Source organism: Canis lupus, chromosome 28 (genome assembly GCF_011100685.1).
Source record: "Canis lupus familiaris isolate Mischka breed German Shepherd chromosome 28, alternate assembly UU_Cfam_GSD_1.0, whole genome shotgun sequence".
Classification (NCBI taxonomy): Eukaryota; Metazoa; Chordata; class Mammalia; order Carnivora; family Canidae; genus Canis; species Canis lupus.
The window spans coordinates 4,272,686-4,394,581 of NC_049249.1; the positions used below are offsets into that span (position 1 = coordinate 4,272,686).

Here is a 121,896-nt window from a genome sequence, read left to right on the forward strand (position 1 = left end):
GAGTTTAATAAGTTCTTTATAGATCTTGGAAACTAGCCCTTTATCTGATGTCATTTGCAAATATCTTCTCCCATTCTGCAGGTTGTCTTTTAGTTTTGTTGACTGTACCTTTGCTGTGCAAAAGCTTCTTATCTTGATGAAGTCCCAATAGTTCATTTTTGCTTTTGTTTTCTTTGCCTTCATGGATGTATCTTGCAAGAAGTTACTGTGGCCGAGTTCAGAAAGGGTGTTGCCTGTGTTCTCCTCTAGGATTTTGATGGAATCTTGTCTCATATTTAGATCTTTCATCCATTTTGAGTTTATCTTTGTGTATGGTGCAAGAGAGTGGTCTAGTTTCATTCTTCTGCATGTGGATGTCCAATTTTCCCAGCACCATTTATTGAAGAGACTGTCTTTCTTCCAGTGGATAGTCTTTCCTCCTTTATCGAATATTAGTTGACCGTAAAGTTGAGGGTCCACTTCTGGATTCTCTATTCTGTTCCATTGATCTATGTGTCTGTTTTTGTGCCAGTACCACACTGTCTTGATGACCACAGCTTTGCACTGCTGGGGATTTACCCCAAAGATACAGATGCAATGAAACGCCAGGACACCTGCACCCCAATGTTTATAGCAGCAATGGCCACAATAGCCAAACTGTGGAAGGAGCCTCGGTGTCCATCGAAAGATGAATGGATAAAGAAGATGTGGTTTATGTATACAATGGAATATTCCTCAGCCATTAGAAACGACAAATACCCACCATTTGCTTCAACGTGGATGGAACTGGGGGTATTATGCTGAGTGAAGTAAGTCAATCGGAGAAGGACAAACATTATATGGTCCCATTCATTTGGGGAATATAAATAATAGTGAAAGGGAATAGAAGGGAAGGGAGAATAAATGGGTAGGAAATATCAGAAAGGGAGACAGAACATAAAGACTCCTAACTCTGGGAAATGAACTAGGGGTGGTGGAAGGGGAGGAGGGCGGGGGGTGGGGGTGAATGGGTGACGGGCACTGAGGGGGGCACTTGACGGGATGAGCACTGGGTGTTATTCTGTATGTTGGTAAATTGAACACCAATAAAAAATAAATTTATTATTAAAAAAACAAATTATCTATTTCATATTCAGTGAATTGTGGTCATTTGTGGTTTTTAAAAAACTTATCCATTTTATATAAGCTGTCAGATTTCTGTGTGTAGAGTTTTTCATAGTGATTCCCTCAATCTCCTTTGGTATCCTCAGGGTCTGTAGTGATACCTTGTTTCATTCATAATATTGGTAATTGTGTCTTCTCTTTATTTTTTTTTTTTTGGTCAGTCTTGCTAAAAGTTTATTAATTTTATTAAACTCTTCAAAGAATCCACTTTTTGCTTTATCGCTTTTCTCTACAGGTTTTTCATTTTCAATTTTGTTGATGTCTGCTCTTATTTTTATTATTCCCTTCTTTCCACTTGCTTTGAGTTTGTTCTTCTTTTTCTAAGTTCCTGAGGACGAAGTATAGATTTCTGATTTAGTATGGTTCCTCTTTTCTTTCTTTTCTCTTTAAACTCCAATTTTATTTTATTTTTCAAGTAGGCTTCATGCCCAACGTGGGGCTTGAACTCACTATCTTAAGATCAAGAGTTGTATACCCTACCAACTGAGCTAGCCAGGTACCCCTGTTTCCTCTTTTCCAATGTGTGCACTTAGTGCTATACCTTTTCCTCTTGGTCTTACTTTAGCTGTATCTTACTAATTTTAATACATTACATTTTTATTTCATACAGTTTCACTTCTTTTGACATTTCCTCTTTGACTTATGAGAGTCTGAGTCTGAATCTCCCTGTGTGGGCCCCATTGGCACGATGGGATGAAGGGGGCTCATTCTTGCCCAGTGGGAATGACTATCCTGGTTCCCTACTTGGCCCCCTATTACACTACCTAAGGGGGGTGGTGGTGGGAGCACCTCATTACAGCCTGGTAACAGTGGAAGTCTAGCCTGTGAGGACAAGAATGACAATGGGGCCATCTTTTGTGTAGTATTTGACTAGAGTCACTGGTTATTGTCTCAAATTTTCTGTTTTGTAGAGAAGGAAATAGAGAATTGGAGAAGGGAGACCCTGTCTCAGGCCTCCCAGCTGGGAGAAATAAAGCTGTGTTGATAGCAGCACCTAGCACCTGCCCAGGTCGGTGAGCTCCCCGAGGAGGGAGCTGCCTGCAGAGATCTGTGCTTGGGTAGTGCAAGGCACCAAAGATGGGCAAGAACAATATGCTAGTTCCCTGCTGAAAAGCCACTTTTGGCTTCTTGTCTCCTCCAGGAGAAATTCTTGCCTCCTTAGGCTGGGCAAAGGACTGGAATGGAGGGGGTGGGTCCCTCAGTCAGTCAGTCCTCAGAATGACTCTTCTAAAAGGATCACCTAGGTCAATGCTTGCTCTGAACCCTAGTGTCGTCTTCTTAGAGTGGAACCTAAGCCACAGCCTCATGGAGCCAGCCACGTATTTCTCTGGCCTTTGTGTTTTCCTGGTTCACTTGACTCTGTGGTGCTCCTTTCTTCCTCTCACCTAGAACACTCCAAGCCCGTTTCTGCCACAGGATGTTTGCTCTGCTGCTCCCTCGTCCTACACAGCTGTTTGCACAGTTGGCTTCTTCCTGTCATTGTCTTAGAGGCCTACCTACTTTTGTATGATGTCCCTACTGTGACGATCCCAGTCACTCTCATTCCCATTACCCTGTTTCATTTCTTTTTTTTTTTTCATTTTAAAATACTTATTTGTTTTTCATAAGGCCCTGCTTTCACAATCTGTATTCATACTGAAAATCAAAATCAAGCAAGCTTTTGCTCTTCTGCTTTGTGGGCGCTGTTTCATTTTCCTCATAGCATGCATCTCATTCTGAAATTTCTGATATGCTTATTTGTTTATATGTTTTAGTCTCCTCTTTGGGGCCCCATGGGACAGGGTGGTCTGGTTTCAGCGTAGGCTCAGTAAGCAAAAAACAAATAGATGCATGTGTGCTCAGGGCTGGCTGGCTCCAACCTCTCAGACATCCCTGGGTGCTGTTTGCTGGCCCATCTGGAGCAGGCCAGACTGACCAGGGCCCCTGCCCTGCAGGAGCAGCAGCACATGCTCAGAGGCCAGGCTTGTCAGCAGGAGACCCACTAAGGCAGAGGAACTAAGTCTTTCTGTCCTTCCCTGTTGCAGCCTCAACCAGAGGGCAGGACTCTCACCTCTTCCAGGGAAAATTAGCTGTGACCCTTCACGCACAGATCAGTTCTGCGTCTAATCCCCAGCTCCCTGCCTAGAACAGGCAGTCCGAGCCCAAGAAGTACAGGGTGCTACCAAGACCTGGGTCCTCATCTGGCTCCTGCACAGTCAGCCCACATGTCCTGCCTTTGCTGGCCTCTACCAGCTGCCCTGGGAAGTGAGACACAAAGTTCCCACAGCTCTTCAGGCACATGCACCACCCACTGAGCTGGCTAAGGCTGTCCAGAGTCCATGGCCTGGGCAGAACCTTGGTCAGCAGTGCCCGACAACTGCTCATTAAAATGGGAGACCTATCGTGGGGGGAGCAGGGAGCTCTGTCTTCTTCTACCAAGCTCTCTGAACCCAGACTAGGTCCACACCCTTCCTGGACACCCACCCCCTCCGTTCCTGTCTGTACCATGGGGTAGAGGTGGAGTGAAACTGGGTCCCATGGGGTTTATGCCGCCCGAGGGGCTGGGTGCCCAGCAGGGTCCAGTGTTGAGTAGGAAGGAGCTTCATTTGCATATGTCCCACTCCCATTGTTTAGACATTTGTCTTCACTTTGTCATCTCCTAGGGGATGTAAGCTCCAGGGTGACAAGGGCCCTGCCTACATTCTCTGGGTAACTGCCCAGTAGCCAGATGGGATGCATTGTGGACACACCAACACGTGTCATATCATGGGTAGATGGAGTGACTATAGGTAAAGATGCCCTGGTAAAGGGCTTATGGTTATTATTTAAAGGCTTAATGATAATTAAAGTTTGTGATTATTATTTGAAGTTCTATATCTGTAACCATCTTGCTATCGCACATATGCTTAGAAAAGGAAGAAAGTGTACAGAAGTTTAGCACACTACCAAAGGGTAGATCCAACACGGAACCCTGTGCATTGTGGAGGGAAAGTACAGGCAATGAGGACTGTGTATGTGTGTGTGTGTGTGTGTGTGTGTGTGTATGTGTCAGTGTGTGTGTGTCTGTGTGAGGCAGGGGTGGGTGGGGTGCAGCACTGGTCAGTAGCTGGGGAAGTAGTCCTGCTCAGGAGGGACTACTGGGCCCCCAGGGTTCTGCTCCTGGATATACACAACCTGCTGCTGTCCACACCCGACATTTCCCACTCAGAGCTTCCTCAGCCAAGGGAAAGTGGGGGTGGGAAGTGTCACTTCTCATTTCCTTTGACCAGCTCAAGAAGAAACAGGGCTCGGTTTTCTGAGAGGCTCATAATTAAATGAATTAAAATGTTTTCCCTCACGGTGACTTTGCCAACTCCCGTCCACCTCTCCCTGGCCCTGTTCCCAGCAAGCGGATAGAGCCTGGGAGGACGCAGAATGACATGTTGTGCGCCTCCAGAGCAATTAGCTTGTGCATCGTCATTTTGGGGAGAGATTTATGGCTGGCTTTTGGAGCATTCCAGCCCAGACCTCTGCGGCCTGGATTTGTCTGCTGGGGAAGTTCCTGGAAGCGGAGCTTCAATATTAATTCCAATTACAGTCAGATGAGAGCCCATTCATAAGGATTGCCTTCGACAGGCTCCTCTCCTGTCGCTCTGGTCTGACCTTGAGCCACCATTGCTGCCGCCAGCCTCAGAGAGGGAGGAAATCCCACTGGGCACAGCCCTGGTTCCCAGCAAGCTGAGGGCGTGCTGGACTTTGACGGGGAGAGCTGAGGAAGCACATGGAAGGGGACTGTGGGAAGGCTAAAGACACCTCTGCACCTTTAGTATCCTCCTAGATGCCTGTGGGGGATGACAATGCAGGGGACATGGCACTTGACTTGAGATCTCCCAGGCCCTCAGACCATCCTTTGACCTTGTTTCTGAAGTGGACCGGTAGTCCCAGAGCAAGGGCCCAGGCCTTTGACAGACCCAGGAGGCATTGCAAGCATTGCAAGCCTGACCTCCCAGTGGCCCCAGCCTCCAAAGGGTCCCCCGTGGGTGCAAGGGCCAGTGTCTACTGTCTCACCATCAGTGTCCTCTTGGTGAGCTGTGCTCCTGAGGGTTCCTTGGGTGAGCTGGGCTGTTGGTGGCCATGTTAGCACATTTGCAGATGGATGTTCCTCATGGCACCAAGACCCCAAGGACTAAATAAAAACCCACAAAAGTAATTACCTGCATATTGATTATGGATTAGGTTAACGACATTACTAATTACATCTAAAGATGTATATCCACTGTATAAGCCTATTAATGGCTTGCATGAGGTATTAAAGCACTAATTAGGAAAAATAGCAGGTTTATCACCAGCTGTAGTTATAGGATTCGTGGAGAAGGAAGGTGGTTGAGGTGTTCAGCTTTCCTTTCCCTTACCCAGGCTTCCAAAGACCTCCCCACCCCCACCCTGCAGTGGAGACCTCAATCAAGAGCCAAGTCCATCATTCAAGACTGGATATTTCCATCCATCTGACAGATGCTCCTGATGTCTTTTATGAAGGAGCCTAGGTAGGCAAAACTGGGCTGAAGTGCCACAGGCTGCTGGGAAGGGGACACGGATGTGTGCAGACAGGACAGTATGGTCCCAGGATGGCACTCTGGGGATTTTAACAATCTGAGAAGTCTCAAGTCTCTTCCAGATAAATCATCTGGTCTAGATCCTTCTTTCAGACACAGAGAGGCGGAGTGGGCACCCTGGGCACCCTTCAGTGGGTGAAGTGAGGCCTGGGACCAAGCCTCCAGTATCCTACATACAGCCTGCCCCCCTTTCAACCATGGTGGCTCACAATAGGCAGGATTGGGCTGCCTCTTCTAGGAAGCCTCCCCTGCATTCTCCTGACTGGGCCTGTAGAGGCCCCTCCTGGGACACAGCATGATAGAAGGCTGATGTCCATCTTCTTCTCCTTAGACTATAAGCTCAGTGAACAGTAACTGAACAGACCTGATTGGATAAGAGGGAGCCAAGTTATCTCTCTCTCTCTCTCTATCTATCTATCTATCTATCTATCTACTTAGTTACTTATCTAGTTATTTATTTGTTTGGCTTTTCAGAAATTCCTAAGCATTCTATGTATTTTTAATGTTACAGGATACTATATTGAATAACATCTTTTCCTCATTAGATTTTCTTTTAAGTTACTGTATTTTAATTACCCAAGGAATACACTAATGCATTTTTTGGTTAGAAATTCAGACCTTGTGGACAAAGTTAAATCCCCCCTTTGCCAGCACCCACAGCCTCAGAGGGAGCACAGGTATAGGTTTGGTATAGATTCTTCTAGACCTTTTTGTGTGTTTTTGTATGTACATTGGTACCCACAGAAATAGAGAATGTTGTTTTGTGTCCCTGGGTATGTGTATGGATGTGTTGGCCATGGTGCATGTGCCTCCTGTCCTGTGCACAGAAGCAGAGCATGACAAAAATGGCAGGAGGACAATCTGAACTTGTCATGGATGGTTTTGACCATCTTGATAAAAAATGAAAAATAATAGTACTGGACTGTCATGAAATATAATGTTGACTGTGGTTTATATTCTCAATTGATGTTTTCAGTTGATACAGCCAATTTAGAGAACACTACACAACATTGCCAACAGTTACTGTTTTTTCCCTTTCTGGGACATGCATTGGGATGTTGGGGAGCCCACTGAGGTTACTGAGATCACAGGCTCCCAACTCTCCCTACCACATCTCCCCCTACTTTTTGTCCAGCCTATTATAGAACAAGTCTTCCTAGTACCTAAATAGTCCTGGTATACCCAGTAGGTGCTCAATCAATGCTTGCCAAGAAATGAAATAAATCCAGGGAGAGCCATGTAAGAACAAGCAGCATCCTGGCCAGTGGCACCAGTCAGGACAGCACAGTCTAAGGGGTTGGGAAGGGGCTAAGGACACCAAAAGAGCAGTGACTAGTGGCTTTCTGAGGTGTAAAGGGAAAAAGGCAGGTAGCTGTCACCCTGGAAATAGCGCTTGACAGAAGCCAGACATTTGGTACAGAGTCCAACCAACCATGACAGAAGAATAGGGAGAAGAAATGCTCCCGGTCACTCTCTGCTTCCTGTGGCTGCCTCCCAATGTCTGGGCTAAGCAGGAGCCTGAGGTCAATGAGGCTGCTTTGGGACAGATGTGCATGGATGACATGTGGCAAGCCCAGCTCCTTGGAGCCATCCACAGGGTGCAAGGAGAGGGAGGTCTGTCCCTGACCTCCCAGTGGCCCCAGCAGTAGGTATGTGCCCTTTCCGAGGTCTAGCTCAGAGCTTCCACCTGCAAGCCCCAACCTGGGTAACATCAGCCACCTCAGGGCTGCCCACCATCCTCACCACACTCCAGCAACAGTGGGGGATGGAGTGTACACCTGGGCATTTGGCCAGGTTCAGGAAGGTGGGGACATTGAAGTGTGCTTCTGTTCCTCTACATTGGTGACATCAGCTAGTGACATCACTGGGCTGGCCCTGCAGGTGGAGGGCGTCAGAAGTTCAAATAGCTCACTGGGGAGGGGGGTGAGGGATGGTGTCAACAGTAGGGGCTGTGCCAGGAACACTCCTGCTGATTATTGAAGGCGCCTGGGCGGGAGGACAAAGCCTTGTGCAGCTGTCTGAGGTCATGACCCTAGCTCTGTGCTCAGGCAGGGTCTTTGCACAGCTGGGCTGTCTCTGAGTGTGTGAGTGTGTTGGGGGGGGGGGTTATGTGCCTAGGCCCCAGCATGTGGGTCCACACGGTTACTGCAGATAAAGGGCATCAAACTCTCCACAGGTGTATGCTTTTAGCAGGTAAGGCTTGCGGGGGGGCCGGGGGGGGAGCATTTTTCTTTTTTACAGATGTAAGACCCCACCCCACCCCCTGTCTTATTTGGGCTAGAGGTCAGCCCCCACCTGCCTTCTGTAGCCCAGGTGCCTCCTTTCTACCCTGAGACCATTCCCCTCTTCTGCAGCCTCCAGCTTCTCCCCTCTGCACCACCCTCTACAAGGCAGGGTGCGGGGGAAGCCTTGCAAGACAAAAGTCCACACCCACTCAGGGGCTCTGAGGGCTCCCTCTGCCTCAGAATACAGTTCAGAGTAGGGGCAGGCAGGGAGAGGAGACTGCTGCCCATCTTGCTGCTCTGAGGATGCGGCATGTCCTGCCTCGTCCCCTTGAGCCCATGGCCCAAGGTGAGGAGTGGCGGTGGTGGCCTCCAAGGCCTGAGCGCTGCCCCCGTGACCCCCTTCCCCACAGCAACGGGCACCCCCGGGGCCCTTGCTGTCTCTTCCTTCACGCTGGCGCGTCGCCCTGCAGCCACTCAGTGTCCCGCTGTCCCATAAAGTTCGGCCCTACAGCCCCAGCTCCCCCGGCAATCGCGGTTGCCCTGACCTTCCCAAGGCCTCTCCTGAGACGGCACCTTAGCCTCCACTTTCCCTTGCCTCAGGGACCTGATTGGTTACCTCCGTGCCTCCTGCAGAGAGGCCACGTCACCGCCCAGGGCAGGTTTGGCGCCAGGGCCCATAGGGAGTGACGCAGCGACCGACACAGGGGCGCCCAGAGGCTGCTCAGGCCGGCCACGGCAGCCTGGCCCGGGGCGCATGGGTGTGAGCGGAAACCCGCGTGTGCACACCAGCCTGCGGGGCTGACCGGGCGTGGGGCCACTCGGCGGGGTGAAGACGCAGTGTCGAGACCCGTGCACAGGTGCACGAGGCCCCAGGGCAGCGGTTAACGCGGACCGTGACCAAGGCTGCAAGGCGACACGGACTGCAACGGAGTGGGACACGCTGTGGGCAGGGGATCAGGACGGAGCGTTCACCCAGGGCGCTAGGGGGACCCGTTACCGGGGAGCCGGAGCCCGCTTTCCTCTCCCAGGCCGAGGGCCCGCCCGCCCCCACCCCTCCACCCCCTTCCCCCCTCACCTGCTTCTCCCACCCTCCACCGCGGACCTGAGGGCCTCCGAAAAACTGAAGTCCTGTGTGCGCTGAGCAGTGACAGGTGAAGGTGAACAGCTTGGGGTGCGGGGAACCTGGGGTCAGAGCGGAGGACGCGGGATCAGAGAAGGAAAGCAGAGCCTCTCCGGGAGGCCTTTCAGCCGCTTGCAGAGACGGTCAGGATTAGCATCAGGTGGGCACTGACACTGGGTGTTATTCTGTATGTTGGCAAATTGAACACCAATAAAAAATAAATTTATTATTAAAAAAATGACGGGATTCATTAACAGAGGTAATGACAGGGGAAACCTGACTAAATAAATTATTACATGCAAAAAAAAAAAAAAAAGATTAGCATCAGGTGGCTGAGGAGGCTGCTCTCCTGAGCGCAGCACTTCTCGGACAGGACGGGCGCTGAGCACCCAGGGGAGCTGACCCCGCACAGGCGGTTCTGGTCCTGCAGGTCCAGGACCCTGTTAGGAAGGAGCCCTGTATGATGCAGGCAGGACAAACTGCTGCTGCTTCTCCCTCCTGGGAGGGAGCCTGGACCAGAAAAGGACACAGCAGGGATGGGGTCACCACCTGGGTTTGCTGGGCTGGCGCTCTGGAATTCCACCCTAGCTCATAGCCTTCCTGCCTCCTTGTCTGACTCCAAGATGCCCCAGCCCCCCAAGGGACAGGAAGAGCACAGTGACCAGGAGTGACCCCAGGGAGGACTGCTCTGGCCACTGACCATTCACCTCCCAGCACCCCCTGAACAGGCTGTGGGCCCTCCCCCAGTGCCCACATCTCCTCCTTCGTCTTCCCACCTTTGGTCCAGATCCTTTTAGGCCACCCTCCAACAGCCTAGAGGGATTGTCCCTGGGAGTGACCGTTCACAGGAGTGTGTTCTACGGATCAGGACCCACAGAGTCCCATGTCAATGGAAAAGGCTATGCACCCCCCTCCCCCACCATACTTCTCAGTTTACTGCCACCTTTTCTTCTCACTTTCTAATGTAGATTCACTAGATAAAAGGCTCTGAAAAGTCCTGCAGGAGATAAACATTTATTTGGGAGCCACACAGTATTTTCTATATCAGTTTCATCATAGGGTCCTTTGTCATCCAGCACATTTTGAAAGCTAACTAAAGTATAGGTCTGATCATTTCTTCTTTCCACACCTGAGTGCCCCCTCGCACCTGTGCTTTCAGGCCCAGACAGTCACCCTGTTGACCTTCATCATTCCTGCCTTGCCTTCAGGATGCATTCATCGCCTGCCCTGTGGGCCCTCCCCAGCCCAGCCTTGGACTCCCAGCCTGGGTTCATCTGCTACCACACTCCTCACAGAGGCCCACAGCCCACCACCCCACCATGTGCTCTCTAAACACAGCATGAGTTGTAGGCCTCTGAGCCTTGGTTCCAGCCTTTCTCCAGAGCCTTCTTCCTTCAATCTAATGCATCAGTGAAATCTCAAATGCTGCCTCCTCCATGAAGCCTTTTTTGATTTCACAGTCAGGATGACTCACTCCAGATGGGCATTGCTTCTTTATCACAACCCTTCCTGCCTTCAGCCAGGTACTCTCCAATTCCCTCGAAAAGTATCCTTGAGGGAGAGTTCCAGGTCTGACTGATTCTTTATCCCTCCCAATCCCACCTCATCCTGACCCCACACAAGGCTGGTCTAATGATATTTCTATCAAGCAATCAATAGATGTGGAAATCACTGCTCCCACCTCTCCCTCTTGCTTCTGGGAAGAGCCATAGTGAGCCAGAAAGAACACATGTCTGGAAGTTCCTTTCACAGGAGCTCCGGGATCATGGCATCATCATGTACAGGCTGCAAGGGGTCATATTTATCAGGGTAATGAATGTTGCCGATTACATCTGGGGGCTCATTAGAAACATGTATTTAATGAAGTATGATGCTCAGCCCTGAGATGAGCCATCATCTAAGAAACTAATGAGGCTGTGCAAGGGTCAGCAGAGACCTGGGACCCTGAGGGCCAGCAAAGAGTACTCAGTGAGGAGTGGTGAGAAATGGGGATGGGAAGGAAACAAAAGACAGTAAAATAAAAGGGCCTAGAGAGGAGAGAGGAAGAGTCACCGGGAATCCTGATGTCCTCTGGTTTTGTCAGACATGATTGGGAACATACAGGAAAGGGCTAGAACAATATAGTACCCTTTCCCATGTCTTTCTGATGATGTTGGCTCTATGTGCACTCTGCTCTGGTGAAGTCAGTGGGATAATGTGTCCTGTCCTGAGGACTGTGGTGTGGGGGCCCGGTCCCTAGAATAAATGGCAAGGACAAGCCGTGCTAGTGCTGAGGGGGGCAAATCTCTACAGTCCCTCAGGCTGACATATGCCGCATAGGAGCATTTGCCAACTGCAGGGTGCTGCACGTGAGAGGTGGAGGAGGGCAGGGGAGAAGCTTTGACCTACCCACTATCCACTATCAGTCCTTCATCAATCACAGCTGTGTACAGGGAGCCTCCCCTTTCCTGGATAGACTTTTCTGAAAATGAATTTGTGAGTCTAGATATCCTCTCAGGCCTTGCTCCTCAGTATGTGTCCTTAGAGCAGCCACATAGTTGGCACCGTGAGCCCAGCCTAGCCCCCAGATCAGGATCTGCATTTCCTTCAGGATCCCCTGGGATTGGTGGGCAAAGGTGTGAGAAGGGCTGGTCTCAGGTACCATCCACCCAGTGTGACCCTCCCATCCATGTGACAGAGCAACTTGAGGTACAAACCCATCTTATATATCCTGATTCTCTCTGCCCTCCCCCAAAGCCACATACCCAAGTTGGCCCTAAGCCTGAAGGGTGATCAGTGCTCAGTAAGGAATGAATAAAGGAAGTGAGATCAGGTAACTGGTCTCAGCACTTTCTTAGGGTCTGAAAAACCACAGTCACCCTGATTATGGGAAACTGTAAGCTGTAATCAAATACTTGCACTGGCAACTCCACTCTCTGGTCACCAGCTGTTAGAACTCCAGTTGGACAGGAACCCTAGGTCCTCCTTGACCAACTAGAAGAAATGGCAGGGCTTGGTCTACCCCACTGCCAGAGGGATGAAATTCTTGCTTGTTTCAGAGGTTTTGGAGAACATCGCCTGCCCCATGTAAATGCAAGCTGAGAGCCGCCAACTATTGTCATGCTTTCATTATATGTCTTGGGATTCTGACCAGAAGAGTCACACTCCACAGAGGCAGCTGTTCTCTGCAGGTGGAGCATTTCCCTGACGTCACTGGCGCTGGAGGCAGATGATCTCCTGGACAGCCAGGCACAAGGGCGGTGCCCTTCCAAGAGAGCCACCTGCCACAGCCTGACAGACTGACGTAAGGAAGGTGAAAATGGTCTGTTCCTGGCCTTGTCTGACCAGCAGAAGAGGATTGAGAAATGTGTCTGGCAGTGGTGCCACATGAGAATGCATAAGTAGCCAACTCACTTACTGGAAAAGAAATGACCTAATCTACCAAGCCACCCTGAATCTTAATAGGAAGACTATGCAGTAGAGTAGGAAGACTAGCAAAAGGGCTTTGTCTGTGCCCAGGGCTGTGGGTGCCAAGTACCTTCTACCTCATGCTCTGGAAGCAGGAAGGCTCCTTGGAAAACAGTAGCAGTTCTGAAAACTCCACTTAAGCCAAGAACCAACCTGGAAGAGCAAAATGCACCCAAGAAGGTATGAGGCTTAGAATGAGAGTGACCAGTGGGAACCGAGACTGCAGTGACCTGGCCAGCCTGCCCCCTTTCAGATGGAGAGAGCCAAGGAAGTTTCAGTGACAATGAAGCCCACTGATGTGCTTTTTAGAAAGCATCCATCCGGGATCCCTGGGTGGCGCAGTGGTTTAGCGCCTGCCTTTGGCCCAGGGCGCGATCCTGGAGACCCGGGATCGAATCCCACGTCAGGCTCCCGGTGCATGGAGCCTGCTTCTCCCTCTGCCTGTGTCTCTGCCTCTCTCTCTCTGTGACTATCATAAATAAATAAAAATTAAAAAAAATTTAGAAAGCATCCATCCCTCTCCTTTCTTCATCATGGTAACATACATTTGTTACAAATAAATAAGCAAAAAGGAGAACTAGAAACCCCCACAGTCCCACACAGAGACATTGCATCTGAATGACTGCTGGGCTACAGTGCGCCAGAATCTCACTGCACACAGGAATGACCTGGTGGCTATGCTGGGCAGAGGCTTTACATTTTTCACAAACCCCTGGATGGCACAGGCTGCTGGTCCAGGGACCATGCTTTGAGTAGCAACACCCTGCCAGATATTTTTTAAATATACCTGTATATACATTTCTGTTCTAAAATTTGTCCATGGGGTACATACTGTTTTGCAACATGACTCAATAACTTACTATGACTCCATTTCCATATAAAAAAAATAAGAAATTGTGATGGCTACAGAGAATTCCAATATAGATAAGTTCCAGAATTTAGCCCCTCTCCTATTGTTGGACACATGGGTTGTTTTCAACTTTTTTTCCAATATAAGTAGCACTTGCAAAGATAAGTCTTGTGACTAAACCTTATCATATATCCTAAATTATTTCTTTAGAATTTCAATAAGTAAAAATTAAAGACATGTGTAATTTGGGGACTTCTCTTAGAGATTACTAAACTGTCCGCCAAAAAGGTTTACCAACAAACATAGCCACCAGCAGTGTGCCAGGCACTTTCATCTAAAACAACTCTCTAAACAAATAAAATCAATGACAGCCTCCAGTTTCTATCTCAGCTTTTGCTCCATCAGGAAAGACATACATTTTCCTAATGAAAGAGCATAGATTCTCACTCCCTCATTTATTTCACATTCACCCACTACCTAATATGCACCGAGGAGTTGCAATAGACACTGGAGAGGCACAAACCCTCGTCCAGAGAAGAACTAAGAGCCAATAAAAATGGTCTGGTGTCCCCAATTTTCTCCAAATACTTTTAGATCTTGAGAAAGTTACTTCCTTAGAAGAGCCTAGTAGGACAGTCTATCTGTTGCCCTAAATTTGTTCAATGGAGGCTGGAGCCAAACAACCAGGTTGGCACCCCTCACAAAGGTACATCTCAGTTCTCTCCCATCTTCCAGCAGGAAGATTTCCTACATGATTCATTGGTAAATCTCACTGAGGTACAAGGCTATGTGGGGTGCTAAGGGTAGAGACCTCCAGAGAGGGCTGGTGTGGCCTTCACCAGGTCCATGAGCTGAGGAGACTTAGAGAGGGCTGTATGAGCCAAGAAGACGTACTGAACTCTCTAGTGACTGTGAGGAGGAGGATCTGTTAAAGCCACTGGAGGGAGCAAGCCAGTGAGAGGCCATGATTCCAGACCAGAGCCAGGACCAGGACAGAATAAAGGCCCAGCCAGGAGGGGAGCCTTAGAAATGCAGCAAAGGCTGGCCGAAAAGACCCATGCCTGACATGGTAAGGAGGGAGAGCAAGGTGTCCAAGGTGATGCGACATTTCCCCCCTAGGTATTATAGGGAATAGAAAGAGTGATTTTAGGGGCAGAAGCTGAGAGAATAATTTGGGACATGGTGAATTTGAAATGCTTCTGAGAAAGCATAACGGAGATGCTTAGTAGAAGCAAGGGAACAAGGGAATCCAGTAAAGTGGTCACTATGATAGTTAATTTTATATGTGAGCATAACTGGGCTAAGGGATATCCAGATAGCTGATAGAACATTATTTCTGGGTGGATCTGAGGGTGTTTCCAGAAGAGACTAGCGTTTGAATTGGTGAACTGAATAAAGCAGATTGCCCTCTCCAGTGGAGGCAGGCATCATCCAATCCATTGAGTACTCAAATAGAACTTAAAGGTGGAGGAAAAGTGAATTCACTCTCTACTTGAGCTGAGGCATCCATCTTCCCTGCTCTTGGACATCATTGTTCCTGGTTTTCAGGCTTTCAGACTCACCACCAGGCCCCTGATTCCCAGGCATTCAGGTTCAGACTGAATTCTATCACCAGTCTTCCTGGTTCTCCAGCTTGTAGATGACAGATCGTGCGACTTCTCTGCCTCAACAACTGCATAAACCAATTCCTATAAAAAAAAATCTCTTTACATATATCTGTATCTCCTCTTGGTTCTGTTTCTCTGGAGAACCCTGATCAGTATAACCCTTACCCTCTATGAGTCCCAATTACCTCCTGTGTAAGATGGGACCCAAGAGAAAGCTGGTCTAGGAGTCCTTGGTAGCCAAATGCCTTGTGTAGCAGGAAGGATGGGTGAACATAGCCCAGGGAAAGAGCAGCCTCAGAGCAAGGAGGGCTGACCAGAAAGTCCCAACTCCCCAAGGGTTTCTAGGCATTCAGTGAACAGGTGGGAAAGCACCCAGGAAGACAGGTTGCAGAAGAGGGTCAGAAAGAGGAAAGTAGATACATAGCGATAAGCTATCACCAGAGCTAAAGGAGGAACATTGGCTTTAAAAGACCCATTAAAACTGTAAATGCAGTTTCCTCTTGATCCACAAATCCACTTCTAAGGACTTGCCCTTCAAAACCACTTTTATGCACATGCTTAAATAGGCTGACAAAAATATTACTATTTTCTGTAAGAAAAATTGGAGGCAACCCCAGTGCTTAAGACAGCACCTGGCATGCAGTAATGCTTCGTACCATTCATTCAATGAAGAACAAACTCAATTTCATTAACAGGAATATTGATTACTTAAATTATGGGAAATCCATTCCAGTGAGAACTCTGCTGCCATAAAAAAATAGACTTATATTCAGAGATGTCTATGGTATACTGCTAAGTGAAAAAAGCAAATCAAATGGTTCAGATAAGCATGGGCTCCTTTCTGAAAATATCTATGTGTATTTATGCATATATACCTATGTATTATACACTACACACATACATTTAAGTGAAGGGGTTTGTTGAGTGCTCTCAGGTGGAATCCATCAGAGATGAGGGAAGCAGGGAAGGGCAGGGGAAGAAGCCAGGCAAAGTCATGGGTCCAACCTCACCTGATGCCACCTAGAGCTCTGGCACTTGAATGACACCACAGAGCTGCTGAACTCATAGCAAGGAGGTCAGACTTTTTTTTTTAATTATTTTATTTATTTATGATAGAGAGAGAGAGAGGCAGAGACACAGGCAGAGGGAGAAGCAGGCTCCACGCACCGGGAGCCCGACGTGGGACTCGATCCCGGGTCCCCAGGATCGCGCCCTGGGCCAAAGGCAGGCGCTAAACCGCTGCGCCACCCAGGGATCCCGAGGTCAGACTTTTGTACATGTATTATTCAGTCATTGGTTGGGGGCTGCCCCATGGGATGGGCAAGAATTTCCAGATAGTGCTGGATATGGCAGATCATATCTGCTGAGGGTGATTCTTCAAAAGAGAATGTAACTCTGGACCAACAGAAGTTTGGCTGGGTACACTGGCCAGAGGAAGAAAATCTAGACAGCACCAGCAGTATCTAATACAGATATACAGGTATGTGTATGTGTATGTGTATGTGTATGTGTGTGTGTGTGTGTGTTTATCTGCAGATGCACAGAAAATAATCTGAAAAAACATCTACCATCGTGTCAATAGTGGTTATCCCTGAAAATGGAAATCAGGGTTAAAGGAGGGCAATGTGAAAAGAAAATTGTGTATTTCACTTAATATACTTCTGTATTAGTTGCATTTTCCTGTAACTGGCATGTATTGCATTTGTAATAAAAAATAGAGATAAAAGCTTCAGGCCAACCCCTCCAAAAACGGAGCAGAACCCCAGCGGGTTGCATCATGAGAGCTCTCTGACTATAGGTCCCAGGGAGTCAGGGCATGGAAAAACAGAGGACAATAAAATAGGGCTAGCATCAGGCAAGGGGTATAGAGAACAGAGCAGGCAGCCAGGCGCCACACCTCTGGGGCAATAGGAAAACCCTCAGCCAAGTCACCCTTTCCAGGATTGAGACTCCCCATGTCACCTCACTCCCAGCATTCACTCTGTAATGAATGATTTTTCCCTTCTCTTGGAATGGATGACACATTGGAAGTTGTAAGGAAGTTATGCCAAGGGCTGGGTGTTCCTTCCCAGAAGATAAATTGTACAGATTGTCATGAGGGAGAACAGGAACTTGTCAGGAATTATGCTTGTTTGCTGCTTGAGGTTTCTATTAGAAACTACAGAGCCAGAGCACTTGGCCTTCTCAGACATAGGTGGCTGGGGAGGGGCTGGTGACCAGGTGGCCTCAGAGGAGACTAGCCCCGTGGGTGTCAGAGCCTTTGCACCTATTCCCCCACCACAGTCAAGCTTGCCCAGGGCCTCCAGCCCAGCAACATCCTGGCCATCATCAGGGGACAGGAGCAGATAGTCTGACTACCAAGCAGGGAGGACACAGACAATGCAGCAAGGAGTAGAGCCCTGAAGAGCTCACTCAGTGTCTGCTGACTCCAAGCAGGGGCAATCACCTGCTGGCATCTATTTCAGTCAGTTTGGGCTGCCATAACAGATTACCACAGACTGAGTGGCTTAAACAACAAACATTTCCTTCTTAGAGTTTTGGAGGCTGGAAGTCCAACATCAGGATGCTGGCATGGTCAGGTTCCAGTGAGGGCCTGCTTCATGGTTTATAGACAGCTGCCTTCTCATTGTATCCTCACATGACAGGGAAAGAGAGAAGCCTAACTTATTTCCTCTTATTATAAAGGCACTAATCCATCATGCAGGCTCCACACTCATGACCTAATTACCTCCCAAAGCCCCTACATCCTAATACCAGCCTATAAGATTAGGGTTTCAATATATGAATTTGGGGGGAAAGAAATGTTATACGGTCCATAACAGTGGTGAATTTCAAAGACAGTAAATCTTCAGGGGAAGACAACTTTGTGAAGGTTCTTGACAAATTTGGAACAACATGTCATATGACAATGAAGGCACTTAAGCAAATGGCTTTGGTAGGATCTGAAAATATAAAGAGTGCTAAAGAATGTGTTCTGTTGAAGTGGATGAGTCTGTAAATATGACTGAGCAGAAGGGTTGCTCTTCAGGAAATAGATGATCCTAGAGAAGGCAGCCATGCCCTTGCATTAGTTACTCAGGAACCCTCTATAGAATATTTCTATACCTGGCAGTCCTGTTGAAAAAGCACAACATCAAGAGAAAGGAAAGGAAATGTTAATGGTGGATGAATTAACATAATGAAACAAATATCTATGATAGGTGCTATACCCTAAAATCTGAATATGCAGAGCCAACTCTTCTATCTGTTGTTAGGAATGACAACATAGTTGAGACTACACAAAATGATGCCTGAACAGGGACACATGGGTGGCTCAGTTGGTTGAGCATCTGACTCTTCGTTTCAGCTTGGGTCATGATCTCATGATCTTTGTGGGATGGAGCCCCTTATCGGGCTCCACACTCAGTAGGGAGTCTACTTGAAGATTCTCTCCCTCTGCCCCTCTTTCCACATGCATGTATGCATGTGCATGCTCTCACTCTAAGGAACATAAATCTTTTTAAAAAGTGATGCTTGGACATATGAAATGGATGGTTGGAGATAAGCCATTGTGGGTGACTGTGGACCTAGTTTAGAAATGATGGCTGTGGGTGGATGGATGTGATAGACTATAAAAAATTACAGGGTAATGGAAAGAAAGTATAGACTCGACTCCATCTTCAGCAAAAGTAGGACATGGTAATGATCTATAGACTCAAAATATTTATAAGGACTATCAAACTAAACTGACATGTGCTCAGAAACCACATAGGGCAAGTGCAGGAGAAGCTGAAGCTGGAGAGGAGTCATTTCTAGCAGCAGATCTCAGGAGAAAATAATAAAATCTCCTTTCCTATGGGTAAGGGACAGACTAGAAGTGATACACCTACATCCAGACCCACAACAATGGCTGTGGAAGGGAGCATGAGCTCCTGCATGAGCAGGAGGCAATGGATGGAACCAAGGAGGAAATGCTATAAAAACATCTAGAGAGAGAGGCTGGCAGTTCCCAGAAAATTCCAGTGAAAAACATTCAGATATCTAAGCAAGGAAATCCGATCAAGACATCATAAGATAAAAGGCTGCTGTCATGGTATCAATACAAAGATAAAACCAGGGGGAGAAAGTCAATAAGATCAGCAAAACTTAACAGGTAAAGAATATCAATCTGAAAAATGTTGCCATAAAATTGTCAATAACAAAACATCTTTCTATGAATTAAAAAAAAAACCAAAACCTTATAAAGCAACAACATACATGAAGAAAGAACACAAAGCAGAAGTACAAGATGTGAGAAAATTAAAGAGAATACAGAAAGTGTAGACATGAGTAAAACATATAAAGGGACATGGAGAGACATGAGACAGGCAGGGTGCCTGGGGGGCTCAGTCAGGTAAGTGTCTGCCTTTGGCTTAGGTCATGATCCTAGGGTCCTGGGATTGAGCCCCATGTCAGGCTCCCTGATCATCGAGAAGTCTGCTTCTCCCTCTCCCTCTGATCCTCCCCCTGCTCATTTTCTCTCTCTCTCTCTCTCTCTCTCTCTCTCAAATAAATAAATAAATAAATAAATAATAAAATCTTAAAAGAATAATAAATGAGACAGGCATCAAAAATGACATACACATGAAAGAGCTAAAAAGAATTTGAGAGAAAAGAACCATTTGAGATGGAGCTCAGACTTAACATATCTGGCCTACAAATAATTGCAAATGAGTTCCCCGATCTGTTTTTTTAGAAAAGAATTTTAATAAATCACAAAGTGAAACCCAACTCAACACTGAATAGAAGAGAAGAAGCAAAAGACAGACAAATGTATTAGGCAAATGTAAATAAATAAAATCCTGTGATCATACACTTAATCTGTTAAGCATATTCTTTAAACATGTCTCACAGGAGAATGAACTACAAGAACCACATACTTCTAAACACAGGGTTTCACAGAGAAGACTCTATGCTTATCTTCTCATGTAGTGTTTAAATATGTCTCATAGTGTCACCCTGTAAAACACTCTTTAGAAGTGTTGGTTCTCCTTGTTCAGATGAGAATGTAAAATGGTATAGCCATTCAGAAAACAGTTTAGCATTTTCTTAAAAAGTTATACCTAGAGTGTATTATGCTAGCTAAATAAGTCAGACAAATACCACATGATTTCACTTATATGTAGAATCTAAAAAAAAAAAAAAAACACCAAGTGAATAAACAAACAAAAAGCAGAAACAGACCCCATAAATAAAGGACAAACTGATGGTTGCCCAATGAAATAGAGAGGGTGGAACTGGAGGCAAAATGGGTGAAGTGGGAGATACAGGCTTCCATTTATGGAATGAATAAGTCACAGGAATAGAAGGCACAGCATAGGGAATATAGTCAGTGGTATTGTAATAGCGGGTTTTTTTAAAGATTTTATTTACTTATTCATGAGAGACACAGAGAGAAGCAGAGACATAGGCAGAGAGAGAAGCAGACTCCATGCAGGGAGCCCGATGTGGGACTCGATTCCAAGACTTCAGGATCATGCCCTAAGCTGAAGACAGGCGCTAAACCCTGAGCCACTCAGGGATCCCCTGTAATAGTGTTGTATGGTGACACATAGTAGCTACACCTATAGGGAACATAGCATAACTTACAGACTTGACAAATCACTATGCCATACCTTAAACTAATGTAACATTGTGTGTCAACTATACTTTAACTTTTTTTTAAAAAAAAGCTATATGTATATTTACTATGACTCAACAATCCTACTCTTGAAAATTTATCCTAGAAAAAAGAAAACAAGCACCTGTATACAAATGTACCTAACAGCTCTATTTATAACTGGCAGAAACAACCCAAATGTTCTCCAGTGCATGAATGTGGTACATCCATAAAATAGACCACTACTTGGCAATAGAATGAAATAAAATATTGATACCTGGAACAAACTGGATGAATCTCAAAGGCATTGTGATTAGTGTAAGTAGCTGGTCCCAAAAGGTATTATATGCCATATGATCATGTAAATATGTAATTTTCTAAAAGATAAAATCATAGTGATGGACAACAGATCAGTCATTGACAGGGGAATGGAGGATAAAGTGCAAATAGCATAAAAGGTTTTGTTCTTTCAGAGCATAGAACATTCTGCATCCTCATTAGTGTAGTGTTTACACAGATCTATCATCTATCTATAAAATTCATAAGCGCCAAAAGTATATAAAAGTTAATTTCACTGTATAATTATTTTTTAAATAAGTGCATTTAGTCACTTAGAGAAAGACAATTTTTAAAAATACCACAAAGAAGAAATAACATGGGAGGCAAAAGCCAGAAACAGAAAACTTAAAGAATCATAAAGATTTACTTGGTCAATTTGATTTAAATATTTCCTGAGTTATATCCTTTAAAAAAAAAAAGATTTATTGTTTGTTTGAGAGAGAGGTGGGGGGGGCAGAGGGAGAGGGAGAAAGAAACCCTACGCAGATACGTAGACTCTGCACTGAGCTGGAAGCCCCACATGGGCTCCCCCACCCTGAGATCACAACTGGAGCTGAAACCAAGAGTCAGATGCTCAACCAACTGTGCCACCCAGGCACCCCTGAGTTATATATCCTTTAATAACAAACTGGTGATCCAGTAAGTAAAATGTTTCTTCGAGTTCTATAAGCCACTCTAGCAAATTAATTGAACACAAGGAAGAGGTCACTGGAACCTTCAATTTATAGCCAATTGGTCCAAAGCCCAGGTGACAACCTGGACTTGTGATTGGCAGCTGAGGTGGAGGAGGGAGGGGGCAGTCTTGCAGGACTGAGCCCTTACCTTCCAGAATCTGATGCTATCTCTGGGTAGAGAATGTCAGAATTGAGTTGAACTATAGGACACATGGCTAGTGTCCAAGAATTGCTTGGTGGTATGGGAAACCACACACACACACACACACACACACACACACACTAGAATTGATTTCAGAACCTCTAATACCCAAGAGAATTAAAAACATATGTCCACAAAAAACTCGTATATAAAGGCTCATAGTAGCATTAATCATAGTAGCCAAAAAATGGAAATGACATAAATGTCTATCAACTAATAAATGCATAAAAAATGTGGTATAGTTGTACAATGGAATATTACTTGGCAATGAAAATGAAGTACTGATGCATGCTACAACATAGCTGAAATTTGAAAACATTATGCTATGCAAAAGAAGCCGGTCACAAAAGACCACATATTGTATGATTCCATTTGAACTCTTGACTATAGTTCTGCATGACATATCATTAGACATAACAGCCCTGTGCTGTTTTTCATTTTCTTTTCATCCATTCCAGGGAATAGGAAAAATAATATTCACTCTGGTTGGAGTACTTGGTGTGACAGGCATTCTTTCTGAATCAATCTTAATAACAAAAGTGACATACCTCCATCTATTTGTGGGTATCTTCAATTCTTGGTTTCAGAAAGCATTGTTTATTGCTTTGCATGAAAGTTTAGAATTTGCAGGCATTTCTCCAATGACCAATATTTTTCTGAATAGCAAATGTATGCCCTTTGCTCTATTTTCATGTCTTTCTGCATTATATTATTATAACTTTTATAACTTTTCATTTCAGTGCCAAATCATAACATAAGCTTTTGAAAACATTTTAAACAGCAGTTAAACTAAACATATATAGTACCGACAATGCACATAATTCATTTGAAGTAATGACAAAAAGAACAGCTATCATTATGTTCACATAAGCACCAGCAATGACAACTAGGTCACATCTGCTGCCTCTCCGACAGCAAGTATAAGAAGCAACTCGATTTAGAGATGTTAAAATGTGGAAAGATGCCTGACTTAGAAATAATGAAATATGGTATTTCACAAAATAGATTTTAGGATAAAATACTAGGAAAAACTAAGGATGTTATAAACTACTTAAGGAAAAAATTGAATATGCATATTACAATCATGAAAATGTGTTCTTACCAGTATAGCAGTAAAACATATAAGGCAACAATGGATAAAATAGCAGATAAATACACAGACCAATAATTATGATAGGATATTTTAACATACCATTTCAGAAACTGATAAATCAAGCAGACAAAATAAAATAAACACATATATCAAGATCTGAACATTATAATAGATAGACAATGTAGAGAACGCTACCTAAACCTAACAAATAGATGATACACCCTGACTTAGGGCACAAATGGGACAATTACAAAGACTGACTATGCATTAGGACATAAAAGAAGTCCCCATAAAATCCAAAGGATGAATTTCATACAGAACATGTTTCCTAAACATAATATAATATAACTCAAAGCAATATAAGAGATACTTTTCTTTAATCCCACATTTTTGGGAAATAAATAACATTCCCAAATAGACTTTGAGTTAAAAAGGTATTAGGGTGGGGAATCCCTGGGTGGCTCAGCAGTTTAGCGCCTGCCTTCGGTCCAGGGTGTGATCCTGGTGACCTGGGATCAAGTCCCGCATCAGGCTCCCTGCATAGAGCCTGCTTCTCCCTCTGCCTGTGTCTCTGCCTCTCTCTCTCTCTGCATCTCTCATGAATAAATAAATAAAAGCTTTAAAAAAAGTTATTAGGGAATACTTAAAACTAAATGATAATAAAAGCACAATTTGTCAAAAATCATTTTACAGAGGGAAAATTATAACTTTAAATGTATTTTTTAAAAGAAAGATTAAGAACAAACAGACTAAGAATTCAATTTAAGAAATTGGAGAAAGAGCAACAAAGTAAAGCAAAAAAAAAAAAAAAAGAAGAGAAGGAAACTATCACTGTCAGGACAGGGATCAGTTAAATACAACAATGAAAAAAAAGAAAAAAAGAAAAAAAGAAAAAAAAAGAGAAAAAAAAAAGGAAAAAAAAAAGAAAAAAAAAAAAAAAAAAAAGAAAAAAGAAGAAAAAAAAAAAAAAATACAACAATGAAGACTAACAAAAGCATAAATGGAATTATTGTTAAAATTAATAATACTCATCAAGGAAAAAAGACAAGTATAAAAGTAAAACATGAGAGAAAATACAGACCAAAAGAGGCAATAACTTCTTATTTCTTCCATAACTCTTACTTCCATTTGTGATCCATGAATATTTTAAAAATCATTTTAAAGGAGTACTTTATTATATGTGAAAAAATTTGAAACCCTAAATGAAATTGATAAAATCTCATAAACATATAGTAATCCTGAGGTGCATGAGAAGAATATGAATAGGTAAACCAGGTAACAGTAACAAAATTGAATTGGTAGTCAAAATTCTCTCTTTTATGCCCACTCCCACCCCCAAAATAAATAAATCCAGGCCAAAATTGTTTTAAAGGTAAAGTCTACAAATTTTTCAAATTATATACAAATGCTCAAGTCATACAAGTTGTTCCAAAATATATATACAGAGATAAAGCTTCCCTATTCATTTTATTTTTATTTTTTTTTAATTTTTTTCCCTATTCATTTTATAAGGCAAATATGATTTTGATGCCAAAGCTAGTTAAGGACAACCTTAAATTGTTGTCTAATCTAAATTGTTGACTATATCAGAAAGGGAGACAGAACATAAAGACTCCTAACTCTGGGAAACGAACTAGGGGTGGTGGAAGGGGAGGAGGGCAGGGAGTGGGGGTGAATGGGTGACAGGCACTGAGGGGGGCACTTGACGGGATGAGCACTGGGTGTTATTCTGTATGTTGGTAAATTGAACACCAATAAAAATAAATTTATTATAAAAAAAGTAATAAAAATAAATTGTTGACTAATCTAAACAAAATAGTCAAATCTAGTAAATATTATAAAAATAAGCAGTATAACCTATAAAGTCTGTTGGAAGAGTCTAAGGGTGGTTTAATATTATAAAATATTTCAATGTCATTTAACATGTAACAAATTGAAAGAGAAATATGTGATTTTTGACTGATGTAGAAAAGCCTTTTGATAAAGTTCAACACGTATGAATTTAAAAAACACTGTTTAGCCTATGAGTGTTATGGAATTTCATTAACTTGGTAAAGATTATATATTAAAATCCTGCAGCAAACATCAAACTTCATACATCCTCTTTAGTACCAATAATAAGAAAAGGATGAAGTTCCTGCTTTAGACTATAAGGAAATAAAGAGAAGTAAAAAGTATGTGCCTAGAAGGCTAGATATAAAGCTATCATTTGCAGAATATATATATTCTTTCATAAATAAAGAGAGAAACAGGCAGAGAATTTCTTAAAAACTATCAAAAGACAAGATGATCTGAAAAATGAAGAGACAATTCAAGCTCTGAGAGGAGACAATATTAATTGTCAAAATGTCAATTCTCTACTAAGCTACAAATTCAATACAGTCCCAATAAAATGTAGTTATATTTTTCGAGAAACTTGGATAAACAATGTAAAATTTATATGAAAGAATAAAGGAATATGAATAAGATAACTTTATAAAGGAACAATAAAATAACTTGTTTTACTAAATAGATAATAAGGAATATTACAAAGATATATACCGTGATATTGATGCAGAAACAGACAAACAGACCAAGGGAACAGAATAGAAATCTCAGAGATAGACCCATGTATATATAGAAATTTTTATTTATTTATTTTTATTTATTTATGATAGTCACAGAGAGAGAGAGAGAGAGAGAGAGGCAGAGACATAGGCAGAGGGAGAAGCAGGCTCCATGCACCGGGAGCCCGACGTGGGACTCGATCCCGGGTCTCCAGGATCGCGCCCTGGGCCAAAGGCAGGCGCTAAACCGCTGCGCCACCCAGGGATCCCATATATAGAAATTTAAATAAACAATTTCAGTTAGGCAGAGAGTATTGGGAAAGCTGTTATGAAAATGATGAAATTAAAATGATAAAATTGAGGGGCTCCTGGGTGTCTGCCTTCAGCTCAGGTCATGATCCCAGGGTTCTGGGATCAAGCCCCCTGTCATGCTCCCTGCTCAGTGGGGAGTCTGCTTCTCTCTCTCCCTTTGCCCCTCACCCTGCTTGTGCGCTCATGCTCTCTCTCTCTCTATCAAATAAAGAATCTTTAAAAGAAATTTAAAACTACAATGATGAAATTGAATTACTACTTCACACAATACAAAGATGAAGTCCAAATAGATAATAGACAAACTATAAAATGTTAAACTCTGAGGCAACAAAATAAAACACAAAGGATATATTTATGACCTAATGATGGGAAAGGACTTCTTAAACAAAATCTCAAATCATGAACCATATGCCAAAGTTGATGAATTTATGTTTATCAAAATGATAAATTTTTTTAGGGAAAGATAGGAAAATACCAATAGTAGGGGACTTTAACATACAAAACAGATCAAGTGGACAAAAAAAAATTACTAGGAATAAAGAAAATCTAAGCAACATAATTGATAAGGCAGATCTTACAGATAAATAACTATTACACCTTGACAATGGAGGATATACCTTCCCAAGTGCACATGAAACATTCACAAGTGATCATATGTTTGTTCACAAGGAAAGTATGGCCACCAAGTTGAAAACCAACACTTTCTATCACTTTGCAATAAAAATTGGATATTAATAGCATATTTTCTAAAAAGCCTTTAACTCTGACAATTCTAAAAACTTCTCTTAAGCTACTCTTGGATGAAAGGAAAAATAAAACCAAATAAAATAGAATGTCTAAAAAACAGCAGAAATGCTTTACCTAATGTATTGTCAAAGGATAATTCATAATTAAAAGTAGTGAGTAAACTAATTCATAAAGCTAAAACAAAGTCACCAGAAATAAGCATAAAGATTAAAACAATAAAATAAAAAGCAAAAATCATAGAGGTTGAGAACAGGAAAACAGTAGGACTAATTAATAAATTAAAATTCTAGTTATTTAGTGTAATTTTTTAAAAAACAGAAAGCTAACAAAGTAAAGTAAGAAATAAGGCATGGAAAATTAGTGATATGGAAGAAATATTAAAGATTGTAGGAGATTACTTGCAAATAAATTTTAAGGTTTCTTTAGGGAAGAAACTCTGGAACTATTTTTATGTGTATTTTAGAACTGAGCAAATGAGTGTGTATATTACTCTTTTGGGGATAATGAAATAAAAAGATGGAATGAGGCAAAGAGAAGAACCCTATGAAAAAAAAAAAAGAGAAGAACTCTATGGCATTGGATTGAAATTATAGGTAATCAGATAAGACTCCCAGTTTAAACAAACAACCAAAAAACCCCATGTAATTCCTACCTCTGTTCACTTAAAAGACCTAGAAGGATGATATTCTGGGACCATTGAGTACAACTAGAGCCTAGATGACAGTTTCTAAATGCCATTCCCCTACTAACATAAATCAAGGCTTCTCAACAAAATGGCTAAATCCAAGACTGGAACGGAATAAGAACATTGTGAGTCTAGAATGTTATGCTGTGCCAGAAAATAAGGAAGTGCTGGAAAACTGATTAGGGTATGACACAGGCCACAATATCCACATTGAAGAGGTCCCCAAGTCTAAAATCATCTCAGCGTGAAAATGAATAACAACAGAATGAATTATAAGACAGCAAGTAAAAACAGAATACATGGTATCATACTGTTAGTATAAGTAAAGAAATTAATAAGTGAATGAAGGAATGATGTAGAGTTAAAAAGCCACCATTGTAATTATTGATTCAGACAAGAAATATCAATAGGTACTAAAACCATTAGATGGAAGTTAATTGATGAATAGATTATTTCTGTAGATTGCTTATTAATTTTAAAGGGGAAGAAATTTCTTTGTTATAGAAAAATCTGGCAGACACTACCTTGACATTGGCTTAAAATTACTAGTAATAAGATAAACCAGCATGATGAGGAATGCCCTAAGAAAGATATAACATCATTCCTGGAATTTTCCTGCAGGAAATGTATAACCTGTATCTAATCATGAAGGAACATCAAATTCAAATAAAACCAGTCTACAAAACAACTGGCTTGTACTCTTCAAAAATGTCAAAAAAATCAATGTTAAATTAGATAATTATATTATGGTTATATAAAAGAATGTTCTTATTTTTGGAGACACACTGAAATACTTAGGAATGGTTGTGATATCTGCAACTTATTCTCAAATGTTACAGCAAAAAGAGAGAGGAGAAACAAGTAGGACAAAATGTTAGCTGATGACTCTAGATGAAGGATATACAGAGAAGGAATGTGGAGTGCAACTAAATTTCTCTTTGTCAATTCTAAAACCAGGGAGTCTATAGGGATGCCTGGGTGGCCCAGTGGTTGAGTGTCTGCCTTTGGCCCAGGGCATGATCCTGGGGTCTGAGAATTGAGTCCCCATTGGACTCCCTATGAGGAGTCTGCTTTTCCCTCTGCCTGTGTCTGTACCTATGTCTCTGCCTCTCTCATGAATAAGTAAATAAAATCTTAAAAAATAAATAAATAAATAAATCCAGGGAGTCATCCTAGCTCAGGGGTCCCGACTGCTTGAATATTTGAAGCCAGCTCTCACACAGAATACAGGCCTGTAAACAATGCAGGTGATATCTAAATATAGCTTACTACTATCTTGGCTAACAATGCAGACTCTGGAACTGAATTATTGAATCCCTATTACACTCACAAGTTTGTTAACTGTTTAGGTTGGTCCAGTGTACTCATCTGTAGAATGGGTATAAAAGTAGTAGCTCCCTTCTAGGATTATTCTGAAAATTAACATGAGTCAGTATATCTATAACGCTTACAAGAGTGCTTGGCATACCATAGCAGACACAAATGCTAATTATTATACTTATTATTAATTAGAAGGGAAACAAAGAGAATCCTTTAATCATCTCTGTCTCCTAGTGATCTAAAACTTCTATATTATTCAGAGACTTTGGGTAAGTCCTCATCCAGACAGTGAGTCCTCTTTAATTTTAGAAAGGTTTTAAAATACTGGGTTCTAGTCCCAGCAGGATCTTCTACTTGTCCTTCCTAGAGAGGAACTAAACCAGGGAGGTGGGTGGTACAGAGATAAATGAAGAGAGCAGCAAAATGATTATACCTGAAAAGGAAAGAGGACACGGGGATGCAGAACCTGGCAGCATCTTTCTTCAGCTACTATTAGATAGCTAGAATGAATGAGACTCCCTTATTAATAATTTTTGCATCGATGAGTAAATTTGGAATAAAACAGCTCATGATAAAAACAAAATATTTCAGAGTCAAAGGAAAAATGCCAAAGCTTTTCTCAGTAGTATATTAATAGGTTTAGATGGCTTTAAAATTTAAAAGAGATTTTCATTAACCATTACTATTACATTTTGGTTCTTCCAGAGTGCTGCTTAGCTCTTAGCATGCTTAAATGGCAGAGTACTTTGGCACCTTGGAGTAGATGAAATCTTAGACCTTGGAGGAGATGACAAAAACATAACTATGATAAGAACAACCTTGATTTATCTGTTAAAACAAAGGATAAAATGACCTCTTTTTTTTTTTTTTTGACCAAAATTTTGAAGGGGCATCCCTAAGGATTCATGTGTAGGAGGTACTCAAAAAAGATTACAGACTAAATAAATAAGGCAATGTCATTGAAAACCTTAAGGATCTGGACTACTCTTGAGTAACTAACATATTATTAGTTAGATACCGCTGTGTAACAAGCCACACCTAATCCTAGTGGCTTAAAACAGCAACCACTGATTATTTCTCATGAGTCCAGAGTTGGTGGGGTAGTTCTGCACTCTGGGCAGTACTTGGATGACTGTGGCTGATCAGCTGATAGGCTGGCTAGGAACTGTTCAGTCAGGCTGGCTTTAGCTGGGATGACTCTGCTCTCTTCCACATGTCACTTACCTCCTTCCAGCAGGCTAAGTCAGGCTTGCCCTCCTGGTGGTGTGGTGGCAGAAGTACAAGAAAAGAATGAAAATGTGCATGTGCTTTTCTAAGCCTCTGGTACTGCCCTTCTGGCCAAAGTAAGTCATAGCACCAAGTCTAGCATCAGTTTGGGAGGGCCCTTCTTAAGTCTGAGAAACGGCCTGATTCTGCAACTAATTTACCACGACTGAGCACCAAATAGATATGTGTCTTGGGACAGACAAAGACATTCTGTGTATATCATCCAAATGATATACACAGAATCAAAAAATGTATAGATAGCTTCTCATTAGAGTTGATTCTAACCTAGTTGTTAAATATTTGCCTTATCTCACTCAATTCCACACAGCTATTGTTACACTGCATTCTTCTTCTTCATCTGTGAAGAAAGATGCCATCTCAGCTTTCAAAAATATATATAAATCAATAAATTGAGCCCCTTACCCCACAACCCATACTCATGTATATTAAAGACTCAAATGTAAGAGGCAAAATTCCAAAACCTTCAGAAGACAACATGAGAGGATCTCCTAATATCTTCAGAATAGGAAAGATTTCTTAAACAAGACACAAAACGTACTACGCATATAGGAAAAAATTTAAAGATGAAAGCACATTAAAATTAAGAACTTCTGTTAATCAAAATTTACTCAGAGGAAATGTTTTTAAAAGCCACAATATGGGGTAAAATATTTGTAGCACAAATAATTAACAAATGACTAGAGCCCAGATACAAAAAAAAACCTCTTCTAAGCAGTGGTGTGCTGGAAAAGTTTTAACAACAGCTTCTCCAGGCCCAAGAAGGTCCTGATTTGTAGCATTTTCTGATCTTCATGATGTAAATATTCTCATGCGACCAATTTCAAGCCACCAGTGTGAGGTCATGAAATGCAGAGATGGGAAGAGACAGGCACAATTGGTTCTCATGAGCCTGTATAAGGAGCTTCATCCCAAAATCCAATAGGAAAAGAAAAATCACCCAATGGGAAAATATGCAAAAGACTTGAGAAGACTGTATAAAGTCATAAAAGAGAAAACCTGAACGAACAATAAATATGAGAAGATGCGGGATCCCTGGGTGGCGTAGTGGTTTAGCGCCTGCCTTTGGCCCAGGGCGCGATCCTGGAGACCCAGGATCGAATCCCACGTCGGGATCCTGGTGCATGGAGCCTGCTTCTCCCTCTGCCTGTGTCTCTGCCTCTCTCTCTCTCACTGTGTGCCTATCATAAGTAAATAAAAATTAAAAAAAAATATGAGAAGATGCTTAACCTGTTACTGATAAGAGAAATGCAAATTAAAACCCCAATAAGATACCATTTCACACCCTCCAGACTGAAAAAAAGTTTGTAAGTTTGACAATACAGGGTTGGTAATGTTGAGCAATGGGAACTCTCAGCTGCTGCTGGTAGAGCCTAAGGTGGTACACAACACTCTGAGACATAGGGTGGCATTATCTAGAAGAGACGAACTGTGCATACCCTACAACCCAGCACTTACTCTCTTCTGAATACACTGTACAAATATATATACTTCCTGCAAATATATATAAACACATATCTTAGAGAAATTCTTGACCGTGTGTCCTGTAGGGTTTGTGGGAGCACTGTCAGCAATAGAAAAAAAAAAAAGGCAAAACAATCCATATGCTCTTCAGCAACAGAATAAACAAACTGTAGTATGCACATATGATGGGATATAATTTCACAACAGTGAGAAGGAATGAATTATAGACAGATACATGCATTGACAGAGATAAATTCCAAGAACTTCATAGAGAGTGAGCATCACAGAATACATGTAATTAAATTGCAATACTATTAAGTTCATTATATACACTAACAGAAGATCAAAGATGTTTATCACTAAAGTCAAGACAGTGATTTCCTCTGGGAGGAGGAGAGCATATTCCAAGCTACTGGAAATATTCTTTTCTTAAACTGGGTGCAAGTACAGAGGTAGTCACTGTGATATTATTATGTAAACAGTACATTTGCATTGCATGGATTCTTCTATATATTTCACATGTGTTATATCAAAAGAGATGTGTGTGTGTGTGTGTGTGTGTGTGTGTGCACATAAGGGTAATCACAGTACAGCATGACCAGTGTGGCAACTGGAGAAAGGCCAGGATGCGTGGTGGCAGAAAAGGGGCACCTGTCCCACCAAAGGTGGGAGTGAGTGTGAGAAAGAGCTTCTAAACTTTGTAGATAGGAATTAGCCAAGCCAGGAGAAATGGGGGCATCTCTCAAGTAGAAAGAGCATCCTGTGCAAAGGTCCAGAGGTTACCTAGCTGATAGGTGAAGCTTCAGCCTGTCTAGTTCCACTTTCTTTTACTCCTCACTGCCTGACCTAAAACATGCATGCATGCAGGGGCCCATGACAGAGAGATCCCAAAGGGGGTCACCTCTGCCAAAGGAGATAGATTGATGGGATAGACAGAGTGGGAACTTGAGGAAAGCAACTTAAGTGCTCAGAGTCATTAAGGAGCATATTGGGAACACAAGCTTAAAGGCAGTTATGAAGGTAAACCAGTTGGAGATGGGTGTGAAAAATATACTTGGTTAAATGGACTGTAAGATTTCACTAAGAGACTCTTCCAGACTGCATCAGAGGGGATAGAGGGGAAAGCATAGGAGGAAAGTTAAGAGGTGTGGAAGACAGAAAAAGAAGCATCCCTGTCCCTATATACCAGGGGTTCTGGAAGGAGAAAGAAGAGTGAATGGGGAGAAAATATTTGAAGGAATGCTGACAGAGAAGTTCCAAGAATTACAGAAAGACATAAGAGTTTAGTGTTTGTCAAGTGCCAAACAAACCAGCAGCAGAAGAGTTAGAATTCAGGAGGAAAACGCGGTTACAGACGAGCAAGAGAGCCCTAGACCTCTCAAGACCACAGAAGAGGCCCAATCCGTCGTCAGGCCTGTGGTGAGGCCAGGATGGTGCAGCAGGCAGGAGGTGTGTTAGGGACGCATGGGTGCCCATGAGAAAGGGAAGGACCAGGATGAAACCTACAGCCCCACACCATGATTATGAGCCACAAAGGCCCCTACATATGATATGATATTTTATATTTCCCTTATCTACTGATAGCTGAAAATAAATGTGTGGCATGGGGACTTGAGGGGGCAGGGACATCTGAGTAATGGGTATGGAGATGAGGAGTCAAGGGGGAACAAACACCAACAATATCCAGTACTGAAGTGGGCCATGTGGGCTGATGATGGTGAGGAGGGAGGGGGAGGAGCAAGGAAAGAGGATGAAGAGGGAGGAGGAGGGGAGAGGAGAAGGAAAGGGAGAAAGGAGTGCTCCACGAACTGAGGAGTGCTCAAGTTTGTACATGTGAAAGCCACTAAACACAAAAAAAGAAGTGCAATTAAAACAGAAATAGGTCTTATAACCTCTAGACCAGCAGGGGAGAGAAAGAAAACAGAATCCACTAGGAACAAAGGGAAAAAAAGCTAAAAAGTATGGTTGATAGAAAATAAGACAAAGCAAATCAAAATACATCATTAAAAAATAGGGTGCCCATGTGGCTCCATCGGTTAAGCATCAGACTCTTGGTCTCTGCTCAGGTTGTCATCTCAGAGTCATGAGATGGAGCCCCAAGTCAGTCTCCATGCTGGGCGTGGGGTCTGCTTGGGATCCTCTCTCTCTGCCCCTCCTCCACTCACGGGTGCTTGTATGTGTGCACATACTCTCTCTCTCTCTCAAATAAATAAATAAATAAATAAATAAATCTTCAAATATATATGTAATTATTAATTATTTAATTATATATATAATTAAAAACTGATTCTTCATCTAGATTTTTTAAAAGCAAGTATATGACACATATGAAATTTACTGACCTATCAAAGTTAAAAGTGAGGTGATAGGAAAATGAAGGGACCTGCCAATGCTACTCCCAAAGAAAGTCATTGTAGAAGAAGGAGTTAAGGCAGGAAGCAGTGCAGGGGTAAAAGGGCTATAGTGACACAATAATTGGCAACATGGTGATGACACAGATAATGCACCAAGAGGCACAACGGAGCCAAACAATAATGGAAGCTCAGAGTGACAATGACACACTTAGGAGAAATTAACCCACTCACCAGCATGGTTGGGAGATTTAATACACCACTCTCAGAAAGGTGATACATCAAGCAGAATAAAAATTATAAAACTAGGGAGATTTGAAATGCACAATTTTTAAGTTTGATATATTGGGCAGATCCAGAACTCTGCAACAGATGGAATGTTTGTAAAATTGACTATGTAGTCGGTCACAAAGAAAGCTTCAACAAATACTGAAGATAATATACAGAACATGCTTTCTAATCAAAACACAATGATATTAGAAGTAAATCACAGGAAAATCCACAAACCCAGATACATCTGGAAACCAAAATAATTCATGAACCAAAGGAGAAGCGATAATGAAAAACCAAGCAATAATAGAAGCAGCAGATATTGACTCTCATGGGATACAGGTAAACTGACACTGGAGGGAAATTTTTTTTTAATACAGTTCAAGTCAGAATTTTTTTCATTTGCTTTTATTGAAGTTCAATTTGCCAGCATATAGTATAACACCCAGCGCCCTCAGTGCCCATCACCCAGTTACCCCAACCCCCTGCCAACTTCCCCTTCTGCAACCCTTTGTTCATTTCCCAGAGTTAGGAGTCTCTCATGGTTTGTCTCCCTCTCTATTTTTTCCCACTCAGTTTCTGGAGGGAAATTTATAACCTTAGGTGCTATGTTAAGGAAAATATAGAATGAAAATTAATGAGCTCTATATTCCACACCAGACGTTTGGAAAAGATGCATAGAATAAACCAGGGATGAAATTGGAGACAGAAGAGGATGGGTTGATCAGGAGAAGGGAGAGCCCAGTGAGGCCCAGGAGCAGGTGTGGGGCCAGGAGGGATGCTGGCTCCCATCATCTGGCCTGTCTTCCCACCTCTTGGACTATGCTGGACCTCAGTGCACCTTTGGTCTGCTCCTCCCTCTTTGGCCCTCACTCAGTCCCCTATTTTTCTCTGACTCCCACTTCCTCATCCTATTGCAGCTGACTTCTTAGCAGAGTGCGTGCCAGCTCTTTCCACCCACACCTTGATTACCACAAACTCCCCAACTCTTGTGGAGCTCATGGTGGTGCCAAGGTCCAGCTCTGGGTGGTCAGCCAGAGAGGAGGCTCGTTTAGCAAGATAAATTCAGCATTTCCAAACTTAACTGATTGTTGTGCTGCAACATAGCGCCCTTCTGTCCCGAGGAATCCACTGGGGAAACCAACATCCACACCCGCTGTCTCCACTGGTTCACACTGGTTTCTTTGTGAAGCAGCAAATTGGCAAAGCTGAAGGATACCCTTTCATCTGCTGTTGCCTCCACCCCCCTCCTTCTCCATGGGTCCAACACAGAGCTGCTCAGCTCTCTGGGGGAATGGATCCCATCTACCCTCCCCTGGACACCTTGCCTCACCCAACACCTACTGGGTCCTGAGTTCCTGGTCTTGCCCCCTCCATGTATCCCCTGCTTCCCCCACTGCAGCCCAGTTTAAAAGCCTTCAAAGCCTGGCTTCTATCACCAAAAGCCTCCTGACTCACCCCTGCCTTCCCCTGTCCATGTCTTTGAGCACAGCCTCAAAATCTTTCAGAAGCACAATCTGACCTGTGGGCCGCTGGATCAAACCTTTCTGTGATCCACCACTACCCGCAGCGGTCAAGTATAAGCTCCTGCGTGTGTTTTGTCACCCTCTGAGCCTGGCCTGCTTTTCTGGCCTCTCCTCTTACCGGAGGGTAAACAGTCCCAGTTGGGCCAAGATGGAGCGCTTTCCTGGCCTATGGTGCCTTTGGTGCTAAAGCTGTGGAAGTTCTGGCCAGAGAGCCAAGCTGGTTCCTACACCCACCATGTTCCCTGCCCCCTGGTGTTGTGCTAGCTGTTGTCCCCTTTCCCCCAAGGCCTGGGCTTGCTGCTCCAGGACCCACTCAGGAGAGCTCGGTGCCCACCAACACCCCCCCCTAGGGCAAGGCCCTGTGTGCCCTCGCATCCCTGAGAACTTGGCGCCACCTCCATAGGCCTTGTTTCCACGGTTGTTAACTGCATCCCTATCTAGCTGGCCTGCAGGCGCAAGGAGATCCTCACTGACAGCTTGTTCAAGAAGCACAAAGCTAGGGGGCGGCATGTTAAGTCGGGGCAGAAGGGACGGAGTCCCTGGAGCTCGAGCTCAGAGACAAATTCCCCAAGCGGCGCTGGAGGTCAGATGGCCTTGCGTGTTGGAAGGGACGCGCCGCCTGACCTACGACGAGGGCAAGGCCCAGGTAAATGGACACTCGCCGACGTGGACGTCCACCGCCGGGGAGCGGGGAAGGGGAGGTCTGGTGGTGCGCAGGGGGGCCTGCGTGGAGGGGCAGCTGCGTGGGTGGGCGGTGCGCCCGCGCAGGTGCGTCCTTGGAAGGAGCCTGTCCCGCAGGGAGAACACTGTAGCCCCTTCCTGTCCTCACTTGTACACAGCAGGTAATGATGACTTTTTCTCATTGTTCAAATAAAGGAAGCAAATATACCTGTCTGGAGAGAAAAAAAGCAGCAGCAGCAGCAGCAGCAGCACAAAGATAGGACACCTGGGTTGCTTAGTCGATTAAGCATCCAACTCTTGATTTCCGCTCAGGGTCCTGAGATAGAGCCCAGCATAGGGCTCTCTGCTCCATGGGGAACCTCTCCCTCTGCCCCTCCTCCCAGCTCATGCTCATTAGCTCCTTCTGTCTCTCAAATAAATAAAGAAAATAAAATTTAAAAAGAAGCACAATGATAGATCTGGTGTGTCTGTCTCTGACCTCAGCCCTCAGCCTCTCTTGAAGGAAGCAGAACCACAGAGAATGTGGTGAAGATCAGTTCTAGCTTCACACGACTCGTGTCCACCTACAGGGAGAGGGCAAGGTAGGGAAAAGAGGGAAACAGGGCAAAGGTGATGCCCCTGGAGGAGGCTCTTAGCCTGGGCCAGGAAGTATGACTGTTGCCCCTGAGAGCCTGGGCAGGGTGTGAGGCCTGAGAGAGGAGCCCCTGTATCTTACCCCTGGGTCCCTGGGGGTGGGGCAGACACACAGAGGACAGGGCCATCTGCCTCTCCAGTGAGCAGTAGCACTCAGTGACTCAGAGCTCCAGGAACGAGGTCTGGTAAAGACAAGGGGACCAGACAAATGGTGTGCATCTAAGCTGCCTCGTCCTCTCTCTCTCTTGCCCCAGCCACAGACAAGGATGGTCCTGAACAGAGTCTGTGGGCAGTACAGATGGCCCCCTGGCCACTGCAGAGAGAGTAAGCATTGTCCCACAATGCCAGACTGACCCCACCATCCTCTGACATGAGAATGTGCCACATCCCAGAGGACATGGGACACAGTTCCAACCATACCCCTCACCCCCCTCCGTTTCCAGCAGCCCAAGGGCTGCAGCTGCCACCCCTTAACTAGTTGATAGAGGCACAGAGGGGGGTTAGGGGAGGAGCAGGAGCTGCCCCATGAACCTACCAGGGGTGATCAGTGGGCCAGTCCCCAGATGATGCCAGCTGAGGTGGCCATAGGGCTCATCTCCAAGCACTATAGCAGCCCCAGGGGTCTCTCAGTTTCCACTGGGCCAGGGCCATAGATCTCTCACCAGGCCCTCGGTGTGGCCCACATTCCCAACACCCATTAGGGGCAAGGCTGCCTGCAGGTAACACTATGGGAAAACCAGGTAAAGGAATGCAGCCTCGCACACACTGGGCCCTCAGAGGTGGGGGGGGGGGTGGAGTGTGATATTGTCACGTGGAGAGGAAAATGGAAGACACTCCAGGGCCCTCGGAGTCCGTGGGCCAGGGTGTCAGGCCCTATTAAGGCTTCAGTGCACCCTACACCCTGAGCTGCCTCTGCCCTCGGTTTCTTCCATAAGCAGCAAATAAGACCCTGAAGATGCAGTCTGCCTGCCGAGCTGAGCTCCGGCTGCCTGGACCCGTGGGGGTGGGTGTCCGTGCGTCTGGCAGCTCTCCCATCCCTGCGGTTCTGCAGACCTGCCGAGCTTCTCCCACCTTCCCGAGAGGTGGGCAGTGCCCACAGTGCTCTGGCTCTGTGCCCTGTGCAGGGAAGCATCCGCCCTCAGCCCCCAGCACCATGGCCTTGCTGGTGCCCGCCCTCCGCGCCTCTCTGCTCACCCACTGGGGGACAGCCATCTCCCACAAGTACCCGAGACCTATGAGGCTGGAGAGGTGACTGGTCCACCCCTGCAATTCCTCAAGTGTTTGTGAGAAGAACAAAACGGAATGATTAGTGCTTACAAAGTCTTCCTATTTAATTCCATCAGGGATATTTCATCTGTGTTTTGGTAACTGGCCAGGCTGTAGTGACCCCCTTCACATCTGTATTAGTCAGTGTTCTCCATAACATAAAAAGAGGTTTATTATGAGGAACTGCCCCACACAATTATAGAGGCTGAGTTCCCCTATCTGTCATTAGGAGAGCCGGTGGTGTAGTTCCATTTGGAGTCCAAAAGCCTGAGAATCAGGAAGCCAATGGAGTAAGCCCTGGTCCAAGGGCAGGAGGAGACAAGTCACAGCTCAGTGGGTAGGCAGAAAGGGAACAAACCCTCCCTTCCTCCGTCTTTTGTTCTATTTGTTCTATTCAGGCCTTTGATTGATGGTATAAGGTCCACCCACACTGGGAAAGGCAATCTGCTTTCCTCAGTCTACCAGTTCACATGCTAATCTCTTCTGGAAGCACCTTCACAGATGCATCCAGAAATAATGTTTAATCTGGGTACTCTGTGGCCCAGGCAAAGTTGACATATAAAAATTAACCATCATGATATTATAGTTCTCCACACCTCCTGCATCATGACTGGTTAAGTGTCCTGGTGAGACAGGCTGCTAGAATTTCAGGCACACTGACAACCGAAAGGACGCTTCATCTATCAACCTAAATGCACCACACATTCTGGGCTCACATGGCCCTAAGAGGACAGCTTAGAGAGGAGAAGCCATACAAGCTTGATGGCAGGGAGCTGCAGTTTGAACGCAGGTCCAGCCAGCATCAAAGCCGAAGCTCCCAACCACTAGTCCATGGGCTGTCAAGGGGCACACCAGCCTGGGACTGCTTGCAGGTCCCCTCAGGCACCCAGTGACACCATGCCAGGCACTGCAGAGCCCTGTGCACGGCAGAGGTGACATACACTAGGGAACACTAAAGAGGCTTCTGGAATCCTGCAGCGAGGGACCTAGATATCCTTCCACCTTTATTTATCTGAATGAATTTATGGCAATTCACAACCTAACACAAGCATAAGAAAACCAAAAACCATCACGGCTAGGCAATGGTTGTGTGTGTGTTTATGTGATCATATCACACAAATACCTATTTGTTGACAAATGTAGGCGCACGCATGCGTGTCATCCCCACGCCCCAGCACACACAGGTCTGCCAGAAATGGTGCAGGCATAGCCTTTGGAATTGCTGGGAAGATGACCATCAGCATCTGGCTTGCTTTACATTTGGAAAATGTATTTGATGGGAAGGTCCAGGAAAAGAGAATGGCAGTATGAGGCTTCAATGATTTCTTAAGGACATGTTGTTAAATGATTTAATCCCTTCCTGAGACACTGCCCATGAATTGATGACCCCTGCTTTTCCTTTCTCCAGTCTGATGAGCAATGGCTTTTCTGACAGGCCAGTAAATTTCTCCCATTGCTTCTGCTAAGAAAAAAATTTTTTAAAGAGGATGAGGAGAAAGTGCTTTATTGCAAAGCACTCTGCACCCCACCCCCTTTCCTCACAGAGCATAAAGCCACAGTGGAAGGAAGGACAAGCCGGTGGCAGTACTCCCAAGATGAGCCGACTCCCACTAAATTAAAACAAACGAAGGCGACTTCCAGATGGTGACTCATACACAAAGGAGGCCAAAGACAGAGGGCGGCTGGCTGCCTTCCCAAGATTTGCCCAGGCTCTGCCATGAGGCAGGAAGGGAGCAACTCTCAGCTTCCCGCCCCCCCCCCAAAGCATCCTGAGACTCTACCTTCACATCCGAAGGAGGCCAGGGGTTCCCAATACCTCATTTGTCTGCCAGGGCCTGGGGTTTGACCAGCCAACAACAAATTCAGTCTGACAACTATCCACTGTGCCTTTCTGTAGGCCAGGTAATAGCCAACCTGTGCCTGTGGGGACACCTCTACCGGGAAGTCCTCGGGATGCCCCTCCAGGAAGTACAGTGCAGAGGCCTGGGAATTAATTGCAGAAGGCGGCAAGGGAAGCCTTCTGGAGGAGGGAACAGTGCATGATCAGCAGTACTGACAAGTGACTGAGGCACCCCGAGGGGCAGGAAGCTGAGGAGATGTTGGACATGAAGGTCTGCAGAACGGGAAGAGGTAAAGGGGGTCTTTCTGAGCATGTGTGACACAGCCCCTCCCTGTCTCTGATTGCACAAAACCCTCTGCAGAGGGTGAAGTGAGTGCTCACACTACACCCCCAGGATGGCCCACAGCTACATCCCCAGAGGCTCACCAAGCACTTACCAGCACAGAGGGTGGCATATGACCAATGAAGGGCATGTCGCTGGGACCTGTTTTCTCTGGTATGGGAAGGTCTTGGAAAGCTCCATGGCCCAGGAAAAGATTGGTTGTGGCCACCCTCCAGGACTGAGCTGGTAGCTCATCTACCCTGGTCCTTCAGACCCGAGGTTGATGCCCTGCCAGCAACCCTTGTCCAGGTGTTGGACTTGTCCCTGCTCTCAAGCCTCTGGGGCCCAAGAGGTAATAAAGCACAATGCAGTGTCCAGATACAGACCTCAAATGCACAAGCTATGCCCCAAAGCCCACTCCCACCCGGGCATGGCAGCCGCTTGGGGGGTGCCCAAACTGAGTGAGGAACGACAACCAGCCAGTTCCCTTGACTTAACTAGAAAACAATCTGAACTTCTGAGGAGGGGGGGACACTAAAAAAAGGAGGAAACTGGCCAGAAAGATATTTGTGTTAAACATGGCAGACCTATAGCTACCATTGCATTTAAAAATTCCCTCAAATGTTAATGACTTCATCAAGTCCTTGATTGATAAAGGTACAATGGGCATGAATAGAGAGTTCATGAGAATGAAACACAAAAAGCAAAAACAAAGAAACAAAAAAGACAACAGAAAGTAAGCAAACTGTTCAACCACATAGCAGCCAAAGAAATTCAGATTGAGTGATAAGGTGCAGTTTTGTAGCAAATTAATGTCTTCATGGCAAACCCAATAGTATAAGTTTGGGGCCCAGGAACAGGCAATGTGGGGCTGGTGCCCTGGGAACTGGCCAGGTCCTTCGGGCCAGCCACACACCCTGCATTCAAATGCTCATACTCTGGTGTGGTAGTTCCACATTCGGGTGATTATCCCGTGGTAATGATGTAAGAGAAGGAAAAAAGCTGCATGCATGAGCAGGTTCACTGTAGCACCATCTTCATCAGTGAGAAAAAATAGGGATAACTTAAGTGAGTCCCAACAAGAGGTAGGGTAAGACACGAGTGCATATGGAGCCTGAGTCTTCTCCTTCTGGCTTAAAGCTAGAGAGCAAAGCACAATACAGACACATTCAACATTGCCTCAGGGACACGTGCCAAGACAGTCAAGAAATGGGAAAGCAGCGACACCTGAGTAAAGGGCATGGAGCCGTCGATGGGTTTTCCCTTCTGTGCTGTGAGGTCTGTTGATGCTAACTTGCAACACTTCTGTTTATTCCATGTAATATGGCACGTTGAGATGTCACCATCGGTGTCTGCTCCTTGACACCTGTTTCCCCGTTGCCACCCCTGAGGCCTCGGTCCTGTGTCCTCCTTGTCAGCCCACATACCTCATCCATCCTCAGCAGAGAGCCCTTCACTGTTGCCTGCCTCGCCCATCATTGCTCACTCACTCTTTATGCTGTCTCTCTCCAGAAAGGATGTCGCGCAATAAGCAATAATGAGAAACATGTACAAAAGTCAAACAGCAGGCTCATGTGATGAAGAAGGGGCAGGGACCAGGGCCTGTACCAGACACCCAGCCCAAGGAAAGTAGCTCTGGAGTTGAACATAAAACTGAGCTTCCTGGAAGCTAAGGTAAAAAGGAACACAGGATATAATTTAACCCTTATTATCCAGGACAAAAAGCCATAATCATTCGTTGGGAAAGACCAGTGTTTTCCTAACCCTAATCTAGGAGACTTGCTATTATGTGTTTGCTCATGTAAAAGTCCTGAAGACATCTCAGGGTTTCCAATGGTTTCCCAGCTAATACAGGAACAGTCTTTGTGTGATCTGATCTCATCTCAGCCTCATCAAGATGCTATGTCAAGCTTTGGTTCTCTGACCATTTCTGTGGGAACTCCATGAGGAAACCAAGAGAGGTCACTTTCTGAATTGATCCAAAAGTGAATATTGTCAGAAATGGATGGCAGTCTTGGCCACCACCCCTAATTTCCTGACACAGCTTTATTTTTTGTTCTGTGATAAGCATGAATGTAAAGGGGGGGATTAAATGATAAGGGCAGCAAAGAGCACCCAGTCTCCTTGGGCCAGGAGGTGGGTAGATGTCTGCCTCTCAGGGATCCTGGTCCCTTCTGAGGCACAGAAGTCCTGGCTGCCATGTGGCCTGAAAGTGCCCAGAGGACTCAGGCTGGCAGCAGGAAGGAGAGGGGCTGGAAGGACATGGGGACACAGTTGTCCCAAGAGAGTTGACACTGTCCTCCACTGACACATTTCACAGCTCAGCCCCTTGGAGGGAGGGCAGGGGCCCAGAAAGACCTGGCTCCAATCCCAGCCTCACTTCAAGTAGGCTGTGTCATCTGGAAAAAGCCACCTGTGGCCAGCCACTGATTTTATGGTATGTAAAGCTACTGGCACACGATAGTCTCTCAATACATGTTAATGGTATTTTTTTTCTAATTTCCTAGATTACCTTGACCCAACAGAGAGAGAAACTGCTCATTAAAGTGGGGAGTTTTCAGGAATAAGAAAGGGAAAAAAAGTTCCAGGTGGGCCTTAAAGGGGAGGAAATTAATGATTATGTGACTGTGTCACCATCACCCTCCTTGCCATTATCTCCCCCATATCCAAGGCCCTGACAATTTTACATTCAACCAGTAGCTTTCTGTGAAGTCAGGCAGTGGGCCCATGGGGTGGGTTTGTGAGGAATTCTACTGAAGCCAGTGAGATCTGTCTGGGGACCCTCAGCCCATGGGGCAGATCCAGGCCCAGAGTCCAGGCTCTAAGAAGCCCCCTGGGGACAGCTGACATGGCTGGGCATCTCCATCTGGACAGCTCCACTCACAGAAACCGTGGGGTGCCAGCCAGAAGGTACAAGAGTGAGGAAGCCAGGCTGGTTCAGAGGGAATTCCACTTGACCCCACATGGAAAGGGAACATGGAGCAGGCAAGGCTTCCTGTGCCCTCAAGAACCATATTCAGCCACTCAGATGCACTTGGACAAGTGCTTCCTTTGGCCATCGCCTGGGAAACCTGCCCTTCCCTCAGTGATCCCTTTCCTGCAGCAGCCTCACTGACAACATCTAGTCCCTGCCTTACTTGGAAAGCTCAGACACTCAACTCAGCCCCAGACCCTGACTGCTGCCCACCCTGCACTGTCCCCACGGCCCCCACTCACCCAGACACAACTCATGCTCATCCTCTGCCTGGAAGGCCCTGTCCCCATGCTTTCAAACTGCATGACACTGAGTTGCCTCTGAGGTCAGACCTGAGTGTAGCCTGGGGTGAGCAGGTGGGGATGCAGGAAAACCAAGGGGCGGGATCCCTGGGTGGCGCAGCGGTTTAGCGCCTGCCTTTGGCCCAGGGCGCGATCCTGGAGACCCGGGATCGAATCCCACGTCAGGCTCCCGGTGCATGGAGCCTGCTTCTCCCTCTGCCTGTGTCTCTGCCTCTCTCTCTCTCTCTCTGTGTGACTATCATAAAAAAAAAAAAAAAAAAAAAAAAGCAAACCAAGGGGCAAGATGCACCTCCTACCCTCCCTGTATCTGTTTCCTGCCATATTTGACCTCATCAATTCCCTCACCTCAAATCCCAGAGTCTGTTGATGACACATTCTAGGCAATCCTGGGGAGAGAACCCATGAGAATTAACACAACTCTTTGGTTCTGATTACAGCTTATTATCATAATGGAAAGAATTTCTGGACTGTCCCCAAATTTCCTCGTCTTAACATTTTCAATTAAGAGCCTAACCTTAATGGAAAATGGCCATTTTCTGGAATGTTCTCCAAAGTGCTGATTCCATCACAGAGTACTTTTTCTAAATAGTTGAAGACCCTCAACGATTCTGAATAAAATCAGAGCCAATGACCTCACTCCGAGAAGGGACGAGAGCAACAACAGGAAACTCTGGTGAGGCAGCCAGTCCTTGTCTCTGGACATTGGCATGGTCAGTGGAGGGTGCCAGGCCCTTCTAGCCTGGAGAGACACTGTGAGCAATAGAGCAGCATAGATGTCCCAGGAGCCAGGCCCGGCTGCCAGCAAAGCAGCTGAAGTCTTGAAGAAACTTCCTGATTGCATTAACGAGGTGGCACCACCAGGACATAATCAAATCTCCCTGGAGAACGTGGTTTCCAGAAGGGCTGCTGCTCACACATGGCAGAATTAGGGCAACCAGGGCCAAACACAGCAGATGAGGGAAGCCCCATGCTGGGATCTGGGGCAGGAGGGGAGAGGGGCCGCCGCCTCAGGCCGTGTGGGCAGCACATGGCCAATAAGCAGTGCTCACCAGGAGGCAGCCTTTCCCAGACAGCACATGTGCAGGCACCCAGCACTGAGGGCCTAGTTCCTCACCAGCGGCCCCATGTCATAGGCCCTCCTAGCCTTACAGGTAAGGGGCGGTGCCTAGAAAAGCTACGCGCTGCAGGTGGGGACGGGTGCCCTCTCATAACCAGGGCATGAGCACCCTGCTCTGGGAAATGAGCTATGTATGGCTCTGAGGAGGGAGAAAGCCAGCTCTCATTCTAGCTCCCTGCTCCCAGCTCTGGTCTGTCTGTGCCTCAGTGGGGCAGGACCAATCACATCTGCTTGTCAAAATTGCTGGAACACAGAAAACTCTGGAACAGAGATTATATGATTTGAGACTGTGGCAATAAGTGTCAGAGTTCCTGGGGCTGGGCCAACCTTGGCACTGTCACCTTCTAGCTAAGAGACCTTGGGGAACCTACTTGACCTCCTTGGGGCTCAGTTTCCTTGTCCACAGAATAGGAATAATCATAGGGTTGTTCTAAGGTTCAAAATAACAGAATATATGCAAAGCACTAAACACAGAGGCTGGCCTAGAGAAAGCACCCAGTAGGTGAGAGTGGCTACTGCTAAGTTTATTGTTGTTAGAAAGAGAAGACAGGTCCACTCTCAGCAGAGTGAGTGGCTGGGGCATGAGTGGTGATCTCAAAGTCTGTTCCGTCACTTTTCGGTTTTAGCACCTTCGGGGCACAACTCCTACGAACCCAACCACAGAAGACTAAGGGATACACCCAAGGCCAACATCCTACAAAGATGCCTCCTACTTTCTTTTCTAACTCCCAGGGCAGCTAATCATATTCCTATGTCCTGGGCCATGGAAAGAAAGTATATATGAGGATTTCTTAACATAGGTTCGTTGAACAAATATACAGGCACAGGGATGAAAGAACGCGCCTAGAGACCATGTCACAGAGCAGCTCAGCTGACCTGCTGGTGTGACGCGGCAGCCCACCGGGGCCTCCGTACCCAGCTGGACTCCTAGCTTCCCTGTCCTGTCCAGCAGAGCCTCTGTCGCCTAGGCCAGCCTTCGTCCTGCCCTCCTCCACCTCCACCTCCAGCCCCCTTCCTATGCTCTCCCCAGCTCCTGCTCCAGGACTCCAGGATGCCCTTGTTGGCACGCACCGCTCCCCGCTGCCTGCTCCCGCACTCCCGAGCCGCACACCTCCCGAGCGTGTGTCCAAGCCTTGCCCACCCGAGCTCTGGGAGAAGGCTCAGCTAGGAAGCCTGAGTGTGAACCCAGCTCGGCCAGATGGCCTTTCTGTGCCTCAGTTTCTTCTTCTGTCCGATGAGGTTCACCTTGCCCTGGACTCACAGAGGATTCTGGGCTTGGCTCATAGAACATGCTCGGTAGCTGCGCCAGACACAGGAGGTCCTCGCCTTCACTAAACGCCTCATGAATACTTGGTGGCTGAGGAGAGCATCACGTCTTCTAAGAGGAGGGGAAGGAAAGAGGACCGGAGATTCTGAGATGGGTTTTGAGCTGGCTTTGAAGGATGGGCAAGCAGGCAGGGGGGCTGTAGTTCAAGGCACAGAGACAAGAGTGTGTGTGTGGGGGGGGGGGGGTGCACGTGCGTCCATGCGTGCGCCAGGGCAGGGGCCGAGTGCACTGTGAGGCTCACAGAACAGGATCTCTCTAGGACTTTACCCTGAGCCTAAAGCCAGCAGGACAGATGTCTCTTGGACGGGCACTGCGGCTCCCTTCGCGGGAACACGCCCCGTGCAGACCCCGCCGAAGCCCCGCGGGCAGCACGTGCGCGCAGTCTGCAGCCTCGGACGGGAGAGCCCAGGCAGCTCCCACCTCAAGGACGCCCGGGGGCCGAGGGTGCAACAGAGCACCCCAAGGCCCCCGGTGGGCCCAAGGAGGTTCTGGTGGTGTCTCTGGTAAGATCAGAAGGAAGTGGGTGTGGGGAGAAGGGTTGGGCTGAGGGCACACGGGAGAGGAGAGGATGGAAGTGGTGAGCCCTGGTCCTGCCAGCGAGCCTCTGCGAGCCGCGGTGCCGCACCGATCCGCGATCCGCGGGAGGCAGCCACGCCTCCCTGCCCAGCAAGAGGCCCGACCAAGTGCCGTCAAGCTCACGGAACTGGAATCACTGCGTGGAAAGCTCCGTGTCCATGCCGGAGGGATGGCGAGGATGCTGACGGAGGCTGGGACGCAGACGGCAGAGCAGCCCGCAGGGGAGCCGGGAGCCGGTGCCAGCCACCGGGGCCTCCCAACACCAAGAGCAGCATGCGGAGGAGCGGACGGCCAGTCACGGCGGATTCCAGCAACGGCAGTAGCAGGACTAAGTGGCGTCTTTTAAAAAAAGATCCGAGGGAACCCTGGGTGGCACAGCGGTTTAGTGCCTGCCTTTGGCCCAGGGCGCGATCCTGGAGACCCGGGATCAAATCCCACATCGGGCTCCTGGTGCATGGAGCCTGCTTCTCCCTCTGCCTATGTCTCTGCCCTCTCTCTCTCTCTCTCTCTGTGTGACTATCACAAATAAATAAAAATTAAAAAAAAAAAAAAAGATCCGAGTATTAAAATTAAGTGGATAAGTAAAGATTGCTTAGAAGCACAACTTTCCATAAATGCAACTATGGGGAAAATGTACAGGCCTGAGAAAAAGCACGGAAGGGTCTATGCAAGTTCACGTAGGTCCGTAGACCCCGTGGTTGCGAGTGGGGACTTTTCTCTCTTCCTCAAACCTGTTTGTGGTGCTTGTGTCCAGGACAGTCTCAGGGCCCTGTGATTTCAAAAGTTCTGTGTCACCTGTGTTCCTCTCTCTTCACTCAGGGCGCCCGGATGTGCAAGCCATCCACACCTCAGAGGAATTTCTGGGGGCAGTGGCAGGAGAAGCCACCCCCCAGCCACCAGTGTGTTCTGTGTGGTCCTCAGTCAGAGGCCCTGCGGTCAGCTACTTATCCACCCCTCATTGTGTCCACTCCATCACCCCTGCTTCCTGGGATCACTCTCAAATTCAACACTTGATCACAAGGCTTTTGTGTTTTCCTTTTTAACATTTAAAGCTTTAACAGCTAGAATTTATTTTGTAGTGTGAAGAGTGACTTGATGTTTTTTTCAATGGACTGATGAGTGTCCCAAGCATACCTGTTGAGTAATTCATCTCTCTCCAGTTTCAGTAGTGCCTTGAAGTGGCACCACCACTGTGGTCTGCCTGCTGGTCCATACCCCAGGGGCACCCTTGTAGGGCCCTGTTCCATCACCTGAGCACAACCCTGTGGCAGTCTCCTCCCCAAGGGACAGTTTCCACCCAGGCACCAAGATGCCTTTTTCACCACCTGTGCATATCCTGATGCTTCCCATTCCCACTTCTTTCTATAAGCACCCTCTCTGGCTTTTCATCTATGCTCCTTCCACCTCTCCTGAGGCATAGGACTGCCCTGGGCCTGCCCTTGGTGCTCTCCTCTCTGTACTGTAAACGTGCTCCCTGGCCTCTCTTCTGAAATACGACCCCCAGAATGCATCTGGATCTCATCGTCTCTCATGGGCACCAAATTCCTGGTGTCAACTGCCTCCGGGCATCTCCCCTTCACTCCCCAACTCCATCCCCTGGGGCTTTAACGTACATGTGCAAACACACACACTCACATGGGCATGTACATGTGTACACATTTATGCACATATTCCCATATATCTGAACACAGAGTTGTGCTAAAAAATCTCTTTTATGTAGAAAAACCTCAGGCTGAAAGATGTGTCCAAAGTCACATGACTACTGAGAGGCAGGACTCAGGGCTTTTTAGTGCTTTTAGCTCTACTCTGGGTGTTTTTAATAACAGATTTACAAAAATATAGGGTTCCATAATAGGGAAATAAAACAAGAAAATCCACATAATGCAGTCAGCCCAGTCCTGGGGAGTATAAATACTAAATAAGCAATAACTGTAGTGAGTAATAATTGTTATTGTCATTGTCCGCCAGAGGCCTGGATCAGAGACAAGGGCTCCCAGCTCCATCCCAGTCAGGCAGGAGGTGGAGCTGAGAGCCCACCCGCTGCCTTCTGCATTTGTTTGTCTTTGGTGCCCCCTCCTGGCTTCTGCATGTAACTCCCGGTGATGAGGACCAGGAGCAACACTCTTACCGCAGGACACTGAACACCCAGTCACTCAGGCAGGTCGGACAGTCCTCCACCTCTATCCCTTAGGATCGTGAGAGAAAGGAAGTCTTCCACACTGCTGGGAGCTGAGGCTGTTTCCTGTCTGAACACACACATGCACACACCCACGTTCCTCCACAATACATGCACACACTCTTGCACTCTCCCTCTCACAGGAGAGGGTCCCCTAGACTTATACTTGGCTTGACACCAATTACCATCATAAAGGCACACTGTATCAGAGCTATAATGACATCATTTGTTGACTACACAGATGGAGAAACTGAGGCCCCAAAAGAGGACACAGTATTTGCTGACTGTGCACCAGGGCCACATGTTAGGGCAGCAAGGAATATGCCATTTGTGGTCAGTTTCCAGTTCAGAAAACAGCGCCCTGGGGCCAGGAAGGACTTTGTCCAGGACCTTAGCATCCATAGGAGAAGCAGGTGTTTCAACAAACAGACACAATAAAGTATCAAGAGATATAGGACGGACACCTTCTCAGAGCCCTCAGGAACCAGGACCCAGCGGTCAGGGGCTGATGGAGGGGACTCTGGGGTTGAGTGTGAAAAACAGGGTGTTACTGGAGATCAAGAAACAAGCAGAGCACAATGGGCAGGGAGGACGGTGCTGAGACTTGAGTGGGAGGGGAAGCATGGCCACACACCCCTGGAAGAAGGCTGGGGATCAACAGGATGGTAAACTGAGCTCCCTTTCCAACCCCCACACAAGCACCCAGGAAAGGATGCAGCATCCATCACCGAACACGGAGCCAGGAGCACAGCTCTGCCAGTGTCAGCCTCCAGAGCTGTGCTTTAATATAGCTAGTATTCCCACTTTACAGATGAGGACTGAAGCGCAAGGAGGCTCAGGAGCCTGCTAACAGCTGTACAACTTAATGGCAAAGGCAGGATTTGAAACAGGCGGACTGTCTCCAAAACCCATACCCCTTTTTAAAAAAAATTATGGTAAGATATACATAAAACTTACCACTTTAGGCATTTTTAAATGTACAGTTCAGTGGTATTATTAAGTGAATCCACACTGTTCTACGACCATCATCACCATCCATCTCCAGAACTTCATCTTTCCAAACTGAAACTCCAAATCCATTAAACAACAGCTCCCCTTTCTCCCTCCCTGTGGCCCCTGGAAACCATTGTTCTACCTTCTGTTTCCATGAATTATCCTATTCTAGGTATCTCATGTAGATGGACTCATATAGTATTTGTCCTTTTGTGTCTGGTTTATATCACTAAGCCTAATAACTTCAAGGTTCATCCGTGTTGCAGTGTTTCAGATTTTCCTTCCTTTTTTAAGGATGTCTAACTATATTACATTTTGTTCATCCATTCATCCACCAACGGGCACTTAGGTGGTGTTCCCCTTTCAGCTATGAGAATAATGCTGTTACGAACATGGGTGCACAAATATCCTTGCTTTCTTTTTTGTAAAGGTTTATTTATTTATTTTAGAGAGAGAGAGTGTGTGGGGGGCGGGGGTTGAGCAGGGGGAAGGGCAGAGGGAGAGGGAAAGAATCTCAAGCAGAGTCCATGCTGAGCATGGAGCCTGATGTGGGGCTTAATCTCATGACCCTCAACCATGAACTGAGCCAAAAATCAAGAGTCAGATGCTTGGGCAGCCCCTGTGGCTCAGCGGTTTAGCGCTGCCTGCAGCCCAGGGTGTGATCCTGGAGACCCTGGATCGAGTCCCGCATCGGGCTCCCTGCATGAAGCCTGCTTCTCCCTCTGCCTGTGTCTCTGCCTCTCTCTCTCTCCTCTCTGTGTATTCTCATGAATAAATAAATAAAATCTTAAAAAAAAAAAAGATGCTTAACTGACTGAGCCACCCAGGCACCTCCAAATATCCTTGATTTCAAAAAAGTCTACACTCTAGCACCATGCAGAATCAGCTCTCATAAACTCCAGGGAAGATGGGCATCAGTGTGGAAGGGCAGAGAGTGAGAGATGAGAGAGCAGACGAGTTTTGGTGCAAGAGAGAAAGCTGTAGGCTGAGGAGGTGCTCTGAAATACACCACAGAAGAAGGAAAGCCTGCTAGGAAACAGGTGTGTGGGGCCTACCTCCCAGAGATACCCTCCGTGTCAGAACAGCAGTGGTCCCAGCAATGGGGGGTGGGTGTTGGCAGCTTGCAGAAGCCTGTGTTCCTCTTTATTTCTGCTTATCTTCACACAGTGGGCTAGCCAGTAGCCCAGGCCAAGTGGAAGGCAGCTGACAAGCAAAATCTATCAGAGAAATAGACAGTCTCCACTATAACAACAGAGGCAGGATTCCCTCCGACCCAGGGCAAGCATACCTCGCTGTGCAACTACTGAAAACTGCACTCACTACCCTCTCTGAAGCCGGGGAGCATTTAACCTGGCAAAGCACGATGAGAGCATATGAAATTTTCCAGCCTGGACAAACAGATCTCTGGCCTCTCTCCACTCCCCTCAGCCTAAGCAAACAGAGAAACATCATAGATGTTAAAAGATTCACGAGCTCCAAAGATCTGGGCCAACTAAACAGATGAGGCTGTTAAAAAACAGGAGACTATCTAACTCGAGTTACAGAAATATTTGAACTCCTATCCAACAGAGAAGATGTATTCTCAAGCTCATGTAGAGCATTTGGAAACACTGGCCCCGTACTGGGTGAGCAAGGAAACCACAACACCTTCCACAAACCACAGTCTCTCACCAGGTTCAATAAAATGAGAAATAAAAAGAAGACAAGGTTAAAAATACATCTTAGAAACAAAATTAATTTCCACAATGGAAATTATAAAACATTTGGAACTCCATGACAATAAGGTATTCATATAAAAATTATGGAATTCAACAAAACTGATAGAAATTTATATCATCAAATGAATTTGTAATAAACACGAAGAAAGGGACAGAAGAGAAAGCTGAAGGCAAAAAGCTGATGGGTGAAAAAGAAAATAAAAACTAAAGTGAAAACAGACTACTATATGGGGCACTTGGGTGGCTCAGCGGTTGAGCGTCTGCCTTTGGCCCAGGGCATGATCCTGAGTCCCAGGATGAGTCCTGCATCGAGCTCCCTGTAGGGAGCCTGCTTCTCCCTCTGCCTATGTCTCTGCCTCTGTCTCTGTGTCTCTCATGAATAAATAAATAAAATCTTCTAAAAAAAAAAAAGAAGAAGAAGAAAGAAAGAAACAGACTACTATAAAAGCATGACCTGTTGAATATGCCCAAAGAAGTATTCAGGGGAAATTGGATAGTTTTAATATGCATGTATCTAAATAGTATAAGAAAGATATAATTAAGCAAATGATACAAGAAGATTCTAAAAAATGAAGAAATAAAGTAATTTAACTTAAAAAACAACCATAGTAAAAGTAGACTTGATAAAGTCCAAAACTGACTCCTTGCAAAGATCGTTAAAATCAGCAAATCTCTGGGAAGCCAAGCAAAAGAAAAAGGTATAAGTTTGAAAACATTAGATTAAAATGTGGTATGACTACAGATATGAAGGACATATTTTTAAACCACAAGAAGAAAGTAGATACAGCTTCATTCTGATTTTGTTTTATCTGGATGAAGAGGAAGATTTTCTTGGAATGCATAAATCACCAAAATTAGCTTACCAGGAGGCAGAAAACCTGAAAAGAATAATAAATATAGAATGAACTAAACAGGTCATGAAGGCATTACAGGGACTCCTTTAGCCTGCAGGGACAGGGGATCGCCATTATGGAGTTACCAAAGCACAGAAGAAAATGGGAAGCTCCCCAGGCCTCTCTACAAGATTAACAAACCTACAGGATCTCTCTCACACACACACATACACACACACACACACACACACACACGCCTGCACACATGAGTGTACACATGAGCACACACATACACATGTATGCATATATATACACATGCAGGCACACATTGCAATGATGTAGAAAGGTCCCCCAAGACACGTATAATAGTTAAAAATATCAAGTTTCCAAACAAAACAATTCTATGTATTTGTTTTTTAAGACATCATATGGAGGAAATGGCAGTATGTAAATGTAAGTGTCTAAAAGAGATATGGAAGATACACATCAGATCAGCACGGTCAGCTGTGGGCAGGATAATGAGAGGTTCAGGAGGGAATTACAGAGGAAACTGGTTCTGTTTACACTATTCCTATACTGTTGGAATGTTTACAAACTGAATATATTCATATATTACTTCAAAATATTTTTTTTCAAAATAATTAAATGTTAATCAATAAAAGTAAATAAAACCAATAACTAGTAACTTGTAATATTAATTTGAAAAGAGAACTAATAGTTTTTAAAAGATTTTTTTAAAGTAATCTGTACACCTGATGTAGGGCTCAAAGTTACAACTCCAGGATCAAGAGTTGCATGCTCCACAGACTGAGCCAGCCAGGTGTTCCAAGAAAAGTAAGAGTTTAACAATTACTAATTATTTTTAGGCTAAAGAACAAAAATTAAAAATTTAGAAGACATAAGGAAAGATCTTTTATAATAGGCAATATTTAAAATAGAAGGTCATTTTTTAAATTAAAGGGTAGGAATGACTCCCTCAAACAGGACACAAAACCTCAAAGCAGTAAAGGAAAATACTAGATTTGATTGTATGGGCATTTAAAACCTCTATATAAAGAAAAGCATCATGGATTTGTTGAAAGACTAGTATGTGTCATACTAGGGAATATAAGATTTGTAAACAACCATAGGATTTATATTCAAAATATATAAGGAGGTTTTACAAAATTAATATGGCAAAACAACCCAACAGAAAAATGAGCAAATGATATGCACAAATCACAGATTATGAGAATTGGCCCATAAACACTGGAAAACATGCTGAAGCCTTCTGGTTATCTAATAAAAATGCAAATTTAAGCAATAATGAAACATTTCTTGTGCCTACCAGACTGGCAAAAATTAAAAGTATTGAGCACATTTACCACTGGCAAGAATTAGGAAAATTCTCAATTATTTTTCAAGTAATTCCTCTTATCTATTGATCTTTTTTCCTCTCCTGGCACTTGTGTTAGATGAATGTCTCTCTTTTAACTCTCCACCTCCTTGGCCTTTCCTCATCTCTTCTAGAAGAGCCCCAACCTGATCCCCGTTCATTTTTTTTCTTCTGCTCTTTAAACTTCCCGTCAAGTTCATCATTTCAGCACAGTTCATCATTGTACTCATACACAATATCCCCAGCTGGTTCTTCCTCATAACTGCCTCTAGCCACCTATTTCCAACAGCCTCCTGAGGATATTTATTATGCACACATAAATGCTTTTCCTGTCTTGTCTATTTATCTGTTCCCTCTGGAGTTCAGTTTGTGGTCTTTTCCTCTCCGGGTTTACTCTTCTCATGCTCTATCTCCCCAGGGGCTTCTCATGGCTTTTCATCTTAGGTTCTGGGCTCTATCAATTAATTATCCCTTTTGTGACATCTGTAAGGTTTGGGTTCATAGGATATACAGCTAGCAGCCCATATTAATTCATCATCTTATTAGGAACCAGAAGCATTGACAAACAAAAGTCATAACATCAGATGTTTTCACTGGTAAAGAAAATGGGTGTATGCAGGCATTGCTGGTGGTGGAAATATGAACTGTTACGCCCTTTGATGGAGTTGTCAAGGTATTGTGGCAACATATTCCAAATGACAAAAAAAATCGATTGGATGTTCCATGATAGGATGGTGTAGAGTTGCCTGTCTCTGCTCCCTCCCTCTAAATATTGCTAAATATGCTGGAAATAATCTAACAGACAATCATAAAAGGACTCTATAAGGTGGAAGAGGAAGACAGACTGGCCAGGAGGCACAGGAATGATTTGAGGGGTAAATTCCTGGGTTTTCCTTTTATCTCTCATTGTCTTAGTCCATTTGGACTGCTATAAAAATACCATAAACTAGGTGGCTTAAACAACATAAGTTTCTTTCTCACAGTATTGGAGGCTGGGAAGTTTAAGATCAAACACTGGTAGAAGGTGGGGGGAGTAGAGAAAGGGGATGTAAGGGGTAGGGAGGTGAAGATAGAGAAAGGACTAGGCAAAGCATTCTTAGACTTGACACCAAAAAGCACAATCCATAGAAGGAAAAATTGAAAAACTGGACCGCATTGGAATTAAGTTTTTTGTTGCTCTGCAAAAGATCCTATTAAGATGATGAAAAGAAAAATTACAGATTAGGATAAAATACTTGCAAATCATATACCTAAGAACTTGTGTCTAGAATATATAAAGAACTCTCAACATTAACCAAAATTGAAACTGCACGAAAGAAATGAACAGATATTTGGCCAAAGAGAGTATACAGATAGCATAAGGACATGAAAGGATAGTCAACATCATTAGCCATTAGGAAGTGGAGAGCCCAGGGAACAGGAAAGTCCTAGGGAAATCATGGAGTGGGAGGAGTTCAGGACAGTGTGTATGAGCACCTGCACTCCCTCCTGAGCCGTGCATACATAGATCTGACCCTAAACAGTGTATCACTGACTATGAGAATGGACCTAAAAGATAGATCAATGTCCAAATAACACCATCAGATCTACACACACACACACACACACACACACACACTCACTCAACCACTGAGTCACCCAGGCATCCCCCATTAGAGCTTTATAAATGGAACTGAAAACTGTCAGAACTCACAGAAGGCTGGTTGGGACTTGCAGCTAAATAACATTTACAAGGACTGGGATGCCTGGATGGCTGAGCAGTTGAGCATCTGCCTTTGGCTCAGGGCCTGATCCCAGAGTCCCAGGATCAAGTCCCACATCGTGCTTCCTACATGGAGCCTGCTTCTCCTCTCCCTCTGCCTATGTCTCTGCCTCTCTCTCTCTGTGTCTCTCATGAATAAATAAATAAAATCTTTTTTTAAAAAAAGCATTTACAAGGACATGTAATGCATTAAATCATCTATTAGAAAAGAAGAAAGGCCTCAAATCATTAATCTAAGCTTTAACCTTAAGATGTTAGAGAAGAGCAGAATAAAACCAAGGTAAGCACAAGAAAAGAAAGAATAAAGAACAAAAACCAATAAAATTGAAAACAGCAATACAGAAAATCAATAAAACCAAAAGCTCATTCTTTAAAAAAAAAATCAATAAAATTAATAAACCCCTAGGAAGACTGACAAAGAACAAAAGTACAGAAGACACAAGTTACCAAAAAAAAAAAAAAAAAAAAAAAAGACACAAGTTAGCAATATTAGGAATAAAGGAGGTGTTATCACTATAGACCTCAAAAATGATAAAATGGTGGTAAGGGAATCCTACAAATAACTCTATGCCCATAAATTTGGCAACTTAGATGAAATAAACTAATTCTATTTCATAATCTATCAAAATTCACTGAAGATGAAATAGACTATCTGAATAGTCCTATAACTATTAAAGATATCAAATTTATTGTTAAAAGCATTTTTAAAAAATCTCAAGGCCTAGGTGGTTCATTGCCAAATTCTATCAAATATTTAAGGAAGTAACATCAATTCCACATAATCACTTCCAGAAAATAGAAAGGGAAAGAACATTTTCCAATTCATTTTATAAGACCAGCATTACTCTGATATCATAATCAGATAAAGACACAAAAACTAAAAAAAAAAAAAAAAAAAAAAAAAAAGACACAAAAACTCTACAGTTCCATATCCTCTACAAACACAGAATGCAAAAATACTCAATAAAACATCAGTGCATCAAATATAACAAAATTCTTTCCACATATGAAAGAATACTATGCCATATCCAAGTGAGGTTTATCCCAAGAATGCAATGTTGGTTCACATTATTTGATAAATAAATCCATGTAATCCTCCACATTAACAATCTAAAGATGAAAACCACATGATTATACAAGTTGGCACAGAAAAGGCACATGGCAAAATTCAACACTTATTTGTGATTAAAAAAATATTCCCAGGTAACTAGACATAGAAAGGAATTTCCTTAAACTAAGAAAGAGAGAACATCTACTAAAAAACTGGAAACAAGGCAAAGATGTCCACACTTATCACTCCAGTTCCACATATGAAATGTCCTACCTAGTCCAATATATCAAGAAAAAAAGGCATACAGTTGGGAAGGAATAACAACTGTCCCTATTTGCAGACAACATGATAGTCTATGTATATTCCTATGGAATCAACTAAAAACAACAATAACAAAAGATCTAGGACTGATAAATGGTTCTAGTAAAGTTGCAGGATAGAAGTTCAACACACAAGAATCAATCATTTCTTTTTTTTTTTTTGGGAGAATCAATCATTTCTATAAAAACGAGCAGTGAACAATATGAACACAATTTTAAGTAATTGGTATTATTTGCAATGGCTCCAAATTATTAAATTATTAAAAACTTAGACATAAATCTAATAAAACATGCATAGGATCTGTACGCTGAAAACTATTAAATAGTGAACAAAACCAAAGAAGTTCTAAGTAAATGGAGAAATATGGCAAGCTCACAGACTGGAACACCCAACAGAGCAAAGTTGCCAACTCTCTCCAAATTGATTCACAGATTTAATGCAGTCAAAATCACAGAAGGATTTTTTTTTGTTTGTAAATGTAGGCAAGTTTATTAAAATTTATATCAAAAGGGAAGGGCCCTTGATGAGCTCCAACAATTTTGAAAAAGAGTAATAAATTTAAAGGAAATCTCACTACCCCATTTTGAGACTTAATATAAAGCTACAGGGATCCCTGGGTGGCGCAGTGGTTTAGCGCCTGCCTTTGGCCCAGGGCGTGATCCTGGAGACCCGGGATCGAGTCCCACATCGGGCTCCCTGCATGGAGCCTGCTTCTCCCTCTGCCTGTGTCTCTGCCTTCCTCTCTCTCCCTCTCTCTCTCACTCTCTCTTTCCCTGTGTCTCATGAATAAATAAAAAAATAAAAAATCTTAAAAAAAATAAAGCTACAATAATAAATTGTGTGCCAAGGAGTTAGACACCTCAATCGGTGGAACAGAAGAGAGAGCCCAGAAATACACCTTCACAAATGTGCCCAACTGATTTTTTACAAGGATATAAAGGTATTTCAATGGATAGTCTTTCAACAAATGGCATCAGAAAAACTGGTTGTAAGTTAAAAAACAAAAACCCATCCCAATTCAAATCTTATACCTCATACAAAAGCTAACTCAAAATGAAAATCATAAAGCTCTAAAACCTTAAGAAAGAGAACAGGAGAAAATCTTTTTGATCTAGGACTAAAAAGAGTTCTTAGTCATGACAGCAAATACACAACCCATAAAAGAAAAAAAATTAACAAATTAGACTTGATAAATGTTAAAACACTTTGCAAGAGGCACTGCTAAGAGAATGAAAAGACAGCTGTGGACCAGGAGAAAATGTTTGCAAATCATGTATCTGACAAAGGACTTTGGAATAAAATGTACAAAGAACTATTTAAATCCACATTAAGAAAACAATACAAATAAAAAGAAGGCAAAGGCTTGAACCTAAACTTCACCAAAGAGGTCACTGTATATGAAAGTCAAGTAAGCATATGAAAAGATGTTCACTATTATTGGTCATTAAGGAAATGTGAATTAAAACCACAACAAGTACCACTACGTACCCACTAGATGGCTAAAATGAAAAGTACTGGTAGTACCAAGTGACAGGGAAGAGGCAGAGTACCTGAACTCTCTCTCACACTGGTGGTGGGGAAGCAAAAATGGTACAGGCATTCTGGAAGAGTCTGACCTACTCTGACACCTAGGTATTTACCCTGGAGTAATGAAAACTTATGTTCACACAAAAACCTCCACACAAATGTGTATAGCAGCTCTATTTATAAATTGTTCCAAACTGAAAAATTCAGTGTCCTTCCATTAGTGAATGGATAACCAACCGTAGTACATACAGTTGGATACTCTTTAGTAATCAAAAGGAAAGCATCACTGATACACAGAACAATTGGGATGAATCTCAAAGGCATGATGCTTATCGAATGTAGCCAATTACAAGAGATTACATGCCTCATGATTCTACTTACATGGCATTCTCAGAACAAAGCTGTGGTGGGGAATAATATTTTAAAACATATATTCATGCAACCTCTACTGCAATCAAGATACCAAATGATCCTGTCTCTCTCAAGTACTAACTTATGCAAGGTAGCCCTCCCAACCATCCCTCACACCACCCTACTAACTACTGGCATGTTATTGGACACCACAGCTCTGTTTTGAGAATGTCATGTAATCTCCTTCTAAGATCTACCTCAGAGATACTCAGGAACTTGCCCAGTCACATCACAGTGAGTGGCAGAGCCCAGAGTCCACTACCCAGACCCTAACTACACTCCAGCATGGGAAAGACAGGCTGTCCTATTTGTTGATGTCACTTACACGTCTAGCTTCTGTGCACAGCCTTGCTTAACTAAACTTGCTCAGCTCTAATCAAGTGAACTGCAAGATAATCACTGGGCTTCTTGGGCAGCACTGCTCTGCTTATATGGGTTGGACTTGGTGATTTTAAGGTGTTTAAATACTGAACTAATAGGAAGAATACTAGACTAAGATCCACCTGTGTTCAATTTTGACCCCTCACTAGTAACAGTCCACTTCCAGGAAGGTGTTGATGTCTCTTTGGAATGTATCTTAAACCCAGACAGTGTGTCAACGTAAGCTTCAGACAGTATTCCTAACTACCTCCTTCCAGGATTTACCTCTGGATTCCCTCCATTCTATTCTCTATCCAGCAGTAAAGAGACATTTTCAAAAATACAAATCTGACCATGTTTTTCAAGCTAAGCATCCTCCAAAGGGCTTTCCAGTATCTTGGGATAAAACACAGTATCTTAATGCAACCTCATCACCTGCCTCTCCATTTCCTTCTCTACCTTCCTCTGCACCTTCACCTTGCTGAAACCCTCTGCCCATCTTGGCTCCAAACACACTGGCTTACAGGTATTGTGCTGCCTTGTGCCACAGAGCCTTTGTACATACATTCCTGCTAGCTGATACACTCTTCCCCTTCCCACTCCTACCTTTTGCCAAGTTAACCTGCTTCTTCAGATCATGCATCAAAGGTTACTTGCTTCCTTTAAGGGAGCCTTCCCAGACCTCTTACACTATAGAGCCACACTGTACTCAACATAGCCACTGGGCTATGCAAACTATCAAGCAAATGAAATGTGTGACTTCTGCTGAAGAACTGGACGTTTAGTTTTAATTGTAATTAATTTCAATTTAAAAATGATAGTAAGTTCAATTATATTTGAAACAACTAGGGTATGTGAATCTTAGTTTTTAAACTATAAATTTAATGAAATCTAACTATAAATCAAGTATTTTTCACAAAATTTAACATCTGAGTTGAGTTGCTGTAAGAGTAAAGGACACAAATTTTAAAGAAGGCAAAAAATAGAAATGCCAAATATCTCATTAATGATTTTTCTACTGATTGTATGTTGAGATAACATTTTAGATATATTGGCTTAAAAATAAAGGTACTAAATTTGTTTCACAAACAATCCAGTCAAGAAATGGGCAGAAGACATGAACAGACATTTCTCCAACGAAGATCTACAGATGACCAACAAGCAAATGAAAACATGTTCACATCACTTGTCATCAAATACAAGTGATGTATTTGATAATACAAATCAAAACCACAATATCACTTTACACAGTGAGAATGGCTAAAATTAAGATGAAAACAACAAATGTTGGCAAGGATGTGGACAAAGGGGAGTCCTTTTATACTGTTGGTGGGAACGCAAGCTGGTACAGCCACTCTGGAAAACAGTATGGATATTCCCCAAGAAGTTAAAAATAGAGCTACCCTACAACCCAGCAACTGCACTGCTGGGTATTTACCCCAAAGATACAGAGGTAGTGAAACGACAGGACACCTGCACTGCAATGTTCATAGCAGCAATGTCCACAATAGTCAAGCTGTGGAAGAAGCTATGATGTCCATTGACAGATGAATGAATGGATAAAGAAGATGTGATATATATATATATATCTTGTATGTGTGTGTGTATACACACATACATACATACACACAATGGAATATTACTTAGCCATCAAAAAAATGAAGACAATCATCATATGGTTTCACTCATATGTGGAATATAAGAAATAGTGAAAGGGACCATATGGGAAGGGGGGGAATCTGAGTAGTGAAAAATTAGAGAGGAAGACAACCCATGAGAGACTCCCAACTCTGGGAAACAAAGGGTTGCTGGAGGAGAGGTGACTGGGGAGATGGGGTAACTTGGTGAAGGGCATTAAGGAAGGCATGTGATGTAATGAGCACTAGATATTATACTATACGTTGACAAAATCAATTTAAATAAAATTTTAAAAATTAAAAATAAAATAAAGTCCGCTTCACCTGTTTCTTCTTCCTCTGCATTAGTTAATGTGGTAGTATCATATTTCTATCAGATTCAGAAGGCACTGTCCAGAGGGGAAAGCCTGCCCATGCTGGCCCGCCAGCCTGCGGTTCTTGCTGCCTACCCTCAGTGGAGAGCAGAAAGTTGTGTGGGGCGGGATCTGTCTCCTTGAGCTGAGCCAGCCCTGTGTACCAGGTCAGTCTTCAGTTCTGTCTCTTCAGTCAGGAGTCCATGGGAGGGAAAAGAAATTTTAAGATGATGGTAAAATAACTCCCACTTAAATAACAACTTCCCTATGAGGATCTCATTACACAGTTAACTTTGCCAGAACTTAGTTTGTAAAGCACACTATCACATTTAAGTCCCCCCAACCCTGAGACTGGCAGGCCACCTACTGCCTGGTCTTGGGCAGGTGAAGTGTGTTTAGAAAGGTACAGGGAAGAGGCAGAAAGCTCAGCAGCAGCTCTTTTTCTGTCTTCCTGTACTCTAGCTGCCAGGCCATAGCATCTTAGCAGCTAAGGAAAAAATCGAAGTACATTCACAGTGATAGAGCAGGAATTTAATTAATTCATCCCTGCATTTACTGTACTCCTGTAAGGTGCCTAACTCCTAGCATTAAGTTCTGGGTACAGAACTGTGAGCTGGTGAGCAGCACAGGGGGCCACCTCAGGAGGGAGTAGTTCAGGGTAGCACTTTCCAGGTATTTGGATCTCAAGATCTTTATACTCTTAAAAATGAGGACTTCAAAGACTTTTTCTTCAAGTAGGTTGTATCCATCAATTTTCACCATATAAGAAATGAAAGCTAAGAAAATTTTAAAGTATTTTTTGTTTTAAAAGAACAAAAACTTGCCCATTACATGGTAACATAAATTAATAGAAGCAGCTGAATTCTCTCATTTATAGTCAGCCTACTGTGCTATTGCACATCACATGGCCTCTGGGAAACTCAGCTATGCAATGGACCATATACTCTTTTCTAAAATTTTATTTTTTATTTTTTTTTTATTTTTTTTTTCAATTTTTATTTATTTATGATAGTCACAGAGAGAGAGAGAGAGAGGCAGAGACATAGGCCGAGGGAGAAGCAGGCTCCATGAACCGGGAGCCCGATGTGGGATTCGATCCCCGGTCTCTAGGATCGCGCCCTGGGCCAAAGGCAGGCGCCAAACCGCTGCGCCACCCAGGGATCCCTGTTCTAAAATTTTAAAGCTAAATTTTCAAGTTAATACTTTCCCCCCTCTGGAAGGGGAAATCATCATGAAAGTGGCAGAATGAGCAATTGTCCACAATCCTCAAGCATTCATCCCTAATGAAAACTATTAAGCCAAAATTAACAGGAAAGTATTTTAATGGTATTTTTGTGAGCACAAAAATTAGACAGGTAAGAGGAATGTGAAGGAATCTATAAAAGCATAAATAATATTCCTTTAAATCTTGACATAACCTAGAGGCTGAGAATGAATAGCTGTTCTATCAGTAGAGTTTCCATTTATCTTCTCCAAGGCACAGTCTAGGCAACAAATCCAACAAAGGTCTTTCTTGGGCTCTAGTGCCCTGCTGCCAGTTTACAAATACTGTCATATTTGAAACCATCCTTCTCTGCAGATCCAAATGACAGTATCTGTCCGAAGCTCATTTTGATAGCTCCTCAGACCCCTTCAGGCTGGACTTTTGATTTTTCCTTTCTTTCTGACCCTGAATTCGGAAGAGCTTCTTCCTGAGGTCCTTCTGTCGCTTCAGTTTCTCTTCTTCCTCCTTCTGCTTCACTTTGTAGTGTTCTTTATTGTGCAAATGTCGTTGCTCCTTGGCCTTCTTCATCTTCTGACTGTGCACTGTACTCAGAGCATCCAACAGTGCAAGGATCTGACAAGGACAAAACCCAGTGAGCGTCAGAATACTCAGACATCGTGCATTCCTTCCAAGTTTCAGAGAACCTAAACACCTCAGCTGATGTATCAAAGCTAGAATCAATCCATGATCCAAATGAGTATTAACTCAGGGAAAATTTATACGGAACCAGGAAATCATATTGCATGGAGGCGTAAGTAGGAGTGTATTTACTGAGCAAAATACTGAAATAATGGCCTTCACCACAAAGTCACCTTTGTTAATCACTTTGGACACTATACAACTAAAACACAGTGATTTGCTAGCTGGGTACCTATTTCTCTCCATTAAAATGCATAAGACACAGCATGATTAAACAAAAGAAGGGAAATGGACTCTGGCCTTTCCTCTAACTTCTGGTTCTGGTGCCTCGAATAAGTCTGGCTCTTCTCCTTTCCTGATGAAAATGAGAATGCAATAGAAAAACCAAGTGTGCTTCTGAAAGCTTTATTTTCACATCTAAATGCAACATGCAGGAAGCCATCCATCAACAGTACCTTCCTCTCATGAGGTTCCCTTATGACAGCTGGTCTCCGCCTGTCCTTCGGTATCTTGCCTGCCTTTGCTTGCGTCTTAGGCTTGTTCTTAAATGGCAGGGCCTTCTGCAAGGCTTTTGGAATGTGCAGTGAATTAAAATGTTTCTTTTGCCTCACGATTGGCTAAAAAGAAAAAGAAACACCGCAATGTTATTTTAATTATGATCTATATGCATTTAAAACGTGCCAAAAATCTTCTCAATGGATTGACTTTTCCACATCATCAGTAATATCAGAGTCTACTAATCATCAGAAATGAGGATTCAATCATCCATCAAATGTGATTGCCTCAATGGATGTACACTGTTGTAGGCAAAACAGAGAAATACACAGAATATACTTAAATTCTCCCAAAAAATCAACTGTGTCCACATTTATGGTATGAACTATGGGGAGCTCAACAGAGCAGATAAACAGATCCAAAGTTTCTTTTAATGGAAAACCCATTAAAACCCCCTTTTTTTTGGGAGGGGGGGGCACTGAGGTGGTTTCTTCTAGCCTAATAACCTAGGTGTTCATCTTCACTATCTACTTCTGTGGATTTAAAGACATAGCTCCTCCTCCAATCAGCAGCAGCTCAAGTGTCCCCCTACCTGATCCTCATTGAAGTTTAACTTTATTCTGTTTCCAATGGAAGGCCAGCTGAGAACAAGGAGATTTAAATGACAGATAAAGGCCAAACATTCTCTACATTCAATTTTTAAGGTTATCTAATTCCTAAGCTTAAATTGAGAAGACCAAAATTTTTACCTGCCTCAAAAATAATAAGTGGAAAGTCTTGCCCTAGATTTTTACCAAGGTCAACGTCCACTATATTGAGAATATTTCTGCTATGTCTTTAAATTTATTATTAAAGACATCATCCACAATAATATTCAACATTCTCTGTTTAGGAAGAACCTAAAATGCTTAGAATGAAGGAACTCAGAGAAATCACATTCTGAAAAAGAGTAAGCACCACACAATAGATACCATGTCCTGTAGCGTGCTTTATTAGAAATTCATGTAACATGATTCAAAATTTTATTACTGTTTTATTTAAAAAGCAATGCATGGGAAACTTCAGTTTCTAGCAGAATGGCAGACTGGTATCCTGCACCCCCTCTTATTATAGAATAATTTATATTTATCCTGCATTAAAACAAATTATTTCAAATTCATTGTTAACCTGTGAAGAAAATAATGAAAGTTCTCAACTACCAAAATCCAAATGAAATGGGATTTTGAAAGGCACTGAGAACTTAGTATTTAAAAAATACTGAATGATGCCAACTACTAGCAACTACTGTTGGTGGGAGTTTAACCTGGTATACTACACCACAATACTACAGGCATACTACAGTGAAGCTGAACACATGCATACCCTGTATCTGCCAATCCCAACCTGGTTGGGGCGGGGGGGCTGGAAATCTATGCAAAGGAAATGTGTGCACATATACATCAAACAAGTCACACCTAGTGTTCAGGGTAACATTTATTTGTTATTTATTTATTTAATTTATTTTATTTTTTAAAAATATTTTTAGTTATTTATTCATGAGAGACAGAGAGAGAGAGAGAGAGAGAGAGGCAGAAACACAGGCAGAGGGAGAAGCAGGCTTCCTGCAAAGAGCCCGATGCAGGACTCAATCCCTGATCCAGAGATCACACCCCAAGCTGAAGGCAGATGCTCAATCGCTGAGCCACCCAGGTGTCCCCAGGGCAACATTTATAATGCCCAAAAACTGGAAATTATGTTCATTAATGAATAAACGGACACTGTAACACAACAGAATTCTACTCGATAATAACAAATGAATACTTGCTATCTTCAAGAACATGAATGAATCTCATAAAACTGAATGAATTGAAACCAGGCAAAACAGTATATGCTATATTTATAAAACTAAAAAACAAGCAGAACTAATTTACATGTCAAGAGTCCAGAGAATGGCTATCTTTGAGGTGGAGGTGGGGTAGTGACTAGAAGAAATCATAAGGGGGGGGCTTTTGTTGCGCTGGTAATTCTATTACTTGATCCAGGTGATAGCAATTGGGGTGTGTTAATAAGTTCATGAGCTTACGATTTGTGTATTTTTCTATATTTATGTTAATATTTCACTACAAGGTTTATTATAACTTTCCACAAAAACCCACTCACACTGCTTCAATAAAAATTAGCATATTGATGTTTTTAAAAGTAATACATGTATATGGTGAAGAAAAAAACAGTTCAAGAGTATACGGGGGGAGGGGCAAGATGGCGGAAGAGTAGGGTCTCCAAATCACCTGCCTCCACCAAATTACCTAGAAAACCTTCAAATTATCCTGAAAATCTATGAATTCGGCCTGAGAATTAAAGAGAGAACACCTGGAATGCTACAGTGAGAAGAGTTTGTGCTTCTATCAAGGTAGGAAGACGGGAAAAAAGAAATAAAGAAACAAAAGGCATCCAAGGAGGAGGGGGGCCCCGCGAGGAGCCGGGCTGAGGCCGGGGCGAGTGTCCCCAGGACAGGGGAGCCCCGGCCCGGAGAAGCAGGAGCTGCACCAACCTCCCCGGGGCGGAAAGGGGCTCGCAGGGAGTTGGAGCAGGACCTAGGAGGGAGGGGATGCCCTCGGGCTCCCTGGGACAGTAACAGAGCAACTGCGGGCCCAGGAGAGTGCGCCGAACTCCCTAAGGGCTGCAGCGCCCACGGCGGGACCCGGAGCAGCTCGGAGGGGCTCGGGAGGAGGAAGAGGCTCCGTGCGGAGGGGGCTGCGCGGTTCCAGGAGCAGCTTGGGGGGTGGTCTCTCGCGGCGGCTCCGCGGAGGGGGCTGCGCGGCCGGGAGCGCGAATCCAACAGCGCAGGCCCAGGAGCACAGGGCGCCGGGACACAGCCCAGGATCCGGCCTACCCCCGGGACAGGCAGAGGCCGGGAGGGCCCAGGTCTGCGAGGACGCTTCTGCCCGGAGCTGAGCAGATCAGCGGCCCCACCCCTGAGCCTCCAGGCCCTGCAGACGGAGAGCTCCGGAATTACTGCGGGAGCTGAATCCAGGTTTCCAGAGCTGGCTGGGGCTGTTCCTCCTGGGGCCTCACGGGGTAAACAACCCCCACTGAGCCCTGCACCAGGCAGGGGGCAGAGCAGCTCCCCCAAGTGCTAACACCTGAAAATCAGCACAATAGGCCCCTCCCCCAGAACACCAGCTAGACGGACAAGTTCCAGGGGAAGCCAAGGGACTTAAAGTATACAGAATCAGAAGATACTCCCCCGTGGTTCTTTCTTCTTTTTGTTGTTTTGTTTTGTTTTGCTTTTTGATTTGTTTCCTTCCCCCACCCCTTTTTTTCCTTTCTTTTTCTTTCTCTTTTTCTTTTTTTTTCTTTTTTTCTTCCTTTTTTTCTCTTTCTCTTTTCTTTCCTTCTTTCTCTCCTCTCTTTTTCTCCTTTTCCCAATACAACTTGCTTTTGGCCACTCTGCACTGAGCAAAATGACTAGAAGGAAAACCTCACCTCAAAAGAAAGAATCAGAAACAGTCCTCTCTCCCACAGAGTTACAAAATCTGGATTACAATTCAATGTCAGAAAGCCAATTCAGAAGCACTATTATACAGCTACTGGTGGCTCTAGAAAAAAGCATAAAGGACTCAAGAGACTTCATGACTGCAGAATTTAGAGCTAATCAGGCAGAAATTAAATTTCATTCAATTGAATGAGATGCAATCCAAACTAGAAGTCCTAACGACGAGAGTTAACGAGGTGGAAGAACAAGTGAGTGACATAGAAGACAAGTTGATAGCAAAGAGGGAAACTGTGGAAAAAAGAGATAAACAATTAAAAGACCTTGAAGATAGATTAAGGGAAATAAACGACAGCCTGAGGAAGAAAAACCTATGTTTAATTGGTGTTCCTGAGGGTTAGGGCGCCGAAAGGGACAGAGGGCCAGAATATGTATTTGAACAAATTCTAGCTGAAAACTTTCCTAATCTTGGAAGGGAAACAGGCATTCAGATCCAGGAAATAGAGAGATCCCCCCCTAAAATCAATAAAAACCGTTCAACACCTCGACATTTAATAGTGAAGCTTGCAAATTCCAAAGATAAAGAGAAGATCCTTAAAGCAGCAAGAGACAAGAAATCCCTGACTTTTATGGGGAGGAGTATTAGGGTAACAGCAGACCTCTCCACAGAGACCTGGCAGGCCAGAAAGGGCTGGCAAGATATATTCAGGGTCCTAAATGAGAAGAACATGCAACCAAGAATACTTTATCCAGCAAGGCTCTCATTCAAAATGGAAGGAGAGATAAAGAGCTTCCAAGACAGGCAGGAACTGAAAGAATAGGTGACCTCCAAACCAGCTCTGCAAGAAATTTTAAGGGGGACTCTTAAAATTCCCCTTTAAGAAGTCCAGAGGAACAATCCACAAAAACAAGGACTGAATAGATATCATGATGGCACTAAACTCATATCTTTCAATAGTAACTCTGAACGTGAACGGGCTTAATGACCCCATCAAAAGGCGCAGGGTTTCAGACTGGATAAAAAAGCAGGACCCATCTATTTGCTGTCTACAAGAGACTCATTTTAGACAGAAAGACACCTACAGCCTGAAAATAAAAGGTTGGAGAACCATTTACCATTCGAATGGTCCTCAAAAGAAAGCAGGGGTAGCCATCCTTATGTCAAATAAACTAAAATTTACCCCGAAGACTGTAGTAAGAGATGAAGAGGGACACTATATCATACTTAAAGGATCTATCCAACAAGAGGACTTAACAATCCTCCATATATATGCCCCGAATGTGGGAGCTATTTCAGGAGGTAATGGGGAGATGCAAACCAAATAGAGATGCACCAAGAAAAAGATTTACTTAACTGTAGAAGAAAGAACCTTTATGAATTTAACAGAGATGAAAAAATTGTTCTGTTATAGTTAATTTCAAATCAAGTATGAGAAATTCACAAAAGTAAAAAAAACCCTATGAATATGGTGAATACAGCTGTGTTCAGTCTGAAATTACACCTGACTGGACACCAGAAACTACATTCTGGGAAGAAATCTTATGGATATAACAGGTATCAGAAAACCTTTACTTATTGATCATTTACTCCCTCATGAAATGCATGAGGTCTCATACAGGTGAGAGACCCTATTAATGTGAGCTCTACCAGAAAATCTTTAGGAGAAAAGCACACCTCATTATACATGAGAGAATTCACACTGGTGAGAAGCCCTATAAATATAATGAATTGTTTTCTATAAAATATCACTGAAATTTAAAAAAAAAAAAGAGTATACAATTAAAAGTTTCTCTCCTTTCCAACCTATTAAAACCACTATTACAACTTTCCTGCATTCTTTCCAAAATACTCTATGAATATATATGTTCATTCAAATTTAATGGTAGATTTCCTACTTGAAAATTCAAAACATAGAAAACATTATGTACAGAGCATTTGGATGACCCCCATCTATGGAGCACATGTGTGAGTGACTGTACCTTATACAAAGAATCCTTGTTGGGCTTTAGTTTGACACCATGGGCAAGCCGGAGTTGACCAGTTGTCCGCATTCCTGACCAGGTGTCTTTCTCACCAACTGGTTTTAGCAAAGATGTTACTGGGTTATAGAAGGCTGGAATGGAGACAGGATACCAAGTTCTCATGAAGACAATATCTGGAAAGAAAGATAACTTACTTTAACATTTTCAAAAGAAGATTCATAACCATCTCAACAAACAAAAGAACAAAACATTCACCCCAAATCCTAATTGGCTGCATAGTTATTGAAAAGAAACTTCACCAAGTAAACTACTCTTAAATATCACAAAACTTTTACTGGGTGTGAACCACATGGTTCCATACACAGCATGACTTGGCATACTGCATAAGATGCTTCAACTGGGGAGAGCTAGAGCTGATTCCAATTTTCTAAAACCTGAACTACAACCTCTAATCCACACTGGCTAGAAATCAATAATGAATGGTAACACACTGTTAAGATTACGCCACAGAAAGTTATATTTACCACTCATTAGCAACTTATCCTCAAAGCTGGCCCGGAAAGCTCCTTCTGGAGCCCGGAGTGCTTTCTTGATCTGTCCCCTTATGCCACTGACAGTTCGAATCACAGCACCTTCAAATTTAGCCACTTCCAAGGCAGAATTAAACATTCCCTATAGGTATATGAAAAAAAATCATACATACAAAATCAGATATTTTACTTCTTAGTTCACAAATAGTTGGTAAAAAACAAAAACTTCTTTAATGGTGATAAAATAATCAAAATGCTTTTTCCCCACTATGAGTGGAATTACTAGGTCAAAAAGAATACAATTCTATTTCATCTTCCCAAAAATAACATTAGTCAAGATTCTACTGTAGGTTCATTAGCAAGCTCATCACTGATGCCTTTGTAGAAGAAAAGATCAAAAAGATATTTATTGGACTGAACTGGCTTAGATAGCCTTTGCTGTCACCAACCAGAGCTGGGCTGCAGCTCATATCCTATGACTCAGGTGCACGTGCTCAGAAGATAAGAGAGCTGGATACGTGCTGGTGATATTATTACCTGATATTACAAGAATATTTTATGATCATCTTAACTCTGTACTTTTATGGAAACTCTAATAATAAAATTCTCAATAAATGTCACTCAAACTACCCTCCCACATTAAACTGCACAACAGAGTATATCCATTTCTCCATACCCCTGCCAATAAGTATTTTACAAAATACCTTTGTCTATTTTTCTACTGAGCTGTTTAACAAACCTATGATTCTCCCTTTCTTAATACAAACCAAAAAGGCAGGAAACAAAACCAAGTGAACGAGATAATGTATTTTCAATATTAGCTCTGTCAGTCTCACACAGAATAAGGAATAGCCCCTCGATTAGTATCCCTATTAACTTCACCTTAAAATTTTGAGCATATTTAAGTAACATAGACAAGACTAATACAAAGAAGTAAACCAAAAATATCAAAGAACAAGTTTATACAAGATTGTAAATACTCTTTTGAAAACATCAGACTGTATTTTAGAAATATTTCATTCCTCCTTCAATAAAATACACATTTATAAATATGTGAGTATACAGATATACGAACCTTAATAAATGATGTATTCTTGAAAATTTTATATGGAAAACCAGTTAGCTTTAATTTCTTCACAATTTTTATGGATTTATCCAGATCAAGGATAACTCCTGTGGCAGCTATCCGGAAATCAGGCTAGGAAGAACCCCCAAAACTTGAATATAGGAATAATAACAGCAAGAGAAAAACTATAATTCTATGATGCAATAAATTACCAAAGTGCATTTCACTTACAACCACCTAAGAAAGAAAGTAGTATTTTAACAAAAGCAATCTGAAGCTATAATATATATATAAGCCAAACTAATGGTGGTATCTTGAGTATTCTTGGGAGGGTGATTTCACAATAACACCATTTCAAAACCAATGGCCAATTTGGAATGGAAAGGAATATGAAAATTTGGTTACAATGTTTAAGAAAATAAATTGAGACCCTCAGGGCAGTTTCATCTGCTCATTATTCTGTTTTCTGTCAATAGAGTCAATAAAACATACTGATTGATCAAATGAAGTCTGTATGAACATACTTTTTGCTAAACCAGAATTACTAGCGGAGTAGTCTTATGTCTAGCTCGTATCCAATGTATCCTTAGAACCTAGTACAATGCTTAGCACATGGTGAGCACTACTTAAATTTTTAGAAAAATAAGGGTGCCTGGGCAAATTAAGCATCTGACTCATGATTTCAGCTGGGGTCATGATCTCAGGGTTATGGGATTTGAGGCCCACATTCAGCTCCAAGCTCAGCAGGGAGTCTGCTTGAAGATTTTTCTCTCTCTCTGGCTCCACTCTTTGCTCATGCGTGCATACTCTCCCTCTCTAAAATAAATAAATCTTTTAAAAAAATTTTAAAAGTCCAAAAAATGTGTAAGAATATAAAATGTCATCAGTATCCTAATAATTCTACCTCTCCCTTCTTCACTCACACATCCTACTTAAAAAGATGTAGGAAGGGATCCCTGGGTGGCTCAGTGGTTAAGCGCCTGCCTTTGGCCCAGGGCACGATCCTGGAGTCCTAGGATCGAGTCCCGCATCAGACTCCCTGCGTGGAGCCTGCTTCTCCCTCTGCCTGTGTCTCTGCTTCTCTCTCTCTCTGTATCTCTCATGAATGAATAAATAAAAATCTTTAAAAAAAAAGGATGTAGGAAAATTAAAAGCAGAGAAGTTTTGCTATAAATATTAAAATGAGTCATTTTCAACTTAAAGAGTTTCATGTACATATTCCATATCCAAAACATACTTCTCAGACACAATGTGGAAAATAAAACATTCAAGATATTTACCATTATGTCACTGACAGACTGTACTGCCAAGAACCCAGTTCCCTGTGGAGTGATCGGACCTTACAGAAAATAGAAAAAAATAAGAAAGAAATACAGTGAATCACAAACTTTGGATTCTGTTTTACATATATATGTACTTCAATCCAAAAAAAAAGAGAAAATTCTTATGAATTGGGATTTAATGGAGAAAAGCAAAACTATAATGATGAAGCCTAAAAGGCTTAAATTAACCTACAAGCAAGTTATTCTAATCACATATTACCCCAAAAGGTTGCTCCACAATGCATATGCTGTGGGGTATATTTTAGAAGTCTTTGTCTTCCATTGTGGTCTTCAATATAATAGAGTGGAATAGTCTGAAACCTCCTCCACCCTACAGAAAAAATGATTGGATCTCGGGACTTAAGGATTTTCTTATACCAGCGATGTTTTTTCAGACGCATCTGAGGGGAGAAGAGATTTCAGTTAGATTACTGGTGGAAGCATGGCCGAAGAACCCAAATTGTCAAGCATGCAGCAAAGGATACCTACCTGTACATATCCAACATTGCCTTCACTATTGCCCAAACCACCCAAAATAATTGGGTAATGGGGGTCAAAGTTAAGCACAAATTCACAGGGGACATTTTCTATCTCAATTCGAACATACATCCCAGGTCGAAAACCCTCATACTGAACTCTGGCTTCATCATCTTGATCTTCAAATTCTGCTCGGTTAAGCTATATATGAGAGCGGAAAAAAAAAAAACAATAAAAAACCCACAATGCTGTGATCTTTAATAAATATACAATTTACATTTAAAAAAATGAGCACTGTCTCATAAAGGGACATGGACATATCACTTATGCTTTATCCTAATTAAAAATAACATACATTCTTATCTTTACAGTTTGTTCAGTATATGTCCCACCTGTTTTCTTCTTTGTTGTTCCAAGGTACAGCAAATGCAAACCACTCTGAAAGCAACACTTAATGCTGGTCAGCCAATACTCTCAACCTCCCAGTCTGCACTTTCTATTCTTACTCTCCAAAAAGTTATTTCATATTTCTCCTTTCTTCAAATATCCAGTATCTCCTCCCTCATCCTCACTCTCAGCTGTTGACTGTTTCTTAATTCACTGAAAAACTAAGCAGTCTTTTTTTTTTTTTAATTTTATTTATTCATTTGAGAAAGAGGGATAGACAGAGATAGAGAGTGAGCAAGCAGGGAGAGAGGAAGAGGGAGAAGCAGACTCCCCACTGAGCTGGGAGCCTGACATGGGGCTTGATCACAAGACCCTCAAGCCCCGGAGATCACAACCTGAGCTGAAGGCAGACATTTAACTAGCTGAGCCACCATGGCGCCCCCAAAGCTAACCAGTCTAAGAGAATTTCCACAGCCACCCCTACCAGGGTTTACACCCACATCCAGACTTTTATTATATCTTGTTATTATTATAATATTTATTACTTATTATATTAATGAAAATAATTAAAATTAAGTAAAAATTTTAAATTCAGTTCCCTGGTCACAGCAGTCACATTTCAAGTGATTAGTATCAACACATGGCTAGTGGCTATCATATAAGTCAGCACAGATGGACATTTCCATTATTACAGAAAGTTCTACTAGGCAGTTGCTACAGATTATTTTATGCCAAACTTCATTTATGTACTAGATAATATCCACTCCTACTGAACTTCATTCCAACAGGTCTTGCCTATTATTTCTCTCTTCTTAACATCTTCTTTTGACTCTACTTCCTCCAACTATTGCCCAATTTCTCTGCTTCTCTCTGAAGTAAAATGGCTCATAAGTTTTCTGTGCTCATAGTCTCCAGTTCCTCTGCTCCCATTCTCTTAAATTCCCCCAACTTGGACTTTAACCCACGTTCCATAAAAATGCTTCCCAAAAGCACATAAGGCTTCCACATTCTAATCCAGTTGTCAATTTTATCTTCATTGTAGTTAACACATCAGCAGGATTTAAATACTTTATCCCTCTTTCTCCAGTGGCTTCCAGCATACTCTGTGTTCTCTTAGCTTTCTCTCTCTTGAACACTGCTTAATCTCCACTGCTGCTTTATCCTCTCCACCCAGCCTCTGACAATGGAGTACCCACTATCAGTCCTCTCCTGACTCCACGCTCACTTCCCAGGGCATTCCATCTATTCCATGGCTTTAAGCAGCATCAAGATGCTGAGAACTGTCCATCTAAGTCTCTGGCCCCAACCTCTCTCAAGGGCTCCTCCTTGACTACTTGATGCTCCACTTGTCTGAGAGAGACCTCCAACCTGACAGCTCTACACTTCATCTTCCTAGACAAACCTACGCTAACTAGAGTCTTTCCTACCTTACTGACAATTCAATCCTTCCAGCAAGTCATCCTTGTTTCCTCTCACATGCCCCACAGTCAAACTACCTTTGATATACCTTTCAAAAGTATATCCAGAATTTTACTCTTTCTCTTTCACTTCCACATACCTCCTTACCCCCCAGGGTGAATCACCTTAATGTTACTGAACTCTTGCCACAGCAATCCTTTCAAAGGTATGCAGGTCATACATGTCTTTCCTCTGTTCAAAACCCCCCATGGGGGATCCCTGGGTGGCTCAGCGGTTTAGTGCCTGCCTTTGGCCCAGGGCGCGATCCTGGAGTCCCGGGATCAAGTCCCACATCGGGCTCCTGGCATGGAGCCTGCTTCTCCCTCCTCCTGTGTCTCTGCCTCTCTCTCTCGCTCTCTCTCTCTCTCTCTATATATATATATATATAATAAATAAATAGATAGATAGATCTTTAAAAAAGAAAAACTCCCATGGGACCCCATTTCACTCAGAATAAAAAATTCAAAGCCCTTTACAACAGGACACAAGATTCTAGGTGATTTTAAGTTACAAATGGACTGAAGCAAAGGCTTCAGAACTAGCTTTACATGTCTTAGTTACTTCTATCAAAGGCCAGTATAGAGTTGGAGCCACTATGTTAATGACTAAACAAGAGATATTTTCTTTGAATAGATGAAGGCCTAAGTTGGGCAAAGCCTGTGACCACATTTTCACAAATCATATCCTTAACCTATATAAGTGTATTAAGGTATGTTCTAGCTTACAGGAATCCTTGGGACCCCTTTGTCAAAGCACAACTCAAACACTCGCCATCAACTGCATACACATCTTTGTGTCTCCTTCAGAGGCACGTCATCAACTCAGTCTGTTCTGCACCCCGGCAGGGGGGCCAGACCATCTTCTTTTCAGTATTCCACATGTTCCCTTTATCTCCTCATCTAACCTGGCACTTGAAATATCCTCTGAACTCTGATCAAGGTAAGTTTTTATTTTTTTTTAATTTTATTTATTTATTCATGAGAGACAGAGAGAGAGAGAGACAGAGACACACAAGCAGAGGGAGAAGCAGGTTCCCTGCAGAGAGCCCGATGTGGGACGCGATCCCAGGACTCCGGGATCATGACCTGAGCCAAAGGCAGACGCTCAAGCACTGAGCCACCCAGGCGTCCCAAGGTAAGTTTTTAGAAAAGCTTCCCTGGAGAGCACAGGTGTGTGCACAAGCACTGGTAGGTGCAAGAATCACCCAGCCATTCAAATTAATTATGGTTCCAGGGAGCAGTAATGAGAATGCTTTGGCAATGCCTGCACTAATGAAACACACTGTCTCAAGTCACTAACAGCATGAAATCCTCAACACTTGCTGCCTGTCTCAGTCATTTTTGCTTCCTCAATGCTTGGTACAAAATAGACACCGATATCTTCGCCAGTGATCATAATCAGATGACTGCATGAATAAACAGACTCATCTGCATCTTGACCTAAGAGTCCAAACCAGAGGCACAGAAGCAGGTCAGGAAGCAGAGACCTAAACAAAATTATGTATTCACAACACAATTATAGCCTTGAAATAAAGGCTTGAAATAAAACTTGATAGGAACCAAGTTTTCTTACCTGTGCTTGTTTATGCATTTCTCCTTTAAGATCATCAAAATATGTGCTTTCTCCTTCATCATATTCTGCATCAAACATCTCCTTCAATTTTCTCTTCTTATCCAAATGCTTTTTCCTGGCACTTTCCTCTGTACTGGGGTCAATTTCTTCCTTATTAACTTCTTCTACATCTTCAATCTTAAATTTAGAGAAGACAAAATTTTGTAAAAGTCTGTGGAAATCTTTTCTTTATACATTAAAGCATATTTTTAACGTTCTATCTGAGCTGCAAAAATCTTGGTTATGATCATCATGAAAACAAAACAAAAAACAAACCAAACCAAAACACAGCCTTTGGTTCTAAATAACATGTACTACTGTAAGAGACATTTAAACATCTACATTACAATAAACTGTGTGGCTTCTTAATCTTGCTGGGAATGCCAAATATGAATAAAAATAACAGCAAGTATCCCCACTCAGATACTCCCCAGACATGGTTTTAAAGAAATATTAGGGAGAATAGGTATTTAATTCTTTTAAATGGTACTTAAATTTAAGAAGAGGAGAATGATGGCAAAAGGAATGGTAGAAAGAAAGATGGTGACTCGGGAGCTAAACTTTCAATGACTGAAGAATCATAATGACAACAAGAAGTAAGTAGGTGTCACCCAAAAATTCACGAATAACAAACCAACAACTTTGATTTGTTCCCAATCTCCATATTTTTAGGAAGGAATCTATCCACTCTATAATCTACACAGATAAGTAAGATCTGCATTTCTTAATATGGGCCCCTCTCAGAACATAGTGACCAGTGACTGACTGCCAGCCATGGCAAAATCATACCTGAGTATCTGGGTCTGATTTTCCCTTGTGCACGTCCCCTGTTTCCAGGTCTTCAAAGTCACCATAGAGCTCTTCTGGGAAAAGAACACCCAAATGTCTTCTATGAATAGGGCTTGCATATGACACTGCAGCACCACCAGGTTCACTGTGTACTCTGAAGCCCAAATTTCGTTTTTATCCCTCTTATTACTACACACCCTAGGAGAATCCTGTACTTACACTGGCTTCTTTTTCTTGTTAAACTGTCAGTATTTCATCACCTTTTTGGATGAAGCACATGGACTCAACCCATATTTCCTTACTTTTCTTTGATATCCCACTTAGCCAAGAGCTATTTTTCTAATATAGGTAGTAAACACTTCATAGCAGAGATGCACAGAGATACATGCATGGCCCTAGAGGGGAGTCCCCGAGATCAACAGTAACATGAAAAAAAAACAAAAAGAAACCACACACACACACACACACACACAAAAGAAAAACAAAACATGAAAAAACCATGGCTTGATTAACAGCACATAGGGCAAAGAGTCTCAGTAGTAGGAGCAACACTAAACGATGTATGGCATACCTAGGAAAAATCTTAGATTAAATAAATTACAGTAATTAGAGTAAGAATCATACCCAAAACAATGCTGAACCACATGAAGAACTCATTAATTCCATGTTTTTAAAGCTCTAAGTTTAGCTATGGGTTCTATCCTTAAAAGAAAAAGACACTAAAACTCCTTTGGGAAGCAATGTTTAGATAAAACATTTTCATATAAGAAAGAACCAAAGAACCAAAGAAAATAAAATAGATGGGAAGATTCTGGTTGTAAAAAAAAAAAAAAAGGATAAAATACTTAGGAATAAACCTAACAAGAAATGTGCTGGAGCTTTATTTTAAAAACTTAAAAAACTTTAATATGCTACCAAACACATGGAATAGACATGAGCTAACACTGTCAAGTGCTTTACAGACAAGGCACTGCTCTAAATATTTTAATTGCCATTAACTACATTCTTCAACATGACCCAATGAAGTAGGTATTGTTAACATTATCTACTGAACAAACAAAGATTTGCATATATTGGAAAAAGACGACTCAATATCAGAAAGATGTCAATTCTCCCTTTGTCACAGTTCTAATAAAAAATACCATCAAGAAAAGACAACCTACTGAATGGGAGAAGATATTTGCAAATGACATATTCAATAAAGGGTTAGAATCATATATATATATACATATGATTCTATATAGCTATATATATACATATACATACATACATATACATATATACATATACATACATATACATACATACATATACATATATATACATATACATACATACCACAAGTAATTCAATTAAAAATGGGCAGAAGACATAGACATTTCTCCACTGGCCAAGAGACACATGAAAAGATGTTCAACATCACTCATCATCAGGGAAATGCAAATCAAACCCACAATGAGCTCTAACTCACACCTGTCAGAATGGCTAAAATAAAAAACACAGAAAACAAGTGTTGGCAAGGACATGGAAAAAAAGGAACTCTTGTGCACTGTTGGTAGGAATGCAAACTGGTGCAGGGAGACAGTATAGAGGTTCCTCAAAAAGTTAAAAATAGAACTACCATATGATCCAGTAATTGCACTACTGGGTATTTATCCAAAAAATATGCAAATACTAATTTGAAAGGATATATGCATCCCTATGTTTATTGTAGCATTATTTACAATAGTCAAATTATGGAAGTAGGCCAAGCATCCATCGATAGATGAATGTATAAAGAAGATGTGGTGTATACACACACACAAACACACACACACATATATAATAATGGATTTTATTCAGCCATCCAAGAATGAAATCTTGCCATTTGCAATAATATGAATGGATCTAGAGAGTACAATGCTAAGCAAAATTCGTTAGAGAAAGACAAACACCATATGATTTCATTCATATGTAGAATATAAGTAACAAACAAGCAAGGGGGAAAAAAAAGAGACAAACCAAAAATCTCTCTTAACTATAGAGAACAAATCAATGGTTACCAGAGGAGAGGTGGTCGGGAGATGAGTGAAATAGGGGGATTAAGAGTACACTTAATGTCATGTCATGATGAGCACTGAGTAATATACATAACTGTTGAATCATTATATTGTACACCTGAAACTAATATAACAATGTATGTTAACCACACTAAAACTAAAATTAAAAAAAAAAATACCATCACGGATTTCTGTCTGGAAAAGATAGTATAGACTTATTTCCTCCGTTCCTCCCATCTAAGTATAACCAACTCCAAAAATAACCCAAAAGTCCAAGGAAAACCAAAGAACTCTGAAAGGTATAAAGAAAAAAGGGCTGGTGAGGGGCCCCAGGACAGGAAGAATGACATAATGGCCAGTGGCTCACTATACCACAACCCACAGAAAGGCAATTCAGAGCCACTATTTCCCAATCTCCAAGCTAGCAACAGAAGGTAGACCAGGTAGACTCAATCTTCTCCCAAATCAAACTCCAATCTTAGCAGCAACACCAGGTAAACCAGGCAGCACTGGCAAGGGGGGTTCTTTCAAAGCCCCACTGACAATAAGTGATGAGGGGAAGTTTGCCTTCTCCAAAGATCCTGAATCTCCTTTCCTCCACCAAGATATACCAGGTGGTGAAAGGTTATTGGCAAAGGGAGATTGTGCCAGGCATGAGGCTCTCCTCCTCATGTGTGCCCAGGCAGGACCAGCAAAGATCCCCCCACAACAAGCAAACTAGCCCCACAGGCCAAGACAACCTTCCCCTACCTAGCCACAACAGGGGGCCCAGATTACAGAAGCTTCTCTGTCTCCTCAGGTGGCATCTGCAGACTAGTGGCATCAGATAAACTAAGCAGATCAAAAGAGTACCATAAAGGCTCTAAAATTAAATTATCATTGGAACCATAGCCCATAAAGTAGACCAGGACCTGTACACTAAACCTAAACAAGATGACTGCATGCTAAAATAAAAAGATTACATAGGATCCACTGTCTCCTAACTTATTCAATATGTGTAGGATACAATAGAAAACCACCTGTCATACCCCAAATTGATAAAATTTTAACTGAAATGTGAAAAGACAACTGACACCAACAATAAAATGAATCAAATTTTGAAACTAACTGACTTATATCTTACGGCAGCTATTACAAAAATACTTCATCAAGTAACTACAAATCCTTTGGCAATAACCAAAAAACTGAAAATCTCAGCAAAGAAACTGAAGAACCAAAATAAAAATTACAGAACTGAAAAATAACAATAGATTTTAAAAGCTTGCTAGATGCGCTCAATAGTAAGAGTGGAGATGACAGAGGACAGAATCAGAGAATTTGAGGCCACATCAAGAAAATTCGTCCAGTATGAACAACACAGAGAAAAATAGCCAAAAATCAAATGAGCAGAGCCTCGTGCACCTGGGGCACGAGAAACAAGAGATCCACAATTTATATGATTTTACATGGGATACATGAATTGAAAGAAATAATGACTGAAGCTTCCCAAATTTGGTAAATGACATATACTTAACAGATTCAAGAAGCTGAGCAAATTTCAAAAAGAATAAACCCAATGAAATCTACACCAATCAAACTTCTGAAAACTGAAAACAAAGATAAAAATCTTGAGAGCAGCCAGAAAGAAAGAACAGACTCACACCAATTCAAAATGACAGTGTATTTCTCTTCTGAAATCAGAGGTCAGAAGAAGTGGTACAACATTTTTCACATGCTGAAGAAAAGAACTGTCAGCTATGAATTCTATATCCAGTGAAACTATCCTTCAGAAAGGAAGAGTTGGAAATAAAGACATTCTCAGATGGAGAACAACTACAGGAATCTGTCACTAGCATACCTACCCTTTAAAAATGGCTGAAGTGGGGTACCTGGGTGGCTCAGTTAAGTGTCTGACTTTGGCTCAGGTCATGATCTCAGGGTGCTGGGATCGAGCCCTGCATTGGGCTCCTTGCTCAGTGAGGAGCCTGCTTCTCCCTTTCCCTCTGTCCCCCACTTCTGCTCACTCTCGCTCCCTCTCTCTCTCTCAAATAAATAAAATATTTTTTTTAAAATGGCTAAATAGGGCAGCCCCGGTGGCTCAGCGGTTTAGCGCCGCCTTCAGCCTGGGGTGTGATCCTGGAGACCTGGGATCCAGTCCCATGTCAGGACTGCATAGAGCCTGCTTCTCCCTCTGCCTGTGTCTCTGCCTCTTTCTCTCTCTGTGCCTCTCATGAATAAATAAATAAAATCTTGAAAAAAAAAGAAAATAAATAAAAATTAAAAAAAATAAAAATGGCTAAATAAAGTTCTTAAGCAGTGAGTAAATGATAAAGAAATCTGGGACCATTGGGAAAAAAGAAAACACAGACAAAAGACCAGAAATACGGATACATACAATAAAATAGCCTTCTTCTTATGACTTTTTAAAGTCATATTTGATTATTGAAAAAAATTATAATAAAAAAAGAAAGAAAAAATTATAGCACTACCTAATACTGAAGCCAATAATATTTAAAAGTGTGAAAGAAAAAATAAAAGTGTGAAAGATAAAGAGACTGAAATGGAAGAAAAGTTTCCATGTGTTACTCAAAATAATAAAATGTTGGCACCAGCAGGCTATTACATTACAATAAGCAGCCACTATAAAAACTAGACAGAGACACTCAAAAACACTGTAAATATGTCATGAGAGAAGAAAGAAAATGAAAACAGAGGAAAAACAGAAGCACTAGAATCAGAGTAAACAAACAAAATAGTAAAATATCAGACTTACACAATTGCATATCAGTAAGTACCTTAAGTGTAAATGGCATAATATACCAATCAAAATACGGATTGACAGAGAGGGTAGAAGCACATAACCTACTATATATGCTGTTTACAAGAAACTCCCCTTAGAATTAACAACTCACAAACAAGTTAAAAGCAAAAGAAAAAAGAAATATACACTGTACAACTCATCTTTTAAAAAAGCAAGAATAGCTAAATTATTCAATCATAAAATAAACTTTAGAGCAAAGAAGATTATCAGAGCCAAAGAAGGACTTAACTGGAAGACCTAAAATTTCATGGGCTGCCTTGACATTTTAGAGCTTCACAGGGTTCCAAAGGTCTACCTGTGAGTATGCCTGCCAGATATGTTCCCGCCCTATGGGAAAGGCTCCCCATCCTGATAGTTTTTTTCAGTTGGACCACCTGCACCCCACCTATCCCTCTCTGATTTCACTTCACCTCTCTGCCAGCCCATGAATTTATTCAAACACATTGATCACATCCTGTCAAGGGAACTAATGGTCATCCTATGCTCCTTTAGGTACAAAGCCTATCTCCCAAAGACCGTGCTTGTTCAATCTCTTCATGGCATGCAGTGTTCTCTTCCCTCAAGCTGTGAGTGTGTGTGACTAATAAATTGCTGTCAACCGTTTATCTGTGCAGTGTCAGATGTTGTGTGTTCATCCATATCCATAACCTTAGGCCTGGAATCTCTCCTTCACCAATGGATAAATAGGAGGGGACAATAATATGTAACAACAAAAGGACAATCCACCAGGAACACATAACAATCCTAAATGTGTGTGCACTAAACAGAGCCTCAAATATAAGAAGCAAAAACTGACAGAGCTTGAAAGAGAAAGAGAAGTCCAAAATAATACATGGTGACTTCATATCCTCCTCTTGGCAACTGATAAAATTAGTCAGAAAATCAGCAAAGATAAAAAAGATTTGAACAATATAGCCAACTCAACAGAATCTAAAGACATATGGAACATGATAACCAACAGCAGAATACAAAATCTTTAAAGCAGCCACAGAACATCTATCAAGACAAGGCACAGTCTGGGCAATAAAGTGAATCTAAACATGAAATCATGAGTTGTTCTTACAATATACTAGAATTAAACTGAAAATCAGTAACAGACAAGAAAATTTCTAAACATTTTGTAGTCAACACACTAAATGCACGAGTCAAAGAGAATTCTCAAAGGAAATATAAAAATGCATAGAACTGAATGAAAATGAAAATGCGACAAACATTTGGGGGAAAAGGCTAAGCAGTACAGAGAAAGCAATTTACAGCACTAAATGCGCACATTAGAAATAAGAAAAGGTCTCAAACCAATAATCTAAGAAAACTGAAAAGTACAAAATAACCATAAAGAAGCAAAGAACAGAAATAATAAAAAGCCTGGAACACAGAAATTAATAAAACCAAAAGCTGATTATCTGAAAAAAAATCAAAATTAATAAACTTCACTGACAAAGATAAAAAGGAGGACGGGATCCCTGGGTGGCGCAGTGGTTTAGTGCCTGTCTTTGGCCCAGGGCGCGATCCTGGAGACTCGGGATCGAATCCCACGTCGGGCTCCTGGTGCATGGAGCCTGCTTCTCCCTCTGCCTGTGTCTCTGCCTCTCTCTCTCTCTCTCTGTGACTATCATAAATAAATAAAAATTAAAAAAAAAAAAAGGAGGACACAACCCACCAGTACCAAAAATGAAATGGGATTACCACAATAGATCCTGCAGCCAGTGAAAGGTTATTAAACAAATATTCTGAGTATTAGATTCAGAATACCCAAGCTAGCTTCTTGGAGAAGGCACTTAGTGAAATTTCCACCTCGCCAAACACCTTTGAAATTCCTTGAAAAACTTAAGATAGTAAAATTTAGCCAAGATGGAATAAAAAACTAAATTATTTAAATTATTCAATAACCATTAAATAAATAAAATTTGTCATTCTAAGCTCCCCCAAAAGAAATCTCCAGGCCCTACCATTTCACTGGAGATTATACCAAACATTTTAAAAATTAACATTCCAATTCTACACAATCTCTTCCAGAAAACAGAAAAATTGGGAATACTTTGCAATCATTTTATGAAGCAAGTATTACTCTGATACCAAAACTAAATGAAGACAGTACCAAAAAAACCCTCAAAAAACAAAAGCCAACAATGCTATCGACCAATATGTCTCATAAAATTAGATGTGAAATTCCATAATAGAATACTATCAAATAAAGTTCAACAATATGTAAAATGAATCATATATCATGACCAAGTGGGATTTATTCCAGGTATGCAAAGCTGTTTCAAAGTTCAAAAATTAATCAATGTAATCCTCTGTATCAAAAGGGTAAAGAATAAAATTCATATGATCATATCAACTGACAGTGAAAGGCATTTTACAAAATTCATCACCCATTTATTATTTAAAAAAAAAAGAAAGAAAAGAAAAAACACCTCTCAACATTCTAGGAATAGAGGAATAGAGCCCATAAAAGAGCATCCACAGAAAAATCAAAGTAACATCATACATAACAGTGAAAAATACTGGGAACAGGGAAGATTCCCTCTTAGCACCAATCCTAGTCAATATATAAGAAAAAAAAATAAACATATTTAATATACATATAAAAATAATTATCATTGCACTGCTGGGTATTTACCCCAAAAATATAAAAACACTAACTCAAAGGAATACATGCATCCCCATGTTTATGGCAGCATCTACAATAGAAGCAGCCCAAGTGTCCATTGATAGATAAATGGGTAAAGATGTGTGTGTGTGGGTGTGCGTATAGAATATATATTATAATATAATAAATTATAAATAAATTATTATATTATATTATCATATATTATAATATATATTCTATTACACACACACTACAATATTATTCAGACATCAAAAAGAATGTAATCTTGCCATTTGCAACAACATGGATGGATCTAGAGAGTATAATGCTAAGCAAAATAAGTCAGAGAAAGATGAATATCATGAATATCATATGATCCCACTTCTATGTGGAATTTAAGGAACTAAATAAATGAGCAAAAAAGAGAAACCAAGAAACAGACTCTTAGTTGTAGAGAACAAACTAATGGTTATCAGAGAGGCGGTAGGTGAGGAGACGGGGATTAAAGAGTACACTTAACATGATGAAAAAAATAAATAAATAAAATGATTATAAATAAATAAAAATAAAAGGCACATAGGTTGCAAAGAAACAAGTAACACTGTTCCTATTTGCAGATAACACAACTGTCTATATAAAAAATCCCAAGGTTTCTACAACAAAGAAATTCCCCTCCCAACTAATAAGTGAGGTCAGCAGAATAAAAGATGACACATAAAAATCAAAATTAAATATTTTTGAAGTGCTTGGGTGGGTCGATCCGTCAAAGACATGTTTGCCTTTGACTCAGGTCATGATCCCCGCATCCTGGGATAGAGTCCTGCATCTGGTTCCCTGCTCAGCAGGGAGCCTGCTTCTTCCTCTCTCACTCTCCCTGCTTGTGCACTTTCTCACATTATCATATAAATTTTTTTTAAATCTTTAAAAAAAATGAAATACGTTAGTATAAACTTATCAAAATATATTTGCCATTTAGGATGCTGAAAATTATAAAATACTAATGAAGGAAATTAAAGACAAATAAATGCTCCTGGATTCAAATGCTCAAAATCGTTAAAATTCTCCTCAAATTGGTCTCTAGGTTTAATGCAATTCATATTAAAATCCCAGCAGTTTTTTTGTAGACACAGACAAGCTTATTCTAACATTTATATGCAGTCACAGGCCCTAGGATAAACCAATCTTGAAAAAGAATAAAGTGAGAAGAATCACTCTACCCAGTATTAATGTTTACTATGTAACCACAGTAACCAAGATAGTGTGGTATGGGTGCAGGGACTGACACATGAAATCAATGGAACACAAAGAACCCAGAAATAAATCCACACAAAGATGCTCAACTAATTTTTGACAAAGGTGTAAAAGTAAGTAAACGGAACAAAAAATGCTCGAGGAATACACACCTAGGCAAAAATATAACTCTTAACCTATACCTTACAGCTTATAAAGAAAATAAAATAGGGGCGCCTGGTTGGCACAGTTAACCAGCCAATTCATGGTTTCGGCTGAGGTAATGATCTTATGGGCTGTGAGAGCCTCACGTCAGACTCCATACTCAGCAGGGAATCTACTTTAAGAGTCTCTCCTTCGGTCCCTACTCACATGCAGGTGCATTCCATCTCTCTCTAAAATAAATTAATAAATTAGAAAAAGGAAATCAAAATAGATTGCTGCCATAAACAGAAAATAAGAGTATAAAATTCTTAACACAGGAGAAAATCATCAGGATCTAGGAATAGAAAATAATTCCTAGACTTGATATGATCCCTAAAAATGATAAAATGATAAACTGGACCTCATCAAAACTAAAAGCTTTTGCTGTATGAAAGGTACTATTAAGAAAATGGAAAAACAAGCTACATACTAAGAAAATATCTACAAACTACATCTCCAATAATGGAATAAAATATATACAGAATTCCCAGTATTCAACATTTAAAAAAAGAATCCAATAAGAAAAAGGGCAAAAGACACCAAAAACATTTTATAAAAGAATACACTGCAAATAATAAAATGTGGCAAATAAATGATAAAACGTTCACCGTCATTAGCTATCAGGGAAATATAAAATGAAACCGCAGTGAAATACCACTATTAGATTGTCTAAATAAATAATAGTAAGGATGCCAATATTGGCAAGGATGTGAAAAACTAGATCATTAATATATTGCTGGTGGAAATATAAAATGGCCAATTACTTTGGCAGTTTCCTATGAAGCTAAATATGCAATTACCATACAACCCAGCAATTGTACTCTTAGGCATTTACCCGAGAAAAATAGGAAATTCATATTTATATAAAAACCTGTACGGAGGGAGGAGGGGCAAGATGGTGGAACAGTAGGGTCCCCAAATCACCTGTCCCCACCAAATTACCAAGATAACCTTCAAATTATCCTGAAAATCTACGAATTCGGCCTGAGATTTAAAGAGAGAATAGCTGGAATGCTACAGTGAGAAGAGTTCGCGCTTCTATCAAGGTAGAAAGACGGGGGAAAAAAGAAATAAACAAAAGGCATCCAAGGAGGAGGGGCCCAGCGAGGAGCCGGGCTGAGGCCAGGGCGAGTGTCCCCAGGACAGGAAAGCCCCGTCCCAGAGAAGCAGGGGCTGCACCAACCTTCCCGGGCGGAAAGGGGCCCGCAGGGGGGTGGAGCAGAACCCCATGAGGGCAGATGCCCTCGGGCTCCCTGGGACACTAACAGACACCTGCGCCCCGGGAGAGTGCGCCGAGCTCCCTAAGGGCTGCAGCGCGCACGGCGGGACCCGGAGCAGCTCGGAGGGGCTCGGGGGCGGCTCCGCGGAGGGGGCTGCAGGGCGGGAGCAGCTCGGGGGGCTCGGGGGCGGCTCCGCGGAGGGGGCTGCAGGCGGGAGCAGCTCGGAGGGGCTCGAGCAGAAAAAGAGGCTCCGTGCGGAGGGGGCTGCGCGGCTCCGGGAGCAGCTCGGGGGGGCTCGGGCGGTGGCTCTACGGAGAGGGGGGCGCTGTGCGGCCGGGGAGAAACTCGGAGGGGCTCGGGCAGAGGAAGAGGCTCCGTGCGGAGGGGGCTGCGCGGCTCCGGGAGCAGCTCAGAGAGGCTCGGACGGCGGCTCCGCGGAGAGGCGGCTGCGCGGCCGGGAGCGCGAATCCAACAGCACAGGCCCGGAGCACAGGGCGCCGGGACATAGCCCAGGATCCGGCGTCCCCCCGGGACAGGCAGAGGCCGGGAGGGCCCAGGAACGCAAGGATGCTCCTGCCCCAAGCTGAGCAGATCAGCGGCCCCGCCCCTGAGCCTCCAGGCCCTGCAGACCGAGAGCTCTGGAGTTACTGCGGGGGCTGACTCCAGGGCTCCAGAGCTGGCCGCCGCCACTGGGGTTGTTCCTCCTGGGGCCTCATGGGGTAAACAACCCCCGCTGAGCCCTGCACCAGGCAGGGGCTGAGCAGCTCCCCCAAGTGCTAACACCTGAAAATCACAACAGGCCCCTCCCCCAGAAGACCAACTATACATACGGACAACTTCGAGAGGGAAGTCAAGGGACTTAAAGTATACTGAATCAGAAGATACTCCCCTGGTTTTTTTTTTTTTTTTTTTTCTGTTTTTTGTTTTGTTTTGTTTTGTTTTGTTTGCTTTTTGATTTGTTTGCTTTCCCCACCCCCTTTTTTCCCTTTCTTTTTCTTCTTTTTTCTTCTTTTCCTTTTTTCTTTTTCTCTTTTCTTTCCTTCTTTCTCTCCTCTCTTTTTCTCCTTTTTCCAATACAACTTGTTTTTGGCCACTCTGCACTGAGCAAAATGACTAGAAGGAAAACCTCACCTCAAAAGAAAGAATCAGGAACAGTCCTCTCTCCCACAGAGTTACAAAATCTGCATTACAATTCAATGTCAGAAAGCCAATACAGAAGCACTATTATACAGCTACTGGTGGCTCTAGAAAAAAGCATAAAGGACTCAAGAGACTTCATGACTGCATTATTTAGATCCAATCAGGCAGAAATTAAAAATCAATTGAATGAGATGCAATCCAAACTAGAAGTCCTAACGACAAGGGTTAACGAGGTGGAAGAACAAGTGAGTGACATAGAAGACAAGTTGATGGCAAAGAGGGAAACTGAGGAAAATTTAATGGGGGTTCCCGAGGGCGCCAAAAGGGACAGAGAGGCAGAATATGTATTTGAACAAATCATGGCTGAAAACTTTCCTAATCTGGGAAGGGAAACAGGCATTCAGATCCAGGAAATAGAGAGATGGGGGGGGGGGGGGGGTATCAATAAAAACCGTTAAAAAAATCAATGAAGACCATTCAACACCTCGACATTTAATAGTTAAGCTTGCAAATTCCAAAAATAAAGAAAAGATCCTTAAAGCAGCAAGAGACAAGAAATCCCTGACTTTTATGGGGAGGAGTATTAGGGTAACAGCAGACCTCTCCACAGAGACCTGGCAGGCCAGAAAAGGGCTGGCAGGATATACTCAGGGTCCTAAATGAGAAAAACATGCAACCAAGAATACTTTATCCAGCAAGGCTCTCATTCAAAATGGAAGGAGAGATAAAGAGCTTCCAAGACAGGCAGGAACTGAAAGAATAGGTGACCTCCAAACCAGCTCTGCAAGAAATTTTAAGGGGGACTCTTAAAATTCCCCTTTAAGAAGAAGTTCAGTGGAACAATCCACAAAAACAAGGACTGAATAGATATCATGGTGACACTAAACTCCTATCTCTCAATAGTAACTCTGAACGTGAACGGGCTTAAAGACCCTATCAAAAGGCGCAGGGTGTCAGACTGGATAAAAAAGCAGGACCCATCTATTTGCTGTCTACAAGAGACTCATTTTAGACAGAAGGACACCTACAGCCTGAAAATAAAAGGTTGGAGAACCATTTACCATTCGAATGGTCCACAAAAGAAAGCAGGGGTAGCCATCCTTATATCAGATAAATCAGATAAAAATTTACCCCGAAGACTGTAGTGAGAGAGGAAGAGGGACACTATATCATACTTAAAGGATCTAACAAGAGGACTTAACAATCCTCAATATATATGCCCCGAATGTGGGAGCTGCCAAATATATCAATCAATTAATAACCAAAGTGAAGAAATACTTAGATAATAATACACTTATACTCAGTGACTTCAATCTAGCTCTTTCTATACTTGATAGGTCTTCTAAGCACAACATCTCCAAAGAAACGAGAGCTTTAAATGATACACTGGACCAGATGGATTTCACAGATATCTACAGAACTTTACATCCAAACTCAACTGAATACACATTCTTCTCAAGTGCACATGGAACTTTCTCCAGAATACACCATATACTGGGTCACAAATCATGTCTGAGCCGATACCAAAAGATTGGGATCATCCCCAGCATATTCTCAGACCATAATGCCTTGAAATTAGAACTAAATCACAACAAGAAGTTTGGAAGGACCTCAAACACGTGGAGGTGAAGGACCATCCTGCTAAAAGATGAAAGGGTCAACCAGGAAATTAAGGAAGAATTAAAAAGATTCATGGAAACTAATGAGAATGAAGATACAACCTTCAAAATCTTTGGGATGCAGCAAAAGCAGTCCTGAGGGGAAATACATCGCAATACAAGCATCCATTCAAAAACTGGAAAGAACTCAAATACAAAAGCTCACCTTACACATAAAGGAGCTAGAGAAAAAACAGCAAATAGATCCTACACACAGCAGAAGAAGAGAGTTAATAAAGATTCGAGCAGAACTCAACGAAATCGAGACCAGAAGAACTGTGGAACAGATCAACAGAACCAGGAGTTGGTTCTTTGAAAGAATTAATAAGATAGATAAACCATTAGCCAGCCTTATTAAAAAGAAGAGAGAGAAGACTCAAATTAATAAAATCATGAATGAGAAAGGAGAGATCACTACTAACACCAAGGAAATACAAACAATCTTAAAAACATATTATGAACAGCTATACGCCAATAAATTAGGCAATCTAGAAGAAATGGACGCATTCCTGGAAAGCCACAAACTACCAAAACTGGAACAGGAAGAAATAGAAAAACTGAACAGGCCAATAACCCGGGAGGAAATTGAAGCAATCATCAAAAACCTCCCAAGACACAAAAGTCCAGGGCCAGATGGCTTCCCAGGCGAATTCTATCAAACAATTAAAGAAGAAACCATACCTATTCTACTAAAGCTGTTTGGAAAGATAGAAAGAGATGGAGTACTTCCAAATTCGTTCTATGAGGCCAGCATCACCTTAATTCCAAAACCAGACAAAGACCCAACCAAAAAGGAGAATTACAGACCAATATCCCTGATGAACATGGATGCAAAAATTCTCAACAAGATACTAGCCAATAGGATCCAACAGTATATTAAGAAAATTATTCACCATGACCAAGTAGGATTTATCCCCGGGACACAGGCTGGTTCAACACTCGTAAAACAATCAATGTGATTCATCATATCAGCAAGAGAAAAACCAAGAACCATATGATCCTCTCATTAGATGCAGAGAAAGCATTTGACAAAATACAGCATCCATTCCTGATCAAAACTCTTCAGAGTGTAGGGATAGAGGGAACATTCCTCAACATCTTAAAAGCCATCTACGAGAAGCCCACAGCAAATATCATTCTCAATGGGGAAGCACTGGGAGCCTTTCCCCCAAGATCAGGAACAAGACAGGGATGTCCACTCTCACCACTGCTATTCAACATAGTACTGGAAGTCCTAGCCTCAGCAATCAGACAACAAAAAGACATTAAAGGCATTCAAATTGGCAAAGAAGAAGTCAAACTCTCCCTCTTCACCGATGACATGATACTCTACATAGAAAACCCAAAAGCCTCCACCCCAAGATTGCTAGAACTCATACAGCAATTTGGCAGCGTGGCAGGATACAAAATCAATGCCCAGAAATCAGTGGCATTTCTATACACTAACAATGAGACTGAAGAAAGAGAAATTAAGGATTCAATCCCATTTACAATTGCACCCAAAAGCATAAGATACCTAGGAATAAACCTAACCAAAGAGGTAAAGGATCTATACCCTAAAAACTATAGAACACTTCTGAAAGAAATCGAGGAAGACACAAAGAGATGGAAAAATATTCCATGCTCATGGATTGGCAGAATTAATATTGTGAAAATGTCAATGTTACCCAGGGCAATTTACACGTTTAATGCAATCCCTATCAAAATACCATGGACTTTTTTCAGAGTTAGAACAAATTATTTTAAGATTTGTGTGGAATCAGAAAAGACCCCGAATAGCCAGGGGAATTTTAAAAAAGAAAACCATATCTGGGGGCATCACAATGTCAGATTTCAGGTTGTACTACAAAGCTGTGGTCATCAAGTCAGTGTGGTACTGGCACAAAAACAGACACATAGATCAATGGAACAGAATAGAGAACCCAGAAGTGGACCCTGAACTTTATGGTCAAGTAATATTCAATAAAGGAGGAAAGACTATCCATTGGAAGAAAGACCATCTCTTCAATAAATGGTGCTGGGAAAATTGGACATCCACATGCGGAATGAAACTAGACTACTCTCTTTCACCAGACACAAAGATAAATTCAAAATGGATGAAAGAGCTAAATGTGAGACAAGATTCCATCAAAATCCTAGAGGAAAACACAGGCAACACCCTTTTTGAACTCGGCCACAGTAACTTCTTGCAAGATACATCCACGAAGGCAAAAGAAACAAAAGCAAAAATGAACTATTGGGACTTCATCAAGATAAGAAGCTTTTGCACAGCCAAGGATACAGTCAACAAAACTCAAAGACAACCTACAGAATGGGAGAAGATATTTGCAAATGACGTATCAGATAAAGGGCTAGTTTCCAAGATCTATAAAGAACTTATTAAACTCAACACCAAAGAAACAAACAATCCAATCATGAAACGGGCAAAAGACATGAAGAGAAATCTCACAGAGGAAGACATAGACATGGCCAACATGCACATGAGAAAATGCTCCGCATCACTTGCCATCAGGGAAATACAAATCAAAACCACAATGAGATACCACCTCACACCAGTGAGAATGGGGAACATTAACAAGACAGGAAACCACAAATGTTGGAGAGGATGGGGAGAAAGGGAACCCTCTTACACTGTTGGTGGGAATGTGAACTGGTGCAGCCACTCTGGAAAACTGTGTGGAGGTTCCTCAAAGAGTTAAAAATAGACCTGCCCTACTACCCAGCAATTGCACTGTTGGGGATTTACCCCAAAGATACAGATGCAATGAAACGCCGGAACACCTGCACCCCAATGTTTATAGCAGCAATGGCCACAATAGCCACTCTGTGGAAGGAGCCTCGGTGTCCATTGAAAGATGAATGGATAAGGAAGATGTGGTTTATGTATACAATGGAATATTACTCAGCCATTAGAAACGACAAATACCCACCATTTGCTTCAACGTAGATGGAACTGGAGGGTATTATGCTGAGTGAAGTCAATCGGAGAAGGACAAACATTATATGTTCTCATTCATTTGGGGAATATAAATAATAGTGAAAGGGAATATAAGGGAAGGGAGAAGAAATGTGTGGGAAATATCAGAAAGGGTGACAGACCATAAAGACTCCTAACTCTTGGGAAACGAACTAGGGATGATGGAAGGGGAGGAGGGCGGGGGGTGGGGGTGAATGGGTGACGGGCACTGAAGGGGGCACTTGACGGAATGAGCACTGGGTGTTATTCTGTATGTTGGTAAATTGAACACCAATAAAAAATAAATTAAAAAAAGAAAAAAAACCTGTACACAGGGGATCCCTGGGTGGCTCAGCAGTTGGGTGCCTGCCTTCGGCCCAGGGCATGATCCTGGAGTCCCAGGATTGAGTCCCACATCGGGCTCCCTGCATAGAGCCTGCTTCTCCCTCTGCCTGTGTCTCTGCCTGTCTGTCTGTCTGTCTGTGTTTCTCATGAATAAATAAATAAAATCTTAAAAAAAAAAAAAAACCTGTACATAAATGTTCATAGTAATTCAATTCTCAACAGCTAAGAACTGGAAACAACCCAGATATACTTTAGTGGGTGAATGGTTAAACTGCTATATCCATACCAGGGAATGCTACTCTGCAATAAAAAGGAATCAACTACAGTCGTATGCAACAACTTGGATGAACCTCTCTAGGGAATTAAGATGAATAGAAAAAAAAAATCAATCATAAAAAGTTACATACAATATGATGTTTATTTAACACTCTTAAAAATTATAAAATTAGGGAAATGAAAAACAGGCAAGTGGTTGACAGGTGGGAACCTGGAGATGGGTGATAGCAAGGAGCTAATAAATGTGTTTATAAAAGAGCAATACAAGGTATCCTACTATGGTGATGAAAATGTTCTTTTATCATAATTGTTTATAGACACATAAACCTATACATGTGATAAAATAGCATAGAACTAAACACATATAGACAAAACACATGAGCACAAGTAAAACTGGGAAAATTATAGAGTAGTGGATGGTATCAACATTAACATTTAGGTTGTGGTCTTGTACTATATATGACATAGTACAAGATATAAGAGATCTCTCCATGTTAGTTCTTAGACATGCATGTCAATTTAATTCAGTCTACAATTATCTCAAAACAAGAAGTTTATTAGATTAAAAAAAAAAACACCAATTTTTCTTCTAGAAATAGAAAAGATTCTGAAGTTCAGAGGGAAAAATAAGCAAAATCAGGACAAAACAAGGATGTCTATTTGGACTTCTAATCAATGTTGCACTGGAAGTTTAAGCCTGTGTCAAGACAAGAAAAATAATAAGTCATCCAGATAGGAAAGAAAAAAGTGAAACTGTATTTATTTATTTATTTTTTAGTAAAACGGTCTTTATTTTTTATTTTATTTTTTTTGTAAAATGGTCTTTAATCACAGATTATATGTCTTTGTAGAAAAATTTTGTGAAATATACAAAAAAAGAAGCTATATATAACTAATGAGTGATTTGGCAAGGCTGCAGGATAGATCAATATCCAAAAATCATGCTTCTATGTATTTATAACAAATGCCAACTGAAATTAAAATATCATTTAAATATTAATTATAATAATATTGCATACTTAGGGATACATTTGTCAAGAGATAAGAACTCTATCCTGAAAACATTGCTGAGATAAATTAAAAACCAAAATAAATGGAGAGACTTACTATGTTCACAAGTCAGAAAATTCAATATTGCTAAAATGTCAATTTCCCCAAAATTTTTTTTACAAATTCCATGAAATCCTAATCAAAACTGCAGGGAGCTTTTGTTGGTAGCAATTGGCAAGCTGATTTTAAAATGTATCTGAAAGTGCAAGGGACCCAAAACAGTCAAAACAATTTTGGAAAAAGAATAAAGTTTGAAGACATAAACTACCCTATTTTAAGATTAATTATAAAGTGATAATTAATCAAGACAGTCAAATATTGATATAAAAATAAACAATACAGGGGCGCCTAGGTGGCTCAGTTGGTTAAGCATCCAACCTCTTGATTTCTGCTCAGGTCATGATCTTCCACTCATGATCCTGGCATCTAGCCCTGTGTCAGACTCCATGCTCAGTGTGGAGTCTGCTTGGGATTCTCCACCCCCCCCCCAACCCTCTGCCCACTTGCACGTGCACTCTCTCTCTCTCTAAAATAAATGAAATCTTTAAAATAAATAAATATATGAATGAAACAGAATGGAGTCCAGAAATACTCGCCCATATATAGTTAACAAATGAAAGGCAATTTAGTGTGGGTAAAGAATAGTCTTTTAACAAATAATACTGGAAAAAGTGGATATCCAGAAGCAAGAAAAAGGAAAAGAAACCTTGATCCATATCTAATACCACATAAAAAATTAACTCAAAATGGATCACATACTTAAACATAGACCTAAAACCTAAGAGTCACAGAAGAAAATATCTGAGAAAATCTTCATGACCTTAAGTGGGGCAAAGATTTTTCAGATACATTATCAAAAGCACAATCCATTAAAAAAAAGTTGGCCTTCATCAAAATTAAAAACCTGTGCTCTGCAAAAGACACTGCTAAAAATATGAAAAGACAAACCACATACTGGGCAAAAATAATTAAAAGTACAAGTGATAAAGGACTTAAATAAATTAAATAGATTAAAATATTGGACAAGAGATTTGAACACTTCACCAAAGAGATGGAAAATAAGCACACAAAAATGCTCAGCATCATTAATCATTAGGAAAATACACATTAAAACCATGAGATATTATTTTACACCCAAAGATCAAAACTGAAAAGAATGACTGACCATATCGAGTATTGGCAAGGATGTGGAATAACTGGAAATCTCAAAAAGTGCTAATGGCAATACAAAATGGTACAACCACTTAGGAAAACAATTTGGGGGGCACCTAGGTGGCTCAGTCAGTTAAGCATCTGCTTTCAGCTCAGGTCATGATCCCAGGGTCCTTGGATGGAGCCCCACATCAGGCTCCCTGCTCAGCAGGGGTCTACTTCTCCCTCTCCCTCTATGCTCTCTCTCTCAAGTAAATAAATAAATATCTTAAAAAAAAAAAAAGAAAAAGGAAAACATTTTGGCTATTTCTTTAAAAATTATAGGGATCCCTGGGTGGCGCAGCGGTTTAGCGCCTGCCTTTGGCCCAGGGCGCGTTCCTGGAGACCCAGGATCGAATCCCACATCGGGCTCCTGGTGCATGGAGCCTGCTTCTCCCTCTACCTATGTCTCTGCCTCTCTCTCTCTCTCTCTCTGTGTGACTATCAAAAATAAATAAAAATTAAAAAAAAAAATAAAATAAATAAAAAATAAATAAAATAAAATAAAAATTATACATCTACCATATGATCCATTTAGCCCACTCTGAGGTATGGACTCAAGAGAAATGGAGGCAGTTATCACACAAAAACTCATACAAGAATGTACACAGGAGACTTATTTGCAATAGCCAAATTCCAGAAATAACCTAAATGTCACCAACAGGTGAAGAGATAAACTGCAGTGCAACATACAATGGAATACTACTAATAAAAGAAATCAACTATTCAGCAATAAAAAGGAACGAAAATGCAACAAGATGGAGTATTTCAAAATAATTATGCTGATAGAAGTTAAAGAATATCCCATTAGAAAAATGAGCAAAGAACACAAAGAATTCAGCAAAGAAATGCCAGAGCCAATATATCATAAGTATTCTCTTACTAGTAATCAAAAGAATGTCAGTCATAAATACAAGAAGAAACAATTTTCACTTATCAAATTGCCAAAAAAATTTTTATGGGTAGTATTCAATATTGAATGAAAGCGGTAAAATGTGAGTACAATGCTTATGGGCACATAAATAAGCACAATTTTCTGAAAAACCTTTTGGCAGTTGTGGTCCATAAAAATGACTCAACAATTCTAACTTTTATGAATCTAACTTAGAAAATAAAAAAATGTGATCTAAGAGTTTTTTAAAGGTGGTCCAATGCAGTTATTTATAATATGGACAAAGTTATTTATAACATGGACATTGTTTAAATGAGAAACTGAATTAACTTAGGATATGATAGAGTTAAATCATAAACATTAAACCTCTGAAAAAAAATTTAATGATGCAATTTATATAAGGCAGGATTATAACTAGAAATTTTAAATGATTTCAGTCATTTGTAAATGACTGAAAGGAAATAACCTCAAAAAATTAACAAAGTTTTTTTTAACAGATGGTGAAGGTTATGGTATGACATGAACTTTTTATTCTAGATGTTCTACAATGTGTGACACCTTCATTATTAAAAGAAAAATGTTATTTGAGTATATCTTTCATGCACACAAAAATTCATTTTTAACACATGATAAAGTTTATGGAAAGCCTCCCATTTTTCTTTAAGGTCTCTATCTAATAAGTCAGTTAACTAAGGGAAGAAAATAAGATCATCATAAAAAGAAGAACCAGAATATTACCCATAAACTCTTCCATCAGCATTCCCCAAAGCACTTCACATTTGTGTATTATTTCTAACTTTTAAAGATACGGAATAAAATCTAGAGAAGACAGTCTTTTCTGAAGAACATGGCCCTTTACTTACCATCTTCTGCTAAAATCTTGGCTGCATCTTTATCTTCTTCCCACTTCCCAGTCACGAAGCAATCTCTGATACTGTTCATAACCTTACACAGAAAAGTCAGCACTTAGTTGATATACTCCAATCACTCAATAAAACAATTGCTATTAAAACCGTAGTAGGTGGGGTGCCTGGGTGGCTCAGTGGTTGAGCATCTGTCTTCAGCTCAGGTTGTGATCCCAGGGTCCTGGGATGGAGCCCTGCATCAGGCTCCCCACAGGGAGCCTGCTTCTCCCTCTGTCCATGTCTCTGTCTCTCTGTCTCATGAATAAATAAATAAAATCTTAAAAAAAAAAAAATAGTCGGTGACAACTTGCCTTTAAATACTTTTCAAGAGGGCAGCCTGGGTGGCTCAGAGGTTTAGCACCTCCTTCGGCCCAGGGCGTGATCCTGAAGACCCTGGATCAAATCCTACGCCAGGCTCCCTGTATGGAGCCTGCTTCTCCCTCTGCCTGTGTCTCTGCCCACTTCTCTCTCTTTCTGTCTCTCATGAATGAATGAATGAATGAATGAATGAATGAATAAACAAATAAATAAATAAATAAGATAGATAAATCAATCTTTAAAAAAAAAACTTTTTAAGACACATTTTTTTGGAAATTCTCATTCCAAGTAGACAAGTGAAATAACTTTATCTTTGATATAGATGGTATAACCATAAAGGTAAAGACTTAAATGTCCTAACATTAAGCAGTGGATGAAGAGGTACTATTAGCTCATTGACCTCTCATAAGTAAACAGATACTCACTAATACAACTGATTTTCAAAGTTTATTAGTGTTCCTGAGGCAATGCAGACAGTATTTAGAAAGTTGGTCTTACCATTTGTTAATCCAGACTTATTGTGGCTATTTGAAAATTTAATTATTTGACCAATGATAATATTCTGACAAAGACTAAATGTCCTGGTAACAACAGGGCAGAAAGTACTGATGAGGTTCCCAGTCTCAGACCTGCTAGATCATCTAGTATATACATGTAGTGGATGTTGGGTGCCCTGCTTAAATATAAAGTAAAACTTTATATACAACTCTGTTTCAGAATCTCTTTCCTTGGGGAAACTGACCTCAGACAGCACATGTCATTCAATGCCAAGACTTCAAAAGTACACTTAGAGAAATCTTCAGATAGGTCATCTCAATCACATTTTGGTCATGAATCATATTTTTCTCACTCTCAAAGAAAAGCTTTGAGACTAGCATTACCATGGATGCAAAAGCAAATCTGTTCATTTACTCATTCCTATCATCACTCACTAAATATTTACCGAACATCTGCTCTATACCAAGAAGGTTTGTAGGTACTGAAGGATGGCAAACTGTTAAAAAAAAAAAAAAGAAATCCTTACTTTCATGAAGATTCACAATTGATTTCAGGAAACCAAAGACCAAAAAAACTAAAAAATAGACCCTCTGTAATAAAAACAATAAACAAACCAAGAATAGAAGGGAACTTCCTCTATCTGGTAAAGAGCACCCATAAAAAACCCACAGCTAGCATTATACTAAGTGGTTAAAACTGAGAACTTTCCCCCTAAGATCAGGAGTAAGACAAGGCTGTCTCTTCTCACTACTTCTATTCAACACCATATTAGACATTCTAGCTAAGACAGTTAGGCAAGAAATAGAAATAAAGGTATCTATTTTTTTTAAGTTTTTATTCATTCATTCATGAGAGACAGAGGGAAAGGCAGAGACAAAGGCAAGAAGCATGCTTCCCACAGGGAACCTGATGTGGGACTTGATCCCAGGATCCCAACCTAAGCCAAAGGCAGACGCCCAACCACTGAACCACCCAGGTGCCCAAGGCATCTACTTTAGAAAGGAAAACTACTTCTATTCATAAATGATACGATCTTATATATAAAAAATCCTAGGAATCCTCTGAAAAACTTTCGGAAAAAATGAGTTTAGTGGGGTTGCAAAATACTAGATTAATATATAACAACAAATTTTATTTCTATACACTAACAATGAACAATCCAAACACGAAATTGAGAAAACAGTTACAATGGCACTAAAAACAATAAAATACTAGGAATAAATTCAATAAAAGAAATGCAAAGCATATACTCTGATAACTACAAAATCTTCTTGAAAGAAATCAAAGATCTAAATAAATGGAAAGGCATCCCACATTAATGAACAGAAGACTTAATATTGTTAAGATATCAATACTATCCAAAGTGATCTAAAGATTCAACACAATCCCTATTAAAATCCCAACTTGCTTCTTTGGAGAAATAGGAAAGCTGATCCTACAATATAGAAAACCCAAGGGATCTAGAATAGGCAAGACAATCTTAAAAAAGAACAAAGCTGGAGGACTCGCATTTTCCAATTTCAAAACATACTACAAAGCAGTAGTAATCAGTCAGGTACAAGCATAAAGAAAGATATAAGTCAGTGAAATATAATTAGGAGTCCATAAATAAACCCTCGTACCTATGGTCAAGTGATTTTCATTCAGAGCGTCAAGACAAGGGAATGGGGAGAACAGACTCTTCAACAAATGGTGTTAGGACATTGGATAAAAGAATGAAGTTGACCTTACTTCACACCAAATACGAAAATCAACTTGAAATGGATCAATGACCTAAATGTAAGAACTAAACTAAATGAAAACATAGGAGTGAAGCTTCAGGATCTCGGATTCAGCAATGGTTTCTTAGATTTGATACCAAACAGGGATCCCTGGGTGGCGCAGCGGTTTAGCGCTTGCCTTTGGCCCGGGGCGTGATCCTGGAGACCTGGGATCAAATCCCACGTCGGGCTCCCGGTGCATGGAGCCTGCTTCTCCCCCTGCCTATGTCTCTGCCTCTCTCTCTCTCTGTGTGTGACTATCATAAATTAAATAAATAAATAAATAAATAAATAAATAAATAAATAAATAAATAAATGATTTGATACCAAACATAAACAGCAGAAATATAAGTTAAACCTCATCAAAATGTAAAACTTTGTTGGGGAACCTGGGTGGCTCAGTCATTTAAGTGTCTGCCTTTGGCCCAGGTCATGATCTCAGGGTTCTGGGATCCAGCCTCGCATGGGGCTCCCTGCTCAGCAGGCAGCCTACTCCTCCATCCCCCTCTGCACTTTCCCTCCCACCCCGCACAAACTCATGCTCTCTTTCACGCACTCACTCTAATTAATATTAAAATCTTTTTAAAAAATTTTATGTGCTGCCGAAGCGAGCACTTTAAAAAAACTTTTAAATTTTGCACTTCAAAGGGCACAGAAAAGACAACCTACAGAATTTGTAAATCATATATCTGACAAATTGAATATATAAAAACTCTTACAACTCAATGACAAAAAACACAATTTTTAAAATGAGCAAACCAATTGAACAGACATTTCTTCAAATGGCCAGTAAGCACATGAAAAGATGCCTAATATCATTAGCTATCAGAAAAAGGCAAATCAAAACTGTAGTGAGGTACTACTTCATACCAACAGAATGGCCATAATAATAATAATTAAAAGAACAGGTAATAACAAGTGTTGGTGAGGATGTAGAGAAATCAGAAGCCACATACACTGCTGGTGGAAATGTAGCTACTTCTGAAAAGAAAAATGGGGGAAAATAAGAAGGAAAAATTTGTTTTCAGTAATCATATTAACAGTAACGTGTAAAAAAGAAACAGTAACATGTGTAATGCTATTCTGACACTATTTTGTGCATAAGTGGGATAAAGCAAATTACACACTTTTCTAATTTCATCATCTTCAGAGTCAAATGGAATTAATTCCCCAGTGGAAAAACAGACAAATGTAAGCTAAAAGAGTTTAAATAAGAACCTTACAATTCTGAATCTGAATTGGAAATAACTATATGAATTCTCCTAGCTCTGGTCACTGAAAGGCCTAGAAACAATGACCAATTCATAGCAGTGTGTATTCCTATGTCTAGATTATGACACCAGAATATCACTTTGCACTAAAAGAAATCAGGACTTCTTATGGCTGCTTCCAAGTCGGGCATCAGAAATGTAGATGATGATCCTGGAACACCTCATCATATCAGATGGCAAAGAAGCAATCAAACACTACTAGGAGAATGTGTCAAAGAATTCAGAAACCAACTTAAAGAGACTCCCACTGGCCAGAAATGGGATAAATATGAGTATCCATAAGGATAACAAGTTCAGTGGAAGGAAATAATTATATTAAATTCTATGAGTTCAAAATGATACTTAAAAAGAAAGAAAAAAGAGTCACCTTTGGAGAACCATTCTGCAAACTGATAAAAAGAATCAAGTATTTATCCCGCTCTAATAGTAGATGAGGGGAAGTTTCTCTTTATAGAAATATTCCAGACAATAAACAGTAATTTGAACAGAATATCACCATTTTACATCCTTAATAAATTAATGGATCCAGGCATTGAAGATCAACAGATTTTAACATCATAAGATGATTTTATGTGCCTCCTAATGCACAAACACCATCATCTAGGAAGCAATCTTCCCCTAAATAAAAACCAAACCTAAATCTAATCAAATCTCGAGATGTCCATTGGGTAGCTACAACCACATGGTTATTTAAATTCTAATGAATTAAGATTAAATAAAATTAAAATAAAATTAAAATTTAGTTCTTCTGTCTTACTAGCTATACTTAAAGTATTCAACAGACGCAAGTAGCCACAATGGATACTCAATGATCTATAGATCATTTCCATTTCCATCATCACAGACAGTTCTATTAGTATTGCTTTGCATCATTTTACAGGAAATACAGAAGAGAAGAGCCTGATAAACTGCAAATAAGGATGTAATGCAATCCACAAAAACCAGAATATAAGAAACTCTACACATCAAACACTTAGTTTCTTAAACAAATAAAATATAAGGGAAAAAAAAAGATGGATGGAGGGGACTGTAAATTAAGAAAAAGGAAAGGCATAGTGGAAAAATAAACCCCCCAAAATATGATAAAACAGACAATGGCACAAACTTAGAGGATGAAATTATGAAGAAAAGTAAGAAATGATTACCATAAGAATCATGGTTCCTTCTGCAAGGAGGATAGGATTATCACTGGGACAGACACACGGTGGTTACAGGGGTCCTCACCTATAAATCCATTAACTTAAACAGCTATTTTTATGTAGTTTTCTATAATTTGTATGAAGCTATACTGCAAAAAAAGTTACATGAAATCTCATAAAGTGCTTAAGTGCTACTCATGAATTAAACCAAGTAAAATGGACAGCCTGGGTGGCTCAGCGGTTTAGCACCACCTTCAGCCCAGGGTGTGATCCTGGAGACCCAGGATCGAGTTCCACGTTGGGCTCCCTGCATGGAGCCTGCTTCTCCCTCTGCCTGTGTCTCTGCCTCTCTCTCTGTGTCTTTCATGAATAAATAAATAAAATATTAAAAAATAAATAAATAAATAAATAAACAAACAAATAAATAAATAAACCAAGTAATATGATTGTAATCAGGACTCTCTTGAGGAGTGAAATTTAAGCAAAACCAAATGCTCAAAAGAAGCCAGCCTTAAGAACGTCAGAACATTCTAGAAGAGAGAGAGAGAGAAAAAAAAGAACATTCTAGAAGAGAAAACAGAGGGGCACGAGGTCTAAGAAGGGATTAAGCCTTACAAGTTTGAGAACTCAATAAATTTCAGTGTGACTAAAGAATTGTGAGCAGGAAAAAAAAAAAAAAAAAAAAGAATTGTGAGCAGGGGAAGAAAATTTACCAGTGTCATGATTTTTTTGTTTACAAATAGTAGAAATTATAAATGTTAACTCAGGGACATGAGGTATATCCTAGTTATAAAACAAAATATTGGGATCCCTGGGTGGCGCAGCGGTTTAGCGCCTGTCTTTGGCCCAGGGCGCGATCCTGGAGACCCGGGATCGAATCCCACATCAGGCTCCCGGTGCATGGAGCCTGCTTCTCCCTCTGCCTGTGTCTCTGCCTCTCTCTCTCTCTCTCTGTGACTATCATAAATAAATAAAAATTAAAAAAAAAAAAAAAAAATATTTCAAATAAATGAAAATTTATGTGCAATGCTTCAAAATAAAGATTAACACTACTATCCACATTTCCTTTCTCCAAAACATATGCATACAGTCTGCCTAAACTCAAAACACGTTATTGTTTGGGATGCATGAAATATCCAGTCCAATATCTGGGGGAATGTCCTATTATCTTATAAAAATGAAAAGCTAATAATAGGTAGGCATTACTGAAATCACATCATCTTCTTTTAGAGCAATTTTCTGATAGTTTCATAAGTCAAACATATGATTCACATTCAACCTTACCTCCTCTAAATCCCAATCATGGGGCGCCTCCACATGAAATCTGGAGCAGTCCAAAGAGTCAAGTTTGTGCTTACATTCTCTTGAAGGCTGACTGACACGAAACAACCCTCCAAGTTCTTCCCTGGTATCACCATCTGCTTCTTCATTATCCTCTGTCACTAAAGAGACCACCATGATGAAAACATGAGAACAAATATTCACCCTAAAGGACCTGGGACTAAGGGTCCCTGTTTGTAGTAAGTAATGTGACGCCCCTGAGTGCATCAGCTACAAAGAAAAGGCCAAGGAACTACTGCTCAATGTGTCTGTAGGACTTAGGCCCTCCTACAAGAAAGCAACAGAGTCCAGTAAGGAAACAGAATGTTGGGGGCTGGGAAAAGGAAGGGGCATTTAAAGGCAGAGCTTTTAATTAGCATAGTTTCTTCTGAAGATGGCAAAGTCTCTAATCACTAAGAGTACTTAGGCAAAACCTGAATAGAATGGAAATCAGTACACAACAATCAGTCAATTCAATGCTCCTAGCTCCCATATACTCTTTTGGCCTTGTTCTAATCAAACAGTAATTGGGAACCACAGCATAAAATGCACCACTTTGTTCTTTTCTGGCACTAAATTCTACCCCCCCCAAAAAATCTCATGAAGGATTTTGTATGGCAGATATAAAATGACATAATGGAGAGTATTCTCATCAAAAGTTTTATAGCAAGCCCATGAGCTGATGACTAAAAATATCTGCCACATATGGAACTATGACAACCAAGGATATCATATGGATTTCAAAAGTACCACTGAAATCCTCCAACCATTTCCTCATCTCCTTTCCAGAAAACGGTCTAAGAAACAAAAACGTTTCTAGATCTGAACCAGAGCTCCCTCACCTGTGCCATAAATAAGTTTTCGAAGGTTTGGAGTTGCTTGTTGCTGCCTCAGAAAGGCCTCAGCTGCCTTCCTGGAAAGGTCTTCCTTCCACTTGAGGGCACCTGAAAGGACCAATGCCAACATCGGTTAAGTGTGTTTATCTGTCCTTTCTGCTTCAAGCTGACTACTCATTCATCCTCAAATCCTTCTGAGTGCAATATTTGAAAAGTTAACAAAATCTCCAAAACAGCAGACTTCCAAATAGAACATTTTCAGTGCCAAGTTCACAAGTTACATTAAATTTAAGCATACCTGAAGTTTCTGTGGAATAGTCGTTTTCTTCCTTGTAATCTTCTTCCTCTTTGAGTAAGTCTTCGACATCACTGGTCTCACCAATTAAGTTCTCTGACCCCAGTCTCTGATCATCAGCCACTTGAGAAGACTTTGGGAACTTTTTCCTAATAACCTCTTCATTTTCTGAATCCTCTTCCTCTGTATTGAGAGAGGAGCTTTCCTCAGTTTCATCTTCAGATGCAAATGCCTCTTCAGCTGTGCAATGGCCTGAATCTGAAATGGTGAGGGTTGCTTTGTTGACTGTCAAAGAACTCTCTAGATTCAAACTCTTACTCAAGCCATTAGTTTGTAAAAGTCCTGCTTTACTATAGTCTCCAACAACTTTAGATTCTGAAATGTCCCTCTCTTCTGCAGGGGAATCCTCTTCTTCACTGCTTTCATCAGCTTCCTCTGCTTCTCCTTCATCCTCTGAGCTCCTCTCAAGGTCATCATCACTGTCAGCAAATGCTGGCAAATCCGCCTCGAGGTCTTCTTCCATCTCCTGGAGTCTCTGGCGTTTGACACCTTTTTCCCTTGCGTACATCATATCCATCATTTCGGTATCTGCTTCATCTTCTGTTTCATCATCACTACAGCTATCAACCAACTTGTCCCCTTCAGACATTTCTTCATCATCTTCATCATTACTATCTCCAGACTCATCTTCTTCATCTCCAAAAATGGCTTTCCGACGCACGCGACCAGTTTTCAGATCCACCTGCTTTTCCTCTTTTGGCATCCACTGCCTATATTACCATGTAAGTACAAAATAATTCAATTTGTACAGTAACTGGCTACACTAGACATGGCAAGTCAATAATTATGCAAATAGAAGATAATATCAAGGAATGCTAAGGTTTTAAATAACATAGCACAGAAAAGAATGATTTGATAAACACTGGAATAGATAATAAGCAAACTCATGAAACAGTTCCCTCATCTTCAAAAGAACTTATAGAGAATAAAGAGGTAACCTTTAAATAACAATAGTCTGGGACACCTGGGTGGCTCAGTGGTGGAGCATCGGCCTTCAGCTCAGGGTGTGATCTTAGGATCCAGGATCAAGTCCCACATCAGGCTCCCCACAGGGAGCCTGCTTCTCCCTCTCTCTCTGTCTCTCTCATGAATAAATGAACAAAATCTTTTAAATAAATAAATAAATGTATGTCTAACATTAGGGAAAAACTGCTCTAAAGGACAGTGAATGTTTGATCAATCTTTTTAGAAGACTGATCATTTCCAAATTGAAACAGATGATCCTTAAATGACTGACTCCAGATCTAAGGCAAGGAAGGTACAAAGTTAAGCCTGGAATACCCTATTGTTTCAGAAAGCTAGGAAATGCTCAAAGGCTAACAAGGAAGTGCCAAAAGGACACACAAGACAAGACAGACTGAAGGAACAATCTAGGCATCAGAAAGAATAATAATGGGGTAACAAATGGAATTTTTTAAAAAGTCAATTAGCCAACAGTGATCTTAAAATAAAGGGGTAGAAGTGAGAACTTCTTGTTAAAGAATGTCAATTAACAAACGTAGAAAGAATAACACATTAAGAATACTGTACTTATCATCTATATCATTTGCTAGTTACAGGGCAGCAGATAAATTTTTCCAAAACTGTTCCTTTGTTTGTATACATTTATGATAAATTATAAACTAGAAACTAAAAATAGTAAGTTCAATCATTTTCAGGCTGATTTTTATTAGGAGTCACACATAAACCACTAAATAAAACCAAAACACCACCTGAATAAGCTTCCTTACTCTGCTGGGACTAGTATTTGGCCACTAAAAGAAAGCCAAGTAAGAAACCAAAAGCAACTTATAGAAAATATTTTGTGATATGTGAGGAATATTCTGGTCTGCCAAAAACTGAATCCTATATAATATTTCAAGAATATTTACATGTAAGGTCACATAACTGAAAAGCTCTCAGAAACATGTGTATGTATAAAACAAAGCAAAAACAACGAACAAAAAAACCTGGAATGAATCCCACTAAAATGTTATTTATGGCAGAATGATAGGTGATATAACTTCTATAATATTTTTTTTATGAAAAACCAAAAAAATGGCAAACTTACCCTTGATTATCTATATCTTCTGAGCCCAGTGGTTTGGAATCAGAAAAAAGTGTCACTCTACTTGAAGCCATCTTGGCATCAATAGTGGAATGGGTAGAAATGAGACTCTGTACCAGTTCATGGGTGGGCCTCACCTCGTCCTGTCAAGGCCACCAAGAAAGGGAAAGTGAGGAACATACAAGAATTCTGAAGAGGGACATACTGGTTTCAATCAGTTTCTCAAAATTATCCTAAACATGGTTCCTGAAAACATTTTCTATTGTCTCAAAAAAAAAAAAAAAAATCTTAAAGTCTAAATTTGACCTCTGTCTTCATTAAACTTTTCCAAAGTTCATGGAGTATACAACCTGGTAACCTATACACTTAGCTAGAAAAACTTTAAGCGCCAATGCTAATAAACATTTAGTTTGTCCAATATTCCACTGCCAAATAAAGAAATGAAAATTCATTTTTTTAAAAATCCAAAATTTTCACTTCAAGGAATTTACTGCATAGAAAATCCCTCCCAGGGATCCCTGGGTGGCGCAGCGGTTTGGCGCCTGCCTTTGGCCCAGGGCGCGATCCTGGAGACCCGGGATCGAATCCCACGTCGGGCTCCCAGTGCATGGAGCCTGCTTCTCCCTCTGCCTATGTCTCTGCCTCTCTCTCTCTCTCTCTCTCTCTTTGTGACTATCATAAATAAATAAAAATTAAAAAAAAAAAAAGAAAAAAAGAAAATCCCTCCCAATGACCAAAAACCTCATGTTTGAGGGTGCCAACTGCAGCAATGTTAAAAACAAGGGGAAGTAGGGGTAAACTCCCCCCATCCAGATTTCCAAGGGTTGGGTTGGTTCAATAAATAAGGTTTATCCAGACAATGAAATACCACACAGCTATAACAAAGACCAAAGCAGCTCTATCAATACTAATAGGGAGCAATGGGATCACATATTCTTAGGTGCCCCTCAAAAGTTGCAAGAGCATTTAAAGTTGGAGCCCATATAAAAAATATTATGGTGTACTTGGGTGGCTCAGTCAGTTAAGCACCCAACTCTTGATCTCAGCTCAGGTCTTGACCTCAGAGTTGTGAGTTCAAGCTCTGTTTTGGGCTCAGGTAGGAAGCCTACTTAAAAAAATTTAAAAATAAAATAAAGAAATATTACTTCTCTCTCTCTCACAGACACACAAAGACCATATATATGGATACAAATACATGGTATTTACATATAATATTTCAATAATCTAAATATGTAATAAATAGATAAATATGTAAATATTTACAGAAAAAAAAAAGAAATAGACCAAAGAAAGCTAGAAAACACATTGATATTATCTAGGCATACCTTAGAGATATTGTAAGTTTGGTTCTAAACCACCACAATAAAACAAGTCAAATGAATTTTTTAGTTTCCCAGTACATATAGAAATTACGTTTATACTATACTGTAATCTATTAAGTGTACAATAGCATTATGTCTAAAAATGTACATACCAGAGAAAATGAGTGAAAATATCAGGGAGGGTGACAAAACATGAGAGACACCTAACTCTGGGAAATGAACAAGGGGTAGTGGAAGGGGAGTGGGCAGGGGGTTGGGGTGACTGGGTGATGGGCATTGAGGGGGGCACTTGGCGGGATGAGCACTGGGTGTTATGCTATATGCTGGCAAATTGAACTCCAATAAAAAAATAAAAAAAAAATGTACATACCTTAATTAAAAAATATTTTATTGTTAAAAAACGCCAATCATTATTTGAGGTTGCAGTGAGAGCTCATCACTTAGGACAGATACTATAACAAATATAATAATAATGAAAACATTTGAAATATTGTTAGAATTAACATTATGTGACAGAGAAACACAAAGTGAGCAAATGCCTTTGAAAAAAAGGCACCAGCAGACTTATTCGATACAAGGCTGCCACAAACCTTCAATATGTTAAAAAGGCAATATTGGCGAAATGCAATAAAGCGAAGCACAATAAAATGAGGTATTCTTGTATAAAGAGAGACGGAAAGTACAAGCACCAAACTGCCTGCAATGCTCCCACTAAAAGACCTAGGATCCTGTGTGTCTTGGCAACAGAATGGAGAACATGACTTTTACTTTCTGCCTGGTGCAGTTAAGTATTTTGTACATTTACAATGTACATTGTAGCTTTTACCAAATACAAATAAAAAGTTTCAGTATATAAAAGCTGAAGTACATTACAGTACATTACTTCCTATGGCTTTCCTCTCACCAATTCCTGGAAGCCATGGCTGCCACCAAGATCAACATAGACAGCATCTTTGTCATAGAGCACACCACCAACTCCAGACAGAGGTGCATAAACCAACTTCTCCTTCTCATTTAAACAGCGCTTCTTTTGTTGTTCAGGAAGTGCACAGGGGTCCGGGAGGAAACTGACATCACTCACAGCAAAATCTCCTACACCTGGAAGACAGAGGAAGATAGCTTCAGATACAAGTTTATCAACTATCAACAAAAGTAGCCCCCAGTTGGAAGACTTCAACCACAAGTGAATTGTTGGTTACTGGCACTGTGTCTCTCTAATTAACCAACATTATCAGAACAGAGGAGATTTGGTCAACTCAACTTTGCTAGCTGAGTCAGAGCTGAGTCTTAAAACTTCTAGCAATGTTGCTCTATCTTGTTTGGCCATTTTTCAGTTTTCCTGAGAAATGAAGCAAGTCATCCCACAAGTTCTACAAATTTGGTACATTTTACAACAAAAGGATACCTGGCATGTGAATTTGGCTTTTATTTTTCAAGTGTGCTCCTCTTAAATAACCATAAAGAGACACCTTTCGGTCACATTTGATATTTGTTCGAATATCTTCTGGGTTTGTCAAATCTTCCATCCTAGAAAAATAAAACCCAATCATATGGCAGAAGTAAATGTCAAAATTTTTGCATCTCCCTTCATGTGTCAAAGACTGGTCAAATTCACTAGTGCACTAAACACAGTGTTCAGAAACTTCTAGGAAATACAGAAGGAAGGAAGCACAGTTCACCATCTACCAAAAGAAAAGAAGCAAACACAGGATTGCACTGCTCTTAGGCTCTATAAAATATACATGCTGTAAGACACCAAAAAGGGAAAATAACATGCACCTGGGGTTAAGGAAGAGATGAAAACATAAAAACCCTTTATGGGGAATCCCTGGGTGGCGCAGCGGTTTGGCGCCTGCCTTTGGCCCAGGGCACGATCCTGGAGACCCAGGATTGAATCCCATGTCGGCTCCCAGTGCATGGAGCCTGCTTCTCCCTCTGCCTGTGTCTCTGCCTCTCTCTCCCTCTCTCTGTGTGACTATCATAAATAAATAAAAATTAAAAAAAAAAAAAAAACCCTTTATGGGAGAGGATTAAGCTTTGATCTGGGTTTTTGGTGTGCCTTGGATTCTGGCAAGTAGAGAAAGGGATTACAGGCTGAGAAAACAGTATGAAAAAAAATATAAAGGAAAGAAAGCCCAGGGTATGTCTGGGTGACTGGAGCACCATGGTCTATAGACATGATCACTGAAGATTAAGATGAAAAAGCAGGATAAGACCACATTATGTAGCCTTAAATACTTCAAAAACCTCACATATTTCTAAACATTTCATACTTTACTCCTGAAGCCAGTACATCTTTAGGTAATGATACAAAAAAGGAGGTATTTCCAACTACATTTCTCCCTCAGTATTCAAAAAGAAGTACAAAATAAGCTCTCTTATTGTTCTTTTTCTAACCTTTGCAGCTTTGAAATACATGGGCCAGGAAGAAAAACTTTACATGCACTTTTTACCTGTCTGCTAGGATATAAGGATGAGAGGTTTGCCACGTAAGAGGCCTAAATTTCATTACTGTAATAAAACGGCCCAGATTGTGAATTTCTTGGTTTTGATATTCTCCATGTACCATTCCAGAAAGGTAGAACAGCTTGGCACCCTAAACATTAAGAAAACAAAAAATTAAATTTCAATTAAATTCTTGTCATACTACATCAAATAAAGACCTCTAAATAAGAAGCAATCCTAAGGCAGACTTCTAGCAAGCCACTTATTATTAATGCTTCCCAAACTTCTCTGCCTTCTTTCAGTACTCATGTTGTTAGGACTTAAGAAAGGCAGAACTGCCAAAACACTTAGCTTCAGGACTGGTCTCCAGTCAAGTGATGGCATCTATCTGGAGTATTACACAGAGAGAGCAGTGAGGCTTCTGGGCACAGAAAAAATTCTATGACCAATGGGCCACAGCAGCATGCAGGGGAGGGTGGAGTGACAGTATGTGTGCACTATCGTTCCTAGTCATGCAACTAGGAGAAATTTTGGATAAACTATTAAACAATCACAAATCTAAAACACTTAGAGCCAGGTACTGCCTGGTGCTAGGGAGCTACAAAGACAAATGAGACACACCAAGAGTTCTGAAATACAGACTATTTTGAGGAAATATTGCAGGGACTATGAACAGATATATACCATAGGTGAATCCTGAAGCAATGTTTATAATCTATCCTACTTATCTTATTTTTTTTGAAAGATTATAGTGTTAGTATTCAAAAATTAATTCTCTTCCTACCGGGTAGACTTCTGTCCAGAACCTGTGTTTTAATCGCTTCTTTGTCTTCTTCAGTTGCTTATTATACTTGAAGGAATCTAAGTGAGTGAGAATGCCCATAATTTTGGGAAAGCCATGTACTTGACAGATATTTAGAAACTCAAATGTTTCCATTTCAAACCCAAAGCTGGCATCTATAAGCATCAGAACCTAAAACAGAAAACAGAATTACTCAAGGAAGCTACTCAAAACAGACCATAAGCAAACTATGGACTATGGGCCAAATCTGACCCATAACCTGTTCTATAACTAAAATTTCACTGGAACACAGCCATATTATTTATTTTTTTTTAAGATTTTATTTATTTATTCATGACAGACACAGAGAGAGAGAGAGAGAGAGAGAGAGAGAGAGAGAGAGAGAGAGGTAGAGACACAGGCAGAGGAAGAAGCAGGCTCCATGCAGGGAGCCTGACGTGGGACTCGATCCTGGTCTCCAGGATCACACCCCGGGCCAACGGCGGCACTAAACCACTGAGCCACCGGGGCTGCCCATATTATTTATGTATTGTCTACAACTGTGTTTGCACTATAACTACAAAGTTAAGCATTTGCAAGAGAAACCATGACCCCAAAGCTTAAAATATTTACCATCTGGCCCTTTACAGAAAGTTTCCCAACTCCTACTCCGGACTAAATGAAATGATTAGGGATCATTTTGATAAGAGAAAATACCACCCTTTGACTTTCTCTAAAAGGCAAGCATGAAACAATATCCACCACAATATAAATTTCCACTTCAGGGATCCCTGGATGGCTCAGTGGCTTGGTGCCTGCCTTCGGCCCAGGGTGTGATTCTGGAGTTCCGGGATCGAGTCCCACATCAGGCTCGCTGCATGGAGCCTGCTCCATTTGACACCATAAAGTGGCAAGGGGCAAGCAATTCGTTATAGAAACAGTACAGGTGGCAACAGGCCCTTAGATGACAACCTTGTCAATTAAAGACAAATGAAGCCTATATATTATTCCTTCTATGCACATACATACACACACAAATCCATGTACTGTACACACCTTTGCTATGACTCAGGAGGCTTTATGACAACTCAGAGCAATCAACATAAAACAGGTTAAATAAATGGTACATGCAACAGAATACTTAAGAAAGAATGAGGTTGAACTATACTACTTATATACATTTAAGACATTGAGTGACTCTCGGAGCGAGAGCGCCCGAGGAGCTCGCGGCGAGTGGAGAAGGACGGGAGGCCGCCAGGCTCTCCGCGGCCTGCGCGGGTCGGCTCGCCCGGCCCGGCCGGAGGATGTCCGCTTCTCCGGGCATTAGGATCCCGTCTCCGAGTCACTCCCCACTGGACGAGCCTCACGAGCGAAGCAGAGCATCTTCAATGGGGATACCTGGCTTTTCTCCCTCCCGCTGCCCCCAGGTTTCCCGGCCTTATGCTGCATCACCACGGCCTCTGCCTTTCGATGAAAATCTTTGTGAATCAGAAAGAAGAACATGTTCCTCGCCCCTGAACCACGATCGCAATCCGTGACAGATTTCATTTCAGTATTTGTGGGATGTGAGATTACCATGAAAATAGCTTTTGTCGCCACTTTTCATGTCCCTTTCAAAAATGTGTTATTAATCACCTGTGGCTATTTTCACATCGGTTCCTTAGTCCCTTTCTAGCCCTTTTCAACTTCTGAATTTGAAAAATTCACATATTTTTTTTTTCTCCTTCTGTTTTCAGCCCTGGTAAAAATCGAGGTAGCGTAAGAATGAAAAAACAAAGTGTTAGAAATGCATAATCAACGTATGTACACAATTAAAATCTCAGTTTGATGGTTATGATTTTTATTGTGCCCTTGGAACATGACTTATCCTCTAACTTAAAATTCGTATTGTTATGTATTTCATTTCAAATAATGGGAGTACAAAGGAGATGTTGGATGAAATTGAGGTGGCATTAGAAAAATAGTAAAATAGAGTATGTGTATTGCTAGCATTTTTGACAGATTAAAAATTGAAGCCAGGGGATCCCTGGGTGGCTCAGCGGTTTAGCGCCGCCTTCGGCTCAGGGCGTGATCCTGGAGACCCGGGAATCAAGTCCCACATCAGGCTCCATGCATGGAGCCCGCTTCTCCCTCTGCCTGTGTCTCTGCCTCTCTGTGTGTCTCATGAATAAATAAATAAAATCTTAAAAAAAAAAAAAAAAAAAAAAGACATTGAGTGAAAAAAAGCAAAGTACAGAATAGTATGTATAATAAACAGTATGTGCTTTATGAGGGTTGAATGTGTATTCATATACATATCTAGGATATTGCTTTGAGGGAACCTAAGAGATTAGGGGTCAGAGTAGGGAAGAGAAAAAAAGCACTGTACTCTGTAATATAGTTTGAATATTTTACCAAATGCACGGTTTCCTTTTTAAGTCTTAAAAAGATATATATGAAAGACATCTTTCTTAACATGTCTATGCTTTTAAAATTAGGGACTCTGTAAACTATTTTAATCATTTCAAAAACACAAGATTTAATAAGTTTATACTATTTTATGTTGACAATTGACACTTATTTCTATTAATAGTAGCATTATATGTTCAAAATTTGAATGTCATTGAGTTTTCTGATATTAGAATGGCATAGCTATAACATCTACATTAAATTACTTTTTATTTTGTATCTTAGGAGACTTCCTGGGCCAAAGGACAAAATCTGTAGCTCTTTGTCACCAAACAGTTTTTTAGAAATTGTTGAACCAAAAAACAAACAAACCACCTCTGTTACCCGACTCTTCCTAATCAATATGGCTTTTTTCTTAGATTTATTTTTGCTAATTTAAAATGTAATTAATGAACACTACCATTCAATGCAATCAAAGTTGCACAATTTCCATATGCTATGTGCTGTCTAGATTTTCTATTATAAACCCTGACAACTTCTCAAAGGCAACTCATGTACTTACTTTGTCACAATCATTAAGAACTGGAGGTTCTGGCACCACCAAGAGCAAAGTTCCCTTCCTTAGACAAACTACTTAACTTCTAGGGCCTCAATTTCATCCTATGTAAACTGGAGATAATAATACCTACTTACCTCCAAAGCATATTGGGGGATTTAATGAGCGAAATTTCAAGAAAGGTGTTAGCGCAGTACCTTGTAAGGGTCCAATAAATGGCCCTACTATTATATGTTTTTATGTACATGTCTATCTGTATTAATTAACTACGTTTGTTAAAGGATTTTTCTCTACTTTCAGAGTTGAGACTACATTCCATTTTGCACATTCCATTTTTATTATATCAATATCACCATCAACCTCATTATCAATTCAAACACATCTATAGTATTCCCTGATTATATTCGTCATCCCTTTAATAATCATAAGTCTTTCTTTCCTTCAAATGGGATAATCTACCACACTGCTAAATCCTCATTAGAAATTCACACTGCTCCCATTGACTTACCAAATCTGCCACTTTAGCCAGATCAATCATCATGTTAATGTCACACCCACATTCAATAATGGTGAGTCTGCGCTTTTTACCTGTAAGTAAAGAGATAAGATTTTAGTTTTTTTCTTTAAATATTTTATTTATTTGAAAGAGAAAGCACGCACACTAGCAAGGGGAAGAGTGGAGGGAGAGGGAAAGATAGAATCTCAGGCAGACTGCATTGAATGTGACCTCAAACAGGGCCCAGTCTCATAACTCTGAGATCATGACCTGAGCCTAAATCAAGAGTCAGATGCTTAACTGACTGAGCTGCCCAAGGACCCCCCGAAATAAGACTTTTGAAAAATCTTGAAAAAATAGGGCAGCCTGGGTGGCTCAGAGGTTTAGCGCCGCCGTCAGCCCAGGGCCTGATCCTGGAGACCCGGGATCAAGTCCCACGTTGGGCTCCCTGCATGGAGCCTGCTTCTCCCTCTGTCTGTGTCTTGGCTCTCTCTCCCTGTCTCTCTCATGAATAAATAAAATCTTTTAAAAATAAATAAACAAAAATAAAAACCTTGAAAAAATATATCCATTTACTCTAATTACCATTTTAAGTTGTATCCAGTAAAACACAATATACACTTACAGGAATATGCCAGGAGTTCATTTTTATAGGAGCAAACTGATAAATACCATCTTGGTTTTCTTGCTATGTTCCCTAATTTTAAAATAGTATCAAAAGTCTATCCACATGAATAAAGTGCTCAAGCAGGTACAATTCTGACTGGAATGGGCAGACAAGCAAGCTCCGTGGTGACTGTGATCCTGCTGGTAAGCTCAGCAGGCCAACACTTCTATCTTTATCAACGTTTTGCATGTTCTTACTAGAGCTAAAAACATCCTCAAACCTAACGTAAGAGAAATCTCTATGGAACAATTGTTATTCCAAAATTACCTTAAAAGTAATCAGTCTACGACTCTTGATCATAGAGTTGTGAGTTCAAGCCCCACGTTGGGAATAGAGGTTACTTTAAATAAATAAAAGTGGGGCACCTGCCTATCTCAGTCAGTGGAGCATGTGATTCTTTTATCCCCAAGTCAGGAGTTCAAGCCCCACACTGGGATAGAGTTCACTTAAAAAAAAAAAAAAAATTAAAAAGTCAGTAAAAATAACAGTAATGCCTTTAAGATCAAGAAAAGCTTTGGGGTGCCTGGGTAGCTCAGTTGGTTAAGTGTTCAGCTCTTGGTTTTGGCTCAGGTCATGATCTTGAAGTCCTGGGATTGAGCCCTGCATCAGGCTCTGTGCTCAGCAGGTAACCTGCTTGAAAGATTCTCTCCCTCTGCCCCTGCTCCACTTGCTCTTGAATGCTGCTCTCTCTCTAAGATAAGTAATCTTAAAAAAAAAAAAAAAAAAAAGAAGAAGAAGAAGAAGAAGAAGAAGAAAGAAAAAGAAAAGCCTCAATCCAACTATAGCATTGCTATAATAAATTCCAGGGCTCAGACGGTAGAGCATGTGACTCTTGATCTTGGGGTTGTGAGTTCAAACTCCACATTGGGTAGAGAAATTACTCAATAAAACCGTTAAAAAAAAAAAAAGGGAAAAAAATTTCAGATTCTTCCATTACCATTTTGGGATTTTTTTTTTTTCATCTTCCCTCAAACAGAAAGGTCACCATCTCCCAGAACAGGCAAGTTCTCACAGAAAAAGAGGAAAACCCTCTCATTTCTCTAACGATATGGCCTTATGAGGGCAAGTAGGTGTGCCTGACACACAGCAGATACTCACTACCTGTTAAAGAAAGGTGATCACTATGACCAACTCAGGTTGCCCAGGCCTGCCAAACCTTTCAGAGGAACACACCTGGCAAATCCATACAGCAGTCCAAATAAGGTGTACATCTACATCATTGTTATATCTGGAATCTATCCTTTTCTTAAACTATCCTTTCCTACTTAGTACAAGTACAGGAAAGGTAATAAAGTGAGAACATTACTTCAATATTTACCAGTCAAGAAAATGTTCGACAAAGATATGCCTGTCCCTCAGACGACACATGCCCTATCAGCCTGAGGTAGTAGACTCCTACCTGACACGATTGTTACAGGGCCTCTGATCTCTGTCAGTTTCTGCCTGGTGAAGTTCCGAATGAGGCACTGGATCAAAGTGCTCTTTCCAACTTTTGGAGGTCCCATCACCACCACCACTATTGGTGGGGGCTCTAATGGAGTTCGATCAACCACTGGAATGTGATGCTTTTTTGTCTTCAAATCCTGAGTCCTATTTGTAAAAAGAAAGAAAAAGTACATCAATTTTTAAAATACAAAAGGCATCATCCTTGTAAGTAAAGTGGTCTTTAAAGACCACAGAAGAGACAATATGGATACAATTAACTTGTTAACTTCTAGACCTAATCCAAATAACCCCTTCAGTAAACATATAACAGATTTACTTCAACAGTACAGAGAATTTTAAAACTACACACACCTTAAATCTGATTGCTTCATTAACTATTATAATAGTTAACTAAACTATTAGTTTAGTTTAAACTATTAGTTGACTATTATAATAGTTTAAAAAAGAAAAGATAAACATGCAGGCAGTGTATCATAATGAATAAAAGCAGAATCTTTGGAATTAAATTTGGCTATTAGAGTTTAATTCAATAATGTTTAAAGTACATATAACAAAAACTTATTAAATAAAGCTATTTATTACATTATTATATAAAACATATCCAGAAAAAAACACAAGCACACCTATTACCATAGAAACTGTTTAAAGTTTACAATCTTTCTTTCTTTCTGTCTCTCTCTCTCTCTAGTAGACCTCACGCACAGTGTGGGGCCCAATGTGGGGCTTGAACTCACAGCCCTGAGATCAAGACCTGAGCAGAGATCAAGAGTTGAACGCTTAACAAACTGAGCCACCCAGGTGCCCCGCTCACATTTTAGTAAAAGGAGTATGGCATGCATCTTCAAGTCCTTCAAAGCTGTTAGACTCATGAATCCAAACATCATCTAGGCAGGCTCCTACTGCTTAAAAAAAGTAAATGGAGGAGCAACTAGACTCCTGATAAACATACCTGTGAAAGGATCGAGCCATCCGCACAGCAGACTGGACTGCAAAAGCTTTGGGGTTTCTCTTCCGGGCATCTTCCTCATCTCCAAGTTGGAGATCCTGCAGATGCCGTTTCTTTTTCTTCTCAGCTTTGGGCCCACTGTGTTTCTTTCTGTGTTTCTTCTGGTCTTTAGTCTCCATAGTGACTTTTTACCAATTTACAAGTAACTCTAACCTACACTGATGAGGCAAGGGTGGGGGAGGGGGGAGTGAAGTGGGGAGAGAGGCGGAAGCATTTTACAATCTAGAAAACACCCAAGAAAAAACAGTACTTTTCTTATTTCTCTATTAAGAGATATGTATTCCTGCAACACGGATCACGGATAGAAACTGTTTCATACTATCCCCAGTTTCATTTCTCTGTTATGCTATACAGCAGATTTGTTAGTTACTTCTGCTTAAGTTACTTTTTATTCATTTTAAGTGTCTATATCAGCACCATTTCTGCAATGATAGAAATACTCTTTACATAAACTTTTCAACACAGTGGCCACTACCCACATGTGGCTTCTGAGAACTTAAAATGTACCCAGTGAAACTGAGAAACTGACACTGAAATTGTACTTAACCTTAACTCCATTCTAAATTTAAATAGTCATATGTGACTAGGAGTTTCCATGCTGGACAGCTCAGCCCAAAATTTCAACTGGACTAAAGAAGTGGTTTCCAAACTTAAACTATCTTTAAGATACTTAAGTTCAAAAAACTAAAGCATTTTAATAATCCTCCAACGTGACGGCATGCGTTGCTTTTAGTACCTGTTTATTCTGTAAAACTTTTAAATTATAATAATCATTTATATACATCTTAAAAATCAGTTAACATCTAGCTGTGTGACATACGGTTGGTTATGGGTGTTGCCTGGGGACCACATGGATGTGCAGAAACCCTTACAAACATTTTTCTGAGGGTCCCAGAAATTCATGGCCCATAAACTGAGAACCACTGGATTAGTGACTTTTCTTAGGAAACTAGACTGCATACAATCTGAGCGCTTGGCCAATTAAAAAAGAAAGAAAAGAAGAGAAAAGAAACTAAGAAAAAAGTCGCTTCTTTCATTTAAGGTACCGAATTAATTTCAAGGAGTATTTGTGTCTGCCTATGATGTACTAGGCGTGGTGTGAGGAAAGGACAACTGTGATCCGACGAGCGAGGAGATGCAAACTAGCACCTCCGGGGGTGCCGTAAAGGGCGGGCCCTTGAGCGGCTGCGCTTGCATCCGTCGGAGACATCCCACCAGCGCAGACACAAAGTCCACATATGTCAAGAGAGACTATCCAAGAGTTAGGACGGCCGACTTCTAGGAACACTTTCAAACTAAATAGCTTTGTGGTTTCGGGGCATTATTTTTCTTCTCCACCACATTTTAGTCGCAAATTTGTACCGACACTTTTCTCCCTTTCTTGGGGGGCGAGGAGAGAGACGGGAAAAACACAGCTTGGAATCAACACAGGTGGCTCAGCTCTGAGTCACCCGCTCGGACGATCCCGCTCCTCTCCCCGCCGCCTGCCGACCCCGTCCGGACTCCAGGCACGAATCCACGGAGCTACTCCAACGACCTCGGCGCAAGTCTCCGGCAGGTACCAGGTGAGGCTGCCCAGGGCCTGAACGCGCTTCGGGGGGCAAAGACCGTCCCGGCAGACCGTGCCGCGCACGACTCGCAAACTCTCGGGGCCCAGGCCCCGGGACCCTCCCGCCCCCGCCTCCTCCAGCCCGTGGCCGTTACCGAGTTCACAACCGCTGCTCCTCAGGCCCGCATGGACAGCGCCGGAAACGGAAATGCACCCTACGCGCGGACTCTACTCGCCGGCAGGAAACCAGGAGGCTGAAGAAAGAGGCCGACGGAGGGACGACTCGCGGGAGGGCCGGAAGGAAGGCTTCGGATTGGCTGAGGACGGGCGTAGGCGACGACGGCGCGAGCCCCGCCCCGGCCGCCCCGGCCGCCCCGCCAGTCCCCGCCAGTCCCCGCCAGTCCCCGCCGGGCGAGGGCGCCGCGGCGCTGCAGACTCGGTCGGGGCTCCGGGCGGCGTTCGCCGTGCGCCCCCGGGTGCCCCCGGAGCCGGTTCCTTGTGGGAGGACGAAAGACGAAGGAACGTATTTAGTCCTGGTCAGCCGGCGTCTAGACGGCCCCCGCGTGGCCTGACGTGGGAGTCTCTGGCTCATCTGCGGGCTCATCCTTGAGGATGACGGAGCTGGGCGCTTGCCGGCCTCCTTCAGTGCCGGGATTCCCTCCTGCCAGCACCAGGACCGAGGCCCGCGACACGCTCTGTCTCGGCAGGTTCTCTGTGCCTGGAAGAGGGGCTTTGCCTGGAGGATCCTACGCGTTCCCACCCGAGGGACTGCCTGAAAGTTCACTTAACCCCCGTCTCAGGTGAGCCGGTCGTCCTCGTGACTAACAAAGCTGTGTACATTTTCAGGATGTGTGTCTCCTTCTTGTCTTGGAGGTTTTCTTTTCTTCTTTTCTTTTTTTTTTTTTTTTAGGTTTTCTTTTCAGTATGAACCCACCAGTGCTCCTGAGACTCAGCCCCGCCCCCCCCCCCCCCCCCCCCGCCCGCCGCCCACGAAACTAGGCTCATTCTGGTAGTTGAGACCTCGGTGCTTCGCGCCCTTTCACAGTGAGCTTGTTCTCGCCGTCAGCATCCCACAGGCGCTCACGGCAGTGCTAGGGAGGCTGCCCTTACCGGACACACACCTCCCGCATCCGCGAAGAGTGTGTAATTTTGTAATTCCCTCGGACAGTATCTTCTTGGAGCTTTCAGTATAAGTCGATCTTCCCAACATCCTCTTGGCTCCATGAGTCCCACGCTTGTCCTCTGTCCTTGTCAGCCCCTCACCCCCGTGATAAACCCTAGACCTTGCCAGGTCCAAGGATTGCAACCCCCAAAGCTTCCCACCCTGACTGCCACTTCCTGTCTTAGAAGGTTAGTCCCTCTAATGCCCTGGAACCAACTAATCCAGCCGGTACCTCTGACCCAGATCTTACTCCTTCCTCCCTTGGTGACTTACCCTTCTTCTCTAGTAAGCTAGTTTAAACTCCAAGGGCACTCATTACCGTCAGCCTCTTGTATGCTGCCTCACCTCCATCACTTCATCATGTCTGCTTGGTAAAATAAGAGCCCAGGGTAAGCCCAATTCTCCATCTACTCCTTGCTACGACATATGAAACTAAACATGGCTGGAGGAAAACCCAGAGCCATGCTGACCACCCTCAGCTCAATAATGCTAACTTTGCCTGGTCTATGTCTTCTTCCAAATGAGTTTTTCTCATCTCCTCTTCTCTCTTCAGTCTTTCCCACCACCTCTCCCTTCCTTGCTCTGACTTCACTAAAAAAAAAAAAATGGAAGTGAGACTCCCACTGTCACAGACTTCCACCACCACATCCACGCATGCCCCCCTCTGCTGCCTGCCTGTTACTGTAGGTGAACTACCACTATGTCCCCCTAAAGATATCCTGCACTTGGGTGCAAGATCCCGTCATCTCCAGGGTGTCGCTCCGCCCAGTCTGTCCTCTCCCCAGCATCATCAGCTTTTACGGAGCTATTCCCGTCATCCTACAATGTGCAGTTATTTCTCTCATCTTCAAAACAAAAATTGAACAAAACCTCTAGACCCATTTCCTGTAACAGATAATACACCTTTTCTCCATGCCCTTCTGTAGCAAAATTTCACAAAAGAATTGTCAATATGTTCTCCAGTTCCTCTCCCCCTATTCTTAGATTCTCGTTGTTCCCAGCACACCTCCCACAATCATGGCTGCTCCTTCTCAGTAGCCTTTGCTAAAGGTTCTTCCACTCCTACCTGACGTGTTTAAATGTCAGCCCACAGGACTCAACCTTTGCTTTTCTCTTCTATGTCCATACTTATTCCCTGGATGATTTCATTGTGTCTTGTAGTTTTATTTGTCATCTGTATCAGTTAACAATTTATTGTCTCTTGCTACAAATTCATTCTTAATTGCCTACTCTAAAAACATTTCCTTTGACACTGGCATATATATCAACTTTTGTCAATAGGGAGCGATGGAGAGACTTTGCAGGGGCAGTCTTTCTGCCTGGTTCTCCTTTGCTCCTTGGCCAGACTCCTGCAGATGGGTCATTCTTCCAGGGCCAGCTCCTCCAGTATGTGGTGGCCAGAAGCATCCATTGGCCAGCAGCACCTCACTCTCTCCCCCACCCCCACCTCCTGGCACTTTTGTCATGGAGTGACTCTCCTGAGACACCTATCTTTCCCCAGCACCCTAGAGAGGGAACACCAACAAGTTCCAGCGGTCTAGCATCACAGGGACCATCCTGACAGCAGTGGGCCATGGCCACACCCCTTCGGTGA

General features: G+C 41.8%; 1 protein-coding gene across 4 annotated transcripts; it reads right to left on the reverse strand.

Annotated features, from left to right (window-relative positions):
• Positions 1–62,252: 62,252 nt before the first annotated feature.
• BMS1 (BMS1 ribosome biogenesis factor) lies at positions 62,253–119,427 on the reverse strand. 4 transcript variants are annotated; one of them, XM_038578146.1, is made up of 23 exons: positions 119,296–119,427; positions 117,535–117,744; positions 116,539–116,729; positions 114,485–114,564; positions 111,036–111,224; positions 110,260–110,402; positions 109,212–109,333; positions 108,711–108,904; positions 106,488–106,627; positions 104,381–105,147; positions 104,089–104,190; positions 103,211–103,368; positions 96,899–96,980; positions 76,442–76,515; positions 75,614–75,790; positions 72,209–72,397; positions 71,940–72,120; positions 71,678–71,736; positions 70,407–70,529; positions 69,326–69,473; positions 68,799–68,974; positions 63,307–63,468; positions 62,253–62,785 (listed from the first exon to the last, which is right to left on the reverse strand). In XM_038578146.1, the coding sequence occupies exons 2-23, from the start codon at positions 117,708–117,710 to the stop codon at positions 62,555–62,557; spliced, it is 3,864 nt and encodes a 1,287-aa protein (XP_038434074.1). In that variant the 5' UTR covers positions 117,711–117,744; positions 119,296–119,427; the 3' UTR covers positions 62,253–62,554. The 4 variants fall into 4 exon arrangements, with proteins under 4 accessions (XP_038434074.1, XP_038434076.1, XP_038434073.1 ...); XM_038578148.1 differs by having other exon boundaries at positions 76,442–76,512; positions 117,535–117,749; XM_038578145.1 differs by having other exon boundaries at positions 117,535–117,749.
• Between the last annotated feature and the right edge of the window lie 2,469 nt (positions 119,428–121,896).

What these genes read in the sequence shown, in the direction of transcription:
- BMS1 (XM_038578146.1), bottom strand. Translation starts at nt 117,710, where the DNA reads ATGGAGACTAAAGACCAGAAGAAACACAGAAAGAAACACAGTGGGCCC. An exon ending in GAAGATATAGATAATCAAGG is followed by an intron (nt 105,148 to 106,487) that starts GTAAGTTTGCCA and finishes ATGGTAATATAG; the next exon opens with GCAGTGGATGCCAAAAGAGG. An exon ending in GCAATGTTGGATATGTACAG is followed by an intron (nt 72,121 to 72,208) that starts GTAGGTATCCTT and finishes TTCTCCCCTCAG; the next exon opens with ATGCGTCTGAAAAAACATCG.